The sequence below is a fragment of the Hyaena hyaena genome, unplaced genomic scaffold (assembly GCF_003009895.1).
Source record: "Hyaena hyaena isolate Hyena2069 unplaced genomic scaffold, ASM300989v1 scaffold_523, whole genome shotgun sequence".
In the NCBI taxonomy this organism is placed as follows: Eukaryota; Metazoa; Chordata; class Mammalia; order Carnivora; family Hyaenidae; genus Hyaena; species Hyaena hyaena.
The window spans coordinates 4,851-118,577 of NW_024081150.1; the positions used below are offsets into that span (position 1 = coordinate 4,851).

At 39.3% G+C, this 113,727-nt stretch overlaps 1 protein-coding gene across 2 annotated transcripts; it reads left to right on the plus strand.

Moving 5' to 3' along the window:
• The first annotated feature begins 56,761 nt into the window (after positions 1-56,761).
• Positions 56,762-107,703, plus strand: CCDC68 (coiled-coil domain containing 68). 2 transcript variants are annotated; one of them, XM_039255244.1, is made up of 12 exons: positions 56,762-56,834; positions 67,590-67,688; positions 70,671-70,801; positions 71,884-71,970; positions 75,596-75,721; positions 77,124-77,249; positions 78,439-78,567; positions 83,725-83,807; positions 90,771-90,876; positions 92,151-92,234; positions 102,103-102,179; positions 105,004-107,703. In XM_039255244.1, exons 3-12 carry the CDS (start codon positions 70,685-70,687, stop codon positions 105,059-105,061), a joined length of 993 nt encoding a protein of 330 aa, XP_039111175.1. In that variant the 5' UTR covers positions 56,762-56,834; positions 67,590-67,688; positions 70,671-70,684; the 3' UTR covers positions 105,062-107,703. The 2 variants fall into 2 exon arrangements, with proteins under 2 accessions (XP_039111175.1, XP_039111174.1); XM_039255243.1 differs by lacking the exon at positions 56,762-56,834 and adding an exon at positions 62,894-62,944.
• Positions 107,704-113,727: the final 6,024 nt, after the last annotated feature.

The window sequence follows — 113,727 nt, forward strand, 5'->3', positions numbered from 1 at the left end:
AGAAACTTGCAGGTGTTACAGCATCTTTTCATTGTCCTAATCAGACCCTCCTGCCACTGAATTGAAATCACTGTAACCAATTCAAGTAAGTGGATTAGGAACAGAAAATTTTTCTTCTCATTAAAGCCCAATAGAAATGTAACAGCTGAGACAGTAGCTTTGTTCAGAACTAAGCGAGGATTGGTGAACCAGGGTCTTCCATAAATCAAGCTACCCCACAGACGTGTGGTGAACACTTTTGGAAGCTCCTTGAAGGGTATACCTTGCAGGTGGCTGGTGGAGTAGAAAGTCCTGATTATTCTGCTCATCAATAAAATGAGTCTTCCTTGCTGTGACATATTGTAGGAAGAGGGTGCAGTTATATCACGGATGCCATGTCATTGCAGTATGGAAAATTGCTCTCTGAAATCTCGCACAAACGCTTCAGATGTTTTAAAAGCATGGACTTCTTATCAAAACACAAGCGCAAATTCGGTAACATTTTTTTTGTACCTAATTCTAAACTATGGTCACTGAAAAATGAATTCACCTACTTTTAAATGTTTTTTTAAAAATGTAAACTCTCAGTGTGATATTGAGAACATTAACAACTACTCTTAGTGTAATACTAAGAATATTTAATACCAGGGAACAAAATCTGTCTTGCGATGCTTATTTGATATTGCTTTCATGTACAGCAATGGATAATTCATCCATTCAAAAATATTAAGTGAACACCTGTCATGAACCATTGTTTAGGCACTAGGAATGAAGTAATGGATGAAACTTCATGAAGAAGCATTCCTATTTTTATTCCATAAAGGGGAATCCTGAGGAGGTCAGAGATAGTTTGTTGATATCCTGGTCATGACCCTACGATATGACTGAAAAGTTTTGATGGTCTCCACAGTTGTAAATGGTATATCGATGCCTTTGTGGCCTTAAACTCTAAGCTCCACAGGGGCAGGCACCTAACATGTTCACAGTTAGATATTTAATTGTGGTCTTTATCATATACTAAGGTGCTCAATAAATATTGGATACTATGAGTAAAATTAGCAAAATATAAATATTTCCTGAAGTCATGAAAAATAAGGGAAGAAGTTGAGGGTTCAAGAAAGTTTAACTTTTTGGTATTTGTAGGCTGGACAGAAAGTCTTTAATTTATCCTTATTACATTTGCTTTTAATTTGTTGGTGAAAATCTTAGACATAAAACCGACATTCATTCATAACAATAAATTGATGGCTCTTTATTGTTGAGTATCTGCCTTTAATGATACATTTTTGTTAAAGTACTTTTATTAGAGGCAACTTTGACCATGATTATTGTTGTTGCTCAGGCTAATGGTATTTGTAAAATCCAGTGTACAAAAGTCAGGCCTTGTTTTAGATGGTGTGTTAGGAGAGAAAAAGCCAAAGCTCTTCCTTGAACATTTTTCATCTGGAGATGAATCATAGGCAATTAACAGGAACAATTCTAATTAACTGACATAATTAAAAAACTAATAATGTTTAACATTATTGTTTTATACAATGACATTAGCTTTAACAGCCTAGCAACACATCAAGGCCTCATTTCCATAGTCACAGAATATATTATTTATTCTAGGTTTCTCTGGTAACCAGTTTGACAATAGTAACAGCAATGTGGGTTCCTAAATTGTTTTGCCATACAGCTTCATAATTTATGCCATTGCCAGTAATTGTAATGTCTGTATAATTTCCTTTTAATTATCAACTAATGAAATTTACATTCATTTGGGTAAAACAAATATTCACATTCAACTTCCAATCACCTGTCCATGTTTCCATTTAATTTACTCAAGTTTGGTGTCTTTTATTTATATTTTTAATATCAAACTGTGAGAGGAATATTAACATTATTTTCTGATTAGTGTTTAGGGAAATATTGATTATGTGGTTCTTTCCCCTTCTTTGCCTTTAAATTTGCAGGCTGTGAATTTTTAATCCTAGAAGATACATCCTTCTGAGTTCTTTCACATTAAACTCCAAGGAGTTTAAGTGGAATTAATTTAGTAAACTTTAATTGCAGAATAATCTCTGCCTGTTCCCTTATCTCTTGATTTATTACAGGCATTTATTTCTACTTTGAAAAATTCTCATCAGTTTCTTAGGGAATTAATTTAGATTTCTAAAAAGAAAAAAAACCAAATTGCATCTAAATTCAAATTAAGATGCTAATTACAATAATTATTTCATCACATTATATAGAAACTTTGTACATAGGAGTATAGCAATTTTGAGGCAAAAAGTGTTATTTTTTTCACAATTCTAATTCTTGCAATTTTTGAACAGATGAGTTCCCTAGTTTAATTAGTTGTATACAAAGACACTACCCCTTAAAAGAAGTTATGCTTAATGCCAATCAACTGCTAATTTGAAAAACTGATAATAAACAGTCTTTGTAAGTGAGATGATTGTCAATATTCATCCACCAAAGTGAGATTAGCTTATGATTACTAAACTATGGGGGTCAATCATTAACAGGCATGAACAGTGTGCTTTGGACCAGGGAGATCCACGCTCATGAGCTGCACTTATCCAAATGGGAAAAAAAATTATTCAAAAAGTAATTGTAACTTTTTATTATTATTGAAAAGGAGAACACATCAGGAAGAGCATTAGTTTATTCTGCACCTGGGTCCAGATCATCTGGGACAGCTCCCCTATGTGCCTGCCCTGTCACTGGATGACCACAGGCTGCACTCGCAAGGTTTCATTTTAGAGAAGAAACTAGTGAGAGAGTTGATGAAAGGGAATGTGCACCCCAGTGTCTGTGGAAAGGAGAACTTGCCTGTTCTGGATTGTTCTTTTGATTGGTGCAAAAATATCAAGGTCTTTGACTCTGTATTTTTCAGATAAATTCCAATTATTTCTCCTTGTCCCTCCCGAGGTCAAGGTAGACTTGGGGCCTCTCCATAAGGAATACATGTCTCGAGAGTAGAGTTGGTGGATGTGCATTCTTTTATCTATTTATTTTTTTGGTAGACTGGAGACAAATGGGTTGTATCTTAAAATATTCATACAATGTACCAATTACGGTATTTCTCACTTGACCTTTCCTGGAAAGGAAAATCAGATGTTGGACTTGAAGTCTGCTCCTGATCTATGCTAAGATTATGAAGCATGTTTAATTAGAAAGACCATTAGATTAGGACCCAGAATAAGCAGGTCAGCCACTCATTGTTTATGGAAGCTTGGAGAAGAGACTTTACTTCCCTGATCCTTGGTTTCTTATTTTGTAGAATGGGGATGGATAATAATACTTGCTGCTTTGGAATTCATTTGAGAATTAAATAAAATAATAGAGGTAAAAGTCATTTGTAAACTACAAAATCCTATGAAACTGCAAAACACTGTTGTGATTATTCTATTCTGGTCTCTGGTTAAAAAAGGAACTAACCTGAATGCAATTTCCATCTTGTAGAAAGTTTGCATCTGTAAATAGGCACTTAAAGTGCCTATTTTCAGAGAGTGACTCTATGATAGGTCTTTGAATAGTAAAGGCTGTTTTATAAATATAAATTACATAGTTACTAATTCATTTTTCTCTAATTTAAATTTTTCATATTGACTATTTTGCTTCTAAAATTGTACACAATTTTAGTAGTCACTGAGAGATCCTAACAATCATATTATTAAATACTGAGTTTTTTTTCTACTCAAACTGATTTTACTAGAGGCTGGGACTATACTATTGCCATTTAAATAGTGGTTAATAAGAAGTTACATATTACTCCCTGAGGTCACTAAAATATGACATCTAAGGAATCCCAAAAATAATTCTTAGATAAATCTTCTGTGGCTCAGATAGGGAATTTATTTCTTTAAAAAATTTCCTTCCAATTTAGACAAGTGAAACATAATTCATTTAACATATAAAATGAACCTCTACTTGTTAAAACTGGAGCATAGATAATGAATAAAATATCAGTGTCTTAATGATTATGTGACTAATTGTTTTAATATTTAGAATGTCCATGACACATTGCATTGGTCAATGTGTTGCTTGTGCCATATTCTTGTTTTTATAAGAAGGCCTGGACTGTGGTAGAAAATACCATTAAAATTGATGCCTTCTTTTGTTATCCATAGTTTGTGATGCTCTCGAACACAAGAACATTATCAAGAACAATACTATCGCTTGACTGTTTGAAGAGGCTTGGGTAACAAAGGTATGTTACATGGAATTCTTCCCCTCAAAATGAAATTACAAGGCAGTGTAAAATGAATAATAGAAGTAATAGGCATTCACGGAAAATTCCAGAAGAGTTAGGTTGGGGCAGAAACATCAGTGTTGCTACTGCACCGTCTTCATGGAAGCAGTACTTGCGGAAAAGAACAGGATGCCAGGATGGGACTCTTGCTGCCACCCCTGGCCGACTTCTGTGACCTTGAGCAATTTACTTTCTCTGAATCTTAGGTGTCTTCCCCGTAAATGAGACTTACGGTAGTACCCACTTCCTAAGGTAGTATTTTATATGATTATTTTTTATCTACGTTATTGTCAGTTATTATTTTCATCTTCTAAACAAGTATACTGAGACACAGTAAGGCTAAGTCACTCACCTCCTGATATGTCTGGGATTTAAAACAATTTCTTAAGCCCCACGCTACCTCGTTTTTCAATAACGCTCTGTATACAGACCATCTCTGAAAACAAACAGCGTTTCAAATTTTAACACAGATGGTAAATGTATCCCGAAGTTATCACTGAGACTTGAATATCTGGAATTCGTGAGTGAAACTCGGCAATGAGGCAGCTTTCAATTTAGTTGGGAAAAAAAAAATAGGTTTAATCCATGGAAGTACACAAGTTGAATTGTAATTAATGCTTTAAATATGAGTTTAAAGCAGTGACAACAACAAAAAATGTCAAAAGATAGTTCTTGATAAGTTGCCAATACAGTGATCTAGCTAATAATTACTACAGTAGCGACTCTTTAGAGAAAGCAGGAGAGAGACATTGTATTCTGCCTGCTTGAGAAATACACCGCAATGCTGTAGGTGTTGTTCGTCCTTCTGCAACGTTCAGCCCGGAGTAATAGAATAAGCAGTATAAAATAACAGTGCTTTAAATGGGCTAAAAGTTTATTTCTTTGTCACTTAAAGAAGTCATGGGGTCCAGCTGGTGTGGCAGGACATGGTATCAAGATATCTTCTACCTTGTCTCTCTATACTGCAGTGATTCTTATGGCTTAAAGTGGCTGCTGGGGCTCCAGCTATTATGCTCACGTTCCAGCAATTAGAAAGGGGAAGAGAGGCAAGAAGAGAAGAGAATCTGCTTCTTACCTTTAAGGATACTTCCTGGAAGTTGAACATTCAATTTCTGCCTCTATCATTTGGCCAGAATTTAGCTGCCTAACTCAACTGATTGCAAGAGAGCCTGGGAAATAAGGCTCTTTGTCTTTTTTTTAAACAAATTGTTAATGTTTATTAAGTTTTTAGAGAGAGAGGGAGAGGGAGAGAGAATCCCAAGCAGGCTCTGCACTGCCAGCACAGAGCCTGATGTGGGGCTTGAACGCTTGAACTCTGGAACCGTGAGATCATAACCTGAGTGGAAATCAAGAGTTGGTCACTGAACTGACTGAGCCACCCAGGTGCCCCAAGTCTTTGTCTTTCTTTGTCTCTGCTGGGTGGTTATATGATCAGATAAACTATTTCTGTTATTGAAGAAGGTGGAGAGACAATTGGCCATCTCTGCCATACAATCTCATAAATAACCATTTATGGGCACCCGTCCAGGCTTTTTTTTTTTTTTTTTTTACAGACTGACCCATATCCCAAAAAGATCCAGAGGTAAGAAAATGGATGAAAACTATGGTCATTTTCACACTCCTGTTATAGCGGGGTTTTTTGTTTGTTTGTTTTGTTTTGTTTTGTCCTGGCTGAGTGGCCAATGGCTCTGTGGAGCTAAGTTACCCTTACCACATCCTCACCTCTCAGCACACCTGTAGGCATCAATCACTTGCAGTAAAGATCTGGATGAGATGAAACAACCCCAATAAGCTTTTGCGACCATATTCTGTGACCCTCAGCTTACTGAGGGAACTGTGGAACAATGAATTTTCCACCTCATTGTCAAAAATTAAACATGTCTCCACAGTCCTCCTGAGAAAGCTTTATGTTTCTAAAAAAGAAAAGGAAAGATGTGCATGAATTTGCAACATATTTGCAAAATGCACAACATAGGCCACGCTTAGTCCTGTGTTTAAATAAGAGGCTGATTATGTTAGTTGATAGTTGGGCTAAAATGGAGTCCCAGGTCCAAACTTGTGGTTGTTGTTTTGCTTTATTAGTGTTCTATAGGATCTTGAACAATTTATTCAAGCTAAGTGTCATTTTCCTCTTTTGCAAATGAGAGACCAAAATTAGTACCCTATTCCTTTTCTCACAAGGGAGAAAGCTAATTAGAATAAAGCTGGGGCAATTATTTGAGCTCTGCGGAGAAAAGTATAAGCAATTTCCTATAAATTCCTGCGGGGAAGATCATCATTATTAATCTACCTATCTATATCTCTCTCTATATATATATAGATAGATATATTTTTTTACCTAGAAATCTCTTCCAATCCATCTCTGCCATCTCGTTCTTCAGGATAACTTCTTCAGTTAAATGTAGATGCACTTCTTCCTTCTTAGGACTTCTGTGATTTCTGATCCTTTTAGGATGTATTTGTAACTTTAACGTGGCCTTTCTGATTTTATCTTGCTCAGTAGTAACTTGAGCCATGCCTTTCCCTTATTACCTACTGAATGGTGTCAGTGCTCAGGCTTTGTGAACGAAAGCAATCTGGTTGAAACTCCATCTCTGATACTTGCTAGTGTTGTGAACTCTAGTAGTTTAACCTCTCAAGTCCTAGTTTCCTCAAATATAAAGTAGATAAAATGAATACCTGTTTCATAAGACTCTTATCAGAATTGAGTGAGATGTGTGATGTGTGTGTAGCAGGTTAATAGATCCAGGTATAGATAAGATCCTAATAAATGAATACTATCATCACTTTGGTAAAATTATCAAAGACAAGACTTTTCTTCATTGCTGTGTCCTCTGAGACTTAAACAGTTGTTGGGGAAGTGGTTAATAAAAATATTTAGCATTCCTTGTGTAGAGTGAGAGGTATTTGTAAGATCATACAGTTTGAAAATGGCAGGGCTAGAATTTGAATTCACGTCATCTGACTCCAGGCTTCCTGGAAGGAGCGCCCTCTCTCTCCCCCAGACCATGTAGACACAAAGTGTGTGCAGATTCCTCCAAGGACAAGAGTTTTGTCTCCGCTGGTGCTTGGAATTGATAAGTCATCAATGATATCTCTGGAATGGCTCTAAGCTCTGGCAGACTCCAAACACTGGCATCTCCCACTTGATCTTCACCCAACATTTGGCATTTGGGGAACTGGGAGGTGGTGCTGGGCATCCCCAGGGCAGAGCTATATTTTCCACAACACACTGGAACAACCTAGTACATGGTGCCCTGCGCTGCTGCGAGTCACCATTGCTGCTCTGGCCTTGACTCTGCACTCGCACACACAGAAGCACAAGCGCACGTGCACACACACACACACACACACTTTTATTCACATAGTAGACTCCTCCCTCCATGACATTCCATGGCCTCCATTCCCGGCTGACTCTGTAGGGAGCGAGGGGAGAGGGAAGGGGGGGAATGGTTTCTGAGGGATAGAGAAACTTAAGAGAGCTCACCAGTTGCATAAATCACCCATACAAAATTTTGCTGGCTACTGTAGCTGATGAGGCATGCCTGTAGCCTGAATTTGCAAAAACCTACCAGAATGCCTACAGACACTTGAGTATCATATCTTTCTCAGAGTATTTTCTGTCTTCACAGAGAGAAACCAGGGCAGTTGCGGATGTCCTCATTTTGCTGTTGGCCAAACTGTATGCCCAGACAAAAACTTTAAAAAAATTTTTTTTTATGTTTTATTTATTTCTGAGAGAGAGAGAGAGACAGTACAAACAGGGGAGGGTCAGAGAGAGAGGGAGACACAGAATCTGGGTCCAGGCTCTGAGTTGGCTGTCAGCACAGAGCCCAACGCGGGGCTTGAACCCATGAACCGTGAGATTATGACCTGAGCTGAAGTCGGACGCTTAACCGACTGAGCCACCCAGATGCCCCCGGACACAAACTTTTAAAAATTAAATGGGGCAAGATGTATTTTAGAGTTGCTGTCACAATTTTAGAAAGATGATTTGAGACCACTGGGTGTTAACTTTGGGAGATAAGGTGGGAGATCAGGCTGGGTAGTGATATTTAAAATTAAAAATAACCAATGACAACAAAATCATGCAATTTTCCTGTGATGCTCAAAAGATTTCTCTGAGGGCAGTTTTCAAAGATGAGTTAGAAAAATATGTTTCTGGCAATGACAACACCAGAGGAATAAATGTGTGTCTAATTTACTAAAGTGCCTAATTTGAAAGGGGTCAAACAAAACTGAATATACAAAATCTGAAGTTTGTTAAAAATTGAAAGTTTTTTTTTTTAACTTTGTTTCATTTTCTTTAGCTCTTTGCTTTTTCAAACTAGGGGATGATTCTCTTGTCTGAGATAAACTTAATTTCAGGATTTTAAAAAATAATTAACAAAGCAAAAACATCACACCAAGAGATGGAGACCAAGGAGTTTTATTACTCTGCTGTAACTCTCTGTCTCTAAAGTGCTAAACACCACTTAGGAACTATCCAAACCAGTTCAAGTCTCTGGCTTAAAATAATCTTTCTCCCCCAAATCCAAGCCATTCGATGGGAATGGGAAGTTAGACACAAAGCAAACTGGCATAATTTTTTTAATGTTTATTTATTTTTGAGAGAGAGACAGAGTGTGAGCAGAGGAGGGTCAGAGAGAGAAACACACGCACACAGAATCTGAAGCAGGCTCTAGGATCTGAGCTGTCTGCATGGAGCCTGATATGGGGCTCAAACTCACGAACCACGAGATTGTAACCTGAGCCAAAGTTGAACTCTTAACCAACTGAACCATCCAGATATCCCCAAAGCAAGCTGCTTTAAATAGAGGTATTTTTCTGACCCTTTTTATTACCTCCCTAAAGCAGAAATGATTGACTTTTGTGAAAGCCAGAAACCCATTCCATTATATAACATAAGGTCAACGGGCCCTTCTATAACACAGCAGCAACACCAACGTAAATAAGCATAATGTTGGATAGGAAGTACTTCTTAAAAGAACTTGGCAATCATCATGCACTTTGTTGCAACACCCAATATTTGTCTTTGGGAAAACTCTTAAGTGTTTTTAGTATCACTTTCTACAATACTACAGTTTGTTGATTATGCTTTACTTCTGTAAGAGAGGAAAACATCATTAGTTGTACAATGAGTGTGAGTGAGTTTTGAGTCTAGAAAGGGAAATCTGACCAGATTTCAGTGCTCTTCAAACTTTATTGTGCACAGAAGTTGCCTTACAGTCTTGTTGAAATGGAGCTTCAGGCTCAGTTGGTTTGGTCAAAGTCTTAGGTTTTAATTTCTAACAAGATCACACAAGATGCTGGTGCTGCTGGTCTGTGCGCTGTGCTCTGAGTGGCAAAAATCTCTGAACATATTTCTTTCCGAAGAGTCCTTATTAAAAACAAATAACGATTAAGAGACTCAACCTCCCAATTATAACTTAAACACATGCTCGCCTTGATTCATGATGTTCTGAAGAGTCAAGTTCTGGAAGTCATTAGAGAACTCTGCAGCAATGGGCACCTTACCGTGTGTACTGAGGGTGGGATCAATTATCGGTGGGTTGGACCAGGTGTGGTCTGACTGGTGAGCTCTTTGGGGAGTGAGCCTTTGTAGTTATTTCAGGTGTGGGTGTATTCAATTTTTAAAATAATAAGGATCAGGGCATGTGGTTTTGAGGATCCTAAAACTCAGGGGCATATAGTACCTTTGGGGGAGGGCATAAATCCTCAATTTGAGAAAGAAAAGGAACTTTTGAGCTTACTTAAGACATTGGTTAAAAGCAAGAATCCTGCCAGATATTTTGTTTTGATGTTAATTCTTCAACAAAAAATAAGGACATACGCAGATGAAGATCAAGGTGAAAACAAAAGCAATACAAAACATGAAAACAAAGAGCTCTCCCCAGGGAGGCCATCAAGGTTTTCTCTGTTTGCTGTTAACACTTATTCTGAAACATACCATGTTTGAGTGTGATAGGCAAGGCCTAGACATTAGTGCCCAAATGTGTTTTTTTCATATCAGATGTATTAATGTAACTTATCTTTGATCATTATCACAAGCTTGGTACATACAGGCTACCATAGCTAGGTACTCTGGAAACCCAGCTGGCAAGGAAGTGTGCTATTCATATACTGCGATGGAGAGTCAGATCAGAGTGATGGTTTGAGTGTATTTAGAGAAAAGCAAAGCCATGTACCAATTTGTAATAAGAGTAAAGATTTTTTGATCAATATGGAGCTGAAGGTTATTGCAAATTTCTACTTATACATATGTTTTAAAGATGTCCACATTGACAAAGAATTTGAGTTGCATTCTGCACATTCTTTGAAGGATGGATCCAATTTCTTATAAACCTCATAGATTAGCCAATTTCTGTTTTGTTGGAACCCCACTCCTACGCATATTTTGAGAACATGAGTCCCATTTTTATTTGTATTTGGGAAACCTTAGCAAAACATGCTTGTCATGAGGATTCGCATTGCACTCTAATCAAGTAAAGGCTCTGAGACATCGCATGATATAAAGACTCCTATTTAACCTTGCTGTTCTCACTGGTAAATTATTAACAGCTTATACAACACAATATTTCTTTTCAAAAAGGAGATCCTGATAAACTTTTATATATTGGTGGTGATGTTTATGGTATCAAATATCTATGATCTCTGTTTTCTTTGACTGTAGCCATGCTATGCTAATTGTATAAAGATTGCAGACAATTTTAGTAAAATGGAAAGGCTATTAGAAAATTCTATACAATTCCATGGGGCGCCTAGATGGCCCAGTCAGTTAAGCTTCTGACTCTTGATTTCAGTTCGGTTCATGATCACATGGTCGTGGGATCAAGCCCCACGTTGGGGTCTGTGCTGATAACATGGAGTCTGCTTGAGATTCTCTCTCTCTCTGTCTCTCTCTGCCCCTGCCCTGCTCATTCTCTCTTGCTCTCTGTCTCTCTCTCTCTCAATAAACAAACATTTTTAAAAAAGAAAATTCTATGCAATTCCAAATTAATTCCAAATTTATAATACAGTGGTAATTTCTGGTATCTGGTATATGGTTATAAAACTGATGTCTTGTGGATATGGCATTTGCTTCTTTAGATAGGAACCTCTAAGATGAACTTCTAGAGTAAAGTCAGGAGCCTAATACACACCTTCCTATAAAGATGCAATAGATACCTTTTTATGTACTGCTTGACAAAATGTCTATAGAGTAGCAATTACTACATGGCTTGAATTATACTAGGAGCTTTGGAAAACATAAAGCAAATTTTATGGTCTTTCAGAGTTGACAACATTACTGAAGAGGCAAGACTAGCCTCCTTTGAAAAGTCAAATAAAACTGAAGACCATACAGATGTATTTTGTTTTGGTTTTGTTTTTTAACTGATGTATAACTGATATACAGACCATATAAATTTAAATGCCACATGCACAGTACAGATATTTTGGAAAGTGAATACTTAGAGCAGAAGCATGTTGCATGCTCCTGGAAGTGAGACATTTTATGTCTCATTCTTTTGCTCACCCTTGAAACCTACCACAGTTCTGTTGAGCTGCACTGGATTACACTGGTTGGCCTGAGTAGTCAATGCGTCATGAAGAACAGTCAGATGGACAACAGTCTCATCTGCTAGATATGTGGGATCAAAAGTCTTCCATTTATTTAGGTTACACAAACAACTTCATGGCAAAAGAAATTGACACAAGGGCAAGCAGAAAAGTCAGAAGAAATCATATGAGAGGATCTCCAAGGTCAGCCTTGTAAGGCCACAGCATTCGACAGACAAGCTTAATCTGTAGAAGACTTGGGACACTCTTATGAAAGGTTCCTTACCTCCTGTTATATGAAGATAACTCCCAATGGCAATCAGAGGTAGTGCCCAATAAATAATTCCCCTTTGTGAAGACTGGTAGAAAAACTCACACATGGCTATTTTTGCCCTCTTCCTCAAATAAATTTAGTATGCACAATATCCACTCTGAAATTGTCAGTCTTGTCAACCTTAAAGGTACTCTGTGTCCCACGAAAGATATGTAGGGCCTACAGCCCTCACACATTCACCACAGATGTACCTGTCTTGAAGGATGTGTTTCATTTTCTCTGACAGGTAACAAGAACATCTTTCCTTTGCTTTGTGGATTTAAAGTTATTTTTAATTTTTACTTCCACTATGTTTGTTTCTGTAACTTGGGACTAATTCTAGAAGGAATCTACTGATAGGGAGAATAAGGAGGAAGATGAAGAATCATTTGAGCCCAAGTGAACAACATCTACACACCTATATACACTGATTAAAATAGTCTATTACTCGAGGAAAAATTAGTTTCTGCCAACCTTCTTTTGCCTCTTATCCTCATGCAGGTGTTCAAATCCCATCATATCGATGTATCCATTGTGATGCCTTGACCACGTTTGCTCAACTCTTAGAATGTTAATGGACTGCGGAGAAGAATCTGATGAAAGGGTGACGTGGAATGCAAGAGAGTAGAGAGTATCAGTATTGATGAGGTTGATGTGATGCAAGGGATTTGGGGAAACATGGTGGGTTTCAGTTTCATGGACTCTCTTAGCCTCTGGCAACCTCACTATGCCTATGACAGCCTATGGGGCCTTTGGCAAGCCACTTCTTCTCTCTGTACTTCCCTTTCATGATGGTGAACTTGGAATGATGCTATTTACTAGTCTGTAACAGGCTTTGAGATCCCTGCATGCTGTAAATTACTTGATATGATATTAACAATAATTGCCTACATATTTTTCCAAACCATTTACATGAAAGATCTTTGAATATGAGGTTAAATGATAATATGCTAATAGCCAATCAATGTTGAACAGTATACTTTGCCTGCTTGAAGCAAGTGCATTCCTTTTCGTACTTATTTGATTTTTTCTGATTCAGGCTTACAACTGTCTTGATATTAGAAAACTAAAATCTTCTTGATACAGACTTTTCTCTACATTTACACTGTGCCACAGTGCTTTGGAAACCATGCATGTACCTTCCTAAAAAGTGACGGACACTTTCCAGTATAGGTTGTATTTGGTTGTGTTGAGTCACTATTGGAATTCTTGTGAACAAAGAAAGCTCTGTGCTGAAATATAGCTTAAAGGAATGGCATTAAGCATGAGGAAATTCACAGGACTCTACCAAAAAGAGGTAGTATGAACTAAATTTCAACCAGGAACAAAGTCAACAAATGGAACCTGTATAGGATGTATAAACCAGAGGGACAGCAGAGAGTGACTATGAACGTAAGTGACCTGATCCAGTCTTCTGAACTGTGTTGAAGGACGGATGGTGGATGAAAGTGAGGTAGGGTCTGCTGGAAAGGTATTTTTGGCAAAATTTACAATTTCTCTCTTTGGCCAACAAATTAGATAGCCCAAGGACTTTATAATAAAATTACCAAGTGCAGGGGCGCCTGGGTGGCTCAGAGGGTTGAGTGTCTGACTTCAGCTCAGGTCATGATCTCACGGTTCGTGGGTTTGAGCCCCGTGTCAGGCTCTGTTCTGACAGCTAGCTCAGAACCTGGGGCCTGTTTCGGATTCTGTGTGTCCCTCTCTGTCTGACCCTCCCCTGCTCACATTGTCTCTTTCTCTCTCAGAAATAAATAAAACATTAAAAAAATATTTTAAAAAACCCTGCCAAGTACAAAACCCTGAGGCATAAAAGAAGCACATATAACGTTTTACCTCAGGAAGCTTGCAATTTGGTTGATGAAATAAGACAATCACTCCAAATGGACCCCCTACTTACGTTCTCCTTTGTGTTATGGATCAGTGCAGTTTACAAAGATGTGCATCTTAAATAAAGAATAGACTCATCTGAGTTTCCAGGAGGTGGAATATCATCCCCAGGAATTCAGAGTTTGTCTGGTTTGCCACTGTCACCCCAGCATCTGGAAGAGCTCCTGCCACAGATAATAAGCCAGTATTTGTTGAACAAATGGATTAGTGAAAAAAAGTAAAAGGGAATGGGATGAGTAGAGCAAAACGAACTGGTGTATGCTTTCAGATGACAACGATTTCCTTTTTCATTAGCTGGAATGGGCTGGGCTATCACAGCAGAAAACCTAATAGCAGAGAAAACATATAGGGATTTTTTTGTTGTTTTGTAAAGTCCAGGGCTGTCCAGTGCCAGCAGGGACCCAGGTCATTCCATGTTTCTGCTTGCCATCGTGAGTATGTAATCTTTGCCCTCACTAATGTCTTCTTATGGTCACAACATGACATTGCAGTTGTAAATATCACATCTGTGGTTTGGGCAGGGAAAAGGGAGATACGACAGTGGAATGAAGGGGAAAGACCGAACTACAAAGGACTTTTTCTCTTTGATGAAGGCTTTGCCCTTTATTTTTCTCAGTTTCTCTTTCCCTAAGCATTCTCACAAGGCATTTTTTTTTTGTCCAGAACCATGTTAGAAGGCTATCTCTAACTGCAACAAAGGTGGAGAGTAAATTTTTAGGATGCTAATCGCCACAGCATAGGATGATATGAAAGAAAGAGATTGAGAGAGAAGGATTAGTGAGCCATCTGTCATGCCTGCAACACTGCTTCTCTGTGACTTTTCCACAGGATTGGAAGCTTAGAAGCCACGTGGGAGCCACACAGGAGTCTGTGTCTATATCTTGAGCTGCCACTAGGTGATTTAGAACTGACTAACTGCCCCCAAACTTCCTAGGCTTCTAGAGTCAGAGGAAGTCAAGTGAGTTTCTGAGAGTTGCTACAACTGCAACATTTATGAGGGCTGCCCCGCTGCTGACTGGTGACTCTGGAAAAGACCAGAAATCTGGCCTCTGGGCAGAGGGTACACTGTGTAGATATGGAAAGGATAAAAAATCTAAATGACCAATAAAGATGTTTAAAAATTTACATTCATTGCAACTCAAGTGTGAGAAGATAGTCTTTGATTTATGTAACTGATTTCATAATTGCTCTAAACAAATCCCCCCATATCGATCAAGAGAAAAAACTTAACTTTATATCTGCAATTAACTGTGGCTTAGCATTTTTAGGATCAGATCATCATTATTGGATAGTTTGGCCTCTTGAGTAAATGCTTGGTCATTAGATTTCTTCACCTTTTCCATATTCATGTAGTGCCTGTAGATGTTCACAGATCTATACAGGTGACCGTCTGGTCTGCACCTTGGACTAGTTTCTATTTGGGTACCTGCTTTCATCTGGTCTCTTGAAGCATCATGCTGGCACCCATTGTTCTAGCTTCTGATTATTTCCTTTTCTCCCAATTGTCAGATCCCTGCACACAAAGGCTTCTTGTCCTAACCCAAACTCATGTTGGCTTACTATCTTTTAAGTCCTTGTAAGTCTTCCTAGCAGGCACAGGAAGCTTTCTGGGCCTCTCTCATGCAGATTTAATTCTTAGTCCACTAGGGGCCAAGAACATTCCCTAGACATCTATCAAACTACTTTCTTTGGCCACTATGTGAAATCCTTCAAACCTAATTTGAAGCTCTCTTCCAAAGATCCCTGCTTTCAGGATTCTAATCAGCCTATCTATTCTTTTTCCTTCTCCAGTACCTTAAGTCATTTGATCACACCTACCATACCACCCCCACCTCTGCCTTTCAGTAGAACATCACTCTCTAGGTCACCAGGCCTCCTTCGGAACTAGGGGAATACAAAAACCATCATCTACTTAAGCCAAGACTAAATTTCAAGACTATTTTCTTTTTTAAGATCATTTAAATTCCAGTAAAATTAACATACAGTGTTATATTAGTTCCAGACATACAATATAGCTATTCAACAATTCTATACATTACTCAGTGCTCATCATGAAAAGTGTACTCTTAATCCCCATCACCTATTTCACCCTTAAGACTATTTATTTAATGGAGACTCAGAGAAATCATACTTTGAATATCAAAAACTGACTTTTCCTTAAGTTGTTATTATTTTTGTAAGTACCCAGCACAGAGCACAATATAAGACTTGAACCCACGACCCTGAGATCAAGACCTGAGCTGAGATTGAGAGTCAGATGCTTAACTGACTGGGCCACCCAGGTGCCCCCGTAAGTTATTTTTATTGACATATAACTGACATCCAGTTAAGAACACCCATTTTAAATATATATGATGATGATGTTTTCTATTAATTATATGTATCATTTCAGTTCAGTGATGAATGAACTTGATTTGTATTTCCGTTTGCAAGGAAAGACTCTGGGAGGGAAGGTAGGGAGCTTCTGAGGAGTTTGGGAAAAGGTAGACCTGGTAGCCGGTAATTTTGTATGAAACTAATAAACTTGAAAAATGCATTTAATCAATATATGGGCTAGATGTGTTGTCTCAGATGTGGTTCTTATGGCACCCTCTTGGGTTTCTGAATCCCTGTCCTATCGCCTGCTTGGCTTCCATAGCCTCAGGCTGGTCAACGTCCCCTCACATCCAGGTCTGGATCCGATTTTTTACAATTTCTCTTTAACTAAAAATTCTCAATCTATAAATGAGCAATTGGGCTAATTTGATTTATATTTAGGTACAAATGAGGCTACTTGGGGTTACTTACATTTTCAAAGATTGCTGGTAACCTAGTATTAAATCTAATTTGCAGAAAGTTTGTGAGAGAGAGTCTGGGGCCTGGGCCTTCTCACAAATTACCCATGGCTGTTCTAAGCCACATAGCTTCTTCCTGTGGGAATATGTCTCTGGGCTCCTCTTAATTTTATAGTCCACCTGGGAGCAAATGGGAACCTGGTTTTGTAACTTGTTTCTTATGCCCCTCTTTATTCTTGTGGGTATCCCTGCAAAGGAGTCATTTCATGAATAAAGTATATGAACCTCAAGTAACTAAAATGGTGAATCCATACACATGAATACGTCAAAGCCACCCAAAGTTATTGTAATCATCACCACTCAATATCACAATGGTTAACAGTATGGACTTTGATGAACCCATGTTTCAATTCAATTTTGTCACTTCCACACCCACTTTTGGCTTTTACCATTTTTTGAGAACATAATTTAAGCCAGACACTATGTCGGGAACTTTTACATCTGTGGCATGTATTTCCCAGAATTCCATAACCCGTAAAGGTAAATGGTCTTCTAGAATCCGAATCACAGTAAACGCTTGCCCTATTTGATACCTGGAGAGCTAGTCCTTTACTCAGTATTTCTGGAAGCCCCCAGGCATACTGAAAACCCTTCCCCCACATCCAATGATCCATTTTTCCCCACAATCTTGGCTACTTCCTGGTTTCCAGCCCCACCTCTAATCTTACACTTCAACTTGCTCATGAACCAGCTTGTTAGCTCCATGGATTTGAAGGCTGGCTTCTCTTTATCACCCCACCTCATGTGTGGGCCTCATCCCTCTCAAAGGTAATAGCAGAGATTAAATTTTTATTAACATTTAAGAATTAAGGAAAAAGTCACAACCACCATGGGATCTTGTACAGACCTATCACGGAGGGAGCCTTAAGAGTACCTGTCTGTCCTTTTCATAGTCTATGCCCAGCAGGAGGGCTCACGGAGATGTTCATCCTTACAGTAATCCAGGGACAATTAACAAGAGGTTTATAGTGGCTTGTTGGTGAAAATGACCACCAATGATCCTTCTCATTCCTCTATGTACATGCTACGTCTCCAGTCAAGAGCTAGACTTCATTCTCCTTGAATCTGGGTTTGTCTTACAACTTGCTTTGACTAATAGAACGTAGCAGAAGTGACAATTCTCTAGTACTGGGCTGAGACTTTAAGAGTGTCTGCAACGTTCATTTTTGTCTCTTATAAGCCCTTACCATATAGAGAGTTCAGGTCGCTTTTTGGAGAAAAGGTCATGAAGGGAAAGAGAGAGATTAGGTAAAGTTCGTGATGTAAGATGACTACTCAATGGTAGATTTGGGGTTAGGACTCTATTTTGTCTGTCTCTGAGGCTTGTCCACTTAATCTTTTCTATCTCTGTGGTAGTGTGCAATTATTTAACCCCTTATAAGACTTAGTTTCCTCTTTTAATATAATGGGATAGTTATAAATTCAGAGGCTGTTTGAGGAGTTAACAAAAATAATGCTATAATATTCAACCACATAAATACATGCATACACACACACACACATGAAATGCACACAAAATTGAATGGCCACCATACTGACATAACGAAAATCAGAGATTTGCATTGATACCAAAACTAAGTTAGGTAGCCTCTTGGGTAAGCAATATGGTTATTTTATTTTAGTTGCAAAGTGATACAGAACTTCATTGCAGTCAAGTTGTATGGCAAATTATAACTACTTTCTCCAATATTACCAGTGTACAGTGTACCGTTTGTGGGTCCTCAGAGTGGCTGCAGTGGTCACACACGTGGGCAATAGGTTTGGTTAAATGAAGGTCAAATCAGACCTTCTGGAACTCTCCCTGAGTCCATCCTCATATACATAGGAGTTTTCTGCATTAGTTAGGATGCATCATGCCAGGCCCTCTTCCCTGGGCCCCCTGCACTAGTCAGTCTTGGAGTTACACAGTACACTATAGATCGAAGCTTTCTGTAAAATCCAAGCAGAAGCAAAGTCCTCGCTTGGAATTCTACACTTGGACCCTGCAGTGAAGTTTAACCAGGGCCACAAAACTAAAACAAGAGCCATGTTTCAAAATTCAGTTTATTTTCTAAAAAGGTAGACTGACAGTGTCTTGTATACTGAGATGTGCCAGTGATTTCTTTTTTTAAACAAAAACATAAACCAGAGGAAAGCTGAAAACTAGGATTTACAACATTACATATAATTACAGAGTAATGAGGCTGATAGGCCACACGTGGCTCTCATTCTCCATAACTCATACACATAGACGTAACTTTCTATTGCCAGAAATCTTTCTTCCCTATGCACTGTTTAAACACACAAGGGTTGTAAAACTGTTCAGAGAACTAGACATTCAGCTTCTTAGCAAGAAAATTCTGGTAGGTAGGTATATTTTTAAACACATGTATGCCATGTTTTATAATTTTTTTCTTGGAAATATTAAAAAATAATGATCATTTTTGAAGGTTTAGAAATACAGCAAAGAAAAGAGAAAACATGAGAGACCCAAAAGTTTACAGTTTTTATATGATGACCAGTATTTTGATCTATTAATTTTTAGGCTTTCTCTTATAAATTTATTAATATTGTTTATTTTATGAGCAAATATGTTATATGTTTTCAAGAGCCTGAAATGATTAACATAATAAAATGAACATATTATCGTATATTTACTGTTTTTTGCCAGTTGGATCAATCAAACATGTAGTCTAAATATACTGACTTCTAAAACAAGAAAACAAAATTCATACTTCCACTTGAAGTGTTAAAGAATATTTACCATTCCGAAACCTGTAAGACTAAATATTCCATTTTATTTCATTAAAAAATAAAAGTTGATACCTCTTTAATTTTTAGAAAATGTTTCTATGATTACTGGAGATATAAAATATTTTTCGTGTGCTGATTGGCCAATTGTATATTTTCTTTCACAAAATTAACTGGTCCCGCCCTTTCTGGAGTTTGGTGGGGAGGAGAATGGAAGGTTTTATTTGTTTCTTACTGGTTGCTGGGATCTATTTCTGTAAAAGAATAATAAACTTTTGTCTGTCATTTATTGCAAATATTTTTCTCAATTTGATGTTTGGCTTTCTTATGGTCATTTTTAGTGGTAGACATTTAATATTCTTATGTGTTCAAATCTCAGAGACTTGGAAAGAACCACAAACGTGAGTGTATAAGTAAATAAATCTTTCTAATCAGGACATTCCTAAAATAGTTTGGACCTGGGAGTGCCTATGTTTGTGTATACAGGTGGCTGCTGGCTGGGGCTGGCTCAGCCTGGCTCCCGCGTCCTCTAAGGAGCGGAGCCTGGTGGCCAGCTTTAAAATACATTTGTTGCAATCACTTTGAGGAAATGTTCCAGGCAGGGAAGGCACTCTTTCTGGTGTTCTGATGGATAACTTTGCAAAGGACCCAGTCACAGAGTGAGTTGCTTAAACTAAAATGGGAAGAACACTTTTAAGAGATGGAACATCTGTGATAAACTCATTTTTTTGTGTTAGCACCAATGGAGATGCCTGTCTGGGTCGGCTGAACAACGCTTCTATAGCAGTCGAAAATTCATTTCATTTCATTATCGGAACTGTTCAAGCACCCCGGTTTGGATCAGGAAACAGCTTCTTAAACCTGCAGGAAGCTCATTTACCCCTGCTGGGGCTCCAGCTCCCCTTCTTATGCGAAGGTAGAGGCAGCTCGCTTACAAATCCTGGCAGATATATGCACGTATATATTTCCTGATCATATATATAAATATAATTCATATTGAAGGAATATGAAAGTTTCCAGGACCCTCCATCTCTAGCAGCCTTAATATTATCCTTCTTCTGTTTGATTTTGGGTCTGTTTCAAGGCTACTTTCCCAATCCTCTCATCTGTTAAAAAATACCGTTCTCAGTGCATTAATACCCAGACAAGTGCCTCTGAGGTGGTGCACAGTGGAACAAAGAAGAGGGCATCAATTCTCTCAACAGCCAGCAATAAGGCAAGTTGAAGTATTTTTCAAACAACAAACACTGATTGAGAAAACTTTTAAAGAATCCCAGATGGCAATTTACGGATTCAGAACTAAATTAATGGAGGGAAAACAAATCCATATACTTTGAAGTCTTTACAACGAGAGTCATAAGACTTCTACCTGTTTCCCGACCGCGACACTTCAAGACTCAAAAACCATAACCACAAGCGCGTTCTTGGATCCTCTGTGTCGGGGAAGGAGCCAGAAGTCAGTAGGCACCCAGAAGAGGCCTAGTGATTCTGAGACACAGAGAAGGGGCACTGTGTTGGGGGTGGGGGTGGAATGATTGAGGTGACACGCAGATGCAACTAACGCTTGAGGAAATTTGGCATGCGCAGAGTAGAAAGGCAGTAAGTGGGTGACAGCCAACATAAGCCAACTAGTGGGTACTAGCATCCCAGGAATTGGGGAAGAGGCGCTGCAGAGACATCCACCCCTCTGAACTTCTAAGGTAACCTCAGAGGGGACTCAGCACATGCCTCCATACCTGGGTCACCGGTAGGAATAAGCCACGATCTTCGCCTTGGGAGGGGTAGCACATACGCCTGAAGCATGTGCCCAGGCTCAGAAAAATGTCTCCTACCAGAGATGGCTCTCAGACAGCACAGCAGCTCCACGGCTGAGCACGAAAAGGAGTGTGCTTGCGGGCCCCTCTGTATGTCTTGGGGTTTGGCTCTTTCTTCACCCTACTAAATACACCCACTAAATATAGGATTGGTTTCATACCTGTAGGCTGCTGCCTCTACAGGAGAGGAAGAGACCAGTTGGGCTAAGAGCAAATCCAGGTAATAATGTGGCCAAGTTGTGCTATTTTTAGGGAGTTGAAATTGAAAATACTGAGTAGTATTTTACTAACTTTCAATGCCTGGCAGATTGTGGTGTTTTGTTTTGTTTTGTTTTGTTTCTTTTTGAGTTGAACTTTCATGTAAGCTGATTAAATATTTCCAACGGAAAAGGCCAAAATTGGGAATTTGCAGACAAGGTAAGACGTAGAAGGGTAAGAATTAGAAGCCCAGTGTGTACTGGAAGAATTTTAGGGTTAAGATTCTTAGTTTAAAAATTTTTTAACTTTATTTCTGTTTTGAAAGAGAGAGAGAGAAACAGAGTGCAAGCTGGGGAGGGGCAGAGAGAGAGGGAGACACAGAATCCAAAGCAGGCTCCAGGCTCTGAGCTGTCAGCACAGAGCCCGTCGCGGGGCTTAGACACAGACGTGAGTTCATGACCTGAGCCACAGTTAACCAACCGAGCCACCCAGGTGCCCCACGATTCTTGGTTTTAAAGGCTTTGTTCTATTTATTTTTCACCCCAGTCCATTTCTTTCCTCCAGGGCCTCTGCCTGTCCTGGCAGTGTGCCTACAGTGGGAGCTACATTAATGCATGCTGCTGGACTGGGAACATCTCGGGAAAATCAGGGAAACCTGTATTGTGGATAAGCCACAAGAACTGGTTCTGGTCCAGAGAGACCTGGGCTCTGCTTTGTGGGATAAATGCATGGGACTGATAGAGGACAGTGCCAAAGCCAAAACTGTGGCCTGATGCCCTTGGTTGAGGACTTCCACAGAAGATTCATTATGTGAAATGTTTCATGTGAATTGTTTCTTTTACAAAAGCCCCATGAGATGGGAACTATGTTTTTGTGATACCCACTTAACAGATGAAGAAAGTAAGTCTCAGAGTAAATGAAAACATTCCCAAGACCGTAGAAATAAATGGTAGAACTTGCTCACGGATTTCTCAGGCTTGGCAGAATACAATGCTATATACAGTAGAATACCTTCTTGGTCTCATAATTTTCATTTTATGGAATATCAGGCACAGTCTAATTGATTCACTGCTGTGTTGAAAACACGGGATCACATGTCTTGTCAACTCAGGATATATTTCATTTGAATTCCCGACCTTCAACTGGTTCACCCTTTGCCTGTGTGAAATTAGTAAAATGGCTACATTAACATTTCTTTTAATGGTCTTTTTTAAAGAGTACATTTTTAAGCACGGAAATAATGCATTTAAATGTGCTCTACACAATGTGCATTTGTTTATAATAGACCAAGAATATTGCAAATGCAAAAGTACAAATTGTCTTAGACACAGCAATTTTTGTTCTTATAGTGCTTATCACAGCCTAAAATACACATTTTAGTGTATATGTGCTGAGAAATGTGTTTTTAAATGTTGACTTGTAATATAGACATATCAAAAAAATTCTCATTAATTGCAAATATATCCTAGGTATTTCTTAAATTAGAACAATATCTACCTCATCTTAATGACCAATATAGAACAATTCACACATATATGATTTCTGAGCAGGAAGCATGATGAAAAATAAAGTACAAAATGGTAAAATCTCTCAACTCAAAAGACAAACTCCCTTATTTTATGTATTTGAACAATTTCACTTGTTGTTTGATATAATAATAAACAAAGAAATAGATAGAGAGACAGAAAAATAGGAGGTAAAATGGCAGGAAGGAAATAGAAGTAGAATTAGTGGACAGAGTTGGGAGAATAACATTATTTATCCATATGAAAAATAAAAATGAATGATTTTGGCAGATGTATTTCATCAAGATAAGACTGTGCTGTTTTTACTCATTTATGTTAAACTTAAATGCCAGAAAAATGTTATTATTTTGCCTACTATTATTTATTAAAGCCATTTAAAAAACCTAGTTTCTAGACATCCGTCATATCAGGAAATAAGCTAATTTGCTCTTTCTTTCTTTTTTCCCAAATACACCAAAAAATTTTGATAAATGAATGTAATATAATGTAATTTATTATATATTTTCTCCATGACGTAAGAATACCTATACTTATTAGAAAAACTTTGAAATAAGCAAAAATAGAGAAGAAAATTCAATATTTTCATCACATGACATAAACAATCTTACCATTTTAGTGAATTCCCTTCCTTCCAGTTTCCCCCCCCCACCTGCCTATGGGTTTAAACCAACATTTTTTCAAACTGTTAAACTATCCAGAGTTCAGTAAATATTAGGTATATCATTATTCTTTTCTCCCAGATTGAAAAGAAGCAACAAAATGCTTCAGGAACTGTGACTCATGCATCTTGCTCCGGTTCCAATAGAAATGTTTTAGTCTAAACTGAGTTAATTTCTTTTTTTTTTTCCTTTCATAGTTTATTGTCAAGTTGGTTTCCATATAACACCCAGTGCTCATCCCAACAAGTGCCCTCCTCCATGCCCATCACCCCCTTCCCTTCTCCCTGACACCCATCAGCCCTCTAAACTCAGTTAATTTCAGCCTTGCATCCCTCACTGCTTTTGATGTATCCAACCATATGTGCGACAGAGCAAAGCTTCCATCTCCTGTTTCCCCAGTCTCTTTCCCAAGTGCATTGTAATGATGACGGAACCATGAAAGCAGTGTCAATGAAGAAATTGCACAATTCAAAGTGTCGGTGCAGAATAAATCTGATGAACTGAATGTCTCAGTAGGTATCCATCGGTTCTAAAATTAGAACATAATACATGGGTAAGAATATTCTTCCCTGGAGATAGTATAGCCACTAATATGTCTGTTTGGATTCCATTAGCTTCATTTAAAGTGTAAGTTGTTCTCTTCACTACTTAGTCTTTTACCAGAGACTGATAGAAAACAGTACGTGTCATCCAAATGGAGGGCAGTGTCGATCATTCTGGGGGAAGTTCAGGTTCTGCAGGAGTGGCTTTTGCATGTGAATGTGTACTGTGTGCTTTACTCCCACTTTAAGTCTGTGCTGTGTGGCTACTTGAATGAGGAATCTGGAAACCTCAGAAATTGAGTTCCAACAGTCACTCAGTAGCCTGATCCTTAGTCTGTCATATCCAGTTGAGGCATGAGAGAAGTTACTCTAAACTTGAGAATGGAGGAGATTTTATATTAATTATAACTGATGTGGTTTACAGACTTACACATTATAGACTCCAACAAATTATGTATGTTGTTCATTAGTTAGCATTTGGTGTGTTCACACATGGGTGGCCAACCCTATGCAGAGGAAATGATAGGAGATTTTGTGGCTTTGGCAATTTTATCCCACAGAGTCAGGGATTTCTTCCTCATGAAAGTAGTTGTGGCTCGATGTTTACTAGGACTTTTTGTCTTGGGAAGGTGCTGTTGCCTTCATCTTCCCAAAGGCTTTGCAACCCAAGGCAGGACATTATCCACTGTTTGTCTCTGCATAGGCTGGGTGTTCTTGTATATTTGCATATAATTCCCAGAGGCTAACGTCTACTTTCAGCTAATCAGAGGACTAGATTTTGCTGACTTCTCTAGGTTTGGTTTCCCCTGCCTTAGTTGTCTTACAGTTAGTGTCGCCATCTTTTATGTGTGTACAGATATACATTTTTCAGTAATAGTGCCCAGCTTTCCTGATTAATTTCTATATTGTATTATTGCCATGGAATACAGACCTGTACTGCATGAAGATGGCATTCCTTGCTTACCTTTGTGGATAATATGAAACTTTATGTGTACTTGCTCTTCCCTTTCCCTTTCCCTTTCCCTTCAATGAGATCTTTCCTCTTGACCACAAATAAGCCAACTACTGTTCATTCTTTGATGTTGTTCTGCATAGGTGATCACTTGCTTCTACAGCAGTTACCACTACTGTTTTGCTTGCTACCATTGAGAATCCGGGTAATTCTCAGACAGTCTCTTCCTAGAGCAGGAACTATTGCATGTCTTATAGCTCCTATATATTCTTGATCTATTCCCCATCTTTTCTTTATGGTCTTGATGAGGGGATGGCAAACTTTTTCTGCCGGGGACCAGATAGTACATATTTCAGGCTTTTCCAGTGATGCAGTCTCTGTAGTAAATAATCAGTTTTTCCACTGTAGCACAAAAGTGTCATGGACAATATTTAAATGAATGAGTATAGCTATGGTCCAATAAAGTTTTATTTATGAAAGGACTCAGCAGATCAGATTTAGCCTGAGGAGGTCACAGTTTGTCAAATCCTGTTTCGGGCTATCATCTCGCTGTTATTCCGTAGCACTTGTGGTACCTTAAGCTTTTATAAATATTTACATGCATGGTTATGTTAATTGTTTTTAAAAATTTTTAATGTTTATTTTGAGAGATAGAGAGCACGTGTGAACAGGCCAGGGGCAGAGAGAGAAAGAGAGAGAAGGAGAGAGAGAGAATCCTAAGCAGGTTCTGTGCTCACAGCCTAATCCCAAAACGGTGAGATCATGACTTGAGCCAAAATCAAGAGCCGGACACTTAACCAACCAAGCCACCCAGGTGCCTCAGCTCTGTTAATTTTTAACCATAAGTAAAAGTTCACAATGAGGATGATGATGATGAAGATGACATTTCTTGAACACTTAACATGTCTTAGGCACTGTGTTAAGCATAGCATATGAATTATTTCATTTAATTTGTTCTGTGGCCCTAGGAGATTGATTCTAATACTAGTTTTATTTTATTTTATTTTATTTATTTTTTAATGTTTTTTAAAAATTTATTTCTGAGAGAGAGAGACAGCATGAGCAGGGGAGGGTCAGAGAGACAAGGAGACACAGAATCTGAAGCAGGCTCCAGGCTCTGAGCTGGCTGTCAGCACAGAGCCTGACCTGGGGCTCGAACCCACGAACCATGAGATTATGACCTGAGTCCAAGTCAGACGCTCAATCGACTGAGCCACCCAGGCACCCCTACTTTCATTTTATAGATGAGGCAACAGAGGAACAGAAAGGTTAAGTATCTTGCTCAAGATCTCCCATTAAAAGGAACCCAAGTGTTCTACCTCCAAATCCACTCTTATCACCATGGCTCTGTGTTGCCTCCCATATACTAGGACATACGATTCCAGGTATGAATGGCACCACAGTCAAAATGGCCATTCAAGTATGTTTTACCTAGCTACAACCAAAAAAATAACAACAGTGCCATTGTTGATCACCCATTCTTCAATGATAGTCAAGATTAAATATAACTACTTCAGAAACCACCATCCAGAATATTAGCCAAGGCAAACTCCTTTTCTTTCCTGCTGCCTTTTGATTATCTACAGAGGATTGAAGGGGACTTTTACTGTTAGTAGAGAATGTATGTATTATATGGCACACTGAAATAATTGCTGAGTTTTCTATTCACATGATTAACTTCAGCAGCAAATCAGGCAACTTCTAGCTTTGGGCAGAAATTTGAGGCTGGATTAATACATCTTCAAGGGTTTACTCTGGTTGAAATCTGTAAATAGCATATGTCCTTACTTTGCTTCATAGAATGTAGATGGAGGATCAATTACCCATCTTATATCTTCTAGTAAACCCCTTAGCCTTTGTGATAAATGAGTACATATTTACCAAAAATTTTAGTCTATCAAAGAAAACTACAAAAAAGCTTTCTCTTGAGAGAAATAGTTCAAAAGCAGCCTGTGTATGAAAATGCTCTCTGAATTTTTGAGGGAATATTTTTATGCCAAAATGAATAAAAAAATAAATGTTCTCTGGGCATCTATTATAGAAAAATATGTATTCATTTATTAATATGTAATAGTCACTGTTAAATGGGAGATAAGCAGGATATCTATAATACAATAAAAAAACTGTCAACAACCCCTAAAAAACCCTGATTATAAAAAATATTTATTCTAGAAAATCTGAAAAAGAGAAAGGAAGAAAAAATTTCAAATCTTCTTTAATTCTCCATTCAAAGAGAACCATGCTGCAAATTTGAGGTGTTTCATATTTTCCTGTGAATACTCTACATGTAAATCATCTTTAAAAAGTAGATCAAAAGCTCTGCTTTTCTCTATACATACTCTATCTGTAGTTTATTATGGGATAATGCGTTATATGACTTTACATCTTTTTTTCGCCACTCAACATTATAGAGGGAGCATTTTCCATACCATTAAATGTCTTGCAAAAGTATCATTTAAATTGCACATTATATTCTAATTCATGCTCACTAAGTAACAGAATTCCTTTCTCACAATTATCTGGCACTCACTCCGATCCTCATCATTTACGGGATGAGGAAAGTTGAGACCTTTCCATTAAAATGGTTAAAATTAAAACTTTGTGGGTTTAATTTTGGTTTTCTGGAAAATTCACTTATGCAAAAACTTATAATGGTAAATAAATGAGCTGTTAATGAATGCACAGCATGTCTAGTCCAAAAACGTCTATCTACATGACAGAATGTAATCACTATTCCTTTAAATTGTTGCAGAGAGGTACAAGCTATGGTATCAATAAAGCTGCATTTGTAAATGAAAATCCAAAGGACTATAGGTATGGAAGCCAAAAAAGTAAACCAAATACTTTTTTATGTTAATCATATAATTAATATGAATAATTCCTGTAATTCAGATATCCAAGAACTTTTTTAAAAATAACATTTTTAATCTTACCACTCCCTTCTCTTTCAAAATGCATGCGCTCACACAGCACATACACAACAAACACACAACAAACACATACACATGCTCATAAAAACACACATCCAATTCCTGGATCAGTCAATCAATTTTCCATTTTGCTATACAGTTTAATCATAAGATCTAGTGACAGATATTTTTCATATCTTGTCATATCTAACTTGTAGAATCATGTACATATGGTGAATTTTGGTGCAGAATCATGACCAGATTTTTTTCTAAGGCATCAATCAAAACATTTTGATCTTTCATTTAATATAAGCAATAAAACCCCTCATTTTACCTTTTTTTGTAACTTTGTAAAACATGTGATTGGGGGATGGGGGTTGGTTTCACTGTATCAAAAAACATCTTGAATCTCTCTGCCTTTTTTTCCCCTCCTTCTCAAAGGTTCTTCAACTTGGAACTCAGCTCAAAAGCTGAGTCTAACTAAAATTCAATTTAGTTGTTAATCCCATAAGGGGATACAATAGCTGCTACACATTCTGGCAGGCTCAAAAATCTACAAATTTTTACTTTTAATAATGTTTTCCCTGTCTCTAATTTCCTGTGTAAGAAAACATTCTTTTGGACAATTACCCCCATAATGGCCTTGCCAGAATCAGTTTCAACTTGAACTGTCTCAAAGAGTTCAGTAGCAGTCAGATTTTCCCCCTACAATTTTTGTTTTGTTGCACAAGAAAACTAAGTTTCTTTTTTCATTGCCTTCTCAAATGCTTTCACACTTATTGTTCAATGCACATGGAGCATATATGTATTCGTATTAGTATATATTAGTATTAGGACCTTATTCAGACTGTCTACAACTTACAAATGAGTTAAATTCTAAAAATCATTTTAATCATCACTTGAAGTATGTCACACATCTCCCCAGTGAAGTAGTGGTAGCATTAAAAGGGGGATTCCAAGAAGACTTTAAAGTAATGTAAACTGTAATACAACAGTATAAAGCATTTGAAGCAATATTTTAATGACACCTAGTCACCAATGATAATAAGAAATTCATTCTGAATTCCATTACAGATACGAAGAACACGTCTCTCCGCATTCATTGGTTTCTCTGCAAGGGACATAAGGAATGGCATGTGGGATTAAAAAGGAATGAGTGATATAGGCAGAAATGATCCCCATGCCAATATCTTGTTAACACTCCAGATTCAAAAGAAAACACATTTCTCCAGATCAATCATACTCCATGGGGTCTAAACTGAGGAAAAAAAAAAAAAAAGGATAAATTTATCCAGAAGAGATGGACGCTCTAGTAGTCTTCAATATATTTAGTGGCCCGGTGTTTGTCTATCAGATTCTTTTTTTTTTTTTTTCACTGACAAGAGGGTAAATTATTTTTAATAACTTAAAATGTAATGAAATTCAATTTGCACAACACTGGGGGCTCAGAAGCTACTCTTAGAGATCATCATTTGTAAGAATTTCATAAGCAAAAGTGACTAGCTAAGCTGGCTACAGGGAAGCAGGTGAAAGCATCCCCTACTTCGTGAATACATCACCACTGAAGGACAAAATGCCAACTTCATGGCACATGATCAGACAATCCACTTCCTGTACCCAGTTCAAGTTCATTCATTAATTATCTCCTTGTTGCCTTCTGAGCCTGAATGAGGTTTCAGAATGTTTTTCTAACAATGAGATCACTTTCTTCTCATAAAAAGAATTCATCAAAAGGTAATCAATGTAATCTACCCCATTATCACACCAAATAAGAAAAACCACATGGTCATAACAAGAGATCACAAAAAGCATTAGACAAAATTTACTCATAAGAATTCTGCAATCTAAAGATAGAAGAGTGTTTCCTCAACTTGATATTGGGATACATGTTTGTTTTTAAGTAATCTTTACACCCAGTGTGGGGCTTGAGCTCACAACCCTGATATTAAGAGTCTCAGGCCCCACTAACTGAGCCAGCCATATGACCCCTGGGCTATACGTGTTTAATAGGAGAGTGCTGAGAACCCACTGAAGGTCAGGAATAGGACCTGTTCTCATCAACCAGACAGAATAAAGCCTTATGATTCACAGAGCATTGGATAGTAGCTTACTCAAAGTGATAATCTTCCTCAGACTAATGAAGTGCATCAAAACAACACTATAGGTAATATCGTGTTTAGAGATGAAAGACTAGAACTTTCTTTCCAAGATCAAATAAAAGACAAGGATGTCCACTTTCACCACTTCAACATTGTGTTAAAGGTTCTAGCCAACACAATATACACCAAGAAAAACAAATAAAAGATATCCAGATTTGAAAGACAACCTTACATGCAGATAACATGCTCATCTATGTAGAAATTTCTATGGAATTTACAAAACAAAAGACACTAAAACTAGTAAGTAGGTTTTGTAAGAAGGCAGGGCACAAAAATCAATATAGAAGTTAATTCTACTTTGATATGCTAATAACAAAAAGGCAAAAATTGAAATCACCATACATTTTTATGAGTAATTTAAGGTGACCTAAATAAAGGGAGAAATATATCATGTCTATTTGTTGGGAGACACAATAATGTTAAGATCGCAATTCACCCTAACTTCATTTATAGATTCAGTGCAATGCCAACCAAAATCCCAACAACCTTTTTAGCAGGAACAGGCAAGTTGATTTTGAAAAATGGAAATGCAAAGGGCCTAGAATACTCAAAACAACTTTGAAAAGGGAATTTGGAGAACAAACACCACCTGATTTCAAAAATTACTTGTACACCCAAAGCATAGGGTTACACCTTTTACTACTCCTAGTTTTCAAGGTAAGAAAATCCTAAACAAAACAATACACTATATGACAAAGTTCCTGGAATATTCCACCCACTATCTTTTCCTTACCAACCAAGGGGAGATAAAAACAAATAGAATTTTAGAGAGTCTCCTAAACACTACTGGCTGAATGAGTTTGGGCAAGTCGCAACTTTTCAGTCCTTGATTTTCCCAGCCGTAGAGATGAAAAGATTATACAGAATGATCTCAAAGGTCTCATTCAATTCTATGCAGACACATATGTTCCCAGACCTTAGCGGGTTTGCAATCTGGTAGGAGGGGAAGACTAACCATCCTGAAAAAACAGCAAGCATTACCAAAATAAAAATACAATTAGGTGTTCAATTATGTGGTACAGATTCTGAGTGTTCCCAGAATTTGGTGTGCAATAATTTCTGAGGTTCAAGAAACAAGTCAAGGCTTCATGAAGAAGTGATGGTTTCATCTGGGTCTCAGACATGACTTATTAGCATTTTAATTCCAAAATCCATTGGGGCAGTGGCTAATTTTCAGGGCAGGAACTGTGTCTTCCTAATTGTGTTTTTTCTCCCTAGAGCTTCTTGTCTACACCATTGGATTTAGCTCCAAATCCAGTCTATCTTGTCCTGTTTACTGTGGACTCATGCGTGCCAGTCCAACTATGTTGTAGGTTCTTTGAGAACTCGGCCTCTATTCTACATTTCTTTTTTAAAAACATTTATTTATTTGCTTGTTTATTTATTTAGAAACTGTGGGGGAGGAGCAGAGGGAGAGAGAAAGAGAGAGAGAATCCCAAGCAGGTTTCACACTCAGCACAGAGCCCAATGAGGAGCCAAGGGGCTCCATCCCACAACCATGAGATCATGGCCTGAGCCAAAATGAAGAGTCAGATGCTTAACTGACTGAGTCATCCAGACGCCCCTACTCCACATTTCTGTATGTAGACTCATTGATTCCATGGTTCAACACCAATGTAAATCATACTTTTTAGATTTACTCTTTGAGAAGGTCAGTCATTTCTAAACTCTTTTCATAGAATTGAAATCAATTTAAAGAATGTGACAAAGCCAGGTTTCAAAGAAAAGGAAATAATTGAAGAGAAACCCCGGGAAAATGAGAGTTGATGACAACAATGGTAGATGTTCTTGTGGCATATATATACCACCCTTTTGTGGTCATGGGCTGAAACATATGAACCCCAAGGTTTTTGGTTGTTTTGCTTTGTCTTACATGTGTTCAGTTCTACCACCTTCTGCCCTGTTTGCCTGCTGTCTTTTAAAATGCTCCCTCCACCCTTCATAATTTGTGTGTCCCATGCTGAGTTCACTGGAGCATCATAATCTAGTGATAACTATGTCTGCACCCCTCCCCCAGCCTCCATTATGGATCTGGGCATAGAGTGATGCTTTGTAAATTTCTGTTTCTTCATTCGCTTGTTTCTTAAATTTGATTTTCCTTAGGTAACCAAAATGTTAGTTGCTTTATTTAATCAGTGTGGTATCAAATTTCAGGGCATGGTTGATTCTGATGCACATGGCTAAGGCTGTAGGTCCCATTGAACCTAGAACTGCTTGAACGGCATAGAGATTTGGGACACGATGGCTCAGGGACTTGACCCTGATGCTTGAGTATGGCTTACAATTAGGTTCTATACAGAGTATGGGTTAGGCAAGGGTGTAGTTGATGCTGTCAATGGCCCCAAATACATGCCATCCCTTTTTAAACTTGTGCCCTTTGCCCAGCGATTTTCTAGTTTTAGTAAAGAGGTGAACCTTATCTCTCCTCCCCTTAAGTTTGGGCTGATGTTGTAACTTGCTTTGGCCAATTAAACACAGCAGAAGTAACCGTATGCCAGTTCCGAGTCTAGGCCTCAGGAGACCTGACGTATTTCCTCTTGCTCTGCTCTTGTTCCTCTCCCGTGGCCATGAGAACATGCCCGGGTGAACCTGCTCAACTCCGAGATATGGGAACAGAGCTGAGTTGTCCCATCATCCCAGCCAAAGCGAAACTAAACACACAACCCCAAATGTGCTTTGTAAACTCTGCCAACATCAGCTGAGCCTGGCCCATGTTGACTGAACCATGCAAACATGTGAGCCCCCCAGATGCTCATTGTTTTATGCCACTAAGGTTTGAGGCCATGTGTTACGCAGCATTACTATGACGATAAGTAACAAATACAAAGGGCTTCACTGCAACCACGGAAAGTGGGACTAGTGTTCAGCTGTAGCTCCTTGTAGTCCCCCTGACACACCAGAACTGGGGCTTTGGGCTTCTATTCTTCAGACTTGTGGACCTCACTATCTGTTACTGAGAAGCAGACTGGCCTCTTTAAAAAAATTTTTTTAATGTTTTTATTTATTTCTGAGAGAGAGAGAGAGAGAGAGAGAGAGAGACAGTGTGAGCAGGGGAGGGTCAGAGAGAGAGGGAGACACAGAATCTGAAGCAGACTCCAGGCTCTGAGCTAACTGTCAGCACAGAGCCTGACGTGGGGCTTGAACCCACGAACCATGAGATCATGACCTGAGCCGAAGCAGGACGCTCAACCGACTGAGCCACCCGGGCGCCCTGGTATGAGTATATTTTGTAAGTAGACTATACAAGTTATACTATACTTTCAAGTAACTTGGGGGAAATAAACCAAAAACAAATCACCTAAACATAGTGTAATTCCTGTCCAAGGTATGGTGACATGGGTTTATCGTCAGAAGATTGACTGGTCTAATCATTTACACAACAAATATTTATTCAGCGACCACTATATGCCAGACACTATTTTGCATATTGGAACTATATCAGCGAACAAAACATAAAAACTCCCTCTATTTGTTGAGCTTCTGTTCTAGTGGAGCGGAAGGTACATGATCAACAAACACAATAAGTGACTAATCGGATATGCTGAAAGGGGGTACGTGCCATTGGAAAGAGAGGAAAAAACAGAGTAAGGTAAGGGACACTGGAAGTGCCACAGGGAGGGTTGGGGGCACTTACAATATGAGGGGAGACTTAAGGGTGAGAGACAGATAAGGTGGGAGGAGACCTAAAGAAGAGTCCAAGCAGAGTCAGCTGCTCTACGCCAAAGGCCTGACGTGGACTCTTGCCTGTTGTGTAAAGAGCAGCAAGAAGCTAGTGTGGCTGAAGAACAAACTGGACATAGGGGAACATTAAGAAGAGATCAGAGAGGTAGCGGGAGGCAACACTATTAAAACTTCGAAGGCAGTTAGGAGAACTTGGCTGGGTGTGTACTTGGGAAGCAAATGGCTGCCCTTGGAGGGTGGTGAGCACAGAGACGGTCATAATCTTCTCAGCTTGTCAGCGAGGTGAGGCCAGATGCCAAGGGGAACACTGGAGACCGTTAGGCACCTACGGCAGGAATCCGAGTGACGTGTGGGGGCCTGGCTCAGCGTCTCCAGACAGTGTGGGAAGAAGGGCATGGATTTTTGGTATATAGTAAAGGTAGAGCGGAAAGAATTTGTCGGTGGATGGGATGTAGTGCGTGAGAGGGGGGAGGAGTGAGTATGACGGCAAGGCTTTAGGCCTGAGAGACTGCAAAGGTGGGCTTTCCCTTAATGGAGGTGGGAAGACTATGAGAGGAACACGGTTTATTTAAAGAAAAGACGAGGAGTTAGTTCCATTTTGGAACATTGGGGCAGAGCTGTCTGCTAGCCATCCAGGTAGAGATGTCCTGCGCCAAGTAAAACTAGAATCCAGCTTCCTGGATTCAGCAGAAAAACTAGATTCTCCTCTCAAGTTATTTAAGCAAACTCAGAAACCCATAGATTTCTGATGTTCTAGAAGGACAATGATTATCAATATGTTTGCTTTTGTTTGTCTCTTAAATTACATCTCCATTTTATTGACCCAAACTTCTGCATATGTGGTGTAATTGTTCCTCATCATGGTGGATTCAGTTATTTATTTCCAAATTATGAATTTTGTTTGGTGACACAAATGACCAGTCAATACCACATCATCTTGCAAAGCATCCCCTACATCATTTCAACTGCAAAGCGACAGCAGAGTTGAAGAAAACAACTTACTGTCAAATTGTATATTTCGGATTTTAACTTTAGATTTACTGAAATTCATATAATCTATCCAACAAACATTTATTGAGTAAATACTGTGAGACTGGCAATCTGCTAAGTACCAGAGAGTCCAGAGATTTTTTTTTAAATGCCATTTCTTGCATTTAGGAGCCTCAAACAGATGAGGCAGAGGTGGCGGTGATGGGGGCAGTTAAGAGGTTACCGAATAGACCATATATTCACTGTAATATAATCAAATGCTATAAATATTGGTCTGAGCAAGTTGTTTGGGGAACGCTGGAGGGAAGTAGTATCTCTCCTTGTTCCGCATGCAAATTCCATCTCCAGTGTTTCAGACAGTTCCTTGATTTACTAGTTCTTAGATTCAATGCTTCCTAACTTCTAACTCAGCAAAACGTGCTTGTTGGGCTCAGAAACAATGGGCAGAAATGGGTTAATGAGATCAAATATGCACAGCTTCTGGGTTACCCTCCCAGATAACAGTATTTTAACACTGAGTCAATTTTAATTCACTCAAATTTGAATTCTGGCAGTGGGCGATGCTTTATCTGGCAGGAGTGGGGGGGGCCGGGGGTGCTTCTCAGGTCCCACTCTAGTGTGGCGCCATCACAGAGGGCACATGGCTTGGGGGCCTTTTGCGTTCTTTTTGAGAGCCAAGCTGCTTCCAGTATCATACACATTCAATAAAGAGCATGAAATCAGCCCCCCCCCCCAACTGTTATGCTTTACAGACTTCTATCCAGTCCCCATCATCTATACATGATAAACTGTGAGTCCCCTCTGTTCACATGATGACCTGGGCTCTGCATTCAAACCTCAACCCCACACCTTGAGACCAAGTGCCTTGGGTAAGTCACTTACTCATTTGTGCACTGATTTCTTAATGTATACAAAGGGGGTTATAATTGTAAGAGCGTTGCCGTGAGGATGATAAGAGACAATCAGGTAAATTTTTTTGCACAAAGTAGGTGCTCAGTAAACGTTAGGCATTTCTATCTTCTGACTTAGATTCTTGGAGTTACAATTCAAATTCTGGTGAATCTAGAGTCAAAGCCAATGGTGTCAAACAAGAGGGCTTATAGGACAAGGTGGAAGTTCCCCCACAAGCCCTACACTCTTCGATATACATATACTACGTCAGGGAGCTGGATGTCTAGAAATTTTATGGAATGTCCACTAGGTGGCAACATGTTGTCATATTTCCTGTCCTCACTGCATAAATTTGTAACAAATCCTGCGAGACCATATTTACCTTATGTAATTAAGAATTTTGTTACCACAAACCAAAATGGGCTGGCTACGGTCATTATTTGAAGGAAAAGTGCTCCATCGGTGGCTTCTTGTTTTAAAAAGAACCTATTTTTAATTCCTGTTTGAATTGGTTATACTTGTATCATAAGAGCAATATGAAGTTAACTATTATACTTTAGGACTTTCCCATTTCCTATTCTTAGGCTCTTATTTCTTTGATTTTTGTGTTCTAACTTTTGACTGCCTGACAAAGAATAACACATTTGGATGTTTGTCTCCACGATTCAAAACAATTTCATTTGCATGCCCTTCTGTTTATCTGACATGACATTAACAACTCAGGGAGACAAAGGGATAAAAGTTGTTCTTCTCGTGGATTTTATGTTCTTAGATCAAAGTATTGATGCAGGCACAAAAAGTCAGGAATAGCACATGGGATTGACTGAGTGATAAAACGGGCTGGCATTGTCCACAAATATCAAAGTAATCTCTCTAAAATGAATTTCAATTTTAACTTTCTTCTGCTATGTCTTTATAGTGGGTTTAGCTGGGGAGACACAAGAAAGGAAGGAGGGAGGAAGAAGTTGGCGAATCTAACCTTTGGAAGCAGCTATCAATGAGAGAGGGAGGGGTGAAGAAAAATGAGAGTTTGTGAATGAGGAAGAAAACATTCCCCGTGATGAGAATTAGCATTAAAGAACTCAGTCCTGAAGAAGGACTTAGGTTTATATGTGAAACAAATTATGTAATCAAACTATCATAAGGAGACAATTCAGGAAATATTTTTATGATGGAATGCTATATTACTTTATATAATACATATTTGAATATATTACCTAGAATCATTTAAGAGTAACATAACACACTGGATTGTTTACTGTAAAGCATTAAATGGATGGGAAACAGTTGATATTAACAAATGAAATTCCTGAGCAAGTGCTGCCTACGGGCATTGCTTCTGAAATACCACTGGCTGGGTATGGATTGGTATAGATATGGCATTGGCTGGATATGGTATGGATTCCTAATCCATACCTATGCTAAGTCTTCTCTTTTTAATTGAAACAGTCATTAATTATTGGACTATTGCCTCCAGCAAATTAACCTCTGGCCTATTATCAAATTAGCATTCTCAAACTCATATTTTTAAGCAAGTTTTAAAATTACTTTTGCTGGAGCACCTGGGTGGTTCAGTCGATTAAGCGTCCTACTTTGGCTCAGGTCATGGTCTCGCCGTTCCAGAGTTTGAGACTCATGTTGGGCTCTGTGCTGACAGCTCAGAGCCTGGATCCTGTTTCGGATTCTGTGTCTCCCTTCCTCTCTGCCCTCCCCCTGCTTGCACGCTCTGTCTCTCTCTCTCAAAAATAAAAATAAACATTACAAGAAAATTTAAATAATAAAATTACTTTTGCTGTTGCTAGTGATGGTGCTGAGGCCCATGGTGGTAAAGGAGGTATAGATTACAATACATATTATTGGGGAAGATCATCCAGCATAAGCCTCCAATCGTATTGAAAGGCACTTGTGGTAATATATTAATATTTTCAAATGTTGCATGGCAGGGTTTTATCAGTTTGTTTGGCAAAAAAATACACCGTCAGTACATGAATAGTTTAGAATTATTTAATGTAATTGCTGAGAGCTGGAAATTTAATCTTAGCAAGAACACAGCATATCATTGTTTAATGAACAAGGAAATAGTCGGGAAATCAGGAAATATGTATTCACTTCCTGATATAGGCTCTGGGAATTCAGTGGTGATCCAAATAGACATATCTGCCCTCACAATTGCTCGTAAGTCTCATAGGAAAACAGACAGTGAGTAACAAGTGTAACACACATAGCATTGATGGGAAATCAGGCTAGTGGAAATCTGAAATAAAAGGAGAAAGTCTACCCAAAGTATGCGTTGGAATTTAAGTCTACTAAATAAAGGTCTTGTATAGTAGAATAAAAACAAACACATGAAACCCACAAAACACACATTGTTTAATAACTAATTAATGACCTTTCAAATAATCATTAAATATGTTGCTCTACTAATTTATTGGTATCCTGCAAGCTAGCACAGAATCCACAAAAAACTATTTATCTGATCCCCACCTGACTGACTCATGGAATGAAACCTTGAGTGCTCATTCCATTGATAAACTATGAGTAATGCTTAGCAGCTCTGGATACTGGCAGCTGGTGAGGGAACCCTCTAGAACCTCCAGACACTTCTTCTCCTGCAAGTGAGTTTCATGCTTATTAAGTATCAATTATATATATGTTTTCCAAACTCATTTATGCTAGTTCTATTCTACACGTTGGTTTTGTAATATATTTAAATACTTTATAGACTGATACAGCGCCCAAAAACTGAGTAGTTGTTTTTATGAAAAATAAGCTGAGTTCTTTGAAAAGACCCAGGTGAGTTGCTAAATTAGAAAAAGGTGTAGGTAAGGAAAAGTTGCTCTCAAAAAAGTCATAGGTAAGAAAACTAATGGATTAGCAGCAACAGTAAAAGCCTACACTGAGATTGTCTCACAAGTGTGCTTAAGTTCTTGGTTTTCTGAACCATTTATTTGTTTGTTTGTTTGGTAAGTAGACTTCACATCCAGCACAGATCCCAATGTGGGGGCCTGAATTCACAACCCTGAGATCAAAACTTGAGCTGAGGTCAAGAGTGGGTGCTTAACCCACTGAGCCATCCAGGCACCCCGAAGTCCTTGCTTTTATTTAAGAGATCTGTACTTGCACATTTTAGACCAGGCCCATTTGAGTGTGTTTATTTAGAATCGAGGTGTCCCAAATGATTCATCAGAGGTCAGTCACTTACCAAAGACTTGAGCCTGGCCTCAAAATAATGATGAAAAAATGGACACTTCATGTTTTAGGTTAAAGTAAAATGTTTAAGAATCTACATACCATTTTTTATGATGATGCCACTTTAGCAAACTTGTTGGACTTCACTACAATTTTTTTTGCCAAAAAATTTCTTTAAAGAGTAGTCATACATTCCCTGCTTCCATGTCTTCACCTTCCTCACTCCTTGACACCTTGAATCAAGACTTCAGTGTTCTCGAATTGTTCCCCTGACAACCTAATCCCCACAGCCAGTGGCCCTCTTGCGTGTCTTCTCTCCCCCCTTCCCCCTATGTCCTCCCCATTCTGTGTCTAGTCCAAGTTCAGGCCCCTCCATTTTGTGGATGCCTCCCATGTAGCCCATTGCCTCCAGCCTGCCATACACATTGACGCCAGATTAATCTTCCTAAAGTATAGTCCTGTTCAGGTTGTTCAATTCCTACTTTAAAGATCTGTGGGGCCTGGAGGAGTAGGTTTTAATAAAGGGGGATGGTGAGCAAGGGGAGGATGATGGGAATAAGGGTCACAGAGGGTTTCCAGAGCCAAATTGAACAAATCATGTAGACCAAATCAGCTAAGTTAACGACAACAACAAATCCTGGTTTGGTTTTTGGTTTTTGGTTTTTGGTTTGTTGTTGTTTTTTTGTTTTTGTTTTTGTTTTTGTTTTTGTTTTTGTTTTGACAGCAACAACACTGTTGTAAAGGAGGAGCTAGGAAAATTGTGCCATATGTAAATACCAAAGGCTGAGACTGAAGAGAAAAACCATAAAGGGAAATAGGATTAGAAGAGTGTTGAATATAGTCGCAGGTAACAACAGGGCCCTGAATGTCAGGAAGGAATGTTAGGATTGGCTTTCTCTGAGCTACGTGGTGTGTGATGCGGGATCGAGGTTGAGTCTCAAAGCTGGGACACCTTCCCAAGTCTTCTGCCTATCGTTGGGCTGTCTGTCCCTCCATTCTTGATTGGACTACTGACCAAGACGCTCTTCCCAACATTGGCCACTGATACATAAAGATCATATAGAGTAATCTCCCTCTTGAACTTTGGATCTTGAGTAGAAAGAACCAAAACCTCTGTAAATGACTCACTGGAACATCAGTGCCTTGGAAGGACTTCAACTGGGTCCTGCTCCTTGATCCCCAGTAGAGGTCTCTGAGTTTCTCTTCTTCCTGAGACCTGCTTGCTTAGCTTTTCCTTTGATTCTGTGACCTCTTTTTGACTCATCAATCCAATTAGCTCTGTTTGGGGCACAGTTGCTGTTGCATGCCACCTGAGAGCACTGACTGATTCTTCAACGTAAGGAACTATCCTGGCTCAAGACAATGGGACATTGCTGTCAGAACATTCAATGGCCACCTACGATCTGGCAAATTAAGTGTATGTTCCTCACCATGGAGCTTCAGGCCTCCCAAAGTATAATAGCAATCTACTTCCCCAGTTTTACTTCCTACTCTTTCGGTTTTTTAAAAAATTTTTTAATGTTTATTTATTTTTGAGAGAGAGAGACACAGAGTTGAGTGGGGAAGGGTCAGAGAGGGAAGGAGACACAGAATCTGAAGCAGGTTCCAGGCTCTGAGCTCGCTGTCAGCACAGAGCCTGAAGCGGGGCTCGAACCCACCAACTGCGAGATCATGACCTGAAGGCGGCTGCTTAACCGATTGAGCCACCCAGGTGCCCCTCCTTCCTACTCTTTCCTTATACCCTGCTCTCTAGTCAATAAATTACCATCTGAGGTAAATCATGATAGTAAAAGCTGACAGTGAATCATGCCTCCTGGTATCCATGCCTCTGTGGACCTCCTGTCTTGCCTCTGGGCTTGGTCTTGTGACTTCCTTTGGTGAAGGGGACATTAGGACATATGACAGAAGCAGAAGCTTGAAAAACCACTTGTACACTAGGGCCTGCCCTGTTAGAACATTGCTGCCACCATGTGACGAAATCTGGTCGAGTTTTCGAGGTTGAAAGCCGTCCAGGAGAGAGACCAGCTCTCCCAGGCCTCAGCAAGCCTCCAGCTGTAGCCAAAGAGTCACACCATGAGTACTGGTCACTGATTGTTATTTTAAGCTACTAAATGTTCCATTAGGGTACTTTGTTCGATAACCGAGACAGAAATTGCTCCCATCACCTTCATCAGAGCCGAAAGTGCATTAGACATGTGTTTTGTCCTCCGAGCTGTCTTCCGGGCACCGGTTGGCCCACCTGTTTAACTGCCATAAAACATGGGTCTGGGCAGCATCCTGCCAGCTTCCAACAGCTGTTTCCTCACTGTTCTTCCAGAACCCACCGACAGCTACCTTGCTGTTCCACTGGCCCCTGTCTGCTGTCTGGGCACAAGGTCAATGCCACATGGTTTTCATTTTTTCGTTATGGCAACACCGGCATAACCAATCTCTGTCTCTTGCAAAACATCACAGTCATATTTTTTTTAGTTTTTTTTTTTAAATGTTTATATATTTTTGAAAGGGAGAGAGAGAGAGAGAGACAGTGTGAATGGGGAGGGGCAGAGAGAGAAAGGGAGACACAGAATCTGAAACAGGCTCCAGGCTCTGAGGTGTCAGAACAGAGCCCAACTCGGGGCTCGAAGCCATGAACCGCGAAATCATGACCTGAGCTGAAGTCAGACACTCAACCGATCGAGTCACCCAGGAGCCCCTCACAGTCATAGTTTTTAATGGAATACAACTATTTAAAAGGATGACCTTAAATGCCACCTCCTGCATGAACAGTTCCTCATGTACCAGAGGTAGTTTCTCCTTTTTTGGAGATTCTCATAGTACTTTGAACCTCTCTTATGGTCCTTTCTGCATCATCTTCTTCTCTGCTTTGCCATTGTCTTGTGGGCAGCCTCATTTTACCAGACGGTAGGACACTCGTCTCTGCAATCCCGATCCTTTTGTCCTCAAAATGTGGTCTCCAGGCCGGAAGCAATGACATCACCTGGGAATTTGTTAAAATGCCAAGTCTCAGGCCCCACCCCTAAAGTACTGAATCAGAATTTGCATTTCACCAATACCTCCAGACGATTTGCATGCATATCATTCCCAGGTGGCTCAGTCGGTGCTCAGGTCATGATCTCACCGTTCATGGTTTCAAGCCCTGACCTGGGCTCTGTGCTGACAGCTCAGGGCCTGGAGCCTGTTTCAGATCCTGTGTCTCCCTCTCTCTCTGCCCTTCTCCCACTTGTGCTCTGTTTCTCTCTCTATCTCAAAAATAAACATTAAAAAAAGTTTGAAACACATTACTTTAATGCAGTATTATGCAACATCACATTAATATAATTTGGAGACTTTAAAAAATATATATCCCTAGAGCTTGGGTACGACACCAGATGAATTAAAGTAATGTACAGTCAGGGTTGAGACCCACTGCTCTGATGTAGAATTGCCAGATGCAGCAAACAGAAATGCAGAACACCCCACGAAATTAGAATTTCAGACCAACAGCAGAGAATTTTTTTCATATGAACGTGTCAAAAGTGTGAAAAAATTCTTTGCTGTTGGTCTGAAATTCTAATTTCACTGAGCATCCTTGATATTATCTGGCAACCCTTCTTGAACAGTAGTCCAGAACAGTGAGTGGTTTTCAAACATTAGAATCACTTGAAAGGATTCATCAACACAAAGCCCTAGGCCCCAGTGCTCAAAATTTCTGAGTCAGCAGAGCTGGGATGAGGCACAAGAATTTGTATTTCGGACAAGTTTTCTGGGTGAACCTCATGCTCTGGGAACCACGTTTGAGAACCTGCCTGTTGGTCTAGCATTAGGTTTTCTGAATGCCTGTCTTAAGTATGTACAAAGCAGTGACTGAAAGAAAACTTTTGAGTAGAGGCCATGGCTATCTTCACCAGTAATAGTGAACATGAAAACAATCCTTATAATGGAGATGGGGATTATCTACAGATCAGGTGCATGGGTAAGAAAATAAGTTCCTCACTGGACATAATGAGCCTCAGGGACCGACAGGGCCCCTATTATACCCCTCCCTCCAGGGGCTGTTAGAAGCTTGGCTTATCTCTGTCTAAGAACATGGCTCTGAACCAAACCAATCTCATAGAAACACAACGACATAAGTTTTAAAATGTTAGAAGTTATATAAAAATCCTTAAAGAAACAGATGAATTCATTTGAGTAATATATTTAACTCAATATATCCAAAACCTCATCATTTTAATCTGTAATCATTACAAACAATTAGCAATGAGATCATTTACATGATTTTTTTCATACTACGTCTTTGAAATCTGGTGCATATTTTATGTGTGTATCACATTTCAGTTCAGGCTGGCCACATCCCAAATGCTCGGTAGCCATGCTGCGGCTAGTGGCTGCCCTGTTGAACAGTACTGCTTAGAATTATTGCCTGACTCTGAACTTGAGGACACAGCCCAACTTTAGACGGATCACCTGGTTCAAATACCTCACTCTTCTCTGACCACAGGCTTGGACTAGTTCTCAGGCCAGTTGTACCCTCTGATTTTTCCTTTTCCTGAATTCCTGACCTTGCCCTTCCCTTCCTTACTCCCGAGCCCTTGCTCAAGGGGAAGCCACATGAATGGAAATCTCAATGCCAAAAATAACTAGCCAGGCTTAAAGGGACCCTGTTGTTTATCCAATGTAACGTTAAGCCCTTGAAATGTTGCACGAGTTCATTGAAACTTTGCTTTGACAGGTTTTTCCATCAGACAGGTGGCCTAACCAGAGTCTGAATCCAAGAAGCCCTGTTGAGGACTTGTTTAATCTAGTTTTAAAATCATAAGTGCCGGAGAGACTAACATTTTGCTAGTATAGCTTGAATCATATAGCTTTCATTTGCAGGGAAATTGGCTTCAGATAAATAACACAAAAGAGAAGACAAATCACCAAAAAGTAATAGGCCAAACATCTTAAGTTCTTGGGCAAAAAATAAACAGAGTATCATTGAAACCATCATTTATATTTTTTCATGGGTTGGTGGCGTATCTATCCCATATTTGAAACTCTTTTAGCTATTAATTTTACATTTAAAAGTAAAAAAAAATATTTGTCAAACATTTGATTCTATGAGACAGAAGGAAATATGTACAGATTGTCTATATATTATTTCTATTTTCATAGCAAAGGGAGGTTCAGATAAGTCCCCATGGTAGGCCTGAGGAACCGAAACTTGCCTACATTAATAGAGAAACAAAGAGGCACATAGGGGATTCTAAAACCATGATCACTGCTGTGATCTGGAATTATGTTTGAAGTCCTGAGACACGGGTTAAATTTAACTTAGATCATTAACTAGATGAATTTTCGGCTAAGATTTCAGCTGTAAACAATCTGACAGGGTGATTGGCAGCCTCTCATTATAGAGGCGTAGTGATTAATTAACACAGAGCTTAATTAATTTTGTAAGGCAAGAAACAGTATTTCTTTGCAGTGAAAATCAATATTTGAATATTTGGAGTTCCTTCTCTGAGTTAATTTCACTCAGATATTTAGCTCACTTTAAATTCTCATTTCTTAGTTAATATTATATGCTCCCAACTATTAAGGTAATTGGGAATATTTATGATATTCTACCTGAAGCTATTTTTGGAGGAATGTGAGGTATAAATAAATACATTCTTCTTGTTTCAATTTCAAAAGCGTATTTCTATGAGTGTACTCATCAGGATGTTAAACTACATTGTTGAAGACAAAGCTGAATATAAAAACTGTGGAAAAGTATCTTTCCTCCTGCTTTGTCTTTAGTAGGAATCATCTGAATGTCATGCCCAATGGCACATTTAAGTCATTTTGCCATTGTCAAAGCCTGAGGAAACATTTCCTTAAGTATTAGACTGAGTCTTACGGACTCCATAGAAGGGAGTTAATTCCTTTGTTGGATGACTTAGCAGTAATCACCATTCTTCAAAGAAACCAAGAAAAGGGGATTTCTTTCAGCCTAGAAAAGTAATTTACTAGGAGGGTCTGAAGAGAGCCCAGAGGTTGGAAATTGGAAGGGATAGGATTCTACCTCTGGCTGAGAGAGAGAGAGAGAGAGAGAAAGAGAGAGATCTCCGTCAAGAAGCTCAGAGCTATATGGCAGTCTCACGGACCATCAAAAGTCTGGCCTCAGAACAACAAAAGAAGAGCCTTCCTTCCCTGAGGAGGACAGTGGTGTATGTGGCATTGACCAGCCGTATTGCCCAGAGAAACACAGAGAGATGAGACAGGGTGGGAGGTCGGCCCCATAAGAAAGGCATTCTAGGACATTCCCGGAAAGGGAGCAAGAGCTTACCACAAGGCCAGAAGCCCAGGGAAGACTCAGCAGTATCTTCTTTCTCCTTCTTCCACACCAAGCACTGGAGTCAGTCTGAGGGACCCTAGAAAAGCAGCGTGAAGCAAGCAGACAGACCATGACTCTGCTCTGAAAGGGCCAGTAAGGACCATGGGAAGCAATGACTAGGAAACAGATCCCAGAACAAACGGAGCAACCCGCTACACCTAAAACTCATGACACTGGAACTTCACATCCGTGAGAATGATATTCTACTTTAGTTTGCAGAAAAAGCTCTCTCCAAAGTAATCTAAGGGTTATTCGGTTAAGCTAAGTTTTTAAATAAATATCACTCCTTTAGAGTCTCTTTAAAGTCTTAGGGAAACAGTGTCTCCTTAGGAGTCAAGTGTGGGCGTGCCAATGGAACCTAAAAGCCCAGGGAGAATCAGTGATGCAGGACTGGAGGAGATGAGGTACTAGAGGGAGAATTTCATTGTCATCCGGGGACACCTGAGGCCTGGATGCCTGCCTGCTTCAGTCACTGAAGCCAGCTGAAATGCCACTCCCCAGGCATCTGTGACCACTGGATACCATACATGCAAATCATGTGCACACAGAGGGAATATTTCTTTGCTAGTAAAGATGAGCTGCGACCTTTGGTCACTGTTTTCAGGAAAAAGACACACATTAGATTTTTTTTCTCCCAGAATTTATCTGGATTCCCGTATTTGAACTGTCCTAAATGTCTTATTTTAATTTTAATTCTAATTTTTATTTCACGGTTCAACATCATGAAAACATACATACATAAGCTTTGAAGGGTCACATACCAGTCACAGTGATTCTTAGGTGAAGTTGACTTTTGATTGAATCCCTTCCATTTTCATGGAATCATGAAATTTACAAAGAAAGCTGACACTTCACAGCTATGTAAATCCAGTTTTTCTCCCAGCTGGGCTGTTTTTTATTTTTCTCAATCTTTGCTACAATCTCCTCCTGTTTCTGTCATCTTAGAATTTCTTCTCTGGACTCACTCCCTTGATACTTCATCCAGTTCCATATTTTCCCATGCCTTTAATAATTTATATATATTTATTTTTCTATATTTATAACCAGTTTTGAATTCTAGATTCATATATTCAACTACCTAATTGTTATCTCCTTTCATGGGATATCTAACAGACATTTTAGTCATAAAAGTTTGGGGAAAAAACCACTCAATTTTTCTCTCAAAAACTTACCCTTTCTTCTGTTATCCCAATTTCATAAATTAGTTTACTCAACAAATATTATTGAGTACATCTTGTGCCAGATATTGCTACAGATTCATCTGTGAACACAAGAGAGATTTAAAAAAATAAGCAGCAAGTAAAATACCTAAACAAATCACCAGTGTGTTAGAGGGTAATAAGTGCCTTGTAACAATAAAGAAGGAAATTAGATCAAGGCACACGGGAAAGAGACTTGCATAGAGACTTGCATCATTACATCAGGTGGCCAGGGAGATGTCACCGAGAAGGTGGTGTTTGAGCCAAGACTAAAAGTTGATGAAGGAGTTCAGCATTAAGAACCTGTTTAAGAGAGAGTAAGAAAAGAGAAACTGGAGATAATAACTCTTTTTAGGAGTTTTGCTATATGTTGGTACAAAGGAATAGAACATAATTGGCAGAGGAAGTGGAATCAAGAGAGTTTTTTTCTTTGCTTTTATTAAAGGTGTTATTTGAAGTATAACAAACATACGAATGTGCAAAAATTCTGAGTGTAGACTGTGAACTGTTTTCACAAGGTGAACACCACTCAAATAAAAGAATAGAAAGTAGCTGCATCCCAAGAGGTGCTTATGCCCCAGCCCTGGCACGGTGCACCCAAGAGCACCCACTATACTGGCTTCTTTTATCATCGTCATTATTATTATTAATATCACTATTATTTTAGAAAGAGACAGTGTGTGTGAGGAGAGAGGGGAGAGAGAATCAATGCAGGGCTCAATCCCAAGACTCTGGGATTATGAACTGAGCTGAAATCGAGAGTCAGACACTCAACCCAGGGAGCCCTGTATTGACTCTTGATTACATAAAGTCATTTTCCAGTTTTTGAACTTTATATAAATGAACCATTTAGTGTGTCCACTTTTGTGATTGACTTCTTTCTCTACATAAGGTCTGTGAGATTTATCCAGACTACTGCATGCAGGAGGAGCTCACTTATTCTCAGTTCTGCACAGCATTCAAACTGTACAGTATGCCGCTCTGTGATTTGCTTTTCATTCTCTTAATGATATAATTTGATGAAAAGACTTTGTTAATTTTAAGGTAGTGACCTTTATTAATCTTACTCTTTATAATGTGTGATTGGGTGTCATGTTTAAGAAAGTTTGCCTATGCCAAAGTTATAAAGATACTCTCTTATGTTAACTTCTAGAAACTTTGTTACTTTGTCTTTTAAATTTAAATCTATAATGCACTGGAATTGATTTTATGTATAGGATGTGATTAGGGTACAAGATTTATTACTGGCACTGTTATTGAAAAGAACATGCTTTTCAATTTGTTTCACTTCCTAAATTACGTGACTGGATGTATGTCATGCCTCTGGACTTCTATTCAGTTTATATTATTGTCTATCTTTGGGCCACTCATAAGCTAATTATTTGGTTTTTATGAAGCATTGATATTTGGTTTGTAGGTCTTCCAAAGTAGTTCATTATTGTTCACAGTTGCCTCAACTATTTTGGGACTTCTACATTTCCATATAAATTGTACAAATAACTCATCAACTTAAATTTTAAAATATGATTTCAGCTGTGATTTCATAAAAACTAGAGAGATCAATCTGAGGACAATGACATCTTTATAGTATATCCTTAGCTTTGTAAATACACCTTCCCAGAGTATATGAGCATAGTACAGTCCATGTCATATAGCCCACACTACAAGCCCTCTTTAGTTGGGCTCAGCCTGTTTTGCTTGTTTTCTGTATAGAGGACTTGCATTTTTTTTTTGTTTGATTTATTCCTACTGTTTTTTGTTCATTGGTGCTATTGTAAATGATATCTTTCTAAAAGGTCAGCTTCTATCATTTGCTCTTATGTTGAAATAGAACTCTTTGATTTTTTTCATGAATTGTCACATAAATACAACAAAACAATGAATTCGCTTCTTAATTCTGAGAGTTCTTATGGACATTCTATTTATACAGTCATGTTACCTATAAGTAAGGACATAATTTTTCCTTTTTAATCTTTATATATTTTATTTCCCTTTCTTGCCATATTTCAATGGATGGAATCCCCAATATGATATTGTACAAAAACTGTGATGGACGTGTCCTTACCTCACTTCGGATCTCAGATCAGTAGCTTGCTATTTTTCACCTTCCGTGTGATGTTTTCTATAAAGTTCTGTGGATGTTTTTTCATTGAATTCAGGAAGGGTTTCTTCTTTTCTTAGTTCCTAAGAGTTTTGTTTTTAAAACTGTGAACAGGTGTTGAATTTTAACAAGTTATTTTTCTCCATTTTTAAAATTATCAGTTATTTTTCTTCTTTGGTTCCTTTACGTTGAGACTTATGTTGAATGTTCTTTAATTGTTTAAGTTTATTTATTTATTTTGAGAGAGAGCAAGAAAGAGCATTTGGGGTAGGGGCAGAGAGAGAGGGAGCCTTCCATGCAGTCTCCGTGCCAACACAGCAGAGTGCGATGTGAGGCTCAAATTCACGAGCCACGAAATCATGACCTGAGCCAAAATCAAGAGTCATATGCTTAACTGACTGAGCTACCCACCTGCCCCTATGTTGAATTATTTTCAATATTTCAACCAATCTCGCAACTCTGGACAAAGCCCAATTTGACTGGGATGTATTACATTTTCTGTGCTTTGCTAGATTCAATTTGATAATATTTGTTTGAGATCTTTACATATATGATTATGAAAGGCCCAAACTGGTCACTCTCCTCAATTGTGGTAGTCTTGTTACATTTCCCCGCCATCTCCTGGCAGCAGCCAGCCAGCTATAGTATCATGCCACATTTTACTGAAAGGGGCTGCTTTTCTCTTTTTTGTCCACACATTTTGGCCAAGAATAAACACTGTGAGACCACGGGGCATTCATCTTGGATATGCAACTTTTTTACCACAGCCATGGTTTTGCTGATCAAGAGGTTGTCCAGAGTATGTTGCCTAAAGCAGGAGAAAGGTTCCTGTTTCCTGCTCTTTTAGATCCAAGAGGAGCTATTCAAACCTTTGAGGTAGCATTTAAGAATATGGAAAAGATTTGTCTGCCAAGCGCAACCCAGGTGATTACCAGAAACATCTGACCATCTGTTCTTGTATTAGACTCTAATGCCGGGACCTAGATCATCCCAGGATATGAAAATATGTCCCAAAGTTTAGCTGGTCTTTTCTAGAAACCTGACTGGTTTTTTTCATCCTTACAAAACAGAAGGAAATTGTGGAGAACAAGCTTGGGAATTGCCTGAGTTTGCACCAATGTGTTAACAAGACATAAAGAATTAGAAAGCCACAGGATGAATGCATACAGGATTAGGTAAACAGGGCAAAGGCCCGCAGTATAGGACACAGGTATAGGTAAAGGGAATCTCACGATGAAAACATCCAAGATGAGGGGTGCCTGAGTGGCTCAGTTGGTTAAGCTTCTGACTTCAGCTCAGGTCATGATCTCACGGTTCATGGGTTCGAGCCCCACTTCGGGCTCTGTGCTGATAGCCAGCTCAGAGCCTGGAGCCTGTTTTGGATTCTGTGTCTCCCTCTCTCTCTGACCCTCCCCTGCTCAAGCTCGCGCTCTCTCTCTCTCTCTCTCTCTCTCTGAAATTTAAAAAAAAAGAAACATCCAAGATGAGGTAAACAAGATTAGATATTCAGGGCAGAAATGCCCCCCCCCCCCCATTTTAGTACAATAGAAGAAAGCTGCTTTCACAGGAAGGAAGGACAAAAATAGGTAAACAGGTAAATAGGGCTATAGATCACAGCAAGGTGAAGTTGCCTGGAGCAGAGGTAATTAGCAAAAGAAAGATGCCTTGTTGACCCTGAGGAAGCGCGCTCTGTGTTTCTTGTCCCTTAGGCCAGTGTAGGTAAACAGAGGTGGCGCTGCCTCATGTCTGCTGTAAACAATCTTTCACCCAGTGCCAGGATTTTGTTTCATATTCACCCAAACCCCTAACACCACATTATCTTCAAAACTCCCTTTTCCTCATGCCCATTAGTTAATGTTCACGGTTTCATTGCCTCTTTGTGCACACCCATCACATTTCTAAGCCTCCTGATCCTAATAAATACGGAGCAAGGACCCTTACTCCATGTTCTTGTCTCCTCCCAGACATTAGCCTCTCTCATACTCAATTCTGCATCCACTCTCTTGCTGGACAAGAGAAAACTCCAGACCCAGAGTCTACGACAGGAAATGACACTTCTTACTCCAGCTACTGCTGATGCAGAGACAGCCAAGCTCATCACAGAAAGAAAAGATATAACAGTCAAAATTTATTAAGTCCAAAGGAACATATCCAGCTGTGTGCTTTGAAAGGGATTTTTTTTAAATGAAAGAACATCTAGTTATGCTAAGATAGTAGTAATAACTTTAAATAATGATATCCTTCAGCTGAACCACATTGGCTCCTCCATACCAGTTCATTATGGCTGTCAGCTTTTCTGACTGGTTGGTGGCACTCCTCATTCAGCATATATTTTGAACATTACCCTTGGTTATGTTATGGTTTCTGTGTCTATTATGTGAAAGGAGTCTTAGAAGAAGATTAACCTGTTTAGACAGACTTGTATATACAAGCAGACACTCATTTATTGTTCATAAATATTTGTGAAGTGTTTTACTAACGAATTCATAACAGCAACCAGAGTTTCATTTCCTACAGTGCTTTTTCTTTTTTTCTTAGAAGAGGTGAACAAAAATATATATATTGTCTGAGCCTTTTGTGTTTACCTATGGTTTGCTCCACCTCTCTGTTTTATCTCCTATTAGTCTCCTATGGTCCAGCTGGACTGGTCTGCCTGGTAGCTCACAAATCTGCCTGAACACTTAACTCTGTGCTTCTGCCGGTGCCTGAGCTCAAAAGGCACCATGCTGTCTCATATAACATGGTACTTACACTTAAAGCCCAGTTCCAATCCTACTCTGCTTGAGGATTCCCCTAGGCGCACTGACTAAAGTCAGTACTCTCTCTCCCCCTCTTTTAATCTTCTAGTACTGGTTAGGTCTTCTACTGGCCAGTGATAGTTTGTTGTTTGGGAATATTTTAATTTTCTATGTAATCGTACTTATAGTTATTTTCCATGTGCATATGTGACTTACCCATTTAAAATGCTAACTCAATGAAATCTAAGATTATAAAACTTGGGGAGCCTGGGTGGCTCAGTCAGTTAAGTGTCAGACTTCGGCTCAGGTCACGATCTCACAATTCTTGAGTTCGAGCCCATGGCTGGCTCTCTGCTGTCAGCGCAGAGCCACCTTCATATTCTCTGTCCCCCTCTCTCACTGCCCCTCCCCCATCTCAAAACTAAACATTAAAAAAAACTTTAAAAATTATAAAAGTTGACCCCAGCACTTAGCACAGCACCTTGCATAGACTAGATGGATTGCTGTCCCAAGCTGGTGAGAGACATTTAGGTACAGTACATTTTCCCTGGGTCAAAATTCAGTCTGCAGGACTCTCAGCGGCCTGTAGAGTTCAATTCTGTCAAGATCAAATGCCTTAATTTCTACATTTACATTCTCCTCTCCAACCATCAAGTCCCAGAAAGCCCAGAAAGGCTGTCGGTATGGGGGAGGAGAAAACACTTGAAAATTCTTCCACCATCAGGGACTTGCTCCTTCGGGTGGCATTATGGGGGAGGGGGTGCCATGGGAAAGGGAGAGAAAAGAGGAGAAAAGCAAGGAGGGTCTCATTAAAAAGAAATGGGAGCATGACTCTTTCATAATTTTGCCCAGAATTTTGATTTTGAGGCATAAAAGATAAAATATTTAATAGCAAAATATGACTGTAGAGTGATTTAGCAGCACAGCTGTGGTAGGCAGAACAATGGCCCCTCAAAGAAGTCCTTGTCCTAATCCCTGGGACCCGTGCATCTGTCATCTCTCACAGCGCAACAGATTTTGAGGCTATGATTAAGATAAAGATCTCAAAATGGAGGAGATCATCCTGGATTATCCAGTTGACTGCAATGAAATCACAAGGGTTTTTGCAAGTGAAAGAGGGAGAGTCAGCGTTGGAGAGAGAGAGATGTTGCTGGTTTTGAAATTGGAGAAAGGGGCCAGTAACCAAGACATGCAGGCAGCCGCTAGAAAGGATGGATGACACAAGAGAATAGATCTTCCCCCAAAACCAAGGAGCACAGCCTGCTGATGTATTGATTTTAGTTCAGTGAGCACCAGGTCAGACTTCTAACCCACAGACTGTTGGATAATAAATGTGCATTAAAATTTTTTTTAATGTTTATTTTTATTTTTGAGAAAGAGAGAGACAGAGTGCAAGCAGGGGAAGGGCAGAGAGAGAGAGAGAGAAGGAGACACAGAATCCGAAGCAGGCTCTAGGCTCCCAGCTGTCAGCACAGAGCCTGACGCAGGGATTGAACTCAAGAACCATGAGATCATGACCTGAGCTGAAGTCTGACGCTTAACCAACTGAGCCACCCAGGTGCCCCTAAATGTTCATTTTTTTTTTCTAGGAGAGAGAGAGAGAGAGAGACAGTGTGAACAGGGGAGGGTCAGAGAGAGAGGGAGTCACAGACTGAAACGGGCTCCAGGCTCTGAGCTGGCAGTCAGCACAGAGCCCAACGCGGGGCTCGAACCCACGAACCGCGAGATCATGACCTAAGCAAAAGTCGAAAGTCGGACGCTTAACCGAATAAGCCACCCAGGCGCCCCTAAATGTGCATTTTTTAAAGCAACCAAGATCATGGTAATTTGTTATAGCCATCAGAAATGAACACAGTAACAAATGCAATATATGGAGCATTTTGTGAGAAGATCTAAGTGGGCTGCTCCAGGGACGGTTTCCCCATACAAATGGAATAAAGTGAGCAGAAATTTCCAGGCAAAGAGGAGAGGAAAGAACATTCTGATCTGTGGGTGAGGGTGTGTGTGTGTGTGTAGGGGCAGAATTGAAATGACATGGTGGGATTTGCATTTTAAAACATATTATATATATAATCTCATTTTAGCAAATAACCCCCGAACAGGGACAAACACCAGTGATTTCAAATATGAGCCCTAATCTCAATGCCACGAGGCACTGGCTCTGAATGTGGCTGCTTGATTTACAGTCACCCTCTTTTAACCCAGACAACAATTTGTCATGTGCTCCCGGAGACAAGCCGGCATCTGGTACTTTCTTTTTCCTCCTAAATCCTTCCATTTTGGTGAATGTCCTACACAGGGTCCTAATATTTATTCAGCGAGGGTGGTTTGAGGTGCTTTAGTCCCTATACAGTCAAACTAATCCAAGCCATAATACTAATGCTAAAATACCAATACTTTTTTAAAATGTGCATAAGCGTAGGTAAAATGTGAAGAAAAGCAACCTTAGAAAATGTGGCTACGTAAAGTGATTTATGTATATTCTGTCATAAAACTAGCAATCAAATGCTATAGGTGTAAGAGAAATCCATAAACATTGAGCCCCCTTTCCTCAATTCCCATCCTGTAAGACACACCGCAGGCTTTACATTTAAGGACGGTTTATGGATTCCCCTTGAGCAGCGCTATGTAGTTTACTAATATTTTATAGCTCCACATTCTCGTTACTCCCAAGTGCATCCCTGCTCTCCTACCCACAGAGTTATTAAAATTATTTAGGTAATAGTACATTTGCAGAACAATGAAATGCAGTCAGTACTCGATACTGATTAGAATTATTACTTTCAGCGATGGCTGGGTGGCTCGATCGGTTAAGTGTCTGACTTCTGGTCAGGTCCTGATCTCACGGTTCATAAGTTCAAGCCCTGACTCAGGCTCTGTACTGACAGCTCAGAGCCTGAATCTTGCTTCAGATTCTGTGTCTCCCTTTCTCTCTGCCCCTCCCCTGCTCACACTCTGTCTCTCTCTCTCAAAAATGAATAAACATTGAAAAAAAAAAGAATTATTACTCTCAGTTAAAGTTCCCTGTCTCCCTCCAGGAAAGAGCACAGATATCTCGCCTTCACTACTGGTCTTCTCAATTTCTTTGGCCTACGGTAGGACTTACATACAATATGGAAAACATTTAGTTTTCCAAAATGGAAACACACCTCTGTAGTATTCTTTTTAGTAACTTTGTCAAAAATGCGTTAAAAGTAGAAAATCTCTTCACTCCATGGTGCTGGGTTACTCACTGGCCTATCCATCCCATGCTTTCCTGGCAAACCCGAAACAAATGGGGTAGATTCTTCTCTCCAAGGAAAGTTAAAGGCTGAAAGACAGGTGAAGGTCACAGAAGCCAGGGCGGCATCAAATGCTGGGCAAGATTCCAGCTCAGAAGGAGGAAATGTCGTGTTTATGGGACCAGCTTGCAAATGCAAACATGGGCAATCTAAAGCAATATAACAAAGGATCTTTGACAGCTGGATTTCTTCAATGTTTAAAGCAGTTGTAAACACCCATGGCTAACTTTGGTACATGGTTTGTCTGTGAATGTACATATATCTATTTATTTTTTTTTAATGTTTTATTTATTTCTGAGTGAGTGAGTGAGAGAGTGAGAGAGAGAGAGAGAGAGAGACAGCACGAACAGGGGAGGGTCAGAGATAGAGGGAGACACAGAATCCGAAGCAGGCTCCAGGAGCTGAGCTGTCAGCACAGAGCCTGACGCGGGGCTCGAACCCTCGAACCGTGAGATCATGACCTGAGCTGAAGTCGGACGCTTAACCGACTGAGCCACCCAGGCGCCCCTACATATATCTATTTAATAGAAGCACAAGGATTAGTTAACCAAAATTTACCTAAAGAAACCTCAACTTTAACTTCTCCAGTTGGGTCCCAATCTACAAGTTCATCTGTTAGGAAACAAACAGACAAACAAACACAAAAGGCATTTCTTTTCCCTTTCTTTTACCATACTGGAAACCAGTAATGATTGGATTCCCACGAGGATTCAGAAAAGCCTGTAGATATTACAGGGTTGGGGCTTCGGTTTTCTACATTTGTTCAATGTGAGAGGGGCAGAGCCAATCATTAGTGGGGTTTTTATCCCCAGCCCTAAACGTTTATGAACTTTTAAAGGGACACAGGAGCCAATCTGAAAGAGCTCCCAGTATTCAAAGCTGGAACAATTTGATCGACATAATAAATAAGGTAGTATTGAATTATAGCTCACAGTAGAAAATGAACATACATGAGTCCATGCTGATATAAACATATGATTGAATAGATTAATAAATGGGACAGGAGGAATAAATCCTCCTTAGAGAACAATCCCAATAATATATGTAGATAGCTCTCCCATCTCCTAGGTGGAGTTTGATTCCCCCACCCTCCTCTCCTGATAGGGGCTGAACTTAGTGACTCCCATCCAAAGAAAAGAGTATGGAAAAAGAAACACCGTAACTGCAGTGGAGAAAGCTGGCAGACACTAATTTAACCAAGTGATAAATGTTAACATCACCAGTAGCAAATCACTTGCTACGGCTGTACCCTGACAGAATGCGCTGAGGAGAAAGGCACTTTCCCACTGTGGTCTTCCTCCACCACACCCATAACCACAGTTTAATCATAAAGAAAACATCAGAAAACGAAATGAGAGATATCCACAATATAGCTTAGCCGAGTTCTTTAAAACCGTCAAGAAAAACAAGCCTCAGAAACTGTTAACACACCGAAAGAGATTAAAGAGACAAGACGCTAAATGCAGTGTGCGACCTGGACAGGGGATCCAGAAACAGAAAGATATAAGCGGAACACTACCCAAATCTGTATAAGGTTGAGTTTAGTTCATAGTAACGGACCAATGTTAATTTCACAGTTTTGACAAATGTACCGTGTGCACGTGTAACATACACACACGTGGGCTGTGAATATCAGGGGGCACTGGCTGAGGGCTCCGGGGAACTCTGTCCTAGCTCTGCAACTTTTTCTTAACTCCAAACTTACTCCAAAATGAAGTTTTACTATAAACCACAAAGACAAAAGTTTGTGAACTGAGAGAGCAAACAGAACCGTCCTCAAAAGCGGTAGCCTTATCGATACCCCCTTTATATCACTCTACAGAGAGGCGTGCGTCTCCGGGACCGGGGTGGGGGGTGGGGGGTGGGGGTGCGGGGAGCGCACCCCGGGGTGAGCCTAGCAGGGCCAGTGCGCCCGGGGCGCGGCGGGAGCCCAGGCTCCTCCCCGGAGCCTCCCCGGCGCCGGACTCTGCCCCGGGCGCGCCCTGCGGGGCGGAGCCCAATCCAGGCGCCGCGGAGCCACCCAGGCCGGAGGCGGGAGAGCAGCGCGGGGACCCCGCCCTCGCTCCGCGCGCTCCTGGGGAGGCAGCCCCGGCGGTCGGCGATCTCAGCCCCTGCGGCGCGCTCCGGGTCACACCCCCAAGCCCCCCAGGTGAGTGGGCGTCCGGGCCCTCGGAGCAGCTCGGTGCACCGAGAGCGTAACAGGTTCTTGGGGAGGAGAATGTTCCTTTCGGTAAACCTCTGTGTGTTCTGGGTTCTGATTCCCTGAGCGAGAAGTTTCTGCCCTGGAAGAGAAAGAGTTGCATTTTTTCCTCCGGAGAAAGAATAACCCTCCTTAGTCCGACGCACACCTGGTTATTTATTTACGTTAGCGTTTTGCCATCCTTTGCCCGGGGTCTCCACGGTTGAGAGCACCGGAAGGCTTGCTGTCTACCTGGAAGCCCGCGCGGCAGCTTTGGCCACCTGGGCCCGCGGATGAATGAATAAACGTGGTTGTCTTACCCTGCGTTCGTTCGTGCTGGCTTCTGCAGCCGCAGGTCTAGCAAAAGAACTGCCCACTGGTTGACAGTTTGCTGCTGTCGTGGGATTGTAGCGCTAGGCGGTTGTGCAAAGGAGCAGTATTATCTTACTGAAGAACAGTACAGCATAGTGTAAAGGTAGTTATTAGATTGGGTGACGACCTGGCTGTAAGCTCCCCAGCCTTCTTCAAAAGAGAGGGAATACACACATGTACAGATCAGAAGAAGCCTTGAGCCCCAAACATAACTGAGCTGTGTCTGCGTACCCTTATACCGTCATGATTTTAGGAATCAAAACTTTCTTTACTTTCTTGCTATCGACAGACTAGATGGAGCATCAAAGGGAATTATTCTGCATTTGCAATAGGGAACAGATAATCTTCCTTTTGAGTTTACCTAATGCTATTAAATATTCAGTTCTGCAGAAGTCTGGTTTTTCAGAAATATGATCTGAGCCAGAGTCTCGGGTGCCCTGGCAGACACAATTGGTGCTTTTGTTTCCGGTTACTGGCCTGTCTCCCGCCCTCACAACCCCAACACTGAGAGTTGGAGAGTGAAGGTCCCTGACACGGAGGAATTTGTGCCCAAGGCGAGAAATACCCCTGTGGCTCTTCAGCTACTTACAGAAAGAATGAAAACAGCTTTCACTTCTGAGACCCTGGCAAATTTCATAAGGTTCCTGGCTTTCTGATTTGCTAAATAAATTCGGTAGCTAAACCTGCACTAACTAAAAAGAGACTTTTGAAATAAATACCGATTCACCTTTATGATTTTGTGAATCAATAACAGTCATGTTATGTGTTAGCTGATTGATTTTTACAACATGCTGGACAGTGGGCCTGAGTTGCAAATTCCAATCCAAATTCTGGCTGAAGCTGAAAAATTAGGTGTATATTTATTTGTTTGGAATAATGACTGAAAAAGGAAAGAACGGAAGGTTTTGAAGGGAATCTAGAAGTATTTTAAAGGAGTGGTTTCAAATCTTTTGAACTGATATATATAATATAATAAATACATAAAAATTATAGGCCATTTATCAACAGAATTCATAATCGCAAAACATTATTATCAGTTTAATAACATGTTTAAGTGAATTTGCATTTTAAGAAACATGTAAACAGTCATCTACATGGGTTTGTAGAAAACAAAAGCATGAGTGTGCGCACGTTCAGTTTTAGACAATATTTGGTATGTGTGTGCATTTGTGGACCTCATGCATTTGTTAAGCACCTGTTGAGCAGGCCACCTTGTTCGGAGTTCAAGTCAGGAGGGGCAGGTGGATACAGCTTTGTGTAAATAAGTCACATTCCTGTCCTCATGGAATTTACACAATGCTGGAGTCCTCCAGGACACTGTAAGATCATAGATAAGAACTATATCAATGATCATCCATCAGTTTTGACAGCCACTGAAACTAGATTATCTTCAAATCACACTCTCCGATTTCAATAGTCAACTCTCAAAATTGTAAAAGAACTTATATTTTATTCAAGTCAGTGTTTTTCTCTTTTGCTTAGGTTGAGGAAGAACTTAGGAATATTAATAAAAAATGAGATATTAAAGCGTGAAATAGCTAAATAACAATTTCATGCCAGTTAAATAAAAACCAAACTTACGCAGTGGATGCCAACAATTTAGCATATAAATCGATGAATGAAAAACTTCAAATTGAGAAACTTCTATCTGATTGTTTTTTTCCCAGAAATTAGAAAAATATGACTACAATTATATTTTATCCCAGAGGAAAAGACTTATTTTATCCAAGGTATTTTTGCTTGTTGTTGCTGCTGCTGTTTTTAAAAAACGTCTTATTGGAGGTATACTTTACATACTGTAAAATATATCCAAGTGTGTAATCCGATGATTTTTAGTAAATTTATGGACTTGTGCAACCATCACTGCAATCTAATTTTAGAGCATTCTCATTATCCCTAAAAGACTCCACCTACCTGTTCGTTATGACGATCCTTGACCCCACCCCCAGACAATCACTGATCTACTTTCTCTCTTTTGAGCTGACTTTTTGGACATTTCACACAAATGGGACCATACAATATATAGTTTTTCGCATCTGGTTTTCTTCACCTTGAACAGTGGTTTTGAGGTTCATACATGAGGTGTAACATGTATCAGTAGTTCGTTACTTTTTATTGCTAACTAATATTAATTCCGTGGTACGGTCAGTCCACATTTTGTTCACCAGTGGGTAGATATTTCTGCATTTACCTTTAAGTGGTAAGACAGATATTGTGGTCCAGTCTCCATGATAGCATAATGTGAAATAATTGATAGGATCCAACCTCTTATCTAAATTTATGAAAAATATATTCATGGTATGGATCACCAGTAGTTTCTGTGTGTGACATAACTGTGATCTTTCTGTGATACTCCCACAAAAAGAGCAAATTGTAAACCCTGGGTGAATAAGAGAAAGCATCAATCATTTGGTATCCTAGGTCGGACTCAGAAGATGTTTCACTCTTTTTTTAAAAAAAATTTTAATGTTTATTTTATTTTTGAGAGAGAGAGAGAGAGACAGAGAGTGGCCCGGGGATAGGGGTGCAGAGGGAGAGGGAGACACAGAATCTGAAGCAAGCTCCAGGCACTGAGCTGTCAGCACAGAACCCAATGGGGGGCTTGAGCCACGAACTGCGAGATCACGACCTGAGCCAAAGTGGGACGCTGGTCCCCCCAGGGGCACTGAAGATGTTTCACTCTTGACATTGATAATTTGCAGAGACTACATCTCCTCTGCTACTTGTTCTTCACAAATGATGCATTTAGAGTAGGTGAATTTTGATGCTTGTTTTACCTAACAGTGATAACTGAAGTACTCTCAAAAGCCTGAGTGCTTCCTAATAACATATTTTAGTGGCAGACTTAACATAAAGTATATCAGAAATTTCTTACACTGCAAAAGCATTGACCTCTGGTTTCCCTCTCTTAGGAATCCAGAACTTTGAACAGCAAGCAGATCGGTCAGAGCAGTTCTCTTGTGCACCCCCACTCACCCTGCTTATGCAGGCAATGCATTCTCAGCAGGTTACGGTTGGCAATTTATGCTTAAAGATCCTGTTAGAAGGATTTCTCCGGTTGAGTAGCAACCCTTCTATACAAAGTTAGCAGATTCTGTGAAACTAAAGAGAAGACAGTATGTCTCGTCATGCCTGGAAGCTACTGCTGAAGTTACACTTTCCTATTGGGGAAAAAAGAGCATTAATATAATTTAAAGGTCTATTTTATTGACAACCTAGAATGCAAAGGATTTTATTTTTAAAAGTCTAAAATTTGAAATCAAGATACTTTAGATTAAATAAGGTAGTTTTCCAAAGCTGAATGTGCTGAATGGAACTTTTTTTTTTTTTTCTGCTTGAAATATCAGAACAACTTGCTGAAATCCCTGGGTGGGAACACTGTAGTTTTGATGATTTGTGATTGGATGAATTAATCAGTCTCCACTGGCAATCTCTTTTTTTTTTTTTTAAACTTTGTAAGGTTCAAAAATTTGTAGAACAAGTGCACTTTTCTAGATTTCCACTGACAACGTCATTCCAAATGTCTCCTAAGACTCATATACCATTTATAAGAACCTGTCATCATTCTGCCCACTTTTATAGGCTCTGAAATTGGCGGGGACACATGTTCATCTTTTTAAATGTTTATTTACTTATTTTGAGAGAGAAAGAGAGAGCAATCAAGCAAACATAAGCAGGGGAGGGGCAGAGAGAGAGAGGGAAAGAGAGAATCCCAAGCAGGCTCCACACTGTCTGTGCAGAGCCCGACATGAGCTGTGGGATCATGACCTGAGCCAAAATCAAGAGTCAGATGCTTAACCAGTTGAGCCACCCAGACGCCCCAGTAGTTAATTCTTCTGTATTGATGAGTAAAATTCAACCCGTGTATGAATATTTGAATTTTTCCCAGTGTTTGGCAAGTAGAAACATTTGTGCTTTTTGGAACATACACCTTCATTTCACTTGGGTAGATATCTGGAAGTGAGATTGCTGGGTTGTACAGTGTGCGCATGACTTTATAAGAAGCAGCCTAAGTGTTGTCCAACATGGCTGCCCGTTTTGTAAAGCCATTGGCAACAGACAGGACTTCCAATGGCTCCACATCCTCATTCATATCCGAGATTTTCTGTCTTACCCTCCTCAGTGGATAGTTTTTTAAATGAAGTAAATTATGTTGAAGCCAAGCTATTCCAGGATGAGTTTCAGAAGCTAAAGATATTTTGCAGATTTCTGAGCCCTCTACTCATAAAACACTTTCTAAAGCCACAACAGAAATTTTCCAAAAGGGCACTTTCCTTGTAAATTTACAAGTGGCTAAGATACATATCATTAACGTGTGCCGCTTTTCATTTTCTCTTCACTGTCAACTCATAAGTGGCTTTTGAGTTATTAACTGAGGTCAAAACAGAAAGAATAGTTGACTGATTGGGGGTGGGTGGTGGAGGGTGGATAGTGAGGGGAGAGCCGAGCCTAGACATTGACACTTCCAAGTGATGTCCTATAATCAAATGTCCTCAATAAGCTGTGGTCCGAACCCACCGTTTTTTACACCAGGAAGCCATACTGCCTCTGTTCGTGGAATAAATCTACTGGGACATCTGCTCTTGTTTCGGAAGGACACACTAGGGAGCTCACAGAAGGAGTAACTTGACTGTTACTTAGTACTACTATACTAACTTGGGCCCAAGAAATTAGGCTTAGAAATCCATTTGGAATTCAGCAGAAAGCAAGATAGTAAGTGGGATAGAGTCAGCAGACTTATGGCTTGAGATCCATGACCATCATTAAGTAGCTGTTTTTGCTTAATCTTGTTCAGCCTCTTTTCCTTATCTGTAAAATGGGAATTATAACACCGAGGTGTTATTGAGGTGTTTGTGAGGATTATTAAAGGTGTTTGTGAGGATTATTAAAGGCAGCAAACTCTGGCCTGTATGTGGTAAGCACTCAGCAGACTCTGGTCCCTTCTCCCTAGTCTTCCCCAAATGGGAATGGATTCATGTGATTTGAGCCTTTTGTAGTTTAGCTGCTATACTGGGCACTAGGTGAAATCTTCAGCAGTTTTCAAAATTTCAATTTACACCAATGAACCATGAAGATAGGTTATTTCATTACAAAGATACCTGGATTTAAGGTCAGTTCATCTGGGCTCAGGTGGGGAGGTCAGCTTATGACCTTGAAAAACTTACATCACTTTTCTGTGACTTGGTTGCATTATATGTACATATATGCATGGATTTAAATGTAGCCACAGATCTATAGGTAACAGGTATAGCACAGTATATTGTAATGATTAATTTTGACAATAAATGGAAAATGATTTTTAGTAAATGGCAGTGTTTGTCAATTGCATTTATTTGTATATTGTATTTGGACCAATACTTCAATCCTATTAAAAAAAAGAGATAGCTTTTATTTCCTATCTAAGAGCTTTCTATAGCATGGGTCATGGTGTAGATATCTGTTTGTATACACGAGTATCACAAATGAATAAAATTAATTCTACTTTAAAAATTGCAGATTATTACTTGAAAACAATGTTATTATTATTTGAGCTCAGTGTTACCTTGTGTGTCTTTTGAAATACTGCCTGTTATTTTCAGGTAAACTGCACAGTCACCTGAGATTTAGCCAGCTGACACTGGATGTCACCATTGTGCTGTGTAATCTAGTTGCAGAACAGGTGTGTATTTAATATTCAGGGCACGGTCAGTCTCGCCAAGAGCTTGGAGGTATGTGAGCTTTTTCCCCCTCATATAACCTAATTACCCTTGTTCGCTTTTATTGCAACTTACTTTTTCAGTCTCTAATATCTAAGCTCCAAATAATAGTGACCAAGAATGATGAAACAATGTTCAATATTGTTAGCTCAGAACTGAGAAACTGACAACTCAAAAACTGTGCTAAGACCAGTCAGGGCTCCTGGTTGCAAACCAATCAGTTAAGCGAATTGACCCTGCATCACAGAAGTTGAAAAGGAGTTTATTGGTTTGGCAATGGAAGAATCCAGTGTGCTGGTGCTTCATCAAAGATCAGGCTGTCACGAGAGTAAGATAGAGTCCTGGTACTGCCACTGGTCCCTTCCTGGAACCATCGGGACACAAAGCCGTGCTCTATGTCGGGCTCCTTCCCTTCCCAGGATAATTATGGGGTTTTCACTGCCTCCAGCTTCAACAAGCCCAAGGGCCAGTCCCCCTAGCGGCCTTTCCAGATGGGAGCCCTCAGGTGACTCACTTGCTCCAGCCCCAGGGAGTGAGGAAGGACAAGTTAGGGACCTTTCTGCAAAGACTCATACAGGTGGTGATTCCACATAATCTGGGGAGATTCAAGGGCTGGACCATCGAAACATGCACGTATCCACATGGTGCTTCTCAGCACCCACAGAAGTGAGCTGAGGCTGCCGCTGTGCAGACAGCTGAATTTTACTGTCCCTTCTGTGCAAGGACCTGGAGTCAATGGCATACGCCCTGTGGCACACTTTGTCCCATGCTTTGCTACACCCCGCCTTTCCTTCAACCTTGAGAGAGCCAGACCAGCCAGAACTAGACCTGTTTGAAGTAGTTCAGGAGACACCTCCTTCAGTAAACTGGAAGTCTTAACAAGTTTCAGTATTAAAAAAAAAAAAAATCCCTGCTACATTGAAAGAAAAGAAAAAGCGGTGGCGCTCTACGCTGCTGCATACATTGTTCCGAGAACGTCATTCCAAGCAACTTCCAGCCTCTTCTCTTGCTCCCCACTTTGCCTGGCATCCTCCTCTCCCAGGGGGCCACACAAATTCAGTCCTTTGAGTCAAGTCTTTTGCTTAAATGCCGCCTCTTCAGATTGACCTTCCCTCGCCACTCACCCAAAACGGCACCTCCTTTATTCTACTTTTCTCTACTTTTCTTTCCACCTTCTCTACTTTTCTTTCCACCTTCTCTACTTTTCTCCATCACCCAGTCACCACCTCTCGTTACATTCCCTATGTAGTCACTGTTTCGTTCAATGTCCGTCTCCTCTCCATACTGAAAGTCCCAGAAACGCAGGGTGTCTGGTGCACCTCTGTGGTGGCCACAGCACGTGACACAGCTGTATTCTAATAAATATTAAATATATGAATGAATTGATCAAAGGTTAAATGAAGGAAAAAAATACCTTTGTTAGCATCTCTAGAGGGTAACCAGTACCCGTATTCATTTGTATTCATTTCCTGAGACTGCTCTGATGGAGTACCACAAGCTAAGGGGCTTAAACATAGTAATTTCTTGCCTCACTGTTGCAGAAGCTGGACGTCCAAGATCAAGGTGTTGGTCGGGTTGGGGTCTTCTGAGGCTGTGAGGAAGAGTCTGTTCTATGCTTTGCTTCTGGCTTCTGGTGGTTTGCTTGCGTTTTAGGTGTTCCTTGGTAAGCAGAAGCATCACCTTGTTCTCTATCTTCCACTTTATGTGTCATTCTCCTGCTGTGTCTGAATTTTTATAAAAGCACAAGTCATGTTGGATGAGGGGCCCAGCCTACTCCAGTGTAACTTAATGCTAACTAATTACATCTTTAATAATCCTATTTCCTAATAAGGTTACATTCTGAGATAGTGGGGGTCAGGACTTCAACATAGGAACGGAGAGGGAGCAAAATTCAGCTCTGTAACAGTGCCTTATATGTGTTTATTGTATCATGGATAAGCCATTCTTATGTCGTTAAATAGAGAAGTAGGTTTCGTTACATTATCCTGGACGCTCACAGATGTGTTGGCTGATCACACACATTACCATTAGTGTGTATGAACTGCTTTATATATTGTAAACTATTTATTATATCTTAGCATAATCAGTTGGGGATGTTGATGAATTATTGATGTGTTATTGAGAAAGAACCAATACCATGGATTTGCTAATCTTAAAATCCCAGAAGCAGATTTTCCTTTATAGCGTTGCTCGGTCTGCAGACTGTTTAAAATATTACTTGGTTCTTCTCTAGCATTCAGACTGCTTAGCAACAGTCATTGTGGATAATGGATTCGTGTTTTATTTACTCATTGGACAAACACATACAAACCATTTATTATGTGCTAGGCACTGTTTTACGTGCCTGGAAAATCTTAACTCTCAAACAGCCTCATATTGTTTATTATTTCTATCATCATTCATTATTAATTTTATCTGAATTTAACTGCTAAGGAACCTGAGGCACAGAGAAGTTAAGAAACTTGCCCAAGGTCACCCAGCTGCCGAGTGGCTGTATAAACCTTTTAGTTGTAGAATGTTCTTTCTTCACAGAAAGTCTCTTGAAACAATTCGATGTGTGACAGAACAAAGCAGAACTGGTTTGGGTCAAGTGAGAAAGGCAAAGCTCTGTCTACTTAGCACCTCCCCTTCCCCCTGGGAGCCCTACTCGAAAAGCCCTGATCTAGGAAATAACACCTCTTGGCGCGATGCCACTTCAAAGCTGACTTCAATCCTCTCCAGCATAAAACAAATAAAATTCTTTTCTCACTTTCATTAACTGATTGTGTTTTATTTTGAAAATTTTATCTGCCTAATCTACTTTTGGCAGAAATCAAATGCTAAGATGGATTTTCCCCAGGATGGTAATGCCATATGGCAATTTGGACTTGGCTGGATTAAGCTCCCCTTGGGCTTCTTTATACAAATCAAGGACACAAAGATTTCCTGAATCAAGGAAAGAAGTGGAATTTTATTTCATTTGAATAGAGTTGGATATAAACTTTGCACCCAGATAGGCATGAACTACCCCCTCTGTTACGGGCCGCATGTCTTCAGTGGTTATTAATAATATGAAATAATAAGAGCAACGATATTAACCATTACTGTCCATTAATTAGTGCCTTCTGGAAGCAGCAAATTAAAAAAAAAACGCTCAAGGGTGCCTTGTGGCTCGGTTGATTAAGCAACTGGCTCTTGATCTCTGCTCAGGTCATGATCTTATAGTTTGTGAGTTCGAGCCCCATGTCAGGCTCTGCACTGCTTGGAATTCTTTCCCCCTCTCTTTCTGCCCCTACCCCACTCATTCCCTTGCTCTCTCAAAATAAATAAATAAATAAACCTTAAAATAATTGCAAAAACCCCTCAGTTTTGCATCTGTAGGTGTTTTACCCCTATTTTACAGATACAGGTAAGTCGAGGCTAAAGTTTTATGTAATTTGTTTAAGGTAGCCCAACCAGTGAGTGGAGGAGGTACGATATTTTGAGAAATACCAATGATTAAGGAGCATAATTCCTTGATATCAAGAATAAAAGGCACAGAAGAGAGTGTGTTTAAGATATATAAAGTGGGGCCTAATGTGATTTTCAAATTATGAAAGACTGTGAGAATCTATCAGAACCTCTTCTGAGGAGTGATTAATTCCTGTGCTGAAATGCCCCTTATCGTTTGTTAATGTACACAGTGTGTAATATCTTAAAAAGAAAACAAAGAATGCAAATCCATCAAATAGGACCATAGATCGAGAGGGATTGAACTGGGGAACAAAACAAAACTCAGACCAAACCAATTATTCTGCTTGCCTCTATTTTCCCACAGATTTTGCTCCCATGCCCTGCTACACCCTCACCCAGGGGTCAGCAAACTTTTTCTGTAAAGGATCAGATCTTAAATATTTGAGACGTTGCTTACCACATATTTTCCCTGTCGCAACCACTCGACTCTGCAGTCATACAGCCAAAGCAAGCCGCGTAGACAATGTATAAATGAATGGCTGTGATATCGGAAACCTTCATTTATGGACACGAAATTTGCACTTGATGAATTGTCATGTGTCACAAAATGTCCTTGTTTTGATTTTTGGGGTGTGTGTGTGTGTGTGTGTGTGTGTGTCTGTGTGTGTGTGTGTGTGTTTTGGACCATTAAAAAACTCTAAGACCACTGTTAGTTCCTAGTCTGTGCAAATATGTGGGAAGCCAGCCTGGGCTCACATGGTTTGCCGACCACCTCACAAGCCTGACTGTGCCCTTCTGCTTTGTAGACACACTGCTTCTTGTGTCTGTGGATGTTGCTTTTATTTCAAGTTTTATTTAAATGCCCTCTGGTACCAAGAACTTCATCCCAGAAGAGATGTCAGAGGACTAAGGACCAGAGACACCTCCACTCACGGGCTGCAAAAGAGACTTGCTGAATTGTAGCTGCCAAATCAACTTCAGGCGAAACAAATAGAAGCCATAGTGGCTGTCTAAGAGGATTTATAATAAAATGGACAGTTCTTGGCATACTCTGTCGATTTCATTGAAGATTAAAGGATAAACACAGGACTTGGAGTTATTCCAGCAGCTATCTGGTTTTAAAGTGACACTTGCAAATATTAAAATTCTTTGTACGCTCTAACAGCATAGGTCATTGCTAAATGTTAAATATTTTTCTTGTCGTTTTTTTTTTTTTTTTTCTCAGTAGGGAAGCCAACCTTAATGAGATGGAAACACCCTTGAACTTGGTGTCCAGAAGACAAAGGCTTGAGTTACAGCTCTGTTAGTTTTATTGTGACCCTGGGTGAGTTACCACCTATGGGAGTCTTGGCTTCCTTATCAGTAAAATGAGATGAATAATCCTACTTCACAGGACATTTCATTTTATTTATTTATTTATTTATTTATATTTTAGTTCTTTACTATTTGTTATGAAAATTTCAAACAGAAACAAAATAGGCAGAGGAGTGTGCCCTTGCCCCACTTCAATGACTGCCTGCATTTTGCCAAATTTCTTTCATCTTTATCCCACCAGATTTTTTTCTATACTAGAACATTTTACAGCAATTCCAAATTAATGTTATTTTACTTGCAAATATTTCAGTATGTGACCAACAGAAAAGATCTTTCAAAAGATCTATCATAATTCTAATATCATACTTAGCAAAACTACAGTGATTCTTTAACATCATCTATTATCCAGTAGTGTTAAAGTTCCCCCATTTGTCTTAAAAATGTCTTTATGTGACTGATTTATTTGAATCAAGAGCCAAAGAAGATTCATATATTGCATTTGGTCACATGTTTCTTAAGAGTCTTAATTTATGGCAATTTTCCTTCTCTTCTCCCCCATCTTCCTTCATATAATAAGGAAGTAGTTATTTTCCTGTAAAATTTCACATAATTTGGATTTGGCTGATTGTAACCTTCACTCTTGCAGAATCATTGAACATTTTCCTCTTATTCAGATACTCACTGTCCTTAGATATAGAGGCTTGATCAGATTCAAGTTCACTTTTTTTTTTTAAGCATACTTCATAAGTGATGCTTTCTACTTGTGATTGTACCTCATCTAGAGGACAAAGTACCTGGTTTTCTCTTTCTACTTATGTTAAGATTGATTAGTGAGGTTCCCCAGATTAATGCATTCTTCATCAACCTCTCACCTAATGATTCTAGCACTGGTTGATAACTATTGTTTAGATCTATTACTTCCTAAGGGATTGCAAAATGTAGTCTTCTAATTCTATCAGTCCATTTGGATTTATTAGTAGAAATAATTTTTTTCAAGTTTTTATTTACTTATTTTGAGAGAGAGAGGGAGAAAGAGAGAGAATCCCAAGCAGGCTCTGCACGAGCAGCTTGGAGCCTGACACAGGACTCGAACCCACCAACCATAAGATCATGACCTGAGCCAAAACCAAGAGTCAGACACTTAACTGAGCCACCTAGGTGCCCCTCAAAATTCTTTATATGTTTTGATCCTTCAGTTATTCCTCTGTCAGCTTGATTTTTGTGTCTTATTTGAGTAATATTTGATCACTTTCTGCCTTCTGGTTTAGCAAGATATCTTGAACTCATCTTGTACATTTCTTGTCCTAGATTTAATCATTCAAGAAGCTGTGGTTTCTTTTTGTAGAAAATGGTACTGAGAGCACAGTGTGGGCCCTGGGAGTATTAATTGCTTATATTTCTAATTTTTTGAGTGACTAAACCTAGAATATACATTTTTAAAGGAAGATAAATCATTATTTTATACACATAATTTCAGTTTGGAGTATAAGGTTTTTATAGAACATTTTTTCTGATTGTAGGATTTTTTTCCCTCAAAAATCTTAGTTTTTATGCTCAAAATCTTGGTTCCTAATGAGGTTAAGACAATGACTTTGTGGTTTTATTCTACATTATGTATTTATGTGCACATTCACATATACTAGTTTCAAAATAGCAATACCAATATTTACACTAACAATATTATTAGTGAGTGTAGTTGAAGATTGTTTTGCAATTTTTTTTCTGAGATTGAGAGAGTGGGGGAGGAGCAGAGAGAAAGGAGGGGAAAAGAGAGAGAGAGAGAGAGAGAGAGGGAGAGAGAGAGAATCACAAGCAGGCTCCACACTGCCAGCACAGAGCCCAGTGCAAGGCTTGAACTCATGAACTGAGAGATCATGACATGAACTGAAATCAAGAGTCAGATGCTTAACCGACTGTGCCACCCAGGTGCCCCAATTGTTTTGCAATTCTTTCTGTTCTTGGGGCATTTCCGGGATAAATAGTCCCTGGGGTTTGTTGTAAAGTCACTTCAAATAATTCATGTAGATACGTCACCAGTGTGATATACGGATATATTCATTTGTTTTATTTCTTATCTTGAAAGTTTTCATCTTCTTTTTAATCTAGTTTTATTTATATTTAGGTAAAATAATTACAATGTTCAATGTCAAATCTTAAATCACAGGTTTTCCCTTTTTATCCATCTCTCTCTTCTTTTAGAAATTATAATGCTATATATCCTTTCTATCTCCTTTTCTGCACCATGCTTTTTTATTGAACAATGCATCCTAGGGATGACTCCATTGTAGTAGATAGTTTATTCAATCAGTTGTCTTTTTGTAGGTATTTGGGTTTTTCCTAATAATTTTCTATTATAAATAGTCTTCCCACAGATGACTTTTATAGGCTATTGAGAGTTAAATAAAGTATAATGTATAGTGTATATAAGCGATATACGCATATGGGTATATATGTGTATAAAGGACATACATATGTATATATCACTTATATACATGTGTGTATAAATGTATATATCATTCACATAGATATATGTGTATATACGTATACATCACTTATAGATATTTATACATGTACATATCACTTATACATGTGATATATACATATGATTTTGTTGTAATATATTATTTTACTTCTACAATAATTTATTAAGCATTTACAGTATGCTAGAATATAATGATGAATAAGATGTGGTCCCTTCCCTATTCATGAGGTTTTACAGTCCCATATGATGTAGAATGAAAAGAAATATTTTACATTTTTCCTTCTCAGATAATTTAATTTTTACACTTCTAATCAATGAATGCTTCAGCTGGTATTGTTTTATGTTAAATTAATTCCTGGATTTATGGATGTATACAGATATCAATAATTTATAATATTTTCTACTATATTTCATGACAGGGCTAATCTAGAACTTCCTTTAGGTTATGAACCATATTATATCGTATCACCAGAGCAGTTAGTTTTGTCTAACTGAGGTATGTTTTCCTAGAGCCAGAATTCACAATGACAACAGCAACTGTAACCACAAAAGTTCCCCCAGTGGGTAAAATAGAAGATAATTCTGCCTGGTATGAATCCACATCAGCTCACATCATTGAAGAGACCGAATATGTGAAAAAGGTATGCGGGTGCTGGAAACCATATCACCATGAGATGATTTTTTTAAATGAAATCTACTATGGATTAGTGGGGTTTGTTTCTCCCTCCATAGAACATGTGAGGACTCGGTTGGCAAAGGACAGTCTCGATCTCTGAAATTTCAACATGTTTGGTAACTTCTCTTGAGGATCCGAACCTCTGTTCCCACACGTGGAGTAAAATTGAATAATGGGCCAGAAGGGTTCAGAATACCTGTCAGCACTTATTTTGCCCCTCACTATTCACCTCTGCACTTCTTACTGTTTTATATAATTTCTCAGGTGTTTCATGAGAGCTGATACTATGTTCCCAAGAGATGTTTGTGTGTTTTGCTGGGTTTCTGTCTCTCTTGAGCTGGTTTCTTTCCACGGCTCAGGTTTGCTGTCTGTCCCTCAAGGACTGCATGTTGGCAACATGTGAAATCTGATGAGAATCCCATGATAATGGCTGACAAAACTATATATTTTTAAGAATTATTTCTTAGAACAGATGGAAAAATTTGGACAGAGATGGTTTGTAACTTATTCAGATCAATTAATTCATCTTTGAGTGTCTTGCACTTCTATAGGTCACTAAGACATGGGCTTATATTTCATGCATAAAGTTGTATGATCTTCTCTTAGTAATTATTCTGTAGTAATTACGAAATAGTAATTATTCTCCAGTAATTACTAGCTAGTAATTATTTTGTAGTAATTACTAGCTAGTAATTATTTTGTAGTGATTACTAAATAGTAATTGTTTTATAGTAATTACTAAACAGTAAATTAGGACTAAATTACTACATAGAAAAAATAGAACTAAATAGTATTAATACTAATTACTAAATAGTAATTATTTTATAGTATAACATTCATTTAGGTTATATTTTAGGTTTGACTGAGAAAGAATTATAAAGACCAAATGCTCATTTTCTGCAATATTAGTTTAAATGCAAGTCAGGTTGATGGTAGTTATCTAGGTCTTACTTTCTAGATAAATCAGGTATACTGTAGCTGGTATAAACAAAAAAAGTATTTAGCATTAAATGCCTTTGAAAAAAATAGAATATTGTTTTCTCCTAGATCCGAACCACTTTGGAAAAGATCCGAAATCAAATTTTTAAAGACGAAGGAGGACATAACAGCACAAATCACAAACTAGAAACAAAGGTAATGAATTTATTCACATGTACCACTTTATTCCTTCAGTAAAGAAATGTAAAACAGTATAAACTTAGTTTAAATAACTTTGTAAGATGACTATTAAATTATTCTTGGAAGCTTTCAATGATGAATGTTACATATTTTGTCAGTATCTGAAGACATTAATGGGCATTTGTATGAAATATTTAACTGCAGATGTTATTAGTAGCATCAGGTTGCAATGACTGGACCTTACTTGAATATTTTAAGTGGGGCTTACTTATCTAAAGTACACGAGACGATGTCAGACCAGCCAGGATATATGGCAGCAACATTTCCAAAAGACTGACAGAGGTACAAGCTTTTAGGTTCACCTTGGTCATACCAGTGGACACAGAGTTGAAGCTGTTAGGCCATTTGGTCGAGTGATTAGACAATTGATAAGCTTAAGTGCACCCTTTCCCTTGTGACTGGCGTTATATGCTTAACATCAAGCTATCTATCCTTAGCCTTGTCTGGATTATGCCAGGTTAGAGCTCATCAGAGCCAAGTGCACCTCATCAATGTCAGTGTTGCTCACTATGTAGTATAATCACAGACAAAGCAGAACATAGGGTATGAGACATAAACATAGTTCCCTTTATCATCCTCTGCCTCCCAAACTAACACAACCCAGCCCCAAACATTTTCTTAAATTAAGTGCTCAGAACCTGGAAAAAAAGGTTTGTGAAGGACAGATAGAAAATTCCATTTTGGTTATACTGGGTTTTTTATTAGACCTCGCAGTAGAGGTTTCTAATGGGTCCTGGATATCTGATTCTGAGTTTGAAGGTAAAGGTCTGGGCCAGAAGATCTGGGAGATCACCGAGCATGTGAGTGTAGATAAAAATAACAGAAAATTTGACCATTGAGTTCTGAGCTAGCCAACACTTAAGAAGGAGGAAAAGGAGAAGGATCACATCGGGCTGGGAAAAGAAGCCAGTGAGCTAGAAGGAAAAACAGGAGAGGGTGGAGGCACTGAAGACAAGTGAAAAAGGTTTCAGAAAGTGGGGAGGTGTCACTGTGTCAAATGGTGCCTTTGGGCTAAGTAAATTTAGGACTAAACCTTGACCATTGGCTATAATAATGGGGAGTTGTTGGTGACCTTGGTAGGAGTAGTTTCTTAGGAATGGAGATGAATTGTGCTGCCAGTGTGTCTGCCTTGGTCATCCCAAACCTCAGGTCATCAGACAAGTACCAGTATCTAAGTAGCCGCCCCTCTCCCCTGCAATATCTGAACAATGTCCGTGTAGGAATTTAGCCATAACTGTCTAAGGCTTTGTTGCTCTCGAAGTGGGGGCTGTAGTCCCAGCAGCAGCAGCAGTATCAGGGAGCTCCTTAGAGGATTTTTTTAAATGTTTATTTATTTTTGAGAGAGAGAAAATGGGGGAAGGGCAAAAAATCTGAAGCAGGTTCCAGACTCTTGAGCTGTTAGCAGAGAGCTTGACATGGGGCTTGAACTCAGACCACGAGAACATGACCTGAGCTGAAGTCAGTAGCTTAATTGACTGAGCCACTTAGGTGCCCCTGGTGAGCTCCTTAGAAATGCAGCATCTTGACTCCTCCCCAGATCTCTTGAATCAGAATCTGCATTTTAATCAGATCTCTCACCGAGTGATTCATATGCACATTAAAGTTTGAGGGGCACTGACCTTTGCAAGTATCTGCTGCTGCCAGCAATCTACCATCTACCAGAGTCTTCCCATCGAATATTCTTTAACAAATTAGAAAACAAAATAACCCCTACTCTATATAGAGTAAGAGTATATAGTAGGGCCTGGAATAGAAAATAAAACCATGACAGAATTGTGGTGACCATATTTCGTGTGTGTGTGTGTTTAAAACACTATGTTCTTTTTTTTTAAGTTTATTTATTCATTTTGAGAGAGACAAAGATAGCACTGGTGGGGGAGGGGCAGACAGAGAAAGAGATGGAGAATCCCTAACAGGCTCCTCGCTGTCAGCAGGGAGCCCAACGTGGGGCTTGATCTCACAAAACCATGAGATCATGACCTAAGCCAAAACCAGGTGTCAGACACTCAACCAACTGAGCCACCCAGGTGCCCTTTCTTTTTTGTTTTTTAAATTTCTGTAAATGTAGCCCATATTTTGTATTGGAAGGAATATTGGCTTTGTTAAACAAACTTGGTTCTAATTCTGTTTCTGGTAGTTATTTTAGGTATAACCTTGGACTTCATAGTGAAACTCTCATCTGTATAGTGGACATAGTGCCTTCTAGTGATTTAAGCATTCAGACACAAAGGGGCATTTACAAAACATCTAAAAGATTACCTGGCACACGATAGATGCTTACTAAAAATAGAAGTTATTATTTTATAATTGTATAATTGTAGGGTATGTAAAATTGTATAATTCCTTAGTTGTCTCGAAATAATTTGGAAGAGCAGAAAGCATAGGATGGATACTCAAGAGGCTGTATCATGAGCTCTCCCACATACCTACTATGTAAACTTGGGCTCAGTACCTCATTTTTCCTATCTGTAAAACTGATGTAATTGAGTTAGATGGTTTGAGATTCCTTTTCCACTTCCACATGTCTTGATTCCAGATGAAATTTATTTTATGCTCTAAGTATATTTTCAATGGGCTAGAGTTTACTTGGAGTTACACAGGCAGTAACATTCAGTTCCGCCATCTCTGAAAATGTAACATGTGGTGATTGCAGTGAGGCATCATAGAACATTGACTATTATGTATTGTAACTATTAACTCTGATTATGTGAGCTTGTAATATAATGTAAGCAAAATGCATTTATGTCTACAACTTAGATTAAAAAAAGAAAAAAAAAACCTATTTAGGATACTATTTAGTTCCTAAAAAGGACTTAAAGATATATTTAAAACTGTAGGAAAGGGTGTGTGGGTGGCTCAGTGGATGGCTCAGTCAGTTAAGCGTCTGACTCTTGATTTCAGCTCAGGTCATGATCTCATGGTTTGTGAGTTCAAACCCCACATCGGGCTCTGCACAGACAGTGTGGAGCTGGCTTGGGATTCTCTCCCTCTCTCTCTGCCCCTCGCTGCGCCTCTCTCTCAAAATAAATAAATAAACTTTAAAAAAAGAACTTAAAGCTTAAGAAATACAGAACGTATAAAAGATGTACTTCTACCTCCTTTTAATATAAGAATCTAATCAAATTTGAGCAAATATAGAGGCCAACTGCTTCAATTAGAATTCTTCATTGATATTTGAGGGGCACCTGGGTGGCTCAGTCGGTTAAGCATCTGAAGCATCCAACTTCTGTTCAGGTCATGATCTCATGGTTCGTGGGTTTGAGCCCTGTGTCACTCTCTGTGCTGACAACTAGCTCAGAGCCTGGAGCCCATTTCAGATTCTGTATCTCCCTCTCTCTCTGCCCCTCCCCTGCTCATGCTGTCTCTCTCTCTCTCTCTCTCTCTCTCTCTCAAAAATTAAAAAAAAAAAAAACATTTAAAAAAAATAATTCATTGATATTTGAAATTCGAAAGATTTATTTTATTTGTGCTGACCTGAATAGTTTTTGGCAGATGGAATAGTGAACAGCAATTGTTGCTGTCAAAGTTTGCAAAGGAAAGAGATAGTGAGGATTCTGATTTTCATGTTTGCTCATTTCAGCGCTGTCCAGCTATTCACAATGGCTCTGGTTCTTGTGGTGCTTTGGATCTGCTCATGGAAAAGACGAAAGGAGAAGACTTGAAGCTCTTAGAAATGAACAAAGAGAATGAAGTCTTGAAAATCAAGGTATGGCTGTTAGGAGAAATTTCTAAATTTTTGTATTTTTGAGGCTTTGAGACAATAAGATAGTGTCATGGATATGTGAGAGCAGACAGACATCGTATATATCCGTAGATCCACAAGAATGCTCACCTGACGTAGAGAAACACCTTTCCATTTCATAAATTAAATCTCAGTGCTTTATTCTGGAGACTCCTTTTACTATTGAAAAGCTCTTAGAAAAGTTCAATGGATATAAAGTTCCAGTTGTGCAAGCGGAAGCCATTCTAGAGATATGGTATACAAAACTATACTTTGTGGTTAATACAGTGCCATATACTTGAATAGGTCTTATGCGAAGTGTTCGTACTGAATGATTTTTTAAAGTCTTTCATGTTTAATAAATATTAATTAAAACACTCAGAGTCAAATGTCTCATTATTTTATTTAATTAATCCATGTTGAATTCTTTACTTATTTATTTATTTTGGTGTATCATGTATACAGTCCTGGTCTTTGTGGGTAAATCTTTATGGCCATTCTTGTTTATTTCTTTAGGTTAAATCCTTTTTTAAAAATTTTTTGTAATGTTTTAATTTATTTCTGAGAGAGAAAGTGTGAGGAGGGGAAGGTCAGAGAGAGAGAGGGAGATACAAAATCTGAAGCAGGCTCCAGGCTCTGAGCTGTCAGCACAGAGCCCAACACGGGGCTCGAACCCATGAACTGTGAGGCCATGACCTGAGCCGAAGTCAGAAGCTTAACCGACTGAGCCACCGAGACACCCCTCTTTAAGTTAAATCCTTGAGAGATTTGTGACACTTTAGCTTTATTGCCCTCAATACTTCCTTCTTGTCCCACTGCTATTTTAGGAAAATACATATTTTAGGACTGTAGTGGACATCAGTGATGAAATGCCGGTAAATAAGTGTATAAGCAGATAAGACGGTGCGGCACTTGTGGAAGGGTGTGTGGTCTGTCAGTGCAGGCTGGTGACTGTGGAGCTGTGCTGTGGCTTGGCCAGTGCAAATCCTTCTGTGTGACAGCTTCTCGTTTTACGTTTTCCTCTTACCAGATAAGAGCGCCTATACTCCTAGCCATTGTCTGGAAGGGTGCAAATGGTAGAGTTACAAACTTTTTCTTAAAGTTTATTTAGAGAGAGAGAGTAGCATGTGTGAGCATGGGAGGAGCAGAGAGAGAGAGGGAGAGAATCTAAGCAGGCTCTGTGTTCAGTGTGGAGCCCAATTCACTCAGGGCTTGGTCTCATGACCCTCAGATCATGACCTGAACCAAAACCAAGAGTCAGATGAGTAACCGACTGAGCAACCCAGGAGCCCCCAGCCTTTCTGTTTTTAATTGCCTGCCAAACCTTTCTGCCTTTAACCCTTTTTACTGTAAATGTCAAAACATACACCATGACCTCTTTTCCAAGCTGGAAGCATCCAGGGAAGCAGGAGCGGCAGCTCTGAGAAACGTGGCTCAGAGATTATTTGAAATCTACCAAACACAGTCTGAAGAAGTCAGAAAGAAGCATGAGGATGATAAACAGTTACTCAAGGTACTGAGCCAGCAGCTTGTTCACTGGAGAATTACCACCCCAGTGTGTGTGTGTGTGTGTGTGTGTGTGTGTGTGTGTGTGTGTATGTGTGTGTGAGTCCACGCCTCTCTTTTGGGGTTAGACAAGAAATAAGCAATGGCCTTGAGACTCTAGCAGGCCTCGGGCAGGACAGGATGCCCGTCTTCTATACCGGTCTCCCCACACCCCTGGTTAGTCTGGCGGCCGCATGTTGTTGAGCTGCTGTGTTGCCACCTTTGCCCAGAGCCTTCTGGAACACAGGTGGGAGGAGGCTGTGCCATCCTGTCTAGAAGTCGTGACTGTCCTGGGTGACACTGGCCAGTGACTCCTCTTGTGGTTCTGATTAAAAACAAAACATTTTACTTGAACGTACATGATTTTATTTTATTTTTTAAGTTTACTTATTTATTTTGAGAGACAGCACCAGCATAGGACAGGCAGAGAGAGAGGGAGTGGGGCAGAGAATCCCAAGTAGGCTTGGCACTGTCAGTACAGAGCCCAATGTGGGGCTGGAACCCATGATCTGTGAGATCATGACCTGAGCCAAAAAACCAAGAGTGAGACGCTCAACTGACTGAGCCACCCAGGCTCCCCTGTAAGATTTTATTTTTGTTCTAGATAAGTTTCATTGAGAACAAGTCAAAAATTTCACTTTTCTTACATTAGTATGAATTTCTTACATCTCTCTTTTTTTTTTTAATTTTTTTAATGTTTTATTTATTTATGAGAGAGTGAGAGACACAGCGTGAGCAGGGCAGGGTCAGAAAGAAAGGGAGATACAGAATCTGAAACAGGCTCTGAGCTGGCTGTCAGCACAGAGCCAGACGCGGGGCTTGAACCCACAAACCGTGAGATCATGACCTGAGACGAAGTTGGACGCTTAAGAGACTGAGCCACCCAGGCTCCCCAGTATCTCTCTTTCTTATACCAGTTTGGGTAGCATGCTTAATGGGAACAAATGTAAACCTTCTAGTATATCATTAAATCTACTTTGGTTTCTTGCTGTTGTAGCCCATCAGATTTATTTTGAAGGAAACACTAAATTGGAAAGTGTAATTTGAATCAAGTGTGAACTATTGAATTTTTTTGGCTACTCAAAATTATACCGGGAGATAATATCTGTATAAATTTAATAAAAACAATCATTTGACAATTGTCTTTCTGACCAAAGGTTAACAAACTTGAAAAGGAACAACAATTGAAACAACATGTTGAAAATCTGAATCAAGTTGCTGAAAAGCTTGAAGAAAAACATCATCAAATCACAGAGTTGGAGAACCTTGTACAGAGGATGGAAAAGGTAAGCCCTGGAGAATTAAAGGGATTCTTCCTGACAGGGTTGGGGGAGAGAATGGAAGAAAATAACACTAAAATAAATAAGACATTAAGTGAAAGTACTCTTTGCAACTGCTAAGACTTTAGAAAGTACTCAATAAGGTTCGTTTCTCCCCGTACACACTTAATATGATTTGTACTCTCATGGATTTACCTCTACAGATACTGCAGTCATATCATTGTTACTTTCTCTCTTGAATGTACATATGGCTTAGACAGGGGAAGCAGGGGAGGCTGTGAATGGAAGCAATATGGATCATCACAAAGTCCACTTATTCCAAGTAACAATACAATGGATCGTTGTAATCATAGCATTTTATGTATTAGACTCAGTGAAGTATCCATTTTTTGGCCATCTGAGTTCACTTTAGGATTGTAAATTTCTATGGCTGCATTACAACAGATAGAATTCACATTAAGGAAAGACATTCTGGGGCTCCTGACTGGCTCAGTTCACTGAGCATCCAGTTTCCACTGAGGCTGTGATCTCACGGTTCAGTTTGTGAATTCTTGCTCATATGAGGCTCTCTGCTGTTAAGGCATAGGCCACTTCAGATCCTCTGTCTCCCTCTCTGCTGCCCCTCCCCCATGATTCCTCTCTTCAAAAGAAAGGAAGGAAGGAAGGAAGGAAGGAAGGAAGGAAGGAAGGAAGGAAGGAAGGGAGAGAGAGAAAAAAGAAAAGAAACAAAGAAAGAAAAAAAGAAAGAGAGAGAGAGAAAGAAAAGAAAGAAACAAAGGAAGAAAGGAAGGAAGGAAGGAAGGAAAGACATTCTGTAGGAATTGGAACTTCCATAAGAGATAATTTAGGGAAGAGTAGTGGCTGAACAAAAATTGTTAAAAATTTTATACAATATGCCTGTGAGTGGCTGGCACTCTATAAATAAACAAAAGGTGAGCATATAAATTTAATTATGGATTCCTTAGAATTTAGAATACAAAGCAAAGAATACTGGGTTTTTAGTAGCAAAACAAACCAATAGAAAATTGGGCTCTCTGAAACAGAAGTTTTACTTAAAAATAAAATCTTAAGAAAAAAAGAATATAGGTTTTGACTTCTAGTAAATATTGCTCAATAAAGTTTTACATTTATTATAATAATTCCCTGGTTTGCCTTTTCTTTTTTCAGCCTTGTTCTGTTTTATGTCTGCTTGAGTTGATGTCATTTGTGAAATGCCACTTCAAAAGAATCACATTTCAATATTCAGGTTTCTGGCCAAAGGAAATTTGATTACTTTTTACATATTCCCCAAGAATTTAATTTATAACACTGGGTTTGGTTGAACTTGTAATCTCAATGAAGGTCCTGTGAGGCAATCACAAAAAAATCAAATAAGCCCATATTTAACTGAATCTAGTAATACTAATATATAGCTCATCTGCCTCGTGGGGTGGGTTACTGAATATTTTACTGTAACCAGATACCTTGGGCTAGAATGTTCTCAAGCAGCTGGTTGGAGGCAGTATGACAGCTTCTAGTGATAATATTTTGAACAAACTAACATTTGGATGAATAGTTTGTAGCAATAGAATATTTATCCTGTAATAAATAGTTCAGCAAACTAATCACAAAGAATGTTTGCACTTAGGAAAGGAAGACAATTCTGGAATGCAAATAGAGCTGATTAACCAGCTTTCATTTAAATTTAGACTTGTGATCACCTCAAACCCAGTAACACTGGGTAAGGTTCAGTGGCTAGCTGTCAGTCTCAGAAAATTAACAAAAGGACAGCAAAGTATAATTTCTATATCCTACAAACCCTGTGAAATCTGTACTGGATGTGAGTGCATCTCAGAATTCTGGGTTATATTCACTTGACTGTTTATTCAACAAATATATGAGCACTTACCATGTAATAGTCAGAGCTAGAGGTTAGATATCTATCTGTGAATGAACCAGATATAGTATCTTTGCAGAGACTGTAGTGTAGTATATCTGGATTGTGTGGGAGTCAAGGAACTTCCCATATCTCTCTTCATTCATTCTCCTAGGGTTCCCTAGGGACGCAGACACCCCTATTGAGGGTGGGGGAATGTACTCCAGAATAAAGTTCTGGATTGGCTTAAATACTGGCAGACAGTTCTGAGAGTGAAAACCTACCATTTATCTTGATATTGCCCCATAATGATGGTCTGTCTCTAGGTGCTCTGTGATGGAGTAAGTGGACAGGATGACCATGGTTCACGGTCATGCAGTAGCCTTCTAGAATATTCTAGATCAGTGATTTCCTAGAATGGAGCCTATTGGAATCTCGGAGAGGTAGAGATAGTTGGGGATGGAGCAGAAGGGCAATGTGCAAGAGTTTTTAAAAAACATATTTAGTTTAAAGACATGTTATATTTGTAAAACAAACAAGTGGATAAGTAAAACTTCTTTATAAGAAACAAAGCTTGGCAACGTCTTCTTGGTTTAAGGTTACAGAGAATGCAGGCTGTGATGAAGGGTTCCTCAGGTGTGTGTGTGTGGGGGGGGTGTCAGAATGAGAAGAGACAAAGCTCTAGATTTTTGTGTCAATAAGGTAAAGACATGAGTTTGAAAAGGAAAAGGAAATGAAAATTAAAAATGAACGCCCACAACAAAGGTTGATAAATATTGCCCTGGTAGTGGGTGGCCCCTGGAGAAGGATTCATTTTCTACTCACTTGAACAAGCCACTGCTCCAGTAAATAGCCATTAGTGGTATGAGGGCTGGTAATGAGCACATTACTTAAAACCTTCACCATCTGCCCCACTTTAATCAGAAATGCAGTGAGAATGAATTCCATAAACACAGTGATAAGCCAGCAAAAACGCCCAATAAGAGCATTTTAATACGGCATATGTTCCTTTCACTAGCAGTGCAATTCTATTGCAACATATTTGTTTTCCAGTGTCATTGATTTAGCTCTATTAGAATGTTAGAGCTCAAAGGTGCATTTGAGACTACCTAGTTCCTCATCACCATGTTATAAACGAGGACAGTGGGAACAAGGAACGATTTCCACTGTCCTCCAGTTACCAGTCCAAAATGCTTTCCATTATGCCCCTGTCTTCTCTAGCATCAGATAAAAATGATATACTCGGTTCCTAAATCATTTAGATGTTAACATATGGCAATTATTTAAATTGGTGTCTACTCCACTTTGATCAATAGGGCGAGGGAACTCTTGAGCTCCGCAGAGGTACCGTTTTTTGGGGAAGAGTGGATTGCCCACTGGGTGGTGCTGTGAACTCTTTTCCTTTTCCAGAAGACACTGTCCCTGAGACAAAGCGCTAGCCAGTGTGGTGTGATTTTCTGTGCTGTTAGAGAGGAAGCATTAAGAGCCAAAGCTACATGCTGGAGCCCTGGCCACTGCACAACGTTTGCTTGTCCAGTTGCCTTGTCTGCTTGAAGCTGGGAATGAAAGTCCGTTCATTGAGAGTAAGTCCCTTAGGAAGAATGTTTGTTAAACACCGTTTCCGTCCCCACAAAGTCAAAATGTATTATCAACGGTGTGTTTCTTTGATGACCCAAGTATCGCAATAAGATTACGAGGCATATTTGTGATCCCTCAAAAATAATTTGAACACAACTAGGGTGACACAAGGGAAATTCCCACATGTGATAGGAATGCTACAGGAAAAATGAGAAAATGTTAATGTAAATTTAAAAAATAATAGCACATCAGATATGAAGCATTTGGCACCTTCAAATTATTATAAATTGAGGTCATAATACATGTCTGAAAAGCACGTGGGCCTTTCACGTGTAATATCTCCAATTATCTCAACATTTCAATATAGGTAGTAGTGTCCCCATTTTAGGCATGTTCAGAAAGTTATGACTCAAAAAAAACCAAAAAACAAAAAACCATGACTCAAACAAATATAGGATGAATATATGTCAGATGTTTTACTCAACTCATTCATTAATAAGGGAACCAATAAGATGGTAAAGCTGGCTTAAATAAAAGATTTTGAGAAACCGGCTATTGAAAGCATTTTGAAAAAAGGAAGATAGAATTGGATTACTAGGTTAGATACAGAACAGGTTAATATTCTTTGAGGCAATTAAACCATAATGTGTGGGCTTATCTTTTCTACCAGGCAGAAATCTGCAAATGAACATGCAACTTCACAGAGTCGGGGCTCTAATCAAATCATAAGCAATAAAATCATAAACACAGGGAAATTCTCCGTGAGAATTGGGTCAGGTTATTAAACAATGACCCACTATGACATTAAAATCATATATTGTTTTGATTTCCAAGTTTTGGATAATTTTTTCTAACAGGTGGGGCCCAGAAAGGTTAAAGCCTTGGCAAAAATTACCTAGTCACATGTAACCAGGTCAGTCTGTGTCCAACGAGATAGCGACATTTTTGCTCTACAACACTGCCTTGGATTTTACCCATGTAAATATTGTAGCAGGAACCATTTTAAGCAGCATTGTAAAGTGTCAACACATGTCTTACGGTTCAGTATAAAAAAGAACACAGTTGTCCCAGCTGGGTTTTTCATGGACTTGTGATATTCCTTTTGAGTGGAAAGGGTTTGGCTCAATAACAGCATTAAGGTATTTCTTTAGATTTTTCTTTCTCAATGTCAACATTTCTCCTATATTCTAACTAGAAAGTGACCTCATCACCTGTGGCTTTGATCCTTCACTAAGAATTCATTTACTACTTTTCTACCTTCTGACAGATGCCCCGTGAGCAGATAGGGCTATGAAGATAAGGTCAATAGTGTCCTTGGATCCTAACGACTCAGTTTCACGTAGGAGAAGCAGGTGGAAGGGAGGCCAATGCAAAGAGAGAGATGAGCTGGCAGTTTGCACTCAGGGTGGGCTGGAGGGGGGCAGGAGGTTTACTGAGCTGGGAACGCTTCGGTAATGGGCTGGAGAAGGAGCAAACAGTCTCCAGGCAAATGAGGAGAGAAAAGACAACCAGTCTTGACTTGTCACTGAGCCACTTGCAAACCACACAGGAAAATGCCTAGCTAGTCCTCCGTGGAGTCGGTTATAACAGCTAAAATTGGCTCTGTAGCTCAAAACATATTTCTAATATTATAAGAAGTGTCTTTTGTGAACAGTTTGCAAGAATGAATTAGCGCGCACACACATACACACACACACAGAGAAATAAAATTGTATCTTATTTTCTCCTAGGAAAAGAGAACACTGCTAGAAAAAAAACTGTCTTTGGAAAACAAGCTGATGCAACTCAAATCCAACGCTACATGTGCTAAAAGGTTTGCAGATTTCCCTCCTATTAAAGCAGTTCCTGATCTGTTTCCTCTCTGCTGGCCCGCTGGCCAGTGGACAGAAGGCTCCTACCTTCTAAGGAGACAGGAAGACTGAACGTGCAGGACGAAGGGAGAATGCTTAATATTAGGCCTGTGCCTCCCTCCCTCCCACAGGGGAATCAGGGAGGGGCAGGGTTCCCTGGAGGTCCAGGGAAACTGGTGCACAGTGGTTAATCCTTCCGAAGAACGAATGAGCCTCTTCCCTCCCTGTTTACCCTGGGTGCTAGCGAGGCTCTTGTTGAGGTCTTCATTCCCCCTGATGTTTCGGATTTTGTTAATGGGTCTCTGCTATAGCTGCCATCAAATAGACGAGCCCACAGGTGGAATGGTAAGATCGGTTTGTGGTGCTCCCCAGCCTTGTAGAGAATGAAGGAACTCTGAATGTATTCTTAGCTCTTCGGATTGATTTACAAATACTAGTGATTCACAAGTTCTTACAGTCCTTTGTATGGGGGTGACGTGGATCATGGATATCACCCAAATCCTGCATTATTTCACTGCTGATAGAAAAATTCTCTGGAACATCATGTGGTAACTGACAACCTATAAAATTGCCTCACATTTCCTTCCCTTCCTTTCCCCTCCCCTTCCCCTCCCCTCCCCTCCCTTCCCCTCCCTTCCCTCCCCTTCCCTCCCCTCCCCTCCTTCCCCTCCCTTCCCCTCCCCTCCCTCCCCTTCCTTTCCCTTCCTTTTCCTTCTAATTCTAAACCTGCCACCTTTGTTGTATGTTCTGATATAATGCTCAAAGTCAAATCTGTTTCAAGGTCTTATTTCATCCCTTTGAAACTGTTGCTTCTTAGGATATCAGGCATTCTTATGAACCTCAGAATGTATAAAGTTTTATTCTCATTTATTCAATAATATGTATTCAAACATCTCTCTCTCTCTCTCAGTCTTTTTCTCTTTCCTTTCCAATTAGCTGTCTTTCTCTTCTCATCTCTCGTAAGCTTCTGCCTTCTGTCTGGCTCATATTGATGTATTGGACCACATATGCCAAAGTCCAGATCTGGTCTAATCCTGGCAATTGCATATGCCTATTCAGAACATACTGGAATACCACTAACATTAATTTACACGTATTGTTCTTTGCATACAAGCATATAGTCCCAGCAGGGCAGCGACATAGTGCTGTACATCTTGTAGAGAATGTAGGAAATTCTATGGAAGAGGTCTTCAGAATTACATATACTCATAACTTAGCTCTAAGGAAATCTGTGGATTATCTATTTTCTGCAAGAGAGTTCTTCCAAATGTAGCAAGACTGCTCACTGGGACTGTATGCTTTCCATTAAGAGTCCAGACACTCTGATATTTTTTCTTTAAAAATGATTTTTATTGACAATACAGTTTTTGTCAGCCTTTGAGCCAAAAGTGTAACCATTTTGAAAACCAAACTGAGCTATTCTTTCTGTTCTATTATATATGAGCAGTTGTTATAAGGAATTCTCGGAAAGCTCTTAGGGAGGTTTTAGAAATATCTTGAGGGAAATGGATGTTTTGTGTTCCTAGAAAGGGGTTTGTACGTCCAAGCTTATGCAATTTTCATAGAGTGTGGGCATCACAAATATTTATCTTACTTATTACTTTGTCTGTGTGTAGAGGTATTCACTCTGCTAAGTGACAAGAAAATGAAATCAGTAGGTGTCAGATGCTTTTGGTTAAAGCAATAGAGACTTGGTTAAGCTGCTACAAACAGAGGATTTCTGTGAGGCTAAGATTGGATAGACATGGCCACAAAGAAGATGCATCTCGTGGGAAGATGGGAAGACCACGTGTTAGCACCTAATGTGTTTTTTAAAACCAGATTATTTTATTCCTCCTATTCAGTCATGGGTGTTCTACAGTTTCTTTTTTCTTTTTTTTTTTTTAATTTTTATACTTTATTTTTGAGAGAGAGAGAGACAGAGCATGAGCAGGGGAGGGTCAGAGAGAGAAGGAGACACAGAATCTGAAACAGGCTCCAGGCTCTGAGCTGGCTGTCAGCACAGAGCCCGACGTGGGGCTCGAACCCACAAACTGTGAGATCATGACCTGAGCCGAAGCCGGACACTCAACCGACTGAACCACCCAGGTGCCCCTAGTGTTCTACAGTTTCATTCTTCCTTGTTCTTTGTTTTTCCTGTGTGATTCATTAACGTTTCTCAACGGTTTTCTCCACCTGACTTATATTCTCTATTTTCCTTTCAAATTGCCGAGGAAAGAGTCTGCTGGCCTAATACTACTTCCTGTTGGGCAGATCGCTCATGTTAACCATCCCCTATGTTGTCATCTAACCAATGAATGGCTTTTTGGCAGGCACCAGCTCCCAGGCCTACGAGTGGTCTTCCCTTACCCCCAAAATAGCCTGGGGCTGCTCCTCTGAGCTGGGGCTCTGGGTGATCAAATTTTCCTTAGGCAGTATGGGTTTGACAGGTGCCATGATTTTTTGCCATTTTGATGAAAACATTCATTATGTTCTAACTTGGTATTTCTAGTATTAAAAAGCATCATGGGGTGCCTGGGTGGCTCATTAGGTTACATGTCCAGCTTCTGCTCAGGTCATGATCTTGCAGTTCATGGGTTCGAGTCCTGTGTTGGACTCTGTGCTGACAGCTCAGAGCCTGGAGCCTGCTTCAGATTCTGTGTCTCCCTCTCTCTCTGCCCCTCTTCCACTTGTGCTCTCTCTCTTTCTGTCTCTCTGTCTCTCTCTCTCTCAAAAATGAATAAATGTTAAAAAAATTTTAAATAAAAAAATTTTTAAAAGCATCTCTAAAGAGGATGACTTTTAAGTATTTATAATTCAGGAGAAAATGATAGTTATTTGTATGTGGATATGAATATATAATTATAATACTTTATGCTAACCCTTACAATTACTTTTCATGAAAGTTAAGACAATTGGCAGAAGCATCTCATAAAAACAAGGTTCACTCCATATTTCTACTACCATTACTACTACCTACCACATGTATTGTGTTTCGCTGTTGATGATAGAGTAACTCCAGGTACCTTATTTAATTTAATCCGTTGTTAGCTTTTTAGGGAGAGAGCTGAATTTCTAATTGGTGAAGTGATTATACAGCCTCTCAGAAATTGTAGAGCTGGGAGTTTGGGCTCTAGAATTCTCAGAGCAGTCTGTGCTCATTCTGCTATAGAGGAGATTTGACCTTCTTTCATTTCTGGAGACCTCTGAAGACTTTCCCTCAGACTGGTTCTCTAATTCTTCTGTGTGTCTATGAGCAGAAGGCAGTTTCCCAACCTGTCCCTCTGCCTGGTGATATCACAAACACAAAGGTCCATATTAGAGTTATCCTTCCAAGAAACACAGGAGCTGTACCTCAGAAAAATCCTCTAAAAAAGAATAGCATGACATCAGAAAACAATTCAGTCAAGGCCATTGTAACAGTTGAGAGTAGAGGGCAATGTGGTTGAATAATGTTCCATCTGATGGCGTAAGTTAACCCAAAGAGAGGTTTTAAAGTATGCTGATGAATGGGTACAATGGAGACAATTCTCCATTAATTTAATTTCCTTTGGCCAAGTGATTGGCAGACATTGGTCATCAGAGTGATGAGGGTTTGCTTCTCCCCAAGTGCTTATACTTTGAGGGTCCCATATTACTAAAGGCTAAACCATTTGTTTTTTTACATTTCTGCAAGTTAAAGATAGAATTGGTGCTCTGAATGCAGAGAGGATCCTCAATTCCCTTCCTCAAAAGGAAAGGGCCAAGATTTTCCTCCCTTGTTGAAGGGGCTTGTTGTGTCTGCTCCCATTGGCATTTCCAGGTTGCAGACTTTTTCAGCTCCAAGTCTGGAATATATGAGGCCAAAAGAAAACCCAAGGAACTCAACATTGTGTCATTCCTTGGATTCTGAGGTCTTGAGCTGGTCTGCCTTCTCTCCACCGTCCAGAGTCTTCTTGTGTTTTTGGTTGTACTCAGTGGGAAGAGTAGGGAAAAATATATCTACGCCTTCCCAAAGTGTAACTTTTTCCATTGCATTTTAATTTCAGCGTTTACTTTCTATTTATATTGAGGTGCTGGGAGGCAGATCATGAATCAGGCCTTTGGTTAGAAGGATTTAGTGTCTTTTTCTAGGCCTGGCCTTTGTAATGTTTTCTTCCTGCTGTCTTGCTTTAGTACCTCTTTATTAAGATTGAGTGCTTTCACTGAAAGATAAAAAACAGAGATTAAAGGGAGCTCAAATGGCAGCTTATTTCAGTATATTCTTGTATTTAAAGACCTTAAGTGGGTGACTAGGTTTCATATTTATTAAACAATACGGAGAGAGAATTTCTCCAATTTCTGTTAGTCCCTGTTCTATGTATTAATGCTGATAAGCCTGAAAGCCCTGTGTTTTCGAGAGTGCTGCTAGAAATATTTTCTTCCGCCTTGAGGCCTCTTTCAGATTTTTATTTATCTACAGTGGTAGATAAATGGTAGCACCGGCATGGAATATGTGGGGAAATTTCCTGAGCTTCATATTTTGAGGAGCATAATGTCCACCCCGCTCCATCTTCTAAGACCACCCCCTTTTTTCCTTTGGTCTGAGTTCTGGGTCATCAAGGGATACAAGGAGACCATTTTGAGTACTCCTCTTTAATATTTTTTACAAGTTTTTATTTTATTTTCTAATTTTCTTATGGGTTTGTGAAGAGTTTATAAATATTCAAAGCCAGCCTGCCTCTGTAAGGTATCCTGAGTTCTTTGTCGCTATTTGCCAGGGAAGTCCTGAGAGAGTTTTCATTCCTTCCTTCTCTCCTTTGTCCCTCTTCACCAGAGCAGTTTTGAATCTTAGCACCAGCTGTGGGGCAAACTTTTGCTTGCCTTCTCTGCTCCGTATGTCCTAAACTCCTCTTTTTTGTGCAGTGTCTCTTCAAGCCCCTTTCTAATTTTTCTGCTGGGGTATCTGTCCTATTAATGGAACAGACACATCCCAAGTACAGTGCCTTTAGTAGTCATTTCAGTTCAGTATTCTGAGGCTATCCTGTACCCTCTCGTTTGATGATTAGAAGACTTTCATTTTCATCTAGCCAAAATTAACTTTGTGGTTAATACTGTTTTGAGTGCTATTTTAAAAAAATCTTTGCCTATTGCAAATTCATGAAGATGTTCTTCTATACTATATTCTGAAAGTCTTTTGGGTCTCCAGATTTATTTACCATATACATGGAATTTATTTTTCTCATGAAGTGAGGTCAAGATTAATTTTCTTTTTCTGTTTTTTTAATATGAATATAGAGTTGTCTCTGAACCATTTGTTGAAAAGACCATCTATTTCATAAAATGCTGCTGAATCATCTTTGATATAAATCAAGTCCACTGGCCTATGTCCATAACATATATGTATATGTAAAATAAAAGGTGTATATAGCATAATTTGTTTTATTATTCTTTTAATGATTAACATTTAGTGTTCCAATTTTTACGCTATGAACATCAATGAACTACATTTTATGTATATTTTGTGTAACTGCACGGTATTTTTAAAGCATAGCTCATTTAACTCCATAGGATAAGTAAAGAGTAATGGCTAATGTTATATAATATCTGTACTTGTGCAAGAATTTCTGTAGTTTTGTAGAAATTAATTTTTTCTACAGTTAAACAAACTGTTTTAAAAGCTCTCTCACGCAAAACCAAAAGAGGAAAACAATCAAAAGATTGTCTTAAATGTTGCGAGTTGCCTGCGAGCTATTTGGCTTTGAGAAAGTATATTATACAGTAGAAGTTATTGAGCCACCCTCAGTGGTCCAGGCCGAGGCTGCACAAAGCACGGGCAACACCCTGGAGCCTATTGGAAAAGCAGAATCCCAAGCCCTGCCCCAGCCTGCTGGGTCAGATGTGCATTTGAACAAGATCCCTCATGATTTAACAAGACCCTCCAATACATATTAAGTTTGAGGTGCAATGTTTTAGTACATGATGTGAAATAAAATGAGACAGTCTTTTTTTTTCAAATGAGAACATGTTCTATAGTGTCACATGAATGTCCATGACCTTTGTAATATTCGTAGAGGCCATAAAAATCAGAATTGCAATTTCATTGGATGGTAGCTACTCATTATAAAACCTTAATAGCTACAAAAAAATTAATATATTACTGTATAAAAAGCTTATTTTCCTAAAGCATATTCACTTACCTCTTGAAGTCCATAGTATATTCTTATAAGGTAATAGAAGAAAATATTGGCAAGTCAAAAGCTGTGTAATCAATTCCAGTTACCTACATGGAGCTTCATAAAAGTGTGAATAATCTAATGAAAACTTCATCCATCTTTTTCTCACACTGGTTGATGTGGACTCAAAAATATTAGCTGGAATTTGAATTTCCTTTTTTAATGCTCTATTTATAGGTAGTAGAATACCCGAAGTAGGAAGCCAGAATAACTAATAGTAATAACGATCATGATAATGATGATGATGACGATGATGATGATAAAAGACAAACACAGCCAATCCACAACATAACTAACTGTGTATCGTTGGAAATTGGTTTCTCATTATGTATAAAATCTGCATTCCTGACCCCCCATGTTTTAGCCCTGCTATCCTTATATAATTATCTGCGCATCCTGCTGAGTTCTAGGTCTGTGGTTGCTCATAGGCACAGCAGTTTAGACATGTGAGTGCTTCATCTGGCTCAGTACAGTTTGACTCAACTAGCTCCTGGAGGGAGGGAAGTCACAGATGGCCAGGAGGGAGTTTTTGACATGAATGGATATTCTCATTCACGTTCGTGTCTGGGCTCATCCAAGGCTGCTTTGTGCCTGTTTATCTTCAGTGTGTTGTGTGGCATATGGGACCCCCAGCATCCTTCCCACGCGATGCCCAGTAACAGGGTCGTGTGTGAGGAGAGCCTGGCAGCAGAGCTATAAAAATCAGCTGCGCCAGGCTTCAGCAACTCTTTCTTTCTCCTTTTGCGTTTCCAGTTGCCACGATCTTCAAATGGAGATTGCCCTTCTCCAAGAGCAGCTCTCTCATCTGCAGTTTGTGATTCATTCCCAACATCAGACCCTGCGCAGTGTCATCCAGGAGGTCAGATTAATCAAGCATGTTTCTCTGGTAGACGGGATGTTTACAGTGAGAAGACCGAACGCAGGCAGCTTGTCTGGACCTTCCAAGCAGTGAGATTCTTCTCCCTGGTGACACTTCCTTTTTATTCCCAGGCCGTCTGACTCTGTGTTTAATGCCTTCTTTTGTCTGTATGCCAACACCTGTAGCGTTCTCAATGAAGATTTTTGGGAAATTGTGTTTAACGGCTGTTTAGTTGTTTCCATGATGTTTTTTTAAAAGGGGTTCCAAGCCAGATAATGTACACCGTTCTTGAAAAGATTTTGGAGATTAGAAGATTCAGCCCTTTTTGAGGGAGCGATGATCTGTTTTTATAACCTCATAAACAGCAAATTTACTTAGTAGGTGTGTGGGGCCTGGGGTATAGCCTGGCCATTCTCTGAAAACATCCTGGCAGGTGAAGGAGAAGAGGTCATTGTGGTGGCAGCCGGATGGACAGTGGATTGTGTTCTCATACAATTTATTTCAAGATATCTATTGATCTGGGTTGAGGGCTCTGCTTTAGACTTAAAATCAGACCTTCCATCATTTTTTACTATCTACTATTTGTTTCCAAGAAGAATCCTTCCAAATACCTCTAATACCTCCATGACACAAATATAACATTTGGCTAGCACCTCATCAGAAGGCCAGAAAATTGAGTCATGGTACTTGAGAGCCAGGATGGACCTAGAGGCTATCCCACATTCTCATTTTATAGATGAGAAAACTGGGGCTCACAGTCGTCCAATGACAGAACTGATGGTGGCAGAATTGGCCTTAGAATCCATGGGTTTCTTCTCTTCCCGCTCTGCTCTGGTCTTCACACCCCAGCTCCCCAGTTCCACGCTCAGCTCATGATCAGGTTGACCAGATCTCTGCCTCAGGAAGCTTCCCCATGCCAGGCAGTGGCCTTGTGTGATGGCCACCTGCCTCTGTACCTGCTGTATGAAAACTTTGTATGGTGGAGACAGAGCGATGGCCAAAACCGCCTCCCACAGGATGTGTGCCCGCTGGATTCGGTTTAAACAGGTTTTCCAGAGATTCCAGTGTTTAATAGGACTGCCCATGTGCTCTCACCCCCAGGCACCAACGCCCCCTGCTTTTTTTCTGCAACATGCTGAGCCCGCTAATGCTTTGGGATTTAATTTTATTATTTGATGGATGTCAGTTGACCCTAGAAACCTGTGAAACTTCTGACTTAAGTAACTTCCCTGTTGTCTGACCAGATTTTTCCAATTGTGTTTCCTAATTCTTAGATGGAAGGATTAAAAAATAATTTGAAAGAACAAGATAAAAGAATTGAAAATCTGAAAGAAAAAGTTAATATACTTGAAGCCCAGGTAAGGAGGGAATGGGTTATATATTTCAGTGTGACCGTGATTGTGTGTGTGTGTGTGTGTGTGTGTGGCTGTGTGTTCAGTATATCTGTGAGCCTGTGTGTGAATGTGTCATGTGTGCTTGCATGTGCCACTGTGCCACAATGAGCCTGTATGTGCACAGGTGTGTGAGCGTATCTGTGTGTTGATTGTGCCTGAGTATCTACGTGTGAGTGTACATGTGTCTGTGTGTATGCATGAGCGTCTTTTTGTGAGTGTGTGAATATGTGTGTCTTCTGTGCATAAGAAATTATAGATTTGTGGGAGAAGTACTCTTAATAATTATTAAAGTATTAAGCACTATTTTATAATATTAAATACTATTAAATGTGAAAAGTTCACCCAAATTTTCCAGAATGCTTACTATACTGAGGAGATAGAAAATAACATGTGAACTTGAATCAGAAGCCTGGTCAAGACCACTTTGCGGGAATTCAGCCCCAGCCAGATAGCTGGGTTTGCTCTCCTCTATCTTTGTTTCTTTCCTGCCTTGAGATGTCCTCTTTTCTTCACTCTGTTTTTTTCAAATGTTTTTAACGTTTACTTACTTTTGAGAGAGGACAGAGTATGAGTGGGCGAGGAGCAGAGAGAGGGAGAAAGAATCCAAAGCAGGGTCCAGGCTGTCAGCACAGAGCCCAACATGAGGCTCAAACTCACAAACCACAAGATCATGACCTGAGCCAAAGTCAGACGTTTAACCGACTGAGCCGCCCAGGCGCCCTCTCTTTCCTCTTCTTTTATCTTTCACATCCATCACATCTTCTGCCTTTGTGTGATGGCTCACCCACTTCAAAATGCCTGGTGTAATTTTCTTTTCTTTTTTTTTTTTAATTTTTAATGTTTTATTTATTCTTAGAGAGAGAGAGAGAGAGAGAACTTGATCAGGGGAGGGTCAGAGAGAAAGGGACATACAGAATCTGAAGACAGGCTCCAGGCTCTGAGCTAGCTGTCAGCACAGAGCCCAACATGGGGCTCGAACCCACGAACCATGAGATCATAACCTGAGCTGAAGTCGGACGCTTAACCGACTGAGCCACCCAGGTGCCCCTAACGTTCACTGATTTTTGAGAAAGAGAGAGCTAGACAGGGAAGAGGGGAGAGAGAGGGGGACAGAGGATCTGAAGCAGACTCTGTGTTGACAGCAGAGAACCTGATGCAGGGCTCAAAATCAGGAACTGTGAGATCATGACCTGAGCTAAAGTCATACACTTAACCAACTCAGCCACCCAGGTTCCCCTATTTCATTCTATTTTTAAACTTTTGTTCATTTCTTTCATTTGTTCACATCATCAGTCTTGTAGTTAATTCTACAAGAACCTATTGGGTGGCTACACTGATGTAGACACTAAGGTAGGGAAAATAATATTGAATAAAATAGATGAGTGAACCCTGCACTCTGGAATTTACTGTCTAGAGAGGGAAACAGACACATAAATGAACATGTAACTTGCAATATTATGGAAGCATTCTGCCAGAAAAGAACAAGATAATCTGAGAGAGAACACCTGGATAGAGGATTTAGGTTGGTGGGTGGGGCCAAGCTCTCTATGAAAATGAGTTTTAATCCAAGCTTAGTGGAAAACTGGGTGGTAGAGCATGTCAGACAGAAGGATAGGGAGCCATTGTGAGAGCTTCTAATCTAAGAGGTGTATGGAATAGCATGGGATGACATTGGAAAGGTAGGAAGGGGTGGGACCATAAAGGTCTTTAGACCATGCCAAGGAGTCTTTTTCTCTATATAGCAATATAATGAGAAGTCTTTGCTTATCAGTCAGACTTCATTTATATTATCTTTACATAGCCTATGTATTGACCTATACTAATTTAATTAACTCGGTCCTTATTGTTGGATATTAGGTTGTTTTTAGTATTGCTTTTGGGTTTTTATTTGTTTTTAATTTATTATTATTTAGAGAATTTTTTTTTACATTTGTTTATTTTTGAGAGACAGAGAGAGATAGAGCACAAATGGGGGAGGGGCAGAAACAGAGGGAGACACAGAATCTGAAGCAGGCTTCAGGCTATGAGCTGTCAGCACAGAGCCCGATGCTGGTGTTGAAGTCACAAACCTTGAGATCATGACCTGAGCCAAAGTCGGATGCTTAACCAACTGAGTCACCCAGGCAGCCCTGTTTTTAATTTTTTAAGTGCTTATTTATTTTTGAGAGAAAGAGACAGAACATGAGCAGGGAAGGGAAGTGAGAAAGGGAGACACAGAATCGGAAGCAGGCTCCCGGCTCCTAGCTGTCAGCACAGAGCCTAATGCGGGGCTCAAACTCACGAACTGTGACATCATAACCTGAGCCGAGGGATGCTTAACTGACTGAGCCACCCAGGCGCCCCTGAATTCAACATCTTTATACAAAGATCACTAATGATTTACATACTTCCTTAAGATAAATTTTTAGAAGTGAAATTGGTAACTCAAAGTATATACATTTTTAAGTCTTTGATAATGTGTTCTCTGACTTACAGGGTTCTGTAGGCTCAGTCATCTGCCTCAGTGACCACAGGCCCACCTGCAGCTGCCTCTGCTCTAGCAGTAACTTCGTAACTCACTTTCAGTCCTTCAGTCCTCATATTTTTGATCTGCTGATAGTCTTTTTTCCCCCTCTTCATCACTAAGGGATTTCAATAAATAGAAATCATTTGTTATCATTTTAATTAAAAACTAAGAAGGGAGAGATGATAAACATGTTCTCAGATTCCCATTTTGGACTGGGAATCTGATTTAAACCCACGTTTACATGTAATTCAGGAAGTTCAGTGTGAGGTAGGGATCTAACTTTTTAGTTGTCTCACATTATTTAGAAGTCTGGGCTTTCTTCATGCATTTGAAATGCCTTTTATGCTAGACTGAACTTTTAGGTTGGAAATCTGTTCCAATGGTGGATCTGCCTGTTTGGGCTCCAGTGCTGTCCTGCTTTACTCAGTGCACGCACATCGGTAACACATTTTCATTGGAGAGATTGTTATCTGTCTCTGGGCTTTCACTTCATTGTGGTTCTAGGTTCTGGTCAGACATAATTAAGTGCCAGCTGTCATCACAGGATCAAGATATCAATCGTACTACTGCTTTTAATTCAGTTCTGTGTTCTTTAGTTGTGTCTGTTTATTTATACCATCCCCAAAGCAAATTTTATTGTCCTAAATAAACTGGCAACTTAACTCAGATTATTCAGATACATTATCCAATTAACCTTTGTCTAATAGTTAGACCAGAACAATGTATTTGTTTCCAGTGTACTCTGTTCTTATATTCTCACAAATTCAGCAAATAATTGCAGATTAGCCACTTGGTATGATATGAGAAAGCAACAGATTTGTTCCCCAGATTTGTTCATGGAAACTTCTTGGTTGGCTACAGACTCTGTACTAATGTGAAAGCACCTCTCAATACTGTCTCAGATTCTCTGTATATAGCTTGATTCAGGTGCTATATATTTTTTAAAAAATTTTTTATGTTTATTTATTTTTGAGAGAGAGAAAGGGTGCTAGCGAGGGAGGGTCAGAGAGAGAGGGAGACACAGAATCCAAAGCAGGCTCCAGGCTCTGAGCTGTCAGCACAAAGCCTGATGCAGGGCTCAAACTCACAAATGATGAGATAATGACCTGAGCCAACGCTTAAGCCGAAGTTGGATGCTTAACTGACTGAGACACACAGGTGCCCCTCTAGGTGCTGTATATTAATGTTTTCTTTTACAGAAAGTCTTCAAATTATAGCACTATCTGATGAATGTCTTTATATTCTCAAAATGTATTATCTTCAGTCGATAAATCTTTTCCTTCACAGCAAGGAATTTTACAGCGACCATTTCAGCTTTATAAAGTCAAAGCCAGGGGCACTTTGGTGGCTCAGTCGGTTAAGCATCTGACTTCAGCTCAGGTCATGATCTCACAGTCTGTGGGTTCAAGCCCCGTGTTGGGCTCTGTACTGACAGCTCAGAGCCTGGAGCCTGCTTCAGATTCTCTCTCTCTCTCTCTCTCTCTCTCTGCCCCTCCCCTGCTTACTCTCTATCTCTCTCAAAATAAAATAAAGACACAAAATTTTAAAAAGTAGAGTCAAAGCCACATTAATTTAATTTATCGATCAAATAGTTATGTGTACATGTTTTCTCATGTGCCAGGAAATATTTCAAGTGGTAGGTATATGGGTAATGCACAGAACAGACTGCCCCTGACCTTATCTAGCTTATACTTCAATTGAAAATAAAGATAAGAAAGACATAAACAAGTAAATAAACAATTAGAGAGGAATAAGTGCTCTGAAAAGTGAAGAATATGACAATATGATAGTTAGAGAGTGATGGGAACGAGGAAGAGCATCTCTGAACCTATGATATTTGACCAGGTACTTGAACTTAGTGAGTGCTTGAACAATGGTTAGCCTATCTCTGGTCTGGTCCTAGTCAGTGCTTTAGTACGAAGTTCTTAACTGGGATGATATATGCAGAGGTTTGCTGTCTTGCACTGCAAATTTAAGACCACTGCCTATTTTAGAATCCATTAAGTAACAGGATGAATTGATTCCATTTATGAAAAATAGCCACCCGAGCTTGAACAACCTGTGTAAACACACCACCTGTCTTTTTTCTTTTTTTAAATATTTATTTATTTTTGAGAGAGAGACAGAGTGCGAGCAGGGGAGGGCAGAAAGAGAGGGAGACACAGAATCTGAAGCAGGCTCCAGGCTCCCAGCTGTCAGCACAGAGCCCGACGTGAGGCTTAAACCCATGAACCATGAAATTATGACCTAAGCTGAAGTCGGAATCTCGACCAACTGAGCCACCCAGGTGCCCCAACACACCAGCTTTCTAAACCACACAGATAGCAAAGTTTTCTCATCCGTACCAAAAGCATTCACCTCTTTTTAGGCATGCTTACATGCTTCATTTTATTTAATCCTCAAAACTACTCTGGGAGAAAGCTATTATTACATTTCATAAGTGATTAAACTGAGATTCAGAGAAGTTAGGAAGCTTGTTCAACATCACTTCGCTGCACTGGAGTCTCCTTGCCTTGGGAGCATGTGCTCCCCTTCCCCCATCGCCACCACAGAATCCATTTATCTGAGTGATTAAAGAAGTGTGTGTTCGGGAGGTAAGTGTGTATGTGCATGTGCTTATATACATGTATGAAATACACGTGTATACATACAATATGTATTTAGGAATGAAGTGATTAAATTTGCCAGATCATTTATATTCATTTTAGTCATGGCCTATATTATATATATAATATATATATTATATATATTTCCTATATTAAAATGACTTCTATTTTCCAGTTTTTTGAGTCATGGTCTCAAATATTTTTTTTCTGTGACATTCTTTCTACCCTAGCAGAGTATTTTCCCCATCTATGCAGGGGAGATATATACACTCATATAATTTTATTCTTTAAAAAAATCTTTGGAGGTGTCTGGGTGGGTCAGTTGGCTAAGCATCAGACTCTTGGTTTTGGCTCAGGTCATGATCTCAAGATTCTTGGGATTGTGTCCCTCTTTGGGCTCTGGGCTTAAAAGGCAGAGCCTGCATAGGATTCTCTCTCTCCCTCTTTCTCTGCTCCTCCCTGTTTGTGCTTTCTCTCTCTCTCTCAAAATAAATAAATGCATATTAAAAACTTTTTAAAGCTTAAATATTTTTAAAACCTCACTGGAAAATTTCTACTTTTCTTTCTACTTTTGAATAATATCTTTATTATCTTAATTTTCAGCTCTGGCATTTCTCTCACATTTCATGCATTTTTAGCTTCCTCACTAATGACCTGCTCATAGGGAAATGTGTCTTCAGAAATTATACCATTTTCTAAACATTGAAGATTATCCCATTTTATATAACCATCACAATCCCTAACATTTAATTTAACAAGAATGTGTTGATAGACAGTATGCAATAGAAAATCATGTCAATAAACTATCCTTGGATAAAGTCATAAAAAAAGCAGACATGTTCTGGTCAGTGATTTGTAGTTTTGTAAAGTAACGCTGTAATAAAACTCACGGATATGGCTGTTCTAATTAAAGGGAAAACTATGAAAGCCCATGAATCAAAAATAAGTACCTAAATCTAGTCAATGAAATAAATCAGCATGGAAGTTGAGATAAATGAAAATAAAGACAGTCTAACATGATAACTCTTAATGCTTTTGTACTGTTTGGTACTCAGCAACTTGAGAAACTAGGAATTTGTTTAGGAAAAAATCCCTATAGGGGATTTTGTTTAGGAAAAAATAGCCTCTACATAATTGTCCAGCCTGGATTATTTTTATTCTAGTATTTGTTGTCATCATGATGTGATTCAAATCGCTTCCTAACTTGCAGAGTATTATATACAGAGGAGTTTTTCTCAACAACATACTTGGTCAATGATGTGCTTACACTTGTTTGGAGTGTATATTAGCTTTATCTCCATTATACAAGGAGCATCTTTATTATCAATTTATCAGATCTGAAGTACATTTCCTACGTGAGACTAGTGAAATGCTTAACTCTTGAAACATCACAGTGAAATGATCAATTATGTGTGAAGATTTTTGTTCCATTTTTTAGTTATATGCAGTAGAGATGCTGATATGAAGGGGCAAAAATCCACATCTTGTCTCAGCTTTCTTTACTTCAATCGTTTTTCATCTTTTTTAAAAAAATTCTAAAATTTTATTTAAATCCAAGTTAGTTAACATATAGCGTAATAAGGATTTCAGGAGTAGGATTTAGTGATTCATCACTTACATGTAACACCCAATGCTCATCCCAAAAAGTGCCCTCCTTAATTCCCATCACCCGTTTAGCCCATCCCCAACCCCGACCCCTCAAGCAACCCTCAGTTTGTCTCTGTATTTAAGAGTCTCTTATGGTTTGCCTCCCTCTATGTTTTTGTCTTCTTTTCTTTTCTTTTTTTTTTTAAATGTTTTATTTATTTCTAGGAGAGAGAGAGACAGCATGAGCAGGGGAGGGTCAGAGAGAGAGGGAGTCACAGACTCTGAAACNGCAGGGGAGGGTCAGAGAGAGAGGGAGTCACAGACTCTGAAACAGGCTCCAGGCTCTGAGCTGGCAGTCAGCACAGAGCCCGACGCGGGGCTCGAACCCACGAACCGTGAGATCATGACCTAAGCGAAAGTCGGTCGCTTAACCGACTAAGCCACCCAGGTGCCCCTCTTATTTTCTTCATCTTAGCAACACATTAGAATTACCTGTGGAGTCCTGAAAACTCTTGAACCCGGACTACAACTAAGTTAAACGGAATCTCCGGGATGGGGCTCTAGATTCATTAGATTTTAAATCTCTCCGGAAATTCCAATTATACAACTAACACTGAAAATCAGAACTTTAGTCCAGTGGTTCTCAAACTTGAGCAGATGTCAGAATCGTCTGGTGAGCTTCTTAAAACTCATCCCTTGGAGACCCTGGGTTTCTCAGTAGGTCTTATTGGAGACAGAAGATCTGAAGTTCTAGTAAGTTCTCGGTAACGCTGATATTGCTGATATCCCAAGATCATACTTTAATAACTGTTGCCTTAGTCTTTTTCTCCTTCTTTTCCACCTAGGCCATTTCACTTTGTCTTCAAGGTCCAGGTAAAATCTTCTTGTGTATGAAAATATCATAAATCATTCTGGTCATTGATCTCTGTTATTCCTTTTATGTAGTAATTAATTACTTACTGTTTCTGGCATCTCCTGAACTTCTTTTATTTTGTATTTTTTTAATGGTTACGTGTTTGTTTTCTCACTTCCATTGTACTGTGTATCCTGTGTACTGGAAAGAGAGATCCATGCTTTCTTGTGTGATTTCACATTCCCTCTGCCTGTGGGTTGGTGCCATAGACATGGCAGAAACTGATTAACTGGATGGATGGATGGATGGATGGATGGATGGATGGATGGATGCAGTAGGTTAATTGCTGATTAATTTACAGTTTTTATTTAATCTTCTGTTTCATGTTTATCAGACCTGAAATCCCCTCAGAAATCATTGAATCTCTGTGCCTCTGTGCCTGGGGCTCACCACTTACTTATCTGTAATATAAGGAGGCTAAGCAATTCTGGTTTCAGAAAAATAATGCCTTTCAGGAAGAAGGGCATAGGATTTGGAGTCAGACAGGATTGCGTAAAGCTTGCACACTTGTACACAATGCTGCATATACAATGTGTGGGTTATCAGAAACAAGTTACCTAAACAATCTGAGTTTTGTCAGCCTTATTTCTTTAATATGCAAAAGACTAAAAGTTATCAAGGAATAGATGTATGGAAAGCACTTGGCAAAAGTCTTGACATTTGCTAGGCATGCCTAATTATTAACCCTCTTGCTTCCATCAAAATTCTACCATCTGTTTCCCAAAATCATGCATTTTGGTGTTGGCTTACTCCAAACCATCTGGTGGGCTTTTAGGAGATACCTTTTAAACTTCAATTATATGACACTTTAACTCCTTACTTTCCTAATAGGTATTGGAGCAGGTGTATTACTGTTCTTTTAAAGCCACAGCTCCCCCTTTAAGTCTCCCATCAAGCCACTCTTCAGTTCCAGACCCTACTATACTGGTGTATCCTTTACATACCTTTGACTTGCCAGTGCAGCCAACTGACAACTCAGCCATGAGCATGACGCTTTGCTATTTTAGAGCTCATTGTCCAGGTCTACTAAATGAATGTGCCTGGTGTGACTATGCTGTAGAGGAGACACTGGCTCAGAAGGACCTGATTTTGAACCCTAGTTCTGCCATGAACAAGATGTTGGGCACTTAAGCTCTTTGGACCTCAGTTTTTAGTTATAAAAATGGTACTTGGACTAGAAAATCTTATGTCTTAAAAATCTGTGCCAGACACTGGGCACAGTACATATTGATATCTCATTTCAGAACCTGCGAAGAAAAACAATGATCCTATTATACGGATGAGGACATTGGGGTCAGAGAGGTCATATAAACTAAGTGAGGTCACAAAGCTACCAAGTGGCTGTGCTAGGATTTGTACCTGAGAAATTAAACTGTTGCCTTCCTTATTATCAACCACAGCATTATCTCCCAGAATTATGAGAGTGCTTCCAGATTTAAAGTATTATGATCAGGGGCGCCTGGGTGGCTTAGTCGGTTAAGCGTCCGACTTTCGCTCAGGTCATGATCTCGCGGTTCGTGGGTTCGAGCCCCGCGTCGGGCTCTGTGCTGACTGCCAGCTCAGAGCCTGGAGCCAATTTCGGAGTCTGTATCTCCCTCTCTCTCTGACTCTCCCCTGCTCACGCTGTCTCTCTCTCTCTCTCTCCTAGAAAGATCATAAGAGATTTTTCTTCCAACAACTTAAACATAGTAGGCAAGATATGTATTATTTACTGCTAGTGTAGAGATCAAGAAACAGGCTTCAGTGAGAAAATTAAGGCTAAAAATGTCATGAACTCTATAGTGAAGAACAGATGGTGCTTATTTTCACGGAGTTTATAATCAAGAGATTGCACAAGAAAGACAAACATGTAATAAATACCGTGGGTGTCTTTAACAAGGTTCTTTAATAATGTTATGTTATGAAGTTCTTTGCATCTCTCTACATAAAAGAAACTGTAAAATCAAACCATAGTTCAGCTGTTGAATTTCAGAGACTAATGTAGAATTCTCTTATTTGAATCCCTTGGAAAAGGACACAAACACTCTTCAAGATGTGTTTGTAATTTCAGATTGATAGTGACTCTCAACCCGGCTACATTCTGTGTTTTAATAGAGCGACTGAAAGAACAAGCTTACTGCCACGGAGTGATGTAGGTGGTGTGTTGATCAGAAACATTAAGCATGTGGCTAATAAACATACTTAAATATGTAATCTCTACACATTTTTTTTCAACTGTAGAATAAAGAACTAAAAACCAAGGTGGCACTTTGGTCGGAAACTCCTAGGACAACAGTATCCAAGGGTGTCTCTACCAGGTAAGGTTTTTCTTCCCCCACCGCCATCTGCTTTCACAGCTTCTGCTGAACATTCATTCATGAATGTTGTATCTTTCCTACTTGAGAAATAGTCCAATCTATTAATACTTATGTGATCAGCTTACTGTCTGTTTCCCAGTTCTTGAGAGCTAGACCTGTGTTACCTGTTCATCATTGAATGCTCAAAGCCTAAAACATAAATACTTACTGAATAAATGAATGAATGAATTTAGACATCTTTTCTTGCTTTGTGCAAGCAAGCATGGTGTCTGCTTCAACTCTTTCTCCAAGCAGCACACACCATCTTCCCTGTTGTCCTTGTTTTTCTGTTACCCCTGTTTTCTGTAGCATTGATGAACATTTTGATTATGAATTGTTTGGATTTATTTAAGTATCCACGTCTGTATCTCAAGCCAGGTAGACTGTAAATGTCAAGAAGGCAGGAATGGTTCCTTATAATTCACTTTGTTTCCTGCATTGCTAAGGGAAGTGTCTTCAATAACTACCCAATAATGACTGAATCAAGCAACGATAATGGCCCACTACAGCAATCAAAATGATAGTTGAAACCATCAAAGTCACTTTCTAATGGTGACAGAATCTGAAGTGACAAGTTGTAAAAAAGAAAAAAAAAGAGACTTCTGGGCTCAAATCTTATTTCCATAATACTCTATGAAATTATCACTTAAAAGAAAACATACTCTGTAATTACATGAATCATTTAAAAAGTGATTAAAAACTTCCTGTTCGAGCTGCTTTTGAATTTCCCAGTCTAATCCCTCTAGGGCAGAAGCCTGTTTTCTGAAATTCTCTTCTGTTCAGTGCCTGAGGTAGAAACTCGGCTGCTGAGATAAGTATCGGTCCAAGAATTCAGGTGGCTCTATCTCCCTGGGCAGAATTCCCTGAAGCCTTGCTTACTTTGCTAATGATAGATGTAATTAGAGATGAGATGAAGCCATTCCGAATAGATTCTTCTAAAATTGTCGGGACCCCTGAGGCGAAGTTATCCACTTTTTGGCCAGTAGCCCTGAAACTTCCAATAAAGAAGGGAAATTAAGCCACAGAAATATTAAGGGAGGAAGTGAAATACCCACCTTTCAGAAGCAGTGAGAGAAGTAGTCACTTCAGTGGGGGAAGAAGTGAAGAGCCCAGAATACAAGAGCAAGCATGACTTTCTAAGGAAAAGGAAGACAATTGATTTTTTGTTCCCTTACCAGATACCAGTCCCCTTGGGGCTGTGGGGCATCTGGCCAGCCTCCGCTGTTTTGACCTTGTAGGGAATGTGGCCAGAGCGGAGGAAGGGAGAGATCAACTGCTTGTCTCTCTATTGTAACCACTCCAGTATTGAATGCAGACACTATCCCATACAGAGGGAATGAGCTGGAAAGAATGACTTCTGTGGCCAATTCTTTAGTTGTAACAAGTTAATTGTTAAGTGTCTTTTAGTTTTAAAGATTTATTTTCTTTCTATGACTTGGTAGGTCTCTTGTTTGCAAAATAAAATAAGGCCAATTGGCTGCTTTGAGAACGTTAAGTGGTAGTATGATGTGGTAATTCTGGGTTCACCCATATGCAGTGGAATTATAACTCAAGGGAGAGATTGGAGTAGAAAAGCAGATGTTAAGGGGAAAAATCATGTACATTTAAAAAATGGGGGCGCCTGGGTGGCTTCGTCGGTTAAGCGTCCGACTTTCGCTTGGGTCATGATCTCGCGGTTCGTGGGTTCGAGCCCCGCATCGGGCTCTGTGCTGACTGCCAGCTCAGAGCCTGGAGCCTGTTTCAGTCTGTGACTCCCTCTCTCTCTGACCCTCCCCTGCTCACGCTGTCTCTCTCTCTCTCCTAGAAATAAATAAAACATTAAAAAAAATTTTTTTAAAAAAATAAAAAATAAAAAATGAATCCAGGCAAATATCTTTAATTACCCATAAAATCTAGTTCTATGTCTCTCAGTAAATACTAAAAAGTAAGGTGGTGTCTTTGAGCATTAGAACATTATAGATGTTCCCTTGAATTGAACACCAGAAGTGTTTGCTGGAGATTCAGGGTCATGTTCTTAGACAAAAACAGCAACAACAAAATTCACATATAAATGTGTGTGTGTGTGTGTTTGTATGTGGGTGTGTGTATATATACATATATACGTACATATATATTTTAAATACTAGAATCACACAGTGAGGGGAGAGGTTGGGACTTGAGAAGCCCACAGGACTAAAACATCCTGGCAGGAGGGTTGATTTGTGCTTCCCGTCTCCAACGCACTCCAGTGCATATCTTCACTGCATGGAATGGCAGATACAGTCTCTAATTCTCTCTCACTTCCCCTCACTTTTCCTCACTTTTGTCCCACTACAACTAGCTGAATTTACATAAGATTGATGCTTCCACAGTGTGATTCTATTATGTCTTGTGGGGAATTAGTCAGAGTCAGCCAATTAACCACCAGATCTCTTAGATTATGGGTTTTTTTGTTTGTTTTTGTTTTTGTTTAATTTCTGAGAGAGAGAGAGAGACAGCGTGAACAAGAGAGGGTCAGAGAGAGAGGGAGACACAGAATCTGGAGCAGGCTCCAGCCTCTGAGCTAGCTGTCAGCACAGAGCTTGAAGTGGGGCTCAAACCCACGAACTGTGGGGTCATGACCTGAGCCGAAGCCAGACGTTTAGCCGACTGAGCCACCCAGGCGCCCCCAGATCTCTTAGATTAAACCAATTAGTTCAGACTTGGTAGTATAGCGGTGGTGGAGATGGTAATGGTGGTGATACAGCAATTGTATCACTAAAGTTTAATGTGCTCTCTTTGAATAATTATTTGATCTTTTCTACAGTGAATTGAAGACTGAAGGCACTACACCCTATCTGATGTTGATGAGGTTCCGGAAATGATCTGGCTAACTGAAGATCTCAATGAGAAAGATCACTATGTGGATTTTATTTATTCCTTGAAACACAGCCTAAACGTGCAAGTTAAAATGGCTCAATGGCAGTATTCAGTGGGATTTACTATACATCAACAGCTCTGCAGGAAGGACTCAGCAGAAAATCAAACAAATAAATATTCAAGGCAAGGAACTTGTCCTTCAAAACTTACTGAATGGGTGGAGAGATGTGGGGCTTTTGATGGAAGATGAATTTTGCTTTAAACTTAAAGAATCTAAATCATTTTGCATAACTTTGCTGAAGGGAGTGGTTTAAGGTTGTCAACTATGATCTTCTGATAGTGGTGTTTATGTATATAGATGGAAGCATGTATGTGTGTGTTCACGAATAAATGATATATTTTAAAGTTAACTTTGAATAATAAAAATCAACATGAATTTATAAATTCATCTCCTGACCCATTGCTAGTGGGAGAGTTAATTTCAATGGCATTATGGGCAGGAGAAGCCATTATAGGCTCTTTTTAGCTGATTCCCCAACCCACACAGCCCTCCAATGCTAACAATCACCGTGTCTTACTGCACCTTTGGAAGCCATTGTTCTTCAGCTGGCATCGAGAATTGGTTGCTGGAGATAACCCACAAGTAAGCATGAAGAAATGCAGTGTGACTCTGGCTTTGTGCCTAATTTTCCTTTCAAGATTCATTGTATTATCTAAGAAAATATTTGGGGGGAAGAATAGAAACACAATGCTGTCAACTCATACCTTCACAAAAATGTATGTATTATGGGTTCAGAGGTACAGTGGCTACTGTCTATAGCTAGGAAGACTCTTAATTCATGAATTGGAATTGTATGTCTAGTGCCTTGGTGAAAGTGTGCTTACATTTTGATAGAAGCATTCATCACAGGTGAGTTTGTGCTTGCTATGAGGAAAACCAGACTCTAATTTGTAGAAATGCAAACAGGCTAACAGGAGAGAAGGCACTTGAACTAAAGGAATAATGGGCAGACTTAGCCTTGCTGAAGCAGGAATTACTTGTAAGCCTTTTGATCATCCTCTCTGGTGTAGGACTGTAAACATTTTCCCAGGAAAGATGCTTCAAGCCTTTCAATGTGGAGTGTGAAATATCAGTATTATCTATGAAATATTTAAAAATACAAATGAGATAAAGGAATGTATTTATAAATTCATCAAGGTACTGTAATCCTTGAAATGTTGCATAACTATATGTATGCATTTCATGCGTCAAGTTTTTATTGGTTGCTAGTTTTCAAACGTAATTATTTAATAACATTTATGACGCAGTTCTTATGCCGGGAACAATTCTAAGTACTTTACCTGTATTAATTGCTTCAATCTTCCCAAAAGGCCTCAAAAGTGTGTCATATTATTATTACCATCTCACAGGGGTAGATACTCTGAGGTCTACTGATCTTCCCTGCTGCTACCTGTGGAGCAAGGATTTGGACCTCTTGATGTAGCCATCAATATTCCTTCTACCTGCTAGCTTGGTGGTCGGAGATAGTCCCACACTACAGAAATGCCTTTCTTTTTGCTACTTTAATAAGACAGTTTCCTTGTTGGCTGTCTGCATTATCCTGTGAATGATGGTTCAAAACAAACCTTACTCATATAGTAAATGTCTTTCTGCAGTGATGGGCCTTTCACCTATTTGGACCACCCTTCTAAGAACGTAGTTCAGAAAAACCTCCCTGCTAAAAGTCTTGTAAGTTTACATTTATCATCATGACCTTATGCCACATAGAAGACTTTTTGGCAGTATATTTTCAGGCACATTTGTGGGAGATTCGGATCATGAATTCTGCTTCAAGCATTTGCCGTGTAATGCGTGAATTCACCTTTCATCTGGAGATCACTTAGGTTCCTTTTATACCTCAATCACCAAGGTGGATGGTAATGAATACGAAATTTTGGAATGGACCCACCCAACTGACCTAACAACCAGAATGGTTCCCATGAGAATAATGTGTGCTAAAAAAAATTGGAAGACACTGCTGGATTTAATGTAGGTTTCACCGTGCTCATTTTTGAACATGGAAGGGCCTCTGGACGTGATATGGATTGGACCTGCTCATCTGCCCTCCACGTTCACCTTGGAATGGTCTTTGGATTGCCTGAGACTAAGATTAAGCAGTTTCAGCAGCATAAAAAAATCTGGACTTTCAAAGACAAAAGTATCCTTTTAATAGCATCCGCAGTATCATGTATTTGTCATATATATATTATTTCCTATATCTTTACTGTCTCAGCTTTTATCATTTGGAATGTTTTGGGAATAAATATTTCTGAGCCAATAAAACAAACAATGACAATGGAGAATAAAAAGTATTAATCTGAAAGTAGTATCACACGAGAAATGCAAGAAAAGAAACACCAGTTCAGTTGTAACCTAAATAATTACACTTGTACTAATTAGTATATTAAATAAGAAGGTCTGAGGTGGACCTTGAAGTGAATATATGAAGGTAGAAAATGAAAAGAAACTTAGTTTCACTTTGATCACATATATCATTACAAATTACCATCTGGAAATGTTTAAACAACAACATGGAGAAATGTTTAAATAATTGGTATAATACATATATCTTTTGAATAATTGTTTATAATAAAGAAATTGATATTATATTTTGTTGTATTTTTTGTTTTTATTTCTTTTTACATTAAAGTTATTATGTATAAGTAGAGGCACCTGGGTGGCTCAGCTGGTTAAGTGTCCAACTTCAGCTCAGGTCATGATCCCATAATTCTTGGGTTTGAGCCCTGCATTGGGCTGTGTGCTGACAGCTCAGAGCCTGGAGCCTGCTTTGGATTCTGTGTCTCCCTCCTTCTCTGCTTCTCTCCTGCTTGTGCTCTCTCTCTCTCTCTCTCTCTCTCTCTCTCTAAAAAATATTTTAAGAAATAAATAAAATAAAGTAAAATAGTTATTCATAAGTAAATTAAACCATTTTTACTTGATTGTTCATGACAATAAAATCCATAATGAATGGATTGGTTTTGCTAGTGAACAGGTATTTAGATGCCTCCCTGAAATTTTCCACTAATTTTCCTTGGATCCAATTTAATGGAAAAAAGATAATCGATTAAGTTTTCATTCTGATTATGAAAAAAATAGCATTATAAAATTAAGAACACACCTTTCAAATTCTTTCATATTTATCTACTTTCTTTACCTCTCTGACTCTGAAGTAATTATAGAATCTTCATCAATATTGATGTAGGGACTCATTCCATTAAGAACTGAACATTCCTTCAACTAAGTGTCATAATCATTATACTTCTTCCCTTCCTCCTTTTTTGTTTCCTTCCTTCTATTTTTTGGGGGAGGGGTGGGAAATATTAAGATGCATTAAAGATTTAGACAATCATATTTAGTTGCTGTGTTATTATTAAAATGTATACTTATTAAGTGTTTAAAACTTGAAGCAGAATTACAGAAAATTGGCATTTATCCTAAGCATGCAAGGTTGATTTATCATTTGAAAATAAATCAATGAGGGACATCTGGGTGGCTCAGTTGGTGGAGCTTCTGACTTTGGCTCAGGTCATTATCTCTTAATTTGTGAGTTCAAGTCCCACATCAGTCTCGCTACTGTCAGCACAGAGCCAACTTTGGATCCTCTGTCCCACTATCTCTCTCTGCCCCTCCCCTGCTCATTCTCATTCTCATTCTCTTTCTCTCTCTCTCTCAAAAAAAAAAAAAAAAATGAAAAAAATCATACACATAATAAAGAAGAAAAATTATGTAATTATTTTAATAAGTGAAAAAAAGTATGTGACAAAATTCAGCACTCATTCATGATAAAAACTCAGCAATCTGGGAGGTTTTTAAGAGGGAGGGAGGCAAGAAGTTTTATCATTCTGATAAACAGCATTTACAAAAGAGCCTTCAGGGCTAGTATCCAAAATATATAAGTAACTCACCAAACTCCACACCCAAAAAACAAATAATCCAGGTAAGAAATGGGCAGAAGACCCAAACAGACACTTCTCCAAAGAGGACTCCCAGATGGCCAACAGACACATGAAATGATGCTCAGCGTCACTCATCATCAGGGAAACACAAATCAAAACCACACTGAGATACCACCTCATGTTGGTCAGAGTGGCTAAAATGAACAAATCAGGAGACTATAGATGCTGGCGAGGATGTGGAGAAACGGGCACCCTCCTACACTGTTGGTGAGAATGTAAACTGGTGCAGCCCCTCTGGAAATCAGTGTGGAGTTTCCTCAAAAAATTAACACTAGAACTCCCCTATGACCGAGCAATAGCACTGCTAGGAATTTACCCAAGGGATACAGGAGAGCTGATGCATAGGGGCACATGTACCCCAATGTTCATAGCAGCACTTTCAACAATAGGCCAAACCATGGAAAGAGCCTAAGAGTCCATCAACAGACGAATGGATCAAGAAGATGTGGTTTATCTATACCATGGAATACTCCATGGCAATGAGAAAGAATGAAATCTGGCCATGTGTAGCAACATGGATGGACCTTGAGGGTGTTATGCTGAGTGAAATAAGTCAGGCAGAGAAGGACCAATACCATATGTTTGCACGTATAGGTGGATTAGGAGGAACTTAACAGAGGACCATGGGGGAGGAGAAGGGGAAAAATAGTTGGGGGGAGAGGGAAGGAGGCAAACCATGAGAGACTCTTGAATGCTGAGAACAAACTGAGGACTGATGGGTGTTGGGAGGAGGGGGCAGATGGGCATGGAGGAGGACACTTGTGGGGATGAGCACTGGGTGTTATATGGAAACCAACTTGACAACTGCACTGTCAGTGCAGAGCCCAATGTGGGGCTCAAACTCATCAACTGTGAGATCATGACCTAAGCCAAAACCAAGGGTCAGACATCTAACCAACTGAGCCACCCAGATGCCCCTATAATATAGCCTTAGTCAAATCGTAATTTGTGTGTTGGCTTTGTAAAGCACAACGTAAGTCACCTAAATGAGTTTCTAACAGAAGAACAATGCTCACATTCTTCTTATAGCTATCCTTTCTTCACAAGTTGAAATACATATTAGAAATAAAACTGTTCTTGATATTAAGAGCACTTAATAATCCAAATATCTTACATACAGGTTTTAAAAGATTTCTCCTCCAGGGGCTCTTGGGTGGTTTAGTCGGTTAAGAGTCCGACTTTCGCTTAGGTCATGATCTCACGGTTCATGGGTTCGAGCCCCGCGTCGGGCTCTGTGCTGACTGCCAGCTCAGAGCCTGGAGCCTGTTTCAGTCTGTGACTCCCTCTCTCTCTGACCCTCCCCTGCTCACGCTGTCTCTCTCTCTCTCCTAGAAATAAATAAAAATATTTTAAAAAAAATAAAAGATTTCTCCTTTCCTCAGTAAAGACAGTGAAGGTCAATATGGTCTTCCCCTACCTGCCAATATGGAGCATGCTATAACTATTTAAAAACCCTATAAAGCCATTAGGGAAAGCAAGTTCCTAATGACTTGTCATGAATTATTAAGATGAACCCAGGGGCAAAAGATTCCGCCTATGTGAAACAGCATTACTGCTACCAGGGAGTAAAGTTGAGAGCACGGTGCCAAGGATTTATTTTGCTTGCAGTGGGAGAATTGTTTATCTTTAAATTAAAAACTCATCATTATCTTGGCAAAGACTATCTAAGTAACATATGGAATGAGAGCAACTCTGGGAACAAGGCAGCCTTTGCAAGAGAACATTTAAAAGGAAGCTCTTTGGTTGTGGTCTTGAATTGATCCTTTCACCAGTCTGGGTCTAAGGAAGTTACCACCCCCTGCCTCAGCATGTTATCATGGGGAAGAAAAAGGTCATAAAATGTCAAGATGCTTACGGACCATAGAATACTTCAACACATTAACTGCTAATTTCATGCATGTGTAATGCAAAATTATTAGAAAACTTCCCTTGCAAAGCCCAGTCTTTCAACAAATCACAAATGAAAAAGTTTAAGGAGATGAATAAAAATCACTTGGCTAAATCCAAATCACTTCTCATTTCCTAGTTCCTAATGGATACCATTTTAAATGTGATACGAGCCCCATGTTGATACTGATTTAATGTTCTTCTTGCACGTATATCCAACTGCAGCACAGAAATAAGTTTGCTTTGTGTGCACAAGATTACTGATAAAAATGCATTTTTATTTGAAAAATGTGCAGAAACAATCACTGAATACAGTTCTCCACCATAGTATTCAAACCCAGACACCACAAAGTCATTGGACGCTATGATTTCTGAAGCCACTAAAACTTTGATACTTATAATAAAATAATGATTTAACAGTGTTTGTCAGGCACCACAGTCTACTCAGGGGCGCATAGAATAAAAACTCCATGTTTAAGGTTTTCATTGACAGTCATAGCACTAGACAAAACAGTGATCTGTGTAGATGACAGACAAAATAATCAAAAGTGCTTAGCCTAACAAAGAGAATCATATCACTTAAAGGTAGACTGTTGGAATACAGTGAAGCACTTCAGTGTTATGTAGGACACTGTCTATTTTTAATACATTAAGCAGGATAATTTATGTCTCTTAGATAATTTCAGATGCAGTCTGTACCTTTTACAAGGCTATGGATACAAAAGCCCTATTTGTACAAAGAGGATCTGACCAAGTTGTAATATACTACCTAGAATGTAATCAGGCTCCTTGAAAGAAATACAAGATGACATAACAAATGAAATAGAGCTCATATTTTTTTCAAGAACTTGAGATATATTAAACATTTCCAATCAAATACAGTGACTTCAAGTTGCTAACATTTTATAGCTTCCAATACTCGCCACTAAAATTGGTATTTTGTCCCTGCTATGACCCTTCTTTTCAAAAGTGGCTTAAATTATTACTGTAATTTTAATTATTCTTAGCTTATGGTTATAGTGCCTGTTTATGAAAGGGGACATAATTTACAAACCAATTTCTTAGATATATTTTCCTTTGAGACTGACACAAATTCTATGAGGCACACAAGGCGTAGAAGTTCCATATGAGAAGAAGCCACTAAGATATTTAATGGCATACTCATGAGCCCCAAATTGTTCTTTCTGACCACTCTCCTTTCTACAATATTACGTTTCCTCTCAAAGAGGATTTAAAAAAATAACCTGGAGAACATAAAATTATAAGAAAATGTTTACTAGGGACAGACACTATTTTGATGTTCCAACAGATATAAAGACAAGAGCCTTTGGTTAAATAAAGGATCCATTAGATTAAAGACAGACATGCCTGCTTCTACAAAATTTGCTAATGATTCTTAAAGACTGAAGTTAGCTGAGGGATATTAGCCATGATTTCCACAACCTGTTGGAAAGAAAAGGAGCCATGAAACAAGTTTGATTGACTCAATTCAAAGATGATTTCTTTGTATATTTTTTTCTTCAAAAGCTGACAGCCTTTTAAATAATTCCCACCATTCTGTTACTAATATTTTTTGCTTGTCTTTTTGTTCTATCTATATATGAGGCTAGAAAATATCTCAACCATACACTGTTGGTAAAAGGAGACCTGCAGAGAAGCATCTTTGTGATTCTACTCCTGGAAAAAATTAATCAAAATGCAACTTATGAGAAAATTAAGTTCAAATAGAGCAAACAAAATGTTTCAAAGTTTCACACATTTTCCTGGCACTAATGAAACATTTGGTGTTTAAATGTGTTTATTAGCTTAGTTCTAAGGGCATAAACTTCTACTTGATAGATAAAGGGATGGATAAATATTTGCCATGGATCTAGTTATAAAAACTCTTCCTGTTACTAATTCTCCTTTTGTTTTCTACCTAAAAATCAGACTCAAAGTATGGCCTTCTCTGTGTTCTTCAATGTTTAAGAACACTATTCAGATAACATTTAATTCTAATCTCTCTTTACAGCCCTTCTTCAACAATGTCATCATGGTTGGGTCTTCACCCAAGAATTCTAAGGCAGCAAATGTATAACATTCCCTAGATTTCTAACAATGTTTTTGATCAGTTCTCTTTTGAGACAAATATCTTCATAGGTTTATAAAGCATTGAGACAACACTCATCTCAGATAATGCTCTATTTCTACTTTCCATGTTTAAGAGCTCAGCACTCTCCCCGGAAACAAGTTTATATCATATTGGTCGAATATCAAGAAGCAAATATAGTTTGTGGTGAATTCTCTGACAACTTTTTCAAGCATCTTGGCATCTTTAAAAATAATAAAGTTTTCCCTTAAAATATTCATAGGCACTAGCCTTCTTTTACTGTTTTAAAGCTTGGTGGTACAGGGTGAAAGACAATTTTTCCATCCCTTTGCCTAATATCAGCTCTCAGATCTCTCTTTTAAAGAGTTAATTCTCTTAGGAAACCAGAAATATCAATATTATCTCTTTAGAGTTTGAATTTGAGATTATAACCCCAACATTCTTTATGGATGAGAATTTTCCCTCAGGGTTTTAGTATAATACACACTGAGGGAAACATATGTAACCTTTTTAAAAGCAAACAGAGTTACAGAGCAGGGAATAATTTTGTGTCATGGACACAGTTTCCAAGTTCTACTATACCTAGTTATTCACTATTACACATATTGCTTCTCTTTCCAGCTGAGAAGTATATGGATGAGCTTCATCAAACTTGGTGATTTCCAATGGATTCAACTTACAGTTTATAGGATATTTTGG

Excerpts from the sequence above, each read along its gene's own strand:
- CCDC68 (XM_039255244.1), top strand. The coding sequence starts at position 70,685 with ATGACAACAGCAACTGTAACCACAAAAGTTCCCCCAGTGGGTAAAATA. Across the intron at positions 75,722-77,123 it reads ATGAAGTCTTGAAAATCAAG|CTGGAAGCATCCAGGGAAGC; the intron begins GTATGGCTGTTA and ends CTCTTTTCCAAG. Across the intron at positions 92,235-102,102 it reads TTAATATACTTGAAGCCCAG|AATAAAGAACTAAAAACCAA; the intron begins GTAAGGAGGGAA and ends TTTCAACTGTAG.